This window comes from Folsomia candida, unplaced genomic scaffold, assembly GCF_002217175.1.
Source record: "Folsomia candida strain VU population unplaced genomic scaffold, ASM221717v1 Fcan01_Sc044, whole genome shotgun sequence".
Taxonomy (NCBI): domain Eukaryota; kingdom Metazoa; phylum Arthropoda; class Collembola; order Entomobryomorpha; family Isotomidae; genus Folsomia; species Folsomia candida.
The window spans coordinates 360,177-488,141 of record NW_019091236.1 but is presented as its reverse complement, the minus strand read 5'-3'; the positions used below and the strand labels follow the sequence as shown (position 1 = coordinate 488,141).

The window sequence follows — 127,965 nt, the reverse complement described above, 5'->3', positions numbered from 1 at the left end:
CTACTAAACCATTGCATTGTTTGGCTTATCTGCAGTCACGTCCACACTTATCATAACCTTGAGCTTATCCTTGGTTTGATGTTCTGGAGTTATTGTGGAGGAAGGCTGAATTAGTGCAATATAAGTTTTAAGTGTCAAAATTTCATTGCCATTATTTATGCATAAATATATTTATAATTTAATAATTTAATAATATAAATATATTACATATCCAGTCAAGTATAAATAAAACTGTAGAGTTTTTAGAAATCAAGTCCTCAAAACCGTTTAAAAAATCATTTTAAACGAAAGGATGGAAAGATGTCAAAATAGATATAAATATATTAATAATTTAATAATATAAATTTATGCATATATGCTTGACCTGTAATGTGTTGCAATATTCGTGTGATTCCCTTTCTCTAAGGGAAATTTATTTAGGGAATGTTTAACCTACAGTCTTAGAAATCGGGTTACGATTATTACCAGAATGTAAACGTACATAGGTATATAACTCGATCGGCATGGTTAAGAATTTGTACTGTCCACCTCCACATTCACTCAAGGCAAAGTTAAAAAGTTGAGGGGGATCGATTTCTTCGAAATTTAGGCCGACTTCATATTTTGTGAATTTAAGCAGATTTTACTAATCCTTCAAGCCATTTTTTGCCGGTGCAACTTACAACGTGATGGTGTGAAGTGTAACCTTCCGATTTGGTTGGAATTTTGAAATTATGTGGTCCATGTCAATACAGCCAGCGTTTCTTGAGGCATCAGAATTTGTCAAAATATTTGAGGTCAAAGTTGAAAAATGGGCAATATTTACCAGGCAGAGGAAGCAAACTCAATTTCTATTATATTCTATAAATTGTGCATTTTTTAAATTTGACTTAAAATATTTTGGCAAATTCTGACCATCGCACAAACTGCCTGAAGAAACGTTGTCTGTATTGCTATGGGCCATCTAATTTCAAAATTTCTCAACTAAATCGGGATCTTACACTTAACACCATTGCATTGTTAGTCGGGATTAGATTCTGAAGCCTAATTCGAATTTACAACACCGAAAAATGCTCGATTCGTATTGATGAAAAAAATTACGAATCTTTTGACATTCGTAGCATTTCGAAATCGCATTTCGATATATTTTCGCTTTTTCCATCTTGGAGAAATACAATGTCCCATTTTCAGCTCTTCCCTATCGAACAGAATCCGGAATTAGTCGTAGCGTTTCACAACAAATGTATCGTCGTACTAAATCTGTGGGCATACGTTGGGAGACCTAAATTGTTAGTCCAAGAAATCATGTAACCCAACAACAAAGGAAATATTGCTAAATATTATTTGTATTAATATTCCCGTAATAAATATATTACATGACAAATTTTATGTGATATAAAATAGGCTCCGAGAACCACACCCCCCTAAGGGTGTGGTTTTTAAATTTGGAATATTCCGTTGGAATGGCCTCATTGCGCTGAGAAAAATGATATATTGCATGTAATATTTTATTTAGTATAAAATAGGCCCCGAGAACCACACCCCCAGAGGGTATGGTTTTTGAATTTTGAAATTATATCAGGATTAGCCTCATGTTGTTAAAGTATTAGTATTTCAGTTTAAAATCCAAGTTTGAATAAGTAACTAACTCTGGAATTGCAGTTAGGTCTTTTTAAAATAAATAAATGGCTGCACTTCGGTCTTTATAAAATTAACTATCTACTGCACTTCGGTCTTTATAGAATTAGTACGACGGTATGCTCTCCACTCTACGCAAGTCTTTACAAAATCAATATTTTTGCCCCTCGAACATCTGGTTTTGATTATTGTTACTCTAAAAGAAATAAGTTTGAAATTTATTTGACTGCATTTGGACTTAGGAGGGGAGCTTCCGAGGTTGATAATAACAGATCGGCTCCAAATTTTTACCAATGATAGTTGGCCATGAGTGAACCTTAACCCTTGAACGTTTTGACTCCATGGCCATGAACAGCTGAGAAATTAATTTCGAAAGTTTCGAATTTTTTTCCTTGGATGTGCCGTTCTATCTGAGCTGTTTGGTGTTCTATGCTATTTACTGACGTATACGTCAGTAAATCATCACAATTTACTATTTATAGATTTTCATGAATTTTTCGGTTCGAGTTTAAAAATTATAAAATCGTAACGCGCATTTCACAATCTGTTAAGAAGAAATCCCTCCACTTTTTAAAATCATAAGAAGTTGTGTTATTTTTTTCAACATAATTTTTAAACTCGAACCGAAAAATTCATGAAAATCTATAAATAGTAAATTGTGATGATATTGTAAGTACAGTTAAACGTGTGCGCGATGAGTGAATGGTTGAGATTTAAGCGAGATGAGCGAGGAGCGTGTAGTGAAAGTGTACCACGCTGTTAAAAGCATGGCGAAAGTGACCGTTCCGCGCGTCACTAAAATCGTCACAACTTGACCAAATGTCATTTTAACACGGAAATTTTGTCACATCATCGGACTAGTATTAAAAACTGCATCTAATGTATATAGTGGGTATGCTGGGAGCTCATGGCACCAAAGAGGTTTCCCTCGTCAGATAGATTTTTGAAATCTTGACCTCCCATTTAATGGCTGCAGCCATTGTCGTTGATGGATAATTTCTTAAGATTTTTTTATGCGATTTTTGATTTTTGTCGTCGCTAGCTTTACAGATCGACAAGTTGGGACTTTGAATTTGTCTTTATTGGATTCCTCGTACTTTTTATGTATTAGTAGACGTTGCATTCACTAATACCTTCTTGTTTAGAAAAATGCCACGTAGGTTTCGTTGAAATCTAAAATTTTCTGAGAACCACGCCCACTGGGGGTGTGGTTTCTGGAATTATTGCATCAAGATCTCCTCATCGAGTGGAGAAAAACGACATATTACAACCCGTGTTTTGGGAAAAGCACGGGTTTTGTCGTCGAGAGCCACACCCACTGGGGTGGGGTATGTGACAGATTGTGACAACGTGTAAGCTCGACATGCAGACTTTTAGCACGTTGGTGATTAGTCACCAAAATAACTTAGGGACTTTGCAGAATGCATGTCATCGATTTGATGGGGGTCAAGACATCCCGTACTAATTATGACATGGGGCATATATTTTGGGTCACACCAGCGGGATGAGGGTCAAAATTCCTCAAAAATATTAACCTAAAATATTGACAAAATCGAATAATGCTTTATGTACAGCCCCAAATGGAGATCGGTTTTTCGGTATCATATTTACATAGATATGTAGGACGTATGAGGAGGATATCAACTTTTGGGGTCAATCCTACCCAGGGTTCGGACAACCCCAGGGTTTTTCTGAAACAAACCCAACCCGCGGGTTTTTGTGAGTTTTTATAAATTTTGGGACAGGTTGAACAAAAAATTCATAAAATTATATATTAGAGAAAAAGTAATTTAATGTCCAAATTTAGCGCGCAATTTTAAACGTTATCATTGACTTGGACTGTTAAATCGAAAATTCATGTTTAACATGTAAACCTGGAAATAGAAAATGATACTTGGAAATTCAAGTCGCACATGGAAAATCTCAAAAATCTCATAATGAAGCCGAACATTTATGCAATTAGCAATGCTAATTACATAATCTCGCATTGTTAGATCAATGCTAAATTAGCATTGATCCAAAAAACTGTATCCAAATTTTATATAAATCCAAAATTTTTTTGCTTTGGTTGGCTTCGAATTTACAAGTTGAAGAACAACTAAAATACTAATTACTTGCAGTAATATTAGCAAAGTATAGCTTAAAACCAAACTGAAAAAAGATGAATATAAAATTGCAAAAATTGTAGATAATACAAAAAAGCTGAAAATAAAATTTAAAAAAACTAGAAATAAAATTTGAAAAATTATACAAATTAAATTGTCAAAAAAACTGAAAATTAAATCTCAAAAAAGTATAAAATAAAATTGCAAAAAAGCTGAGAATAGCATCCCAAAAAAGCTGAAAATTAAATTAAAAAAAAAAAGAAAATTAAATTGCAAAAAAGGCACATTGGGTCAAAAAGTTTAAAATAAAATTGCAAAAAGCTGAAAATAAAATTTCACAAAGATGAAAATGAAATTAAAAAAAACTGAAAACTTAATTGTAAACAAGAGTATAAAGTAAAATCGCAAAAAAAAATGAAAACAAAATTCCAAAACAGCTGCAAATAAAATACAGAAAAAAACTGAAAATTAAATTAGAGCGCCCTGAGGGGGTGTGGCACAACTCGGGAACACTTACTTTAAGCCTATTTCATCTATAGATTAAATTGAACTAAAAATCTTATTTTGCCTCAACTCAAAATCTCATTTTGTCTCCCGTTATCCTGCTGACAGACGGACGGACAGAGAGACGGACAAAGTCTTCGCATAAAGTAGCCTGAAGCTACTTAATAAATTCTGAAAAAACTGAAAACCAAATAAGCATAAAATGGTGACTTAATTACTTTGTTGTAGCATCCCATGAGTGAACAACAACATCAAACCAAAGTTTTTTGACGATTATTTCGCAAGCATTATTTGCGTTGTTCCCACACATCCCCACACATAGATCGGAGTACTCCGGGCTTGGAGTACGTACTCCGGCCTCCGGAGGCGGGAGTACGCAACTTTTTCCAGATAATCATCAGCAGGTTGAGCTGATGAAATCCCATTTTAATCCCAACTTGAATTAAAATGAAACAATAACATTAGGATTATTTTTGTTGTTAGCTTCCCGGTATTATGGGTTACATATTAGAAGTGCCACATTACGGATTGCAGATTGTGATTACACGTTAATTCAGATCAAATCTAAACCCGAAATCATTAGGTCCCTGATTCACCAGGTACAGATGCACATGCACATTCAGCACAAGTGGCTAATACGAACTGGCTCGTAGCCTCTTAATGACATGAACAAATAATAGTAGGATTAGCTCATCACTGAACACAGGTTTAAGGCAATTTAAAACTTTGTATTACAGCAGCATAATATTTTACAGAATGTGTTCAACAACTTGACGAATCAACTCGCAACGGTGGGGAAATATCAGCAAGAGATCCTGAGAGAGATAAGAAACACTAGTTCGAAAGTTTTTCAAGGTGTAACCACTATCTTGACAGAGTTTGGAAGTTTGAAGCACCATGTCAACAATGTAAGAGGTCAACGAACTTAACAACAGCTATTTAAAGTTTTTTAACTCTAAAAATAAAACTTTATAATACTGTCAGACTGCCTGCCTCACCGACGGGGGTCCTAGGGGGTCCAATATTCGTAATAAACTGGTAATTTATTCATTATATCTTGGGTTGATAATTTTAAATTGTAAATTCTGACGAGGTTGGAGAATAGTTTCTCACAAATGCCTATGACAATAGATACTCTGTGACAACGAGTGGATCATCATTCAGCGAAGGGGAACCCCAAGCCTTCCAGGGACGGAGAGGACCAATTTTGACAGAATTTGGGCTGTCTACGAGAATGGATTTGGCACTATTGGGGGGGATTTTTGGATAGGTTAAACCAATTTGAAAATACAAATTGTGCAAAATTATGCAAATTCGCCTTGAATCATAAATCAGGGTTGAAAGCCATCCATGAACTCACAACAGAGGGATATACACAGTTGAAGGTGGATCTGGAAGATTGGAATGGGGAGAAGAGATACGCGATGTTTGACGTCTTCGAAGTGGCGGGTAGCAAAGATAAGTACCGACTAACAGTCTCTGGATACACTGGAATTGCAGGTGACTGATTTCCAGCTCCCACATTATTTCATATTTTAGAACTTGCATATCAAAGAGTAGACTGTTCAATTCCAGTGGCACAGCAAATGTATACCGACTAATTGTAAACTGCAATTCCACGCATGAAACATCTCGGCTACATCGTGTACTGAAAAATGACCAAGTCAATCGACTCGGGCGCATTCAGGACACGAATGGTGGGTATACCGTGGATGTGAAACAATCATTGCAACTTCTGCTTGAGAAACATTACCCACCGGACCCGAGAGGGGACCAACGGGGAATGTCTCAAGCAGTGGAAACCACTGAGGGGATTGACAATTATGTCAACCCGGAGCTAGTGGAAAAGGCAATCAAGTCATTTGGTCCTCATAAGGCGGCGGGAGTGGATGAGGTATTTCCCCGAATGCTCCAGGAGGTCAGTGGAAGTGTGAGTGGACCTCTTGCTACGGTGATGAGGGCGTGCTTGCACTTTGGCTACACTCCGGGGGGTGGAGGGAGACTAAGGTCATCTTTTTACCAAAGCCAGGGAAGGATAGTTACGAAAGGGCTAACAGTTGGAGACCCATCTCGTTAACCTCATTCTTCCTCAAAACATTTGAACGTAGATTGATTGACTGGCACATCTCCCGAACTTATAGGGGGACTGATGGACAACAACCAGTACGCGTATATGAAAGGTAGGTCAACGGAATCCGCAATGCACCAGATCGTGGCGAGGGCTGAGGGAACCCTGAGGACACGTGAGCATGCAATTGTTGTGTTCATGGACATTCGGGGGGCTTTCAGCGACGCGACGGTTCGGTCCATTGAGGATGGTATGTATAAGAATGAGGTCGATCCGGTATGTGCGAGATTAATTTCGAATATGCTAAGAAACCGGGTGGTGCGTACGGCATCTCACGGGTTAAGCAGAGTAGCGGAAAGGGGCTGCCCACAAGTTGGCGTACTTTCTCCCCTGCTTTGGAACCTAGTGGTGGATGAGGTACTCAAGAAATTGAGGAACTCTTTACCACAGGTGTACTCAAACGGCTATGCCGATGATATAAGTACTTTGAGTCGTGGACTGGATCTGGGGACGGTGGTACAGCATGCTCAGCGGAGCATCAACATAGTGAATAGGTGGAGTCAGCAAGTAGACCTCGGCGTTGAGGGCGACAAGGTGGCTGCCATTCTACTCACGAGCAAGAGGGTAGGGGGCGAAGCTTTACTTAGTATTGCTGGAAAACCTATTCCGTTTACTAAATCTGCAAAATATCTTGGGGTCACACTTGATAACAAGCTATCTTGGAAACCACATTGTACGGACAGGGCTACGAAGGGTATGATGGCCCTGGCTGTCTGTAAAAGGGCGATTGGACCCACTTGGGGACTAAGACCTTCTACAGTGATGTGGATGTATAAAACCATTGTCCGTCCGACAATGGAGTATGGAGCAGTGGTGTGGTGTAGTGCTTCGAGAGTCAAATGCCATATGAAACTCCTGGATAGGGTACAGAGGGTGGCAATGCTGTCGACCTCTGAAACCATGAGGAGTACTCCCTCTGCGAGTTTAAAATGTCTATTCGGGCTTGAACCGATGGACATACGGATTCAAAGAGTCGCAATTTCAACAATGTATCGTATGCAAGTGAACAACCAATGGTTGGGATGGTATGGGAGGGGATTCAAAGGGCCTATGTCACATATGGACCTTTGTAATAACCTCTCTAGTAAAATAACCGTTTGCGGGCCTGAGAAATCGGACCGTAAAAAGGCTTGTAGGGAGTGGGCTGAACAAGCACACAAATCTAGGTGGCAGGGAACTCATCTGTGTAAGCAGACCAAACTTTTTCTTAAGGAGCCATATCAGGCAAACGTGGGAAATATTGTAAAATTAAACCGTAATTCACTGCGCCATTTGGTCCAGGTAATAACGGGGCACAATACTTTGAACTCACATCTGTATAATTTGAACCTGGTGTCGTCCCCTGGCTGCTTATGTGGACAGGGGCAGGAAACAGGGTATCACTTTATTACAGCGTGTGATTGTTTTGCGATGACCAGACTGGTAGTACTCGAAGGGCTTTACATGACCTCTGAGGAATTACTTGAAATGCCGTTTGCCAGGTTAGCAAGATTCATTGCTAAGTCTGGAAGATTTTTAAACGATCGCGAATGGCAGAATTCGCAATATTAAACGCAAGTGTCCTTTAGGGGAGTCGGCAATTAGCCTTTAATGCGCTACCACCGCTGGCCTGGTTATCTTTCTTAATGAGTAGTCTGGTTACCCCACATAGTACATACATACCGACTAATTGTAAACTGCAATTTTCGTAAGATTGTCGGCAATGACGTAAATAGCTGTGGGGCGTGGAGGTACCCGTTTCCCGCCAAACCGTTGCTATGACATACCCTACGGGATGAAATTTCCTATCTTTGTCAGACACTCACACACCTTGAAGAGGGAATCCCTCCCAATTAAGCTTGTAGGTAGCATCCGCGTCAAGACCATGGGTGTGCATAAGCAATTGTAGAATGCGGGTCCGAACATCTTTGAATCGCAGTCAAATTTGCAATTTGCAACGTAGCTTTCATTATTATCTACCGGCACCCAGGAAAATTTACCGGATTCAGGCTCCAGTATGCCAACTGATAAAATGCCTTCCTTTTTTCTACGGATTGCTAAGAAGTGGTATAATGTCTATTGTGGATCATTGCCACAATTTAGGGGGAAAATCCATAATGCTAAGGGGGTCGATAATTTTATTCCTAATAAAATAGACATTACCATGAGATCGTGCTTTCCAGCGGTTATGCTAGTAACGATTTTGATATATGATGGCTTAAAATTTCCGTAATTTTCTGAGCATAAGAAACCCGTAATAATATTGGCGTCCAGCAGTAGTTTTTGAGCTACAAGCTAACATGTAAGAGGTTTTTTGCTAGCTTTGCGTTTTGTCTCAAAACCATTAAAAATTGGTCGGATATTGCTGGAAATAATGTTTAAAATTATCTTAGACTACCTAGAATCTGGCCTTTGCCTCGATTTCTAACCCTGGTTTTCAATCCTGTTGAATTTTGCCAAACAATTAGATTCTCTGTTCTAATTAGATTGTTCAAAGATCGAAATTCTGAATTTTGATTATTATTTTAAGTTAACTCATTAACCCCAACGATAGAATGGATTCATTAGATAAAATCTGTACCGAACTTTATCAAGAAGAAGAAATGTTGTTAATAGTTTGGAACTTTGTTAATTACGCTTTTTGAGGACCTTAACGTGACCTTGACACTTAACCTCAGGCGATAAACCTCAAATTTAAAACTTAAGGTTAGTCAGGCTTGTATTGGTCTATGCAAATCTGATATTAGCGCCATATGAGCTACAATATTAAATTTTAATACATTGTTCAAAATTTAATCAGCAAGAAAATTTTCGCCAAATAGGCCGTTTTGCCATATTGAAGATGCAGCATTTTGAATTTAAATAACTTTACTTGCAGTTGACAGATTGAGCTGAAATAAATGGCAAATTAAAACCGGAGGCAAGAACTTTCCAAACAAATTAAAGTCGCTAAAGTACTGACAAGGGACACTTACGACCTGTCGTTTGAGTGCAGGGTACCCACTGTTTTTTTAGAATCTATGTATTAGGACCCCAGATGAAGGATTCATTCATATTTCCGTGTAAAACTCATCTTTGGCGCCATGGCGTGCCGCCAAACTTAAATATTTGCATTTTTGACCAATTTCAAACCCCCAAAACTTTTGCAGCTTATGTCGGATTTTCAAAACTTTATGCTTAAAATGATGACAAAAGTCAAAACTTTTGAGAAAAAAATAAAAATAAAAAATTTCTAATTTTTGAGACATTTTTAGCATTTTTCGACGACACTCATTTCTAAGAAAATTACGAAATTTTTCGAAAAGTTAAAAGCGATAATTTTAGAAAAAATTTCATGGGAGACGAAAGTTAAACTCATTGCCATGATTTTTGCAAAAATATTTGAAAATCCGTCCAGGATTTCAAAAGTTATGGCGGTTTCAAAAATAAAAACATTCACATTTGGCGGCTTTGGCGCCACGGCACGACGCCAAACATGAGTTTAACACGGAAATATGAATGAATCCTTCATCTGGGGTCCTAGTAAATTCTAAAAAAAACAGTGTGTATACCCTGGACTCAAATGACAGGCCGTGAGTGTCCCTTGTTAGATATTTGGTGAATAAGGTCCCTTTTCATCAAGATAGTCACAAATAAGTTCTCCTTCATTATTGATAGTTTTTTTCTGAATTTTTGGAATGTTTTGGAATTTTTGTCCTGGCGTTCCTGAATTACCAAAACTATCCAGCATAGGTTTAATTTCACCCTTAAGTACCTACGTACTTAAGGGTGCAATTTATTCAAAAAAATCCTTTTATACCCGTTACCATGACAGACAGAAGTCTCTAACAGGGAAGGGGATTTCTCGATGATGTAAGAAGAACTTGAAGTTTGAAGTCTACTAGTAGCAAAAGACTCTTAAATTGTTCCTCCTCAGCTTTCTACAGATTTTTTAGGCTGGTCAGATAATTCTACGCCCCCACGTGTAATATTATGTACACAAATTCGAACATCCAACCCATATGCACAACTTAGGTCTGACTGTCATTCTGTATTTTGCAGGGGATTCCTTAGGTTATTGTAATGGGTGCCAGTTCAGTACAAGTGACAGTGATAACGATGGAAACTATCATTTTCATTGTGCCCAGCGGCGTCGCGGTGGCTGGTGGTATAACAATTGCTCCCGTGTGCGTAAATTCGTTACTATCCATTAAACTAATGCCAGTTTCTTGACCAGAGTTTACTTATATTTTGTATAGACCGATCTGAACTCGATATATCATAATTCGAGCACCATGGAGAACACTGAGGTAGGAGTTTTCTGGGCCAATTGGAAAGGGTTCAACTATTCCCTTGAAACGGCCGAAATGAAGATTCGCAAGCCACCTCAACTTATCTAAACCTTCTCGGCCAATAACCGATACAACTAGTTACCTGACTGACAAAAATTCTTGCTTCTTTTGAAAAGTATCGTATGTCAAGTTAATTCGACACTGGGCAAGAGTTCCGTTTCCCAATTGTTTCGGGGGCCCCATAACATTTATAAAAATTCTAAAACTTTTCGCACACCTTTTCACATGTAGCATAACGGCGGAATTGCAATTAGTTTGAAAAATTCTACAATCTGCCAACCCTCCCTCCAAATTCACTCCAGTTTTCAAACTCATGTCGAACATAACTTTAGAAATTATTCAGAATCATACATATTTGTTCATTGGCTATAGAGTTTCTGCCATAATTATTACGGCGTGCATATAACGAATGACAAAAGTCCTGGTAATGCTATGTGCCGTAATAAATAAAGCATGTGCCAGAAATAAAGGCACTGGGTATCTGAATTTTTTACAAGAAAAGTATTTGTCCGATTTAGAATCTGACTACATACCTGAAATCTCCATCCAATTCACTTGTTTGAAATGTCACACATAGCTTGTCTGACCCCTTTATATCCGATCCCTGTGATATACTTCCGAGCGTGCCGCATCACCTCGATTCCCAATTCTTCCGCTGCTTTCTTCGAAATATTCGACCAAATTTGCTTGAATCCACGCAAACTTTTGGGCTCATTTCGTCGACTAGAATATAGTTCTTTATAAATTGCCCAAAATTTTTCGATCCCACGCGCTTGAGGGACATTTGGTGGGTTATCCTTTTTTTGGACGAAATTCACATTTTGCGAGGTGAGGTACTGTGTCACAATCTTGGCATAATGACAAGAAGCAAGGTCCGGCCAGAACAAAACATTATCAATTCCATGATGCTTGATGATAAACGGAATTAATCAACGTTTTATGCACTCTTCTAGGTAGACCTGGGAGGTCATAGTGCCCTCCGATATGTAGGCATCCGACACATTGCCAAATTCGTCAATAGCTTGCCAAACCAAGTACTTTTTGGGGAATTTAGTCACTGACTGGAATTTTTGATCATATTCGACTTCTGCATGGTCAGATGCATGCACAAACTTCCTTCCAGGTAGTTCTGACGGGTCAAAGGTCACGTAGGTCTCATCATCAATCACAAGAATTTTGTCTCTCATTTTCTTGTACACTTTCCTGAGCCCGGTCTTGGCTCTTTCCTCCTGGTCCTTAATATATTTTGGGGCATTCTTTTTTGTTCTGGCCGTAATCCCAAGGTTGTGGACCTTAATTCTTGATATGGTAGTTGGGGCCATTTTCAGTTTTCTGGCTGCAATCCTCACCGATATGCTGCGCGTCCTCGTGAAGGCTGATCTGACTCTTGCCACATTTCGAGGGGTGGTTTCGGAGGGGAGGCGTCCCGGAATTGGTTTGTAATTTTCTTCCCCAGTTTGCTCATACCTTCTAATTGTGTGATAAATTGTTGATTATGAAATTCCTTCTGCGACAAAATGGTCAGACGTTTTCTTCTTGTCGGGTGGACTCACATTTTTGTAGTAGTGAATAATGCGACTCGCGACTTGCTCTCTTTCAGACCTTCCCATTTTCACAGTTTTGCTTCTTTTTTTCTGAAAATTTTATCCTAGGACCCAATTCGTGTCAGCTGTCGACTGCTCAAATACGTTTCGCTCGGACAATTATATTTTTCCCGGCAAAAAATTCAGATACCCAGTGCCTCTATTTCTGGCACATGCTTTACCTGAAATATGTAGATGTTCGTAGACAAATCTTTAACAAATTAATGATGAATTGATATTTATGTCTCAAAATTTTTTAATTGAATTAATATTGAGTAATAAATATTTGTTGACCAGCCCTAGTTAGTTCGTAGTCATATTAATCAGGGGTGAAAATTGTGAACTAATGTTTGATCCGTCTCAGATCCATGTGTGTACTTATATGACTCAAGCGGATGGTATCGAAGCTTGACTTTAGTTTCGGGAAATTGCTTGGAAACTGCATTTCGTTTAAGCATAAACAAGTTCCCAAAAAGTGGGAAATCTTAGTGATGCCGTGCACAAAACTAAATAAAATTTGATTACAAAATTTTTAAATCGCCGCTCCCAATAAGAAGAAATATCGAAGCACCGAGAGTACCTACAATAAATATGTAGGTTTCTAAATTTAAAATTATTGACTTGTACAATATCTGACAATTATTTTTTATAACCTTTTGCTTGAAGAAGTTCACTGCTTGTGGATGAAAGTTTCCAAACAAATTATATTTCGAACAAAATGTCCTTTGAAACCGCTATCAATTTATCTCAAGGATGGAAACAACTCTACTCAAAACTAAGAAAAAATATTGCCAAGGTAAAAAACAGTAACACATTTTTTATAAAAAAATAATTCTGAAATATTATCCATCGGAGGATTCAAAATCATCTAAGTATGTATGAAGGAATTTTTAACGGAATCACTTGACCTTTATGTACAAAGTTTCTAAATCAAAAGTTGTCGTTTTCAAAGCATAAGGTCAAAATACAAGTTGGTATGTTATCATAGAATTAAATAAGTTACATACTGTATATAAATGTGCGGATACATACAATAGCAAAAATTTAAATCGTACATTTTTCTGTCATGTCATAAATGAATGGTTTTCAGCTTTATGAAAAGCAATTCTTATTACGTATGCCATACATCCGTTTCATACATATGAAATTTAATGGAAAAAGGTATCACCTAAAAATGTGCGATTTAAATTTTTGCTAACTGTATGTACGTACATAGACACACATTCTTTATATTGGTATGTATCCCGAAATTTAAATCTGTATATTAACGTAATAAAAGTGAATACCAAATATTGCAGAATACGAATACCAAATATTGCAGAATACCGTAACAACATGTAGGTTGCAATTAGATCTAAATATGTCGAAATTGTGTGTCAAATTCCCCCCCATATTCTGCACCATTCATGCAAAATTCTGTCAAAATTAAGTCTACATATTTTGTCCGGTTATTCTGTATCTTTGGTACACAACTATTCATAACCCCAATGTGTATCTGTTTTTCCCCTTTGTTTTGCACCTTTCGTGCAAAGGTACATATGTGTAAATCATTACTGTTTACAGGGTGACCTATTTACTTCTAGAGTTACAACGGTTTATTTAGTTTGGCCCACCACGGCGCTCATAAGGGTGTCCATTATACATATATTTCGGTGGGGTCAACATGTCACTGGGTCAATCTGGCATGCAATCCTATTAATAAGCCATTACTGCATCCACCGAATAGTCCAACATGCTATTCAGCACCCAAATTTTCTTGTCCTTGTCCAAAATAAAGAGACGTGTCTCCCCCACCCCCACGTGCAACCCGATAGGTCGCAAACTTTTAATATTTCTCGCTAGAATCCTCCCTTCCCGCCCTTGTCTCATGTTCCCCATCTTTGCTCTAAACTTGGCCAATAAGTTGGCACTCTTTTCATGAACGTACGCCCCATAATCGCAAACCACCACGGCGACGTAGACGCTGATGAAGAGACCGATGAACTCGAGCGGGACCACGACCGGCGGCAGGGTCGGGAGCAGGCGGACGATCACATAGGCGAAGAAGACCGCACTTAAGGTGACCATGATTAAGGTTACGGAACTGGCGATCTGATTCATCTGCGCGGGAATACCGTGCAGTAGGGTGACGTTCCGAAATACTTGTACGTCTCGGTGGCCAACAGTCTAAAGTAAAAATGTAGATATTAACCAAGGTTAAATTATCTAAATTGATGATGGCACAGCAATTGAGTAAAATTTACTCAGTTAGTTGAGTAGAATTTACTCTGGGTGAGTACATATTTGGATTTTAGTCAGGGTTGAGCAGAATTTACTTGGTTGTGTTAAATTTACTCAATGTTTGGAAAAATACAGGATGACATAACAATTGGGTAACGTTAACTCAAGGTTGAGTAGAGTTTAGTCAAGATTTAGCAAAAGTTACTCAACTTCGAGCAAAACTAAAGCATGATCGGACAATTTATCTGTCATTACTCAGCCTTCCCTACTCTTTTATAAATAGATGTTTTACTCTCCATTCTACTCAGTTCGGAGTTCATATATTTACTCCACCTTAAGTAAATTTGACTAATTTTTATTCCAAATAATATTTTACATTGAGCTCGGCGCTGGTGTCACAAAAGTCAATCAAGTTCCTGAACAGGGGGACGCCCATCAAGGCCAGTACTGCGACAAGAATGAATCCGCGGACCACGTCGATCCCGGTGAGGTAGACCGTGACGAATCGTACCATTATTAGGGTCACGTTCAGCAGCGCGGTATTTTCGAACGCCAGCCAGACTAAGAGATTATATGAGACCGGAAAGGTTTTGAACGCCCAGGAGAGGACGGTATACGTCGGGTCCATGTTTAGCAGCGTGGCCGCAAAAATGATCATTCCGTAGATCGTCAACGCCCAGCGAACTATGGTGTGTAAAATATAGTCGAGAAGTGTTGGACCACGGGTGGCGCTGAATTGAGCGGGAACGGCTAAATTTTACATGGGAATGGTATAACCGCCTTGGATTGTTAATCTTGATGTGCCCCCGTAAATTTTACGAATAATGTTACCATAATATTTCTAACAGAGGAGCGATAGAAGTCATTTCGCCTAACGTTACATAGGAGGATAATTTGATCTGGCATAATTTGTAATCGCACTACACCCCGATTCAATGTCTTGGTATGGAAATTTCCAAATTGACATCAATTTATTAACGAGTTTTTAGACAAATGCTACTTTGTATGCTTTAATGTGAAGCTAATTCTTAGTACTAGAAAACTTCTGATTTGAAAAAGAATCTTGAATTTGTTTTTTGAGGAAATTTATTCTAAACAATGCAGGCATAAATTATTTAGTACTTTTAAAATAGATAATCTGAAAAACTAGTTTGATAATACAGTATGAAGACTTGTAGTTATCTAAAAACTGCTGACATTTATGCCATTTTAGAATCTGTCGTTTAAAGATACTGACTGGGGATAGGGTGAGATAAAGAAGCTAGATAAGCCACATCAAATCCAACCTCAAGTAAAATGATACATATTTACATACTCTACTTCCACGCAGGTTTGAACTACGACAGAAATTAAGACCTGGTCAGTCTCAAATTCCCTCAAATAATGCTGATGGAGAACCTTGAGACTGGCTGGGTCGTAGTTTCTCAGAATTTTTAATTTCTGCAAAAGAGATGACATAACTGATGCGATGCCTGGTATGTTCGAAATATTATGGTAACACTATCAGCAAAATTTATTTACACATCAGTCTTTCTCACAAATACGAATTCTCACCTTGCCCCAACTCCTCGACATACCTATCCGTCATATTTACCGAATGCAGCATACAATTGGCATAGCTAGTCGCGAAGATGGCGTAGACAAAAATGAAAATCGTCACCATAGCCAAGCACCAGATCCATCCTCCAATCGTAAACTTTACAAAGGGCGTCACTGGACAGAGTAACTTTAGCCAGATGGCCAATCCCAAGACAATCGTTGCAAATAATCCAAGCAACAGAGGGACAATAATGGTAGCCATGTTTTTCGACTTTTCTGCGTGGAATGTCCCATTTTTCAGGACTTCAAGTTGGACTGGTAATTTGTACTTAAAGATGACATGTTTGGAGTACAACTTGTTAAAAAATTTAATCGTTTGTTTTTGGAAAGGTTTCATTGCGGTCCACGCGCGAGGGGCGTCTAGCCTGTTCCCGGGAATGAGAAAGGTAAAAACTTGACTTTCTTAAGAAAAATACCAATTAGGGTTAATAAAATATCAGTTACTCTGATAAGACTTAGTCCTCGATTAGTATTTAAAAAATGCATACGCATAAATATAATAAAAATTAATTAAAAATATCAAATATTAAATACACTCTTAAAAATTTGATCAAGTCACATATGTACATAAACTTCGTGCTGGCATAGAAAATGGGTCCTCCCGGATTGGTAATAGTTTGTTTCTGAATGGTAAATATTTGCGTTTGCAATACCTCACAGGCGCACTTCGTTACTACATGGTGATGAACATTATGTATGTATTTCCGGGCCGGTGAAGTATTCTGATCGGCAATAATTCTACATCATTTTTCTAAGGAGGGGAGCTTCACCACCTGCCCTTCACAGATCTCGATGCCCTTTGGATATGTGGTAGGGTCCTATGAGTGTACTACCACCCTGAAGTGGTTTGACTCCATGGCCACATTTGCGCCCGCCACACCCACTCAAAGACGCCAAAAACACGAAAAAAACCCGGTTTTCATGTGCTTTAAATGTCACCAAAAATCCAATTTTGCTCCGATTTTTATAAAATTAACATTTTTGTAATCCCAGATACTTGTGTGATCATATCCAGTAGATATATCAACCTTTTTGAAATTTTGAATTTTTTCGAATAATTCATCAGCTCGAAAATTTCAAAAAAATTGGGATTGTTATTGGATATTATCATACAAGTATCTGGGATCACAAAAATGCAAATTTTATCGAAATACGAGCAAAATTGGATTTTTGGTGGATTTTTGAAGTTGGTAACTTTTGTGGTTTTCATCCCTTTGAGTGGGTGTGGTGGGCGCAAATGTGGCCATGGAGTCAAACCACTTCAGGGTTTTAGTACACTCATAGGACCCTACCACATATCCAAAGGACATCGAGATCTGTGAAGGGCAGGTGGTGACGCTCTCCTCCTAAGAGTGTAGAAACCTACTTGGAAAATACTTCTTATATGAATGATTTTTTGGTTGGACTTGCTTTAGTATAAAATAAATATGTGTGAACATATTGATGACAAAAAACGTATAGGTATGTATGTATGCATGACAAAATTGTGGTATTATTCCGTGATAAACGCGAGTCTGCAACAGGGTAGGTATTCCTCCCCCGGATTTTATTGGGTTGGGTTTTGGGATTTTACTGGGTTTTACGAGGTCGTAAATTAATAAAACCCAGCGCGTTTTACTTAGGTTGTACTGGGTTTTACTTGATTTTTACTAAGTTTTACCTAAAATTCAAATAAATAAATCAATAGAATCAGTTTGCTGTTTATTTCGAATTTTTGTTTATGTTCTAAAAATCATAATTTACAGTTAACTTGAAGTTTGATCAAATTCATATTTTTCGTGTGTTCCTGGCACTTTGTATTAAATTTTTTGATAAATCTTGATAAAATTCCTTGCTTTAACAAATTGACGTAAAATTGTAGGTTTTATTACGTAACCCCGAACATTGGGAAAAAACCAGTAAAACCCTAAAACCCAATAAAACCCAATAAAACCCCAAGGTAGTTGTTTTCAGAATAAACCCCGGGTTTTTCCGAACCCTGGACTACAAATATAAATTTTTGTAAACCCTCGTGCACCGAAGGTCTCCCTTCGTTCATATGTAGGAAAGCTTTCCAATTTGGATTAAATTTGTTTCCATCGACCACAAATTTAATCAGGCAAAATGTATCATGGTCGAGGAATTAGAATTACTTACATCTTAAATTGCGTAGCATATTTTTCAATGCTTTACTTTTACTTATGCAGTACTGTATGTATATTACGAGGGGAGATAGGAAATTATCCGGGTTGGAAATGAAGCACCAATAAATCCCAAAATCGACAACTTTTTTTCCGATAAGCCAAAGATAAGAAGAAAATAATTTCTTGAACTAAATATGTGACATTACATATTTCCTTTTTTCGAAATAAATTTGGGAAAAAACAGCTACGCGATTACTCCGACTTATTATGAACATCTATGGGTATGAAATGTGTAGGTATGAAGTATGTCAGGTATGTACTGTGGCGAGAATAAGGGTGGGTGGACGAAATATGTGTTGGATATTATCTGTGAAACGGATACTCTGTGGGGCGATGAAAGATGAGCGATGAAGTGTCCGTGAATCAATCTGGAGTACTTGCCGTATGACGTTTCAATATAATCCCCTGCGACGCCCCACACTTGATCCGATCAATTTCAAATGCTCTATCCCGGTTTTAGGGACGGTTTTTGAAGAAAAAGTCAAAACTGGAGATTTCACCTAATCTGTCATCGAAATGTCCTCGCCCTGAGGTTGTTTTTTCAAAATGTCGAAATATGCATGTAGTAGTCACTAGAGGCCAGGTGTAGACTATCTGGGGGATGAAATAATTTTGGAACTTTTTGATCTGAAATGGCATCCTATTAACTTTTGGATGTGTGACTCACAAAGTTGCCTCGAGCTTTTTCGAAAGCGACGCGACTTTTGTTTTTGTCGTTTCTCTAGAACAGCTTGTATTATTTTTTTGAAATCGCAGCATAATAAGGGGCCTGGGCCCCATTTCACCAGAGCTCCGCACTCCATACTCCACAAAAAAATTGTGGATTTGTCGATTAGAGCGTGGACGAGGCACTAACTAAAGTCCTCTATTTGCCGGTAAAGATTACGGAGACGTTTTATCACCAACGGGAAATAAGTCAAAACTTCGTTAACCCATCAGACGTGATATCGTTATTTAAAAAATCAAACTTTATGTAAAAAAATTAATTTTAAAAATTAATTAATTAAAAATTAATTAGAAATTAATTCATATATATGCACATAGAAGTGTTTAATTTTTCAGAATAAGGACAACGTCACGTGTTTTTGGGAGACGATTTCTTTACTTATTTCCAGTTGGGGATAAAACATCTCCGTAATCAGTACCCAAAAATAGAGCCCCATAGTATCTCTACAGGAGACGATGTGTCTCCAAGTTATTCAGAGTGTATATGCATACATTTGTACGTATGGAATTTAAGGTCGTTATTAACTGCAAATGAAGCACAAAAAATGGATAAAACTCACAAGGGAACATACCAAGGTGTCCAAGGAGTTACGGGTCGACACCTATACCAAAATGACCACAACACATGACTTAATAAACGAACTGAAGGAATTTCCGTGTAAAATTCACTTCGTCACGTTGTGACGATATTTGTGACGACCGTATAATTTATATAACGAAATAAACGTGACAACTCAATCGTCCTACAAATTTTATGAATATTTCCTGCATAAAGTGTAAAGATATTTATAAACTATGCATCTTGTAGTGCCCAGCTTGATACATTTGCAGGGCCATTTCTGTTTTCAGACGGTATATATATGTAACAGAGGTCAACGCCTACCAATTTTGCGGCGGCGGGGGCGGCGCCAATTTTGAGGATTTTTCGGCGCGGAGCGGCGTCTCAATGTTGAGGGAATAGAGAATAAGATTTACCGGCGGCGGCGGCGCCTAAATTTTTATCGGCGTATGGCGGCGCGGCAGCGTCAGATCGGCGGCGTTGACCTCTGATATGTAAGTATTTGATCCGCTCATTGCTCACAGTATATTTTACTTTTTCTAATTGGGAATAAATTGTATTCAAAGGTTACTATATAATCTCGCTTAGATATCAATTCAGTCACTTCCGTCAAACTTATTTCATTTCACTTCCTTCATTACTCACTCCGCCCCATGTATTAAGAAGCATAGGAGGAAAAATGATAGGAGCGAGAAATCCTTTAATTCACAGTAATTCGTGTGATTTACGGCACCTTCAATTCCTATTGCTTGATGCAAAAATAAACTAATCTCGTCCATTCGTGATAAAACAAATGACGATAATTGTGACCTATTTAAATAAATATTTGTGCAATTGCACTTCTATATTGATTTATTCATAACTTGTTTACCTTACCTGATTTACATAAATCACTCTCTTATGAAAGGATTATTCTAGACATTGTGCCAGTAAAAATGGCGATTGTTTCATCCCTGAACTGGTTCAGTGTTTTTGTGCATAACATTATACCCTACCAAACTTGTTTTTCGACATATGTATGTACCCCTCTTTTGGGTCAGTCGTTGGACCCATACTCAAAATTTCGAAATTAAGAAACTTTTTTCTTGAAATTCAGACAATTTTTACGATTCGTTCGGAGTTTTAGAGCGTCTAACGCTCCGAACAAATCGTGCCTGTGTGGCATACCTATGCTAAAGGTGGTATTAATAGGTGGGTCTCAGTTTCTGAGTTTGCATATTTTGTTAACGACCTCAGAGGTCGTTCATAAATTATGTAACGCAAAAATTGACCTTTCTCAGACCCTTCCCCCCCTCTGTCACACTAGTGTAACGCAAGACCAACACCCCCCCTCCTCCCGTGTAACGTAACGCAAATCTCAGTTTGCTCAAAACATGAAGAAAACAAAAAATGAAAGGGCTAGTTGATGTCGCCTTCATTTCGGCATGTTTAGTTTAGGATTGCATGTACATTGTAGAGCCATCCATAAATTAATGTGTCCAATATTATGTCCAATACACAAATAATGGCACTTTAATAAAAAAAAATGGTAAAACTTTCCATAATAACTGCCTGTAAATATTTTCGAGCGGAAAGCGCTAGACATAACATATGGCACTACTGGGTATAAGATGCTGTAAATTTGTACGCAACTATAGATTGTAAAAGATCAATCATACGTCAACTGAATGTGTTTAGTACTGTTTAGTGCTAAAGTGCAGCTTTATTCTTTAACTTCTTGCCATGGGTTTCGCATATAATCATCCATTTCAATAACTGGGATAGTACTTTCATCGGTGTCATTATTTTCCAGAGACTCAGAAAATTCAATTTCATCGTTATCAAACCAATCCACGTGTTGGTCGTTGAGCCTCGTAGTCCAAATCGCCATCCTCTCCTGTTGCTTTTTTGCAGCTATCCGTTGTGGTCGAATTCGTGTAAGTTCTGGCATAGCATCTTTTAACTTTCGATTCGACGGTGCTACGGCTTTGGACTTGCACATTCGACGATGATCGGCGAGACTTTTCTTTGTTCCGTGGTAAATTCCGCATTCAGTGCAGGTCCTTGGCACAGCTAATTCACTTACTCACTTACAGAAGGGCAGCAATAATCATATGGGACTTCCTTCTTGCTACCACACTGAAGATTTGAATCATCGAGGGTTAGTCGAATGAACAGAGGCAGAAATCGATTTCCTTCGTCTGAGTTATTTGTAATTTCGAGGCTAGGATTCTGTATAACGGAGAGGGGTGCAGTGATAAATTGCTTAAGAAGTTTGAAATAACTGCTTCGAGGTTCGGCACAACAACTGCGGTCTTCACATTTTACAATCTAAACAAAATATTTATTTTATTAAATTAAATGTTATGGTCAGATATCGGAGATTGGATTTACTAATTAGTTAGTAGTCACCAAGTTACCTGAAGAAAGTAGTGACTTTCCCTGACATGAATACTTTTCCATTCGGCAGAGACCCGCTCAGATCCGTCGATTTCTGAGTTTTCAGGTTCTACATATTTTGCAATGGTAGGGAAGTTGTCGATAACCGTTTCCGACCATATTTCAGCTAGAACCCTCCCTGCGTGGTCAAAGTTTTTTCTCTCAAGCTCGACGTCAATTGTCTCTGCCTTCTGGTTAAGATGCTTTCCCAGCTTCTCATGGTCAAGTATTAGTCCTGCCAGGTCACGGCTCAAAGGGGCCATTCTTCTTTCTACACGATTATATGCACTCCTGCCGGGTGCATTTGTGGCCAGAAAAAATGCGTCAAAATCATATTTCTTGAAGTGCCGAATAGCAGATTGAATTGTCTTCTCATATCTGAAAATTGCATAATTCTGATGCGTAAGTAATGTTTAAAATTCTTTATGATCATAATTCTTTATGCTGCAAAATACCGTGGGTTCTCATCAGGGCCGCCATCCACAGTTATTATTACTATAGGCTTATGGATACCATTTTCATCCTTGCAGTTCTCAGCAAAATCTGAACATTCCATTAGATATTCAAAATCCTTCGCATGAGAGAAAGCTGTACTGCTCGAGTGCTTTCCGCTTCTGATTGTGATGAACGTCGGGCCTGAGTACGTCACGGCACTGGGATCTCCAATTTTGTCCGCTTGAATATTTATAAATGCGTAAACGGATGGAATTAATTTGTGCTTTTCTGCAACCACCCAGTCATGATCAGGGAGTCTAACTCGGTAATCCATATGCATAAGAAGTGGCGTCTCTTTATTCGCAGCAGTTTTTCCAATTGGTACTCGTGCCTAGTAAATGTATGTAGATAAACAATAAAAGAAATTATACTTCACCAGAACGTCCATGTATTTAAAATTGGTTTAACGGCTGAATATGCACCATAGGCAAAGTACATAGGCCAAAAATACGCACAAGTATGGGCTCTGTGCCGTGTGAGGGATGCCCACTAAATACACGCATTTTAAAATTTCAACTTATTATAGAAACAAATTTGTGTAAAGGTAACTCAACATAGCACAGAGTTAGTATTTCACTATAAGTTTTGTTAGATTTTTGAATTAGATTGAAACGAATCGTACATATGCATACATACTTAGATTGGCTAGATATGTATATGTGCATTTATACAGTTTATCAAAAAATTGCACCAAATTTTGGCACGTATGTATTTATAAATGAGTTTTGCAGCATCTTTAATTATTTTGATTAATATTCAAGGTCAAGAAAAGCTTAAATTGAAAAATCTGGAAAAAATGTTTAAAAATAAATTGGAGTATCAGTTTGAGTTCCTTTCTTTACCAACTTTTACCCTTTTGTAATTATTATGTAATTGATTTGAATAATGCTACGTAGCTGATTCATGATGCTAAATTCAACAAAGACGTGCTATGTATCTGGAATAATTTTTAGCCAATTTTTGTCACTTGCCTGCAAGCCCCCAAAAAGTAATAGGATAAATGATCGTATATACGACATGCATGTTTATAGGTTTCTGACATAATTTACCTTATCATCTTGGCTTATGAATAGAACTTGTTTCGGCCCTAATATGGATGCTATTTCTTCTAGGTGTCGAATTGTCGCCATGCAGAATTTGGTGTCAGAATGTTGCTTGTGAAGATCGTTGGTGGCCCTAGCCAGTTTTACGGGGACCGTATTAATGTGACGCTTGCCTTCTATCGTCGAGGAATTGCGTGGCAGAAGGCGTAAATATACGGCCCCTCTTTTAACCTAATTTGTTTAATACAAAAATGCATTTAGTGGAAATTCAAAATGTCGATAAAGTTTATTTTACTTTGAACCCTCGAAGCTGAAGTTCTGTCGTCAATTCTTCCAAGGTATGAACCGTTCTCATAGCTTCCGAACGACGACGCTCATCTGCTCCTGCTCCATATGTAGCAATGTCAACTATTGTCTTCAATATCTCAGGTTGCTGCTCCTCAAGCCGAGGTCTTCCAGGTTTCGGTGTTTTCCCGAATAAATTGGCCACTTCAGGGTTGGTGACCTTCAGTTCTTCAAGCTGTCGCTTCTCGTTCTCCCGTTTCCTTTTCTGCCGTGCTTGACCATCAACTTTGATCTTAAGTTTGGCTTCAAGTTCCTTGAGTTTTGCTTTTGCATTTTTCAGCTGCAAAATTTGATCATCCGATGCAATCGCTTGGAATTTTTTCTCTTGGAGATACACAATATCAGATTTTAAACTTGCTATTTCCTTCCGTAGGTTATCCTGAGCAGGAGTGTTTGGCGTTTTGGAAACTTCTGCACTTGTCTTTGCGACGTCGGATTCGCAAACTGGAGGTGTCGATATTTCTGCAGGATTTGATGACTCATCAGTAATCGTCGTGACTGGAGCACGTACAGGGATATTTCCCTAAAAAATATCATTTGTTAAGAAAACGTATTTTTTATAGATATTTTAAATATTTAATTACTTACCCAGAACTTATCCAAAGTGTTTATCTTCGTACTCGCTTTTAAATTCCACTGCCTTATGTACTCATTCGCCACACATCGGAAATCATCTTGTTTCTTAATTTTTTGCCAAATTTCAGAAACCTGACGGTCCAATTTTTGATGAGGTATCAAAGGGTTGGCATTTTTAAACGACTTAAAAAACTTTGCGTATAATTCGGAGTTGTCCATTTTTATATGTTTGAAATGTTTATTTCCACACGTTATTTGCCAGCACGAGGGAGTTTAATTTTTAAACCGCGCGGTTTATTTTTTTTACTCAATCGCTGATTTTAGCCTACTTTAATTTTTGTGACGTAACGCAGGACTCGGACCCCCCCACCCCCAGTGTCACATCTTGTAACGCAACTCTCAGACCCCTCCCCCCCCTCCCGCGTTACATAATTTATGAACGGTCCCTCTTTGAAAAATAATTTACGTACAAGCAATACATATTCCAAATATTTATGTAGTTATAAATTAAATAAATCAGCTTCATATTTAGTCGTGTAAGCCGTCTTTTCAGAATGGGCTTAATCTTAAAGAATTTAATACATATGTAAATGAATGAACAAATATTCATTCTTTCATTCATGTAAGTATTCATTATTACATAAGCTACACGAAACCAAGTTGGCATGAACGATTTCACTTAACCGCCAACACCAACGTGACGCCGTGATACATCACAATTCCGAGCACATCGATAATCACGGACCTCTTAAAAAAATAAAAATCGCCCAACATCACCCTCAACGGTCTAATCGACCGGACCACCCTCCTCCCCTCTTTCGACACCAACTTCCTCCCGCTCGTTCTTATCCACTCTTCCGAGTACAAATTGATGTTCACCAACTCCGGAAATATTGCGGCACAGCCGACAAAAATCGAGATAAGCATCATCGGTCCGACCAGATAAAGTAAAGGATTATTGAACACGTGATACAGGGAGATTGTCCCATAGATGAAAACGGCCCCTAAACAGAGCACAATCCCCATTAGGGCGGGGGCCGGAAATAAACTAATTATGTTCAAGAGTTGCAAAATTATGGAGATTTTGCGATGGATTTTCAGTGATTTTGCAAATGTAACCGGGGTTAATTTAGATTTGGCCCATTTTGATTGGGTAAATTTTGTCTTGCTGTTTCGTTCACAAAAAGAGGCGCCAAGTGCGATGCATTGCAGCCCCTGGTTCAGAAATTCTAAACAGATCATTACGTAGAGGAGGAAGAAGGCCGTGACGAAGGAGGTTTGTAACATGAGTTGGAAATAGATGAGGGCTGAGATACATTCTGAGATGGGAAATGGGAGGGAGAAATGGCGAAATAGGTAGAAATAAGGGGCACATTCGCCATTCACGAAGGGGACGAGCAATCCGAAGGCGGGGAAGGCGAGAAGTGAGTTTAGTACGCCGTCGGCAAGAATTGTGCGGATGTCGAGGGGGGATATTTTTCGGGGACGACCTGGAACAGGAAATAGGTATTATTAAGTAATCAATCGACATGATTAAAATTGAAATGATTGAATTGACAAATAGTCATTAGTTATTCGTTAAAAATTTGAGTAAAATGTACATGTTTAGTTTATCTCAATTTCCTCTGTTAGATTAACTGCTTACATGTTACATATATGCCACATGAGTAAAGCATAGCGTGAAAAATGAGTAATGACTAAAATTCTTCATTCATTCTTCATACATACATATGTATGAACTTAACAAGTATTTATGTATGAAGTACTCATTCATTCAAACTTTTGGAAATATTTGTCACCAATTCAGGAATTTATGTATGTACTGAATGATGAACGAATAGCTTATTCATAATTCATAATTCATAATTTGTATGAATATGACCAGGTACATATGTACATACATATGCCAACAAATTGAGACTCACCATCTGGAATGTCATCCATGATTGAATTCGCGGCTCGAACGGCAAAAACTACGTCACTCCGGTTAACGAACAGGGAATACGTAATTGTAAGGGCGCTGCCACAGTCGGACAAAATTAGCGTGGAAACTACGGCGGTCAGCGGGATAAAGTCAGGATCCGAGAAAAGGATTACTTTATAACAAAGTAGAACCGTCAAAATCCAGATGAACGTCATACTTCCGGCCGCTAAGAAATACCCGGTCATTGCACTGTTCGGAACTATTTTTAATTCGTGTCCACTAATTTTGACGGGTAGTTGCCAAAACTTGTCCAACACTTTTTGCAGCCGGTCAAGTACTTTCCAAACACTGCTGTCGACTTGAAGGACATTTGCATTTTTTGGGATGATTTTCGGCGTTGTTTTAGCCATTTTTTTTGGACTGCTGGTATTGTGAGAGAGGTATTGATTTCTCGGTATTTAAGTTGCTACCGCTTGGTATTCATAATTTCTCGGTCGCTACAAATTTGCCACTGATCTGTTATAAATATAAAACTTTAATACCAAGCTATTACTAACCGCGTTGTATTACTTACAAATAAATGTTGGTGGAGTTCTCTAAATATGAATCACGCTTGTAATTTTTCTAATACTACGGTTCTGAGAATGAATTATTTCATACGATAATTTTTCTGTTTTTAGACTAGTTTTGTTTCGAATTCTATGAAATGTATGAATTTACGTATTTTTAAATGATTGAAGAAATTAAAGGGGTTAATTCTTTAAAACTTCCCGTTTCCTAAGAATTTGAAGTAGCGCATAAATGCGATGAGATTGTATCTTTTAGTCTAGCGAAATTCAAGGTTTAAGGATAAGGGATAAAATAAAGGAATAAATTAATCGTCTATCTGACTTGATTTTTTATGGTTGGCTTAAAAAACTTTTATGGTTAGACTGCAAAGAAATTGTAAATGAGCATTATGTATGTAGCCTCGAGGAATATTGATTAGTTGGCTTTACTTTCTTGGCTACATTTTAATAAACTTATTGATGCTTATTTTAGGCATCCACATAAATCGGGAAAAAATCAATATGCACAAGTCCTTCAAATATGAGAGGAAGCAATTTTGAAGAGAAAAATAATATTTAAATTATTATTTATGTACCTAAATTTATACCGTCTTTGACCTCAATAAGAGGAAGGATATATTGATAAATAAGTTGTTGATGCTAATGAAACGAGTAATTCGCTACTTGCAAGGAGTTTAAAAGTATAAATGATATTTATACATATCATACATAAAAAAGAGCTATGCGGGATGATTCAGAAGTGAATCAGGGTAAGGAAAACCCCGACGTTTTCTAGGGAAAACCCGTTCCTAGTGGTTTACCTGGGGTTTTGGAGTCAATCTGGCATGCCTTACGTTTTGGAAACAATCAATTTTTTCAACATTTTCGCAATAAAGCAGTTTATAATTGTTTTATAAAACTGTGAGTAACGTGTTGTTGTAATATAGTTAGTATGCACTTCTTTAAATTTGGCAACCCCGGCTGCCCGTTGGTATTGCTCCTTTTTGCTACCCGAAAACAAACTAATACCCGCAAAACCCCAAAAGCCCGGGGTAGCATACCCTGGGGTTATTTGAAACGATACAATTACATATATTTCTGTACACGTAGTATACTTGCCACCAATATTAATACATACATAAGGTGCCAAATAAATTCTGCATGCATATATTCACGTTTTTCTTGAAATACAATGCCTTAAGAGCCATCCATAATTTCTGTAACCCAAAAATCCTCATTTTATAGACCCCTTTCGAATATAATGTAACATTGAACTTTGGATCCTTCAGTTTTTCAAGTTCTATTAAAACTATTGGACTACATCTTTGGCACACTGAACGCAAAATATATATGTAAATACTTCTAACGTCCATGAATGAATGCAGGTAATCATACTCCTGAAAGGGTTAAAAACCCGATGGGTAGAATGAACTCAAGTACATGCGTAGTTTTGAGCTTCTCTCTGTCTTCTGTACCATTTCCAGTATTGTGCCTTATAAATAAAGTAATGGGGATTTGTATGTACAGGTAACACACTTTACACTAACCGTCAAGTTTTTTTCCCAAAAGTATTTATTTTTAACTCTGAAGAGAACCTTTCCCCATTTTTCTTAAAAGGGATGCCAAGTTAAGAAAGGTTTTTTCGCCGGTTGTAGCATATTTTTTAAAAACATCGTTCTAATATTGAGTTTTTCGCAATATTTATTTAGTAATAGAGAGTAATTTTCGTAACTTTTCGATAAGCCGTATCGACCCCGAAATGGAGAATTGTCCTCAAGAATCACTCAATTTAGTCGCAAACTTGCCCGAGGTACAGGTTTAAATCCGTTTTGGTGCACTCTTAGAAAACTAGTGTTAAATTATTACCCACCGGAGTACATATTTGACTCTACCGGCACTGGTATTAACGGAATAACCATTCAGGAATGGTGTGGCCATGAATTTGGGAACACTTTACTCATGCTTTATGACAGAACGGGTTGTGTAAAATTTTTCCGAATTGTGGCTAAACCTTGAGTAAATTTTACACAACCGGTTAGTGTCATGGCAAATTTTACTTACAATGCGATGATGTGAAGTGTAACCCTCCGATTTGATTGAAATTTCGAAATTATGTGGTCCACGTTAATACAACCAACGTTTCTTGAGGCAGTTTGTGCGATGGTCAAAATTTGCCAAAATATTTGGCGGCAAAGTTGAAAAACGGGCAATTTTTAATAAACGGACGACGCAACTCAACTTCCATTCTCTTCCCGTACCAAAAATTGTACATTTTTCAACTTTGACCTAAAATAGTTTGGCAAGTTTAGACCATCGCACAAACTGCCTTAAGAAACGTTGGTTGTATTGGCGTGGACCACTTAATTTCAAAATTTCAACAAAATCGGAGGGTTACACTTCACACCATCGCATTGTTAGATAATTGTATTTTGAGTTCGGTATTACATACATATATTGACTGAATAGATTTGAAATAATTTAATGGTATCCAGGTAATTTCTCGAATCATGGGCTTCCTCCCCGCTCCCGAGTTGGAATCATGCTCCCTCGTCAACGCCACGTGGGAAGCAGAAGCTCTGTTCCATCTCCTCGCCCGAAACCCGGTTGACCTTCGCCTCTCCGAGGTCAACGACCCCGCCGACCTCGCCCCCTTTCCGCCTTGTCTCCCAAACACGTGAAGATACTAACCGCTTACGAGTTCTACCGGAAGAGGGAGATTTTTCTCATAAAATGCGAATTACTACGATCCATCGATTACTTTAAATCTGTGACCAAGTTAGAAACTGATTTCCTCGTGGACGGAAATTCCAGACACGTGGAGAGTCAGATGGTTAAGCTTTTTGAACCATTTGTAAATTTAAACTCGTTGAAATTCCATCTGATTCCGCCACATAACACAATGGGCCAGGACCTATGATTTGGTGGCCAAAAATACATATACGCCGCACTTAAAGTCATCAAAATAATTCGTTGCGTACAAATATAAAGTAAATCATGGGGTATCTGATTCAAGGTTAAGTGGCAATCTGGCCCACCCCCAAGGGGGTGTGGCCATCAACGCCTTCTTTAGTCTGAGTAACCCCAGGCATGCGACATGTCATTCTTCTTGACTTTATGATGGGATTACGATGCAGCACACGAAATTCAAAAACCACACCCCCAGTGGGCGTGCCCAGCAACACCTTTAGTTTAAGTACACCAAGGCATGCGACACGTCATTCCTTTTGACTTTATAATGGGATTACGATGCAGAACACGAAATTCAAAAACCCCATTCCCAGGGGGTGTCGCCATCAACGCCATTTTGTCAAAGAAAAACCCAAGCACGCGACATATCATTATTCTCGGATATATCTATTGATTCAGATGGAATGTATGAAATTTCAAAACCACATTCGAATGTGGGCCACGAGCTTCAAATTTCAAAATTTCAAACTACTACCAGAGTAACACGCGTCAACAGTGGCAAAATTAGCGCGGAAAATTCTTCAATACCCACCCATAAGGGGTGTGACTATCAGCGCATTTTCCGTTTGCCGTACGACACAAATTACTTATCGCCACCAAATACACGCTCAATTTGCATTATGCGCCACTAGCGCATAAGAACGTCTCCCCCGGGTGATAGTAATTTTTATTTCCATGCTCCAATTAATACTATTTCTTTCTCTGCATTCACGTCCCTCAAGTAAAATTGCTTCTAATTCCGTTAAAGACAAACATTTCCAGCTCATAATATGGATTACCAGGTTCAGTGAGTAAAAGCTTTAATCAACAAAATCTTGTTATAAAGTTATATCTATTCATTGTGCAAAATTTAAACAATTCATTGGTAACCTTTCTCAGCTAGACGAAGGGATCCCGACAGAATCATTAAAATTTTGAAACCACACCCGAAATAGGGTACAAAGTTTCAAATTTTTAAAAACGTATTTTTATAATTTTATTTTTAATAATTTTTGAGAAATAATGTTTGTAGTCTTCCGTTTTTGATGTAGCGTTAAACTCATTATAAAACATACAACCTTTTAAAAAATATAAATTTGAGCTGAAAATGCACTCAAAACCGCCACAACCGGAAACACGACCCTTCATGGAAACCCCAAATTACGAGTAGTGCTATTTGGGTGTTGGGAAATTTAATATCGGGGAAAACACCTTAAAGTCGCTGAACGCCCCACTCATCGGGGGTGTGGTTTATAAGTTTTAATTATTCTGTCGAGATCCCCTGGCCGAGCTGACAAACATGATATAACAAATGGATTTGTTTTATTAAAGTAGAAAATTTTCTGAGAACCACACCCACTGGGGGCACGGTCTCCCAATTTTAGGTATTCCGTCGAGTCCCCCTTGTCGAGCTGAGAAAAATGAAAAATGAAACATCACGTGACATGGTTCCGTTAAAATCTAAAACTAGCCGAGGGCCACACCCACTGGGGGTGTGGCGTGTGAACTCAACATTGCTGAACTGAACTGAACATTGCCCACGGCGTCGAGGTATTTTTCCGACATTAACTTTGATTTTTAGTTTTTGAAATTTAGCAGTATTCATTAATTATATTTTATAATTCCTTTGACTTTGTGACTAATTTCAAGGGGCTGTGGACGAATTTTATAAGAATCTGGAAATATTTGGTTCGCCCATCGATCTAAGGTTTCCAAAACCTCCACAAATTGAAAATCGACAATTTGAAAATCAACAATTTGAAAAGTTACCCGAGTAATTTCAACTGTCAATGTTGTTAAGCATGCCACGATCGGCCGTTAAACCTCGCAACAAGAAATGTCTTTAATTTAGACTCCTCTACAATAGAGGGTGCTGTTTCAAAATACTTTCCTGCTACCACCTGAGTTTTCTGAGAAAGTCCAGCGACTGAGTATACATAAGGCATACTTGAATAAAAATAATTCAACTTAAATCGTCGACCTTCACGTCCCCCCTCACAGTAAATAAATCGTCGCAAACGCGCATACAGAAGTAGCTTCAAACTCATTTTACCCCAACCACTCCCATCGTAGGAACACTCTATTTCACTGTATTTCATCGATAGATTCAATTTCAGTGAAAATCTCATTTTCCCCCAGACCACACCCCCACGAGCAAGGGGGCGTGGCACAACTCGGGAACACTTAATTTTACCCTATTTCATCTATGGATTAAATTGCACTAAGAATCACATTTTACCCAGACCACACCCCCTGGCGCCCAGGGGGGTGGCCCGATTGACCCCAAAAGTTGACAGGAGCCTCCACCTGGGGTTACATTTATGATGCCGGTGTTGGTTTTATTTAGCAAATTTTACTTTCACCGGTTTAACAAATCCTTCCAACAAAAAAGTCGTACAATCTGATGCCCTATATGACTCCGTAAATTTTCAAACGTCAAAAAGGTGGACGATGTCGGGTCACTTTCGAATACAGCAAGGCCAGAAGTAGGCTATGATCGAAAAAGATCAACCGGAACAGCCGGTGGCGAGTGGTGGCGCCCATTGAAACTTTTGTCAATGCATCCCAATGGTTTCTGAGATTTCTATAGTCTTGTTACTTCAAAGCCAGAGATGAAAAATTGATAGAATTTTTCAACAATGATAATGGACTAGTACTCTACTCATTCAGTGCAAAATTTACCCCATAGTTCACCTTCAGTTTTTGGCCACCAAATCATAGGTCCTGGCCCATTGTGCATAAGTGGGAAAATGTATCCTCGGAAGAAAACTGGAAGGACCTGTTTCTCGATGAGCTAACGGTTCCGGGTAAACTGAGGAGTTTGACGATTAACATGTGCGTAGAGCTGTTCACATTCATTTATTTAAAAGTGAAAATTATTCATTCATTATTCACTACCTTGACGTGAATAAAGAGAGAATAATTAATTATTTATTTATTTGGTATCAATTTATCTGGCAGAAATAAGTAGTCACTCAATTCATACTCATGAAGAATTAATGAATAATCGTGTTCATTAATCATTTTTCATGGGGTGTATTGCGAAATCCATCTAATTAATCGAATTTGAGACACAATGAGTAAGAAATGGATAATGATTAATGATTAAGTCTTCATTGTCATATTTTGAATGAGTAAATAATGAATGAATATTTTTTTTACTGAAATGAGTTTTAAATGAAGAAATATTTTTTGAATAGGTCCTATTCAGACAAATTCACTAGGCCCCACCCCATCACCTCTTTGATCCTGCGAATCCTCACGGTTTTCCGCCACGTGGAAAGCCTCACACTTTCTGACCTACCTGACTGGGTTTTGGAAGAAAATGCCATCCCACTGCGCAGACTCAAATCTCTCGCCGTGATCCGAGCGTTTTATTATGAGCGAACCGGGCCGCCGAGTCCGGTAAAAAACGTTGCGAATTTTTCGCACGTTACCCGGCTCGAGGTCAACCCGCAAATCGGGGATAACCCCGAAGGTCAACCTAACCTCCTCGACATCCTTGCCCCCCAGTTAAAACACCTCTGCATCTCGTACGTTCCCGCCTTTCCCACATGGCCGGACCATCGCAGGGAAGACTTACGCGTCCCGATCCTCCCAAAGTTAAAAGTTTTAAAGATCGTAAGGAAAGACGAGGACGAACTGTATGCAAAAGACGGTATTTTGATTCGCGACATTTCGCTAAAATTTGCGACGGAGGAGTTAATCTATGCTAAACAGTTTCCCGTCCTGGAGAGGTTAATTGTGCGGATGGAGTTTCCCGTTACCCCAGAGATGGGGGACTGGGGAAGGGAAAACTGTTCCCCGGAGGGGGTCAGGGTATTCATGTGTAGCACATTTTTGGCCAAGGGAATCTCGCCTTGTGAGACGCTGAGAAGTTTGGACATTTCGTTTCCGAGTGAGCAGGATTTGCGGTGTGGATGTCGCGATGAGGTTAGCGTTTGTACCTGCGAGCAGGCCGAGTTTTATGAGAAGGTTGCAAGAACCTTTCCGAACGTGGGGTGTGATCTGGTTGAGAAGAGGAGGAGAAAGGAGAGGGTGAGAAAGTTCGAAAAGTTTGTCGAATTTGGAAGCAAATTTGGGTTTTTGAGGGATCCAAAGGTTCGCGAGATTAGGACGGATTTCTATGAGGAGATGAAGTTTAATGTGGAATAGATTTGTAAAATTTTGGAATTAAAGGGTAAAAATTAAAAAAAATATATTATAAATATGTTACGCATTTATCAAAGTTATGCTTTAATAAATAGATACTTACATATCTACAAAAATTATTATGTGTCTAATAATTAGCCTACTCTTAAGAAACTGGTACTAAATCATTACTGACAGGAGTACATTTGCATATGACTCTACCGCCACTGATAATAAGGAGGGTTTACCGTTCAGTAATGTAGCATTGACAAATTTACGACTCAGGAAATAAACTAATATGTAGGTTGCTCCCAATCCGGTAGGAAATTATTACCAAATCAATATCAGTACGGAGTTTTTATGTACATTGTTAATAATCTGATATAGTTACGATTTCTCGGTATTAAAGTTGCTACCAATTGGTATTAATATTATATCGGTCCGTAAGAATTTGCTACTGATGTGGTAAAACTTTAATACCGAGCTACTACTGGACGGTAGTAGTCATCAATACCGCTTTGGTAAAGTCACATATGTGTGAATACCGCTTGGTATTATTTTAATATTGGATTTCTAAGATTGTATGCCACTACCAAGTTTTTAGGAGTACATACATACCTCCCAGACTTCACTTCTATTTTTGTAAATACAAATTTAGGTATGGCAACTTTAAGAGATTAGTACTTATAACCCTTTAATCCCCATGAAAGAACAGGATAGAAAAATGAGCCCAACAAAAGTCTAGTTTAATACCTTCCTTTGTCTAAATAAGGTTGTTCATAAATTACGTACGGTAATAATTGCCATTTTCTGGACCTCCCATTTACCATGTGTAACATCCCGGGTGAAAATCGTGTGTCGAATTTGACATAATTCGACACAACTGCCCGGACCTATGGTTTGTGCAGAAAACGTATGAACGATTCTGCATAAACCTTCTGACAGGTATATTCTGCAACAAGGTTTTGCACAATTATGCATAATTCTGCATATTTTATGCACAAATTGTTTCACCATAAATTTTCTGCGTAAAAACCAGCCAATTCTCTTAATAAAAACCAGCCAAATTTATGCGTAAAATCCCTTAAATTTTTCACCTGGGATACATTTCCATCATCCGATGGAAATTTACACCCCCCTCCCTCGCGTCACGCGTAACTTATGCACTCCCCCAAACAGAAAAGGCAACTTTTTCACAAAGGTTGTCACAGTACAAATCCCTTTTTAAGGGCGAAAAAGGGTTAAAGGTCAAAACGGGGTTTCATTTATTAAATGTATTCTCAGCTAGTTGCACATTTTTCTTAAAATGTGTTGAATACTATTTATAGTATTCAACCAGCGCCCGATCTTGGAAATTTGCTCCCGGGGCAAGATCGCGACGGCGCCCCTATGGAGGAAATTCTTCACGTGGTATCTACTTTGAATACTTTTGCCGACACATTTTTGAAATGATTTTAGTGTTCCACGTTAATGCAGATTTAATTTTTTAAAACGATTTGTATTTTGCTATACTTATAAAAGGCTTTTTAGGGATCTATCAGTAGTTGCTTCTTTCGGTCAACTCAAACTGTGAGGAATTAGCTACATATCAGCAGTAAAACTTCTGTTTCCATACAAAATTACATGCTTAGCTTAAAGCTAAAAATTACATTAAGGACTATATTTAAATATGAAACAATAAATTTGTATTGCCTTAGTCTAGTATTGCTTTTCTAATTTTGGCGAATATCCTGGTATTTATGTGTCCAGAACTGTTTTTGAGATAAAAAATGCATGTTTTGGAGCTAATTGAATTGTTTTTATAATTTACAAAGTTCTAAAAAAGATAACTTGTTCTAGAATTAAGAAAATACTAAAAAATTTACTCGAGCTCAAAGCCACTGTTTAATGTATGTACATACGTCCAATAAGCAAAATAGGTATATAAAAAATAATTCAAAGTAAATGTTTTTACGATGTATTTAGGGCCAACCGCCAACCGCCCTATGTATTTTTTCCTATTGAAAAAAATAGTGGCCCCCTCTTACATAAAAAGTAAATACGCTCTAAATTCAATATTATATACATACATACGTAAACCTATAGCGTATTTATTTATTTTTTTAAAGGGACAATCTTATTTTTAAGGGTACAACATTTATGCATAGTGAACTTCTTATATGAACCGGATCATATATAACTTTGTTAATGTTTTCAGATCATTTTTCGAATTATGACGTTCCTCCCCACCCGCGACTTGGAATCTGCCTCTCTCTTCAACCCCACGTGGGAAGCGGAAGCTCTCAAACATCTCCTCACCCGAAACCCGGTCGACCTGATCCTGCACGCGGTCTATAGTTCCACCGACCTCGTCCCCTTTTCCGCCGTGTGTTCCAAACACATCAAAATCTTGACTCGACCCAACTACTTCCTAGAAATCGAGGGTCTATTTATGCTTTCAGAGTGTTTAATATTGGCCTCCCAGTGGCAGGCTCCCACGATTTAAGGTCGGTGACCAAGTTACAAATTAATCTGAGGATTGACGACAAACTCGAATGGGACGATTGTCGCGTGGTCAAACTTTTTGAATCATGCACAAATTTAAGGAAATTGCAATTCGAACTTACTTTGCGCTATAATCGTGCATATTTCGACATGGTGAAAGACTAGAAAGCATTGTTTCCCGATAAGCTAACCTGCCCGCCGAAATTGAACAGTTTGAAGGTCACAATGCACGGTTCGGACGGTTGGCCGGGCCCTGAATTGAACTTTTTGATGTTGCTAATTCTCACGATTTTTCGCCACGTGAGGAATCTGAGATTGTGTCACGTGCCTGACGGGGTGCTGGAAGACGATAATGTTTCCCTAGCAAGACTCGAATCACTGGCTTTGATACGATCATATTATTCGGACTGGGACCCGCCCCGGCCGGTCAAAAATGTTGCGAATGATGCCAATATTACCCGCCTGGAAGTTAACCCTCAAATCGAAGATAGTTCCGAAGGTGAACCGAACCTTTTGGACGTTCTTGCCCCTCAGTTAGAACATCTCTGCATCTCGTACGTTCCCGCCTTCCTCACGTTGGGGGACCATCACAAGCAATCCCTAGTTATTCCATCCTGCGCAGACTGAAGGTTTTAAAGGTTTCGCGAGACCAAGGAAAACTATACGCCAGCCGTGGCAGCTGGCAGCGCGACATGGCGCTAAAGTTTGCGACAAAAATGGATAACTTTGAGTTAGTGTATACCAAACAGTTTCCCGTACTGGAGAGGTTAATTGTGCGTTTGGAGCTTCCCTTAACCCCGCGTTCGTCAGGATGGGCGAGGGCATTCTGTAGTACGAAGGGAACCAGGGACTTCTTGTGTTGCACGTTTCTAGCGGAGGGTCTCGTATCTTGTGAAACTTTGAGAAGTTAGGACATTTCATTCCCGAGTGAGGAGGACCTTAAAATTTGGTCGTGTAGATGTGACGATGAAGTTAACCTTTGTAATTGTGAGGAATCCGAGTTTTATAGAAGGATCGTAACAACGTTTCCAAACTTGGGGTACGATGTTGTGGAGAAGTGGAGGAGAAAAGAGAAGATGAGAAAGTTCCAAAATTTTGTGAAATTTGGGAAAGAAATTGGTTTCCTTAGTCAGCAGAGGGTGGCTGATATTTGGAAAGATTTTGCGGAGACGATGAAATTTGAAGGTGGGATTGATTCAAAAGATTTAAGGCAATTTATAGATTTGTAAAATATTATGCAAATTGCAAGTACAATTAAATTACCTACATACATGTAAATTTAAGTTATATCATTAATTAATCATTGCTCAATTATAGATGTTTATTGAGTCACGATAAATATTTCAAAACAACTTATCTTGGATAACATATGTGATTCAACAAACCTTGTGCCAATATATTTAAGGTGGATCTAGGTTTTCAAATCCGTTAATAATTTAGTTACAAATTAATAATGATCAATTTAAGTACATAGCCTAAATGATTTACATACATATGTACAGCATAGATAAGCAATATTGTGACACTTTTGAACAAATATTAATTCATACAAACATGCATAGACATATCTATAATTATGTAGTTAAAATTACATACCTTAAATCAAATAAATTAATATGAAAAACCTTGTGAAACTCCAAGTCTATAATTTTTTATTCGCAAATTTAACTCTGCATAAATGTTTGTACTCTAAAGGAAGTTGTTGAAAGTGAAGTAAAAACTTTACAAGAGGCTGTGCAAAACGCACAATGGAGATCTCCCAACGTATACTCACAAATTCGGACCAAAGTGATGTTAATCGATCAGAAATTTAATTAGTATGAAATTTGCAAATGGAACTATCTCCCAAGACACAGGTTTGGTGGAGATATTTGCATCCAAAGCCGGAAAAGTGGGCAGTAAAGTTGGAAAATGATAAATTTGCCAAACCTGGGGGTGTGGTTGTCTGGTCTAGTCAATTTGTCGTAAATAGATATGGATTGTAGAGAATTATTAATTAAAGTGTGTCAAATTAATTTGTATAGTCAAGAATTACATATGCACAAGTTAGTGTTTTGTTGAATGATTTTATATTTTGCTTGTTTTTTAGACCTGTCGAGTCGTTCCTCAGAATACGAAAAGATCGTTTCTGGTAAGAAGAAAATTTGATAGTTTACACGAGTGGAAAGAACGGGTGGAATTTTATAACGTTTCGGGTGCAAGTAAGGATTTGCAAGAAATCACGGGAAGAAAGTGTTTTCAATTGTCAATTCGTGCGTATCGTTATCATTTTTCCGACAGTACCAAGTTGTCTAATCTGACGTTATTTACATACATATGCTTTGTCGGACTTAAATTAGCTGGAGTGATTTATGTATCATATACAAAAGGCGAACCCACACGAAGGAAGATGCATCAGGAGCCCATATTTATTACATATACCGCAGAATTCTGCTCTCTTCTCGTGTCGCTGCCTGCTTCTCCTTTCTTATATATAGTTCTAACAATGCGATGGCGTGAAGTATAAATCTGCGATTTGGTTGAAATTTTAAAATTATGCGGTCCATGTCAGTACAACTAATATTACTTCAGGCAGTTTGTGCGATGGTCGGAATTTGGCAAAATATTTGAGGCCAAAGTTGAGAAACGGGAGATTTTTACCAGGTGGAGGAAGAAAACCCAACTTCCATTCTCTTCCCGTGCTAAAAGTAGCACATTTTTCAACATAGCAAGCTCAAGATTATCTTCAACAACTGGAGAAATTAGTAACGAAATATGCTAACGAGGTAAACAAGTCCTTCCGGATTTAGCTATCCAGATTAATATAACATGCAATGACCTATGATTGCATTAGGCACCCTCCGAAATCAAGGATTGGCTTCCGTACGTTACGGCGGCCGCCAGCGGAATCTTTGAAATCGGTAAAAACATTCATGCTGGATACCAATTCGACCGTGCGGTCGATAGTGGCAAGAAATGTACTGGATCCGTGAGCACAATTATGAAAGTAGGGGCTGCCGCAGAGATGCTTGCTCTCGCTGTGCAGTTTTGGCGTTTGCGAGAGTTTACAAAGCTTACTGGAAGGGCGACAAATTTGCGAGACGAATCCAGAGAAAAGTTAAAGCAAGCTGTGCAACTGATGGGGGAAGCAGAAAAGCTTATTAAAGGTTTCGAATCATTTTACAAGGTCGAAGGTAAAAAGGTTAACATCTGGCAAATGAATAAGGCGACAAGAGCAATATATACTATCTTGGACACCATAAAGGATTGTATCAGTAAGTACATGAATTATCGTTCCGTTTTTTACAAACTTATTATAATCCGTTTCGAAATTTAAATAAATAGTTGGGCTCGAGTTTAGAGTAGGAAACCAAATTCTTCAACTGAAGGGTACGGGGATTTTTCTGGATTCACTCTCAAGCATTGCGTTCGGAGGACTTTCAATGGTTTCTTCAGGATTGGCCATGAGCATGGGCAACCCTGTCTTGGGACTTGTAGGACTTGGTGTTGGGTTGAGTCGAGTTTTCATGGGTGGGATTGGTATAGCAGCATATGATGCCTCCCTGGATTTAATTAAAGAATTGGAAGTCGAGCTGGCGAAAATTTTAAAGTTAGGATTAGAATATAAAGAGTTGAAGGACAAATTTGAGAAACTAGTTGACAGTATTGACACTAGGGACGAAGATGGCGATGAGTGTGTAATTACCGTCAAATGATTCTATGCCCGTATTCAGTATGCAGCTAGCCGTTATACAAGTATTGCTATTATGAAATATCTGAAAGTGTCAATTTGTTAAAAAATAATTGTTAACAGTTTTGTTTTTGTTAATTTTTTGATTGATACCAATGAAACCCAACCTTTGTAAAAAGTTAGTTATTAAGGAAAACCTGAACTCCAACCAAGTTAATGTTTATAATAATAATTGATTTATTGCATCATAGCCAACAGCCTTTGCACATCATGAATGGTTACATAATATTGATAATCATAAAATCGTAAAAATATATAAAATTAATTATTGATCGGAACATAGGTCAAAATATTTTAGCGACTTTATGCCAGAAAAGAAATAAATTATTCAGTAATTTATCACAGTAGGTCACAGAGAAAAGAGCAATATAAAGTTGCATATTGGTAAATTCAACTGGATTAAAATTGGGAATTAATGGATAAATTAATGAGTGTCGTTCAGATTTTAACGAAGTACAGGCAAACAATAGGTGCTCGACAGACAGGTATTACTACATAAGGGGCAGTTTGAATTAAGAGGGATATAAGATTGTCCAATCTTGATACTGAACTTATTAAGGCGCATATAAACAAACATAAAGATAAACAAATAAGCAAATAAACAAACATAAGCGCATAAACAAATCCACAATCTCAATATCATCTTGATTCCATTTGAAAGAAGGGAGGTCATTGATTGCGAAATTATTTCGATTTTCGCCATTTGCAAAATATTGGCAAATATTTGCATCATTGTTTGCATATTCGTGATCGGGCTGAAATTACGCGGACAGGTACATATGTATATAACTTATAAATATTCTACAAAGTACAAAGTTCATTTCATCATTCGAAAGGCTCGTGGCTATGTTAAAAGCATTGGGAAAATGACCGGTTTTGGTGAGGTTCTTGCAAAATATTTCGCGAAAACGCGATTTTGCACCGCATGTTCTATGACAAAGTTTTAGTTTCACTAAATTATCTGTCGATTAAGGCTATTCCGAAGGAAATCGAGATTGGACAGTAGTTGAAGTTCCCTTGTAAGTATTATGACACTTTAATTTACTGCTTTTACCGTCATCATCATGTTCCCAGGTTAATAATACCTATATTGTGCTGCTTAAATTATTCTGTAAGTTAATCTTTTTTATTTAGGTTTTCACCGAGTACTCGGCCCGACCAGTGAGTTTTTTTTTAATTCCAATGGAACTTATATGTTCAATTATGGTAGAGATTTTACTTAAGGTAAACCTAATAAATGGTGTCAAAGTTATTTTTAATTAAAAAATTATGTCTTAATTGAACATTTTAGTTCCATTAGAATTTAAAGAAAAACTCACTGGTCGGGCCAAGTACTCCGTACGGCAAAGTATTTACTCGAACGGCCGAGCACTCGGTACAACTCTAATTTGGACCTAACTTGCGTCAATGGATCACAAATATAATTAGTATGAAATTTGTAAAGGGAACTGTCAATGCGCAGGTTTGGCGGAGATATTTGCATCCAAAGCGGGAATAATGCGCAGCAAATTGGGAAAATGAGAACCTTGCCAGCCTTAGGAGTAGGGGTTCTCCTTTTATGCAAGAATGTATCTCCGCTAAACTTGGACGTTTTCAAGTCAACCAGGGTTAAGATATATCCAAGTTTGCAAAAAATTGAAAGGCTCACTTAGAGATGCCAGTGAGTTGTAAATGAGTTGTAAATGAGTTGATCTTAAATACCGTATAAATATTCACCCACATGCCGAAAATTTAATCTGTAAACATTTTTTGACTCCCAGATAAATTTGGAGTGGAATAGTGCAAGTTTCAAATAACACAAAAATTTCGGTTTTTTTTAAATTTTAGACTAAACTGTTAATGAGTCGTAAATGAGTCGTGAATTAGTTGGAAATGAGTTTAAGACATACGTGGAAGTCCAAAAATGTTTATAGATTAAATTTCTCTCAAATTGGTGATTATTTATAGTTCATTTAAGATCAACTCATTTACAACTTATTTATTTACAACTCACTGGCAACACTAGGCTCACTACGTAATCGTTGTAACGTTACATTCATACGATGTGAATATGTACATATCTGAACAGCGTCATTATTTGTGTAACACGTCCATTTATTACGTTGGGTTAGGTTCCTAACATTACTGCACATGCATACATAATTTGCGCACGTAGTTTTATTGTGCATTGGCATATTTCTCATCATGCCATGTTAAAAGAAAATGCAGTCTAAATAAACAATGGGTCCCCAAAGAAATGTCTTTTTCCATTGTTTCCAAACATGTATAACTCAGCCTTTAACTTTTTCCTCACTCTGCTCCAAGAAGGGAAGGGGAGACGGCGCAAGAAAGAATTATAATGAAGGTCGACCTACTCAACTCCCTGTCCTTGATTCTTGTCCTCCTTGTGGGGTGCCCCCTTCAACAAAAAATGGGTAAGTATCTACGTACGTACATTGCGGGGCTACTTTACACCCTAAAAATATATACAACGCTGCCTGATCAAATTTTACAAAAAACCTTATCTTATTTAGGATTTTATTCATTAACTAGGGTAAATTGCACTGTACATAAATAAATTTGTGTAAAATTTCCTAACGCCTGGGCACAGAGAGGATGACACAATAATTACTGAAACTTTATCCTAAATACAGTTAGAAACATGCTAATATGTAGTTGTCATTGTCTTCTTTTCCCAGAGAGTGAACAGGCCTTTCACAATTTTATTTTGAGGGCTGGATTTTCTAAAAACTTTCATAATCTTATGAAGTTGTAATAATGCAAATATTTTTTTGTCAATAGACCAATAACGAAGGGCATGTAAATATGTATGTACATATGTGTAGATGATCAAAATTACAATCGCAAAGTCAAAAAATGTTGATGCGCAATCTCTCTAATGATCGAATTTACAATTTGTTCATACCTATAAATGTACTTTTATTATGCTAAAACGTACTAATTTCTTCAGTGGGGGCAATCGAGACAACGACGGAGGATGGCCTTTCGGATGCTACCGATGACTCCTCCGCCGCACCGCCACCTTGCACCACGCCGAGCCACCCGGGCTCATCGACGTCCGCCCCGTGCGAGGCCGGAAGTGGGGACGACTTTGACCTTTCTCAGTCCACCCCACCGCCAGATTTCTCCGAGCCGACAAACACCACCATGCCGCCGGACTACATCACCGATGGGGCAGGCTCCAAGGACAATGCGACATCTCCCGATGGCCAAGACAGGAAGGAACGGCGCCGACGGTTTTGGTGGGCCTGGATGAAGAAACATGGCGGGATGAATGGGACTGGTTGGGGCGGGAAACACTGGGGAGGGAAAAATCGGACAGGCTGGGGCGGGAAGAAGAGGGGCGGGAAGTTTGGGAAGTCAAAGCATGGGAAGGGTGGGAAGCGAGGCGGGAATAAAAAAGGAAAGGGGGGAGGAGGTGGTGGTGGGATGAAACATAAGTCAGATAAGGACGGTGGAGATAAGAAGAAAGATTGATAAGATGTGTGCCCCATATTATTAAGGGAAGGATAAGCTAAGAAAAAATTAATAAACACAAAAGTTTAACTCCATCAAATTGCGTTAATTAGTCCAAGAAAAGTTAATGCAAATGGTGTTTGACAAGAAGTGTCAAATTCTTATATCAAATCTGAAGCTATTTGGTAAATAAAAAAGGGAATATTAGTCAGTACGTATCATGGTTTTTTTTATAACCTAGACTTCCGAACACCCACGAAAACTCGCATGAACCCCATTAATTAAGCAGGTGTATGTTTCCGGATATATGATCCTCAAGAATAAAAAAAGTTACGGTACGATGGTTATGCATGGACAACATTGGACGCGATTACCTATTTCAATAGCCAGCTTAGATATTGGAACGGGTATGTGTCCCAGGTATTTCATCGCTAACAATATGCATTATTCAATAATTTGATTAATTAAATGTTTGCATGATTGATTTGCCTTTCCTTTTTCTTTTGAACTGATTAAATATTTAGTAAAGGTTGCCCTGAAATATTTAGTTACCCTTTAAACTGAATTGTTTCTGTGGGTCGATGCAGTGAATCATAATATGAGTCTCATATACTTATGTATATGAACGGGTTTACTTATCGGATTATTTTCATCTGGCTCCGGAGCTGAAGAGTTGCAAACTTAATCTAAACTATAGTTGTTGAGGGGAAGAGTCTGGTTCTAAAAAATGTAATGATCGTTCTAATTCAGCAACTCCTACATATATCTACTGAAAAATAATTGTTTTACAAAACTATACGGTAAGAGTTTAATGTAGCAAACAATTTCGAAATATGTAAAATTACATACATATGTATGGAATGTGTATCCTGTCACGTGACAGCGGAGGGGGGGGTAATGAATTTATCACCACTGGTCACCAAGGGGGGGGGAGGGGGTCAAAATTGTCCAAGACTCGATCACGTGATTTATGGACGCTCCCTAACATTAATTTTTAGAGTTTGGCTTCCTACTTTATTTAGATTTTCGACAGGATAAGGTTGCACCTATATCTTTGTAAGGCAATCATACGTATTTAATGTATTTATATATTTATAACTCTGCTCTATGAGGAACTGCATCAACCCGATATTGTTCTAAAACAACTGGGTTTATCAGTGTTGCTAGAAGTAGCCGTTTGTTGTTGTTCAAATTCTTAATTAAAATTTAAAAAGGTCCGCACATTCCAAGTTGAATAGTTTGAAAAAAATAATATTATTTAGTTATGCTTTACGACAGGATCAAATGCGACCCTTTACCTTTTTTACTGCATTACTCTTAACAACAGTTATGGCTCTGTGTAACTGAGCTTGCAGCCTACATACACAACGAGAATTCTTCGCATTAAGTTTAATAATTTAATTAGCAAGTCTAGACTAGAGCAAAGTCTGGTCTGGCTGTGAAGGCCAAGGTGAGATACCCGCAGCCTATTATGACCACTATGAAAAATTCAAATATCTTTAATTGTATCTCTAAGGCTACATAATTAAGGCATTTGCAAGTATGCAGCAAAGCTACAGACAGGTCCATAACTACACCAAGTTTTCGAACATTTACAAACGATTGTGTCCCACAATACCTCACCTCGTCTTCGCCAATAGTGACGAAATCGTTACATCAGAAATATTCTCAATAATCGCAAGCTTAGTGCTTCTTCCTAATTTGTGAAATCTATAATCAAACACACCTGCATAAAATTCAAACGGCCTCATAGAACTTACTCTTCTGGTCAATAAGTTCCTCAAATTTCCGGACTTGCCAATCTCAACCTGCGGAACGTTCGCGAGTACCATTTTTAACTTCAGAATAGCTGCAGTTGATTCCTCGCTCACATAGATGATCGTAATTAGGAAGATTTGCAGGAGGCACACAGAGGTAAATGCGAAGGAGGGGAACATCCAATAGATTGCAACTGGTACTAAGGTGTACGCAGATACGGACAGGTACAAGGCGATAATAGCGGCTACCATTGTCCCAACTAGTAACATACCAATAGCGACATCAAAAACCTCTCGAGCAGTCTGAAGAAAGAGATGCGTCATGACGTATACACGTAAGACCAACATTAAGTACAGGTTTTTCATTCTCAGCTGATAGATCAGTGTAAGAAAGAAGTCAACTACTCCAATCAGCACGGCGATTATGAAGGCTGCCATCCAAGCGAATTCAAAGATAGCAGTTGTGGTTAAAATAAAACGCACGGCGGCAATTGTAAATGAATGGTATCCATACGCTTGACTGGGCATGAGCCCTTTAAACAGGTAAAAGAAAGGATCCTGCTCGAAAAGGTTTCCCAAAAAAGCTACAATTACGGACAGGGTGGGAGCAAGTCTTATTAACGAGGCAACGCATTTTGTGAAAAGTTCCCACATACGGCGTTTCTTCAAAGGCGTCTTCGACCCTGTCAGGGAAGAATTCTTATAAAAACAGATTATTCTCGATATTTTAAAATTGTCGAGTTTCTAAGACAAACCTACACCAATGTTTTTTTGCTGCACTTATGTCTTAAATATTCTTGTTTGTTTCTCTTAGCGTCTCGTATTACGTTATAGGTCTCTATCTTAATATACATTTTATAATTGCTTCAGTTACCTTTGTCTAATATATTTTCAACACCGCACATATAATCCCACGCTATCGTCCCCACCTGTCCGTGGATTAAGAACAGCAACGCAAACGCGAACCCGGTCACCATGCCCATTAGCATAAGGAATATCTGAATGACTAAGACATAAGTTGAAACATTGTTCACTTTCACGAAGATCTCCCTCAAACATATTAATCCACAGCAGAACGTTCCGAATAATACGGCCGCCACGTTGAAATTCCAGAACAGTAATTCCCTGTGATTCAGTCGGTATATGAATTTTTTCTTTGATCTGTCCCAGCGGACAGGGTGATACCCGAATCTCTGAAATACTTCGGCGTAAACGTTCAGCACGTGAATACTTGGGGATGTCGGCATTGCGAGAAACTTATCGCAATGGAACAAATTGTTGAAATAAAAATGCAAGCCGTATTTGTAACCGTGTTTTCAGCAGCGTATTCCAATTTTATAAATAGCGTGGAATAAAGTTCCAAAATCATAGGTAAATATTTTTTACCGCACGCCCAGAAAGGAATGATTTATCGGTACCGAATTCAAAAATTGAGACAATGAAATTGACAATTTATTTAATCGTATTAGCAATCAAAAAGGGCCAAAGAGAACAGACAAGCCTTGCAAAGCCAGATTCTGATGCCCGTTGGATAGAGTAAAGTGCGAAGCGAGTGCACGAAAAGTAAAGGACGATCCATCTGCATGCGCTAAATAATGCACGTCAGTGGCCCCTGAAGCCATGGGAAAATCATGGAGTAATAAAATTATGGAATATTAAGGGGCCGGTATAGTTTCACCCGTAGAAACGTTTTAAAGTTTTTGGCTAGGTTTGACCCCTACTACCCCCGCAAGTAAGCAATGGAAAAATCCCTTAAATTTAGTTGACATTGTAAAAATACTCAGGTGTAACACAAAAATATTTCCAAATTTTCTGAAACTCCATTCGGTGAGAAATTTTGACTTTCGTAAATAATGGTAGACTCAGTTTGGGAACAACCACTACGCAAAAACGAGAAGTCCCAAAATTTTGGAATTTATGTCAAAATCTAGACAATTTAGTAGCGGAGGGCATATGATCAACGAAAAAGCTGCCGAACGCATTAACAAAGTTTTACAGACCAAACCAGACTCAAAAACAGTGGTTCTTTAGCACTTGTACCATGGTTTGGTCTGTAAGATTTTATTAATGCGTTCGGCAGCTTTTTCGTTGATCATATGCCCTCCGCTACTAAATTGTCTAGATTTTGACATAAATTCCAAAATTTTGGGACTTCTCGTTTTTGCGGAGTTGTTGTTCCCAAACTGAATCTACCATTATTTACGAAAGTCAAAATTTCTCTGCGAATTGAGTTTCAGAAAATTTAGAAATATTTTTTGTGTTAAACTCGAGTATTTTTACATGTCAGAAAAATTCAACTGATTTTTCAACTGCTTAATTGCTGAGGTAGTGGTGGTCAAAGCTAAACAAAAATTTCAAAATGTTTCTAAGGGTGAAACTATACCGGCCCCTTAAAAGTGAGGTGCATATATAAAAGTGATTTATATATATTTATACGTAAAGATGCAACATTTACATCTACGATTACCAACTGAAAATTTTCATTTAAATTCAGTCATTTTCTTTCAAATCCATCCCACTTCACTTCAAAATGGACTTCATTTCTGCACAATATGTATTTATTAAGCATAGGGTGAAAAATTAAGCAGGTGAAAAATCCTTTCATTCCTAGTCATTCATCTGAAATGACAAATCCTCTCAGGTATTTTCGTTTCGTTTATATGGCACAATATTCATTCTCATTCGCAATCCTCACTATCATAATCCATGAACGTGAATGTGAGCGTGAAGACGTATTTATGTATGTCCTTAAATGAACTAATTTTTAACTTGTTTAAGTGTGTACACAGGGTGCCTAAACATTTTTGTTGTCCATGGTATCTCCTAAGGGGGTGATGCAAGGGTGTATTTTTTCAAAAAAAATTAAAAGTTCGGGTATTACACGCAATTTTACTTTGAATTTGGATGGTGAGGCCATCGTGTCAAATCATTTAGGGCCTGGTACCACATTGTACGACATACATATCCAGAGGAAGAAAAATATGGGAGTTCATGGTAAAAGTAAAAAAAGTAAAGTGTCGGTTTTCCCCTAAGGGAAGGAATTCCTTGTTCAGTACAACTTAATGACTGGTCTACCACAAGTTCCCCTAGCATATAGAGTACGGACTCTATTGCGGCTCCCCAAGCAGAGCAAGGTTCCGTAACCCTCTATTAGCCGCTGGCAGCGGACACTTGGGAGCACCCACCCCGTACTATCACCGAGCCGAATGGGATTACTAAGTTTCCCTGGTCTAGGAATCGAACGCTGAACTGCGTGGTGACAGTTCTGCCCTCAAATCCACTAGACCAACAGGGCTTAGTTAAAGGTGCTGAACCTCTCCTTCTTGAGAAATTGCTCGCACTTTTCTTAGATAACTGAAAACTGATACAAGTGGAAAATTGAACTTGAATATTTAACCATCTTACAAATTGAACCAAACGGGTTTAGCATTATATGTGTGTATAAATATAAATTAAATTATAATCAAGTTCTGAACGTTTTAAATCTTTTTTATTTTTGCAATTGGACATAATTGGATTTAATCATTAAAATTTTTAACAAGTATTTCAGTATGCAATATTCATTCTAAATATTATTAAAATTAGAAAATTTATTATTTAAACATATGTACATACACATGCAAACTATTTTAGAATATTTTTTTGCAAAGAAAAATTTGCAAATGAAGAGGGTCCACCTAACCACGAAGATTATGTATGGTAGTAATCGTAACGGTTACAATTTGGCAATGATTAATTAGAGAATTAATTAATCTAACTATTAAACGTAGATAATTATAAGTCAAGTTAAAATTCAAATCTAAATATCGTCAAATTGTATATTTGAAATCTCTGCATGTATATTTATTTTTCTGTCTCCCACGTTCATTGTCTGCCCGAAGTCTTTACGAATATAGGACTTATGCATATTTGTAAATGTTTGAAATATTTATAGAAATTGTATACATTGCAAATTTTAAACCTATTTCATCCCCTTGCGCTCTTTGTCTCCCTGAAATACGTACAAATATATAGAGGTGGAAACTCACATTATATTTCCGAACTTTACCTAATTTTCTAATTTCCTCATCCTCTCAATCTCCCTCCCCCTTTCGATCACGTCATACCTCAAGTTCGGAAACGTTGTCGCAATCCTTTCATAAAACTCGGACTCTGCACAGGTACACACCCCTTTTCCATGGGCGCACCCACACCTCCACATTTTTAAATCCTCCTCACACGGAAACCAAGTGTCCAAACTTCTCAAAGTCTCACAGGGTACGAGATCCTTCGCCAGAAACGTTTTTCCCATAAAAATCCGGGTTTCCTCCCGACCACAGAATTTCTTTGCCCATTCCGACGTTTTGGCGGTGATGGGAATCTCCAACCGCACAATTAACCTTTCCAGTATGGGAAATTGTTTGGCATAAACTAACTCAACGTTATCCCTACCTGTGTCAAATTTTAAGGAAATGTCGCGCTGCCAGTCGCCATGTCTAGCATAAATCCCTCCTTGGTCTCGCGAAATCTTTAAAACCTTCAATTTTGGAAGGATAGGAATTCTCAAGGTTTCTCTGCTATGATAAATCTGCGTCGGAACAGCGGGAACGTATGAGATGCAGAGATATTCTAACTGCTGGGCCAAAACGTGTAGAAGATCACCAGCGCCATCTCCAATTTGCGGGTTAACCTCGAGCCGAGTAATGTTCGCGTAAATTGCCCCGTTTCTCACCGGCTTTGGCGGGAAACGTTCCGTATAAATGGTTCTTGTGAGATATTCAATTTTACCCAGGGGGAGATCACTCTCTTCCATAATCCAGTCCGGCATGTCGACCAGTGTCAGATTTCTGACGTGCCCGAAAACCGTGAGGCTTCGCGTAATCAAAGAAACAATTGTTTGCACCCTTTCACGAAAATATTGAAAGGCCCAACTACACATTTTAAACGTTAAACTGGCAAGTTTTGGCGGGTAGGTTAAATTATCGGGGAACAAATGAGTCCAATCGACTCGTTCCGAGGATAAATATTTGTCCTGGGAGAGCAATCTAAGGTCAAATTGTAGTGACCTTAAGTTTACCAAGGATGCGGCCAGTTTCACCACGTGACTTTCGACCTGGCTGGAATCGTCATGGCTTAAGAAATCAATTTCTAGCTTTGTTACACATTTGAAATTCAGGGAGGTTAATAAATCGAATTTGGGAAGCAAAATCGCTCTGTCATCGGAGTACTTGGATATAGTTGATATTTTGACGTGTTTCAGGGCCAGGGTCGTGTACGGGACGAGGTCGGTGAAATCCTTGGCAGCGAAGAGGTTAAGGTCAACCGGGGTTCGGGCGAGGAGATGGGTCAGAGCTTCCGCTTCCCAGGTGGCGTTGACAAGAGAGCAGGACTCCAAGTCGGGGGTGGGGAGGAACGCCATAATTCTAGAAATTATCTGAAAAAAATGGGAAAAGTTTACATTTTGGTTAGTTTAAAAGTACACCCTAAGGAAACTTTGGAAATTATCTCGATACGGTAAAAAATGCATTTTATTTTATTTATAGTTGGGACAAATAAAGTTAGGGACGAAATGATTTCTTGCATAAAATTTACTGAGAGATGAACGGAAATTCTATAACGTTTGACAAATTTGACTATTCCAGATTTTTTAAAGTGTACAATACATAAAGTCAATAAAACAATACCTCTGGCAAGCTGGCAATTACATTAATTGATTCTTTAGGAAAATTCTCCATTTCGACGGGAACTTCAATCTGGCTTATTGAAAAACTAGGAACGCTGTTTTTTCTAAATTTATCGCTGGAAATTGAGTACTGGAACGATTCACTGCTACTCTTTAAATATGATAGTTATTTAGCGACTGATTTAAAAAATATATGTTACGAGCATGTTTGACACACATAAATCGAATGAAAACCCTTTTGTACTTTTCACTCATCTTAAATAAAAGTATTTTAGAAGGGTTCTGTTCTGAGCTAAATATAAATAAGGTACATATGTACGTACGTACTTTTGCGAGAAACGACTTTGTTCCGTTTTTTCCCCTTTGTGATGGAAGGATTAAAACTGGTACACGATAAATATAGCATTTGACCCTAGATATGTATATTCTACCCAAATTGTATATACGTAGATTTGTATATTATTATAAACATGTATTTATGTTCATGCATATTCTCCACGTTGGTCGGAAGCTTGACGGAATGCAAGAAGGGTGCGGAGGAAAAAAGAGGCTGGAAACCACCCTTGGCTTCATTTCGTATCTAATTTGGTTCTTTTAGGTGGGTTAAACATTTAGATGTAAATTTTAGATAAAAATTATATTGGTGCGTTGTTGCACAGTAATTTTTTAAGGATTTTAAGGATTGGAAAGTTAGAAAATTTTATAAAGCTGGGAAATATTTATAATTTTAGGAGTTTCCTTCGCTGAAATTTTTTAAGACTGCACGGGAGACAATGAACGTGGGACAATTAAAAAATAGATTTTGAATTTAATACTATGGTATATGGAGAGATTTAAAATTTTATGACATGCAAATTTAAAGTTTACCTTATTAGTTTGTACTATTTAATTATCAAAGCATAAATTATGATTCATAATCAATCAATCAATGGCACTATGGTATTAATACATTGTCTTGACCCTTCGTACTGATGGCGGACGGACGCAGAGAAAGACATATGTACATGGACAAAGTCAGACGACAAGGTATTCGATTGCTAGGGTTGACATTATGAGAAAATAAATATTTAAACATAGTACATGACACTGGAGGAAATTGATTTTGATGGAATATAGATATATCAATTATTCATTTGGTTATGCAGTTAAAAAGATGGCTAGCAGTCAATCTTGCTTTTTACATTTACATTATGCATGAAATGTGCCGAATGTGTTGCGCTTAATTGAATATATAACGATGTGAATACCATGTTTGTTGAGTTAAATTGGCTGCAAATCTTTAAGCATTTATGTTTTGAGACTTTCTATCACCTTTCGTCAAACCATACTATCTCAGCAGTAAAATATTGGTGGTCATGCACTTCATAAGTTTTTAGTAAAGGGAACCGCTACAGTTTTGATGAACCCCGGAGCGGTACCGGCTTGAAGTCTTCTTCTTCACTACGCTATTTCTGTAGCTACAATTTTTCGAAAGGGAACATCCACATATTACGTCATCAAGAGAGTGGATTGGTGGTTTTGGGTATTATTCGGGTTAAGCGTAGAATGAGTAGGGTAGCGAAGGGAATGTAATCCAAAATTTAGCGGTTGCTTTCTGACGTAATATATGTATGGACGTTCCTGCATGACCTAGTCCCAGTACCAGGTACCATTTAAATGCAGTCTGTCGACGGTGACTACAGAATACAGACTAATATTTTATATTTCTTGAATTCTATTATATATTCGCTTGATTTTTGCTTGAGTTAAGATATCAATTTCCTATAGCCGACATATTTATGTACCTATTTCGTAGAATATTATATAGCTTGCACTTTTAAAAATTTTATTTCCCAAGCGACTTGATTGAATAATTGATTGAAATTGATTGAATAGATTTTCCGATGATTAATATTTAGACATTGAATAGCTTTCGTGTTTGACAAACTCTACACAAATCTAGTAGCCGAAAATCTGAACGAACGACGATGTAAGATTACACATACAGACAAACAATAGTTACTACGAATCTACGTATGAATATGTGCAAAAGTAGATTTAGGTTTTCAAAAGATAAAACGTTAAGATTTGAAGATATTTGGGGAAATATAATTTACATATTTACCGCGTAACTTATCTCGAACTGGACCATTTGAATCTTTGTTTCCTTGTAACGTCGCCCTGCGAACATGAAGTTTAAACCATCAGCTTTGTTAAAACTTGGATCATTTTTCGCGTACCTTATCTTAAATTCGACCATTTTCAACCTGTATTTTATCGTAATTTGATAGTTGAAAATGAAGTTCAAGCCATCAGCTTTGTTACAACTACTCTCATCGAATATTCCATTGGTTGTGAATAGCTTCAAGCTGTTTAACTGCACAAACATTGTTTCTGTCAAGTTTTCCAAGAAATTCGAGCTGTCATATATGAGTTTGAAGACAATCGTACCTCTACTATTTGCCCTATTCACAAGTGTCATACATATTTCTGGACCACTAAATTGGTTACGAACCCATTGGTTGGCAACATTCCCAAACTGGAAATTTGTCCTCGTTGGATATACCGGCTTTCTCAATGGAGTCATAACAATCGGATTGATGCATATCCAAAGGGTGAGGAAAGAGATAATGGTAATGCTAAAAGCATGCCTCGATACCGAACTGCAACTAATTCGTGAAGGTAATCAACAAATGGACTATGTCGAAAATGGCCCTTGGGTAGTTGTAATTTTTGTATGGCAATACAATACATTTTTTGGATCCGACATTTTGTACAAATGTATTCGATGACCAGTATAAACGTTAATAGTACAAGCAATGGTCAGCTTCCCGTATAGTTAATGTGCTTCAAGAGAATGCTAACTGTGACCCTTTGAAAATAGTTAAAAACAAAAAGTTTTCTTTAAAATAAATACATTTAGGTATAAATATTATAGTTTTAAGAAGTATGCGAACATGGTTATTTAATTTCGGCTAATATCTAATTTAAAAAAATGAAACTCATGATATTAAATTTATATTTATATCTTTATTTTAACCAGGTGTGCCCGTCTATGTGCATCGTTATTTTGTTATATTCGGCGCCACCGTTGTATCGACATTTGTCTTGGTTCCATGCGCAGTTTCAGTCATGAGTTTCTTTCAACCTTGCATGCCTCCGGTCCTAACTAGCACAATGATTCTAAACTGTAAGAATTGGAGGCATGACGGAGAAGCAGGATTGCTGATCAAATTCGTTGTCGGAATCTATGAATTCTACGCCTGGATGGTAATCCTTGGTACTGTTGGGATAGGTGTTTATGTCGCTTTACTATATCCCGTGGAGGTGAAACTTCTCATTCTGGATTACATTGAGAAGTAAGGATTTTGAGTATTAGCACAATTTTAGTATTGAACAATTTATTGCTAAATTATATACATGCGGGGATCTTTTATTATTAACAGGAACGAGATGGGAGTTAAAAGGCCAACTAGTAGTTACCATCTCTACAAGTACCGAGTGCTTCAGTTGATAACTACGTACCACAACAATGCTTGGTGTCAACCGTCAGTTCCAGTCGGTATGGGTGGCATTGCCGTTGCGGAAACTGTATCACTCTATATCTTGGTAACCTCGTATTACCAAGCACCTATCATAATTCTGCTGTTGTTCTTAATCATTGCCTTGGATTGTTTTGTGGTAATTCACGTGGTTTGAAAAATTTTAGCCAAGCCGTACTCTAAATCCTCCAGTTTAATGGCATATATGAAAATTAGAAATTCCTCGAAATGGGTAAGACACTTTATGAGATCGTGTCAGCCATCGAAGTTGTCGATGGGGGATGGCACGTTCTTTGACCGGTTGACGCCTTTTGTAGTGTGGCAAAAATGTAGGCCTTGCCAAACTGATTCTTACTTTGTTTGAAAGGTTTCCTAGTTTTGAAGGATTTCCAGGTGAAGACACGATCCATGTACAGATCAATTTCAGTCGACCTTACTATAAAAATAGAAGAATCACAGTTACTCAAAACTTCCCGAGCGTCGTTTGTCGATAGCCATTCCAGTGATTGTATAACGTACTGGAGCGTGTTCTTCTCAAAAAAATTAAGAATCTGTTTTGCAGCCGCACATAGCATTAGAAATACATCCATAGTTCGGGTCTGAATTCCATAGTTAAGAAGATACGTGTCGTAACATTTTTTAAATCGTTGTAGGTCAGTTGATTCACACATGATAAGGGCAGCATATTGTGGTTCCGAAATACTGGTACTGCTATTCCTTAGGTAATTCCTTTCCTTATTGTCGAGAAAATATGGTACGTAAACTGCTTGCATGTGCAACTTATTAAGAGCCCCTTTAAATTGTGTTCCAGGTGTTATGTTGGCCTTAAAAAGAATATGACTTAGCATGTCATATTCTGTTACAGCTGGATCTGAATAAATAACTCGAAACTTATTTTCGAACACTTCGTCTATGGTTTGTGGCGTTTCTTGCGTAAGGGGGGCTATTAGATCGTTAACAACGATACCTTTGTATCCGTTGCTTAGAATTATGCAAAATATGATCCACATGGGCCATACAACTCTTAGGACACGGACATTCCTCAAATTCCTCAACTTCTTCAACATGAATCATAATTTATGCTTTGATAATTAAATAGGAATAAGGTCTGATATGACATCAATCATTGCGCTGAATAAGTGTGCTGTAGAATCCGTTAATGTAACTAGCCAACTCATATAATTTTTCGGCTCCGTCACTACGGCACGAATACTGGCACAAATTGATACGATGCTAATAAGACTCGCAATCGATATCCAAACTTCAGTTTCGTATGGGCGGTAATATGCGTTAAATCCAAAGTTGCTTCTGGATAGGGCAGGAGAACATGTAAGGGTAGAGAAACTGCTTTCCGTCCAGAATAATAAATCCTCGTAATTTCTTACGAAATCTGGTTGACTAAGAAGCACGCGACTTCCAGAAATTTGGCGGTAGTACTTACGCCTAACAAATTCAAAATATTCCTTGCTAAACAATTTTGTGGATGGTCTGACTGCACTAGGTAGCAGCTCTAGCAAATTTTCAACGTTCAAATTCCTGTAAAAGGTAATTATCCACACCAATATATGTTTCTGTATGTCGTCCCGACGAATGCGAAACCATCCAGGGTTTGTCGCAAATTGCTTCAGTGTAATTTCCCAAGGCTTTGGGACACTAGCTGTTTCATAATACCAGTTTGCATTAAGCAGATCAAAGTTATTACCGTTTTCTAGGATTTTACCAGCTAGCATGTCTTCAGAACCGTTGAAGACAGGAATGAGCTTTCCATAAAGGACTGAAGGATCAGTAGATACAGTTGAACAACATCTGTAATGGTAATTGACCGTTATGGTTGAGACATCGTGATGAAGCGAGACTAGCATAAAGGCGCCATAATAAGGCAGAACCCATTGGAATGGCTGTACTAGACCTTTCTGAAGATCTGCGTTGGAAATGTGCCCTAACACCAGTCCGATGTAAGTTTGGGGAAAGAAATTAAGTGAATCGTGATCCATCTTATGATATATATTTCGATTCGCTGTGTTAGCAGCCTTCTTGAGGACATTGTAATCCAATAAATTGTTGGCAATAAATATTATCGCTTTACAATTCAACTTAACCCTTGTTCTAATTGTGTCCTCGATACTGGTCCGGGGTAATGATCGGTTGTTTCCAATGTGTGGGAGTGGTAACTGTGTGGATATAGGTGTTTCCCCAAGGTGGATAAGATTCAAAGGGGCTATTTCGTGAATTATCCTAATATCGATTGAATCTCTCGTATCAGACGTAACAGTGATCATGGTTATTCGACAGATTTTAAACACTAGGAGACTATCTTGGAAATGCAATGAACAGATGAAACGAAATTTGAGACATGTTAAAATTGAAAAGAAAAACATTTTGTTCGCCATAATTGTGAGGTATTTCAAGCATATATGTCGTATAGCGATAACAGGTAGAACTGCATGAGCTAACTAAAATTCAAAGTGAGATTAGTTTGAAGGACAACGAATAAACATGTAGCAAACCAGAGGCTTTTATCGACCAGTAGAAACTAAAATTATGCATCAATAAATCGCACTCTTAAACCAAGAAAAACAGTAGTAGAAATCGGATAAATGCATATTCACTACTCAGGACATTTCATTAAATCAATTCGGTCGATGTGCATGCAACTAAGGCCTTCGACTTACCCATAAACTAAATAATTAATGACTTAAAAAGCTTTGAATTTAGGATCTTCTTACCGTAATAGCCACGGCTAATGTGTATGTAGCGATTTAGTACAGTAAGCAAAAATTTAAATCGTACCCTTTTCTGTCAGGTCATAAATCCATGGTTTTCAACTTGATGGAAATAGATTAATATTATGTAATACATCAGTCTTATAGGAAATTTAACGTAGATTCCGAAAATGAGATGCATTTTTTGTTTTTTCTTACCGATTATGAACCACTAATTAAAACGTTGGGAAAGAATTAAAATCCATGCAAAAAATTAAATCGTACCCTTGCGGGTTTTTAATGAAAATTGTGTCTAATAATTAGTTAACACTTTGGAACGCTTTGGATTACTTCAATTATAGTTTTGACACCCCGCAGCATGAATTCTAATAATTCTTCGTCACCTCTGGTCTGATGTTTACCCACACTTTGGATAAAATAACATGCAAGTCATATTTGGACTTCGGTTTTCGGTTCGAAATCCTCCTAACTAATTGTGCCCATAAATATTCGATGGGGTTGAGGCCAGTAGACTAGGCAAGCCAGGGAAGAGCATTCAATCCCTTTCACTCTAGGTACCGATGAATAAACTTCGCGTATTTTCGGGATCCGCGTAAAAGTGCAAAATTATTTTCGTCATAAGTCTCAATTTTCTCGCTCAGCGGACTTGGTTTCCCTCCAGAATTGTCTGCTGCACTTCCTTCTTGATGATTGACTCAATAAACATAAATTTCCAACACCATTCCAAAGTTTTTGGGCCCAAACCATCAAAATCCCCTTATTATTTTACACGGTCTTTTTCGTGCATTTGGATCTACGGGCTTCTCCAGGTTTCCTCCATATCTTCATGACTGCATTTGGCCTAAATACGTTGGACATGCTTGTGTCATGCTGATTGACACGTTTTCAGTCATTCAGAATCCTAACGCTGAGGCCCAGGGTCCATTTAGTACGCTGTGAAATATTTGACTAATGAATGAATGGCTTCTTGCTCGCACTTCGACCCTTAAAGCCCCTTCCCCGGGTCCGGCTTCTTATTGTTTGAGTGGAAACCGATGCTTTGAATTGTTCTTGAACTTCAGGTGCAATTTTCGGGTCCAAAAGTCCTCAGATGGTCAAGATCTTGCTGATTATATTTCGAAGCTCGCTCTGTTGACTGCCGCCTTGTGTCCGATTCAATGAAAATTGCATAAGAATCCAGTTTTTTCCATGTTTGAAGAATGAATTGGATAGTAGGCTCCTAAAACTTCGTCCCCAATGCAATTTTGTAGTAGGATAATCCTGACCTATGCAGAAAAATGACACACAGGATATAGCTATTTTCTGCTCATTTTGCGGGATGTCTAGCTGCATCAAAGTAAAAAAATTTGAGAAATTTTACGTAAAAATATTAAAAACGGTATTTCAATCGAATTTCGGTTAAGAATTATTGTTTTTGACCGTGTGGAAGAATCAGATGATCGAAAACCCGCAAGGGTACGATTTAATTTTTTGCATGGATTTTAATTCTTTCCTAACTTTTTAATTAGTGGTTCATAATCGGTAACAAAAAACAAAGAATGCATGTCATTTTCGGAATCTGCGCTAAATTTCCTATAAAACTGATGTATTACATAATATTAATCTATTTCCATCAAGTAGAAAACCATGGATTTATGACGTGAAAGAAAAGGGTACGATTTAAATTTTTGCTTACTGTATGTAGCATAACACGGATTATAAATAGGTATGTAAGTGCACAAAATAAAATCGTCCGAGAATATGTATGTATGTACATATGCAAATACTTCTACGTTTATGTATAAATACGTAGATCCAAATAATGCAATTGCATATCATATCAAGGTGTTAGGAGAAAAACGTATGTCAAACGTGACTAAAAAATGTCAACTCAATGTCAATTTCAAATGTCACTAAAAATGCGATGATGCAAAGTGTATGCATATGATTATGTTTCAATTTTGCAATCATGTAGTACTAATAAATGGAATAAATATTTCCTAAGATATATACTTTTTAAATTTTTATTTGCTTTATTTTTATCATGATTTTATTCACTTTAGTATAAAATATGATTTACGTTTGTTTAAAAAGGCAAAGCAACCAATACCGCACAAAATAATGTCCATCCGAATTTAAAAAAAAAACTAAACTTTATCTGTATATTATCGTCCATACTAAAAACATCTCACCCAGCTCCCGTCCGGCTGAAAATGTTGCAAAACTGCAGCACGCTGAACTGCGATACTTATGTATTCTTTTATGAGGCACCTACTTACATATGTACGCATGCACGAGGGTGGGAACTTGTCACCACTTAAAAACAACCTTATCTTCTTGATTCGATGGCTAAGGACAGTTGTCAGAAGCGGGAACTCAAAGTCCATTTTGTTTCCTCCCTACATATACATATGAATTTTCACCAGATTTCTTCCTCGCAAATACCCATTACACGTGAACACATATTTGTCATCATCAGTCATGCTAAACTACTCAGAAGTTAACGACAGGATAGTACACTTCAATTATTTAAGTGATATTGTTTGTATAAATATATTGATTTCCTTAAGCATGAGGGGTAAAACAGGTATGTATTTACATATTTATTAAGTAGCTTCAGTTACTTTATGCGAAGACTTTGTCCGTCTGTCCGTCTGTCCGTCTATCCATCTGTCCGTCAGCAGGATAACGGGAGAACGGATCGAGATAATCGAAATCAATTTTCGACATTGTACATGAGACCCCAGGGGGAGGATCCTATCAACTTTTGGGGCCACTAAGACCACTCTCCTTGGCGCCAGGGGGTGTGGTAGGGGCAAAATGAGATTTTTAGTGGAATTTGATCCATGAATAAAATAGAGTGAAATTAAGTGCTCCCGAGTTGTGTCACACCCCCTCTCACCCACGGGGCGTGGTCGGGGCGAAATGAGATTTTAAAAAAAATGAATCTATGGATGAAATAGAGTGAAATAGAGTGTTCCCGAGATCTCGTGGGAGTGGTTGGGGTAAAGTAGTCTGAAGCTACTTCCTTATGTGCGTTTACGGCGGTTTATTATAAATTGAATCCTGTAATGGGAATGATTTAAATGTGTGTCTATCAATCCACCTCGAACGAGCGTATTGACGTTAATAAGTATGTGATTTTCGAGATGCCAATTTCACCAAAGTGATCCCAGTTTTTGAAGTACCGATGGGGCGGTGCCACGGAGAAGAGATAACTTCATAGTTACATACATACATACCTATGTCGCATTTTGTGCTTTGACAGGCTTACACGAATTATTGTCTATTTGTTCATTTGCTATTTGCATTCATTTCATTCATTCATTCATTCATTCATTCATTCATTTGCTAAAAGTAGCAAATATGTACGTGTACTTGTAATTATGCACCATAGTGAAATTTGCATAACTACTACGCATGTAACACAGAAGGATTGATGTATGTACATATGTACGTAAATTTAGCGAGTTAATTACACAGTTTGCCTTTGGTTTCCTAACCACCGAGAGTAAATATTTCTCATTACAGGTTTGTTTAAATTCCACAATTGGTGCCTACATAATCATTCTCATTTCCTATTTGGGTAATGAAGCCGTGATGATAAGTATGTACATAAGCTTTACATAAGTTAAGCAATTATGTGCTCATTCGGTATTTGATGTAACCTACTTCCATAGATAACTGTCCGTGTAACTTCGTAGTGTTCTTTACATTACACAATGGTTTCAAACGGGATTTTCATTCTCAAAAATAAAATTTTGAGAACTTCCAACTTTTTTTACATACTTGGGACAAGCGAGGCACAAAGGAGTATTGGAAAAATAGTTTCATGTTGCCACACCCCCAGGGGGAGGAGTTTAACCCCCAGCCCCCCCCCCTGCACGGGTGAAAACTGATGACGGCATTGTGTTCTGCATCATTCTTTATGACAAAATCAATATGAAAAAATCGCCGAGGGATCTAACAACCGGAATTTCGGATTTTTAGGATTTGCCATTTTTCACGGTTTTTACGTCAAAAGCTGTCCCGAATAATTAGCAAAATACTATATTGATGTTACAGAATTTATTCTATCGAAATTGGTGAATATAGAAGTTTTCGAAAATTCGGCTATTTTCGGGGAAACTTTGCACCCCAATATTCCCGAAACTATGCGGGATTTCGAAAAAAGTGTATCTTCATTTTTGTCATAAAAAATGATTCAGAATACAATGCCGTCATCAGTTTTCACCCAACTCGTGCAGGGGGGCTGGGGGTAAAACTCCTCCCCCTGGGGGTGTGGCAACATGAAACTATTTTTCCAATACTCCTTGTGCCTCACTTGTTCGAAGTATATAAAAACAGTTGGATGTTCTCAAAATTTTATTTTTGAGAATGAAAATCCCGTTTGAAACCATTGTGCATTGTTAATTGATTTATGTATGTAAGCCGTGCAGAATATGTAGTGAGTGGAAATCCATAAACAAAAGTAGAAATTTCAATTAAGTTACATAGATGTTTATAAAATCTTAAGATCTGCGACTCTCGCGTAGTCAGATTTTTCGATACTTTTTGTGATACTTATTTTTAATTAACTCTGAAAATCTTAAGTATTTCGTTCCAACCAAATGTACCCCCGGAAACATGCAAGTATGGAAAAATCTGTGTGGTCAAGTACTTAGTTCGGTAAACACTTACGTTTCGTTTGTAACCTGTTCTCTGCAAGATCATCACGAACTTCGTAATTAAACAAGCATTTAATAAGTGCTTACTATCGAAATTAGTAATTTTCCATAAAAATATATCAACTTCTGCTTAAAAAACATAAACCATTGTCAAATAGTTGTGCCATTAATAGAAAAGCTACAAAAATTGTAAGTACTCAAGAAATCCTCCTAAGGTACAAGAAATAACTTTCCAAAAATGTCGGCGTTAAGGAGAATCATCTCATTGCTACTATTATTTAGAATTTGCTCTGCTCAGGACATTGGCAATGTTCATCTTACAAAAAGTTACTTGAACCGTTTACAAATATCCGATTATTTTATACCCTTCGAGCACTGTACACTGATTGTGGCAATGCCACAAAAAAATAACTCTCATTTCTTCAATCATAGTCCCTTCCACGCACCAATAACTTTACACGCGTATAACATCAACTTCGGGGTAATGATTGAAACCAAATTTTCTTTGGTGGGAAGACGTAACAAATTTCCACATTGTTGGGCAACATTTGCCCTCGTCCCTGAAAAAGATAAGAGCTTTGCATTGCATAAAAAATCCCGGCATTTCATTGACGCACCTGACTTCATAAGCCCGTTCTGGCCTGATCAATATTTCATTTGGGTGACAACGATTAAAACAAAAATTCAACAGTACCTGAAGTCCTTTCGGGCAAACGTTTTCCTAAATCTACTCCGCAATCGTGAAATTGTCATTATCGAGGTTATGCAGTATAATAACGAATTGGTTTGTTTAGCGGTAAATAACTCCATGCTTCGGATGCACTATCACAATATATATCACCGCATTGGACTAAAAATTAACATGCAGCCCTCTGAACGATGGTATATTATAAACTGTACTACTGCCGACTGCTTTGCCGAATTAAAAATCGTTTCCAAAAAAGTTTCATATCTTAACAAATATTTTTGGGATGCACGCGGAGTTTATGATTCGAAGATAAGTAGCATTTATCACTTACGTACTGTCATTAATTTTTCGACGATGCACACCTCTTGGTATGGTTACCATCAAGTCGCGAATTTGACAACGTTCAACGGGTTCGTTAGGTTTTGGATTTTACAAGAAACTTTTCAATACGACTTAACTAAATTTACCGGACTTCATTCCGTTCCAGCTGTTCAAAGCATTTCTTTATATCCTTACCTTAAAGGTTTTGTATTTGTTTCTCTTGACGTGCAGGAATTCAGTTACGCGTCGTGTTATCAAGTGAAATCTACACATTCAGATACAATACATTCCTTAAAGAGTCCTTTTGATTGGTCAACGTGGATCAACTTATCGATTTGTGTTCTAATTGTTGTACTAACTTCGATTTGTATTTCCAAGAAGTTCATTTGTACTGCTGCATTCTTAGTGATTGGAATTTGTTTAGAAAGCTCCGTACTTGGACTGCTGTGAATTTATAATTCTAAAAGATATATTGTCGGACTATATACACTTGTCGGTGTTTGGGCTGTGATGACGGGAACATTGTTGTCGAATTTGTACAAAACTTCGTTTACGATGGAAATGATTGTCCCAACGACGTATACAAACTTAATAACTAGCGTTATGGATATCGATGGAATACAGGTTTTAATGCTGGTTAATCTCTTGGATAAGAACAATTTACAAGTGACCAATTTCGAAGAAGAAATGCGATATAGACTTTTCCAGAATGATATTTTACAACATTCCATACAGTTGTTGGGCACAAAAGGAGGATATAAACTACTTGATGCGTATATCGAAACGGCAAAATATCTCGTAAACAGAATACGGTTGCAGTTTAATATAACTAAAGATGAAATATTAAACGGTAAAGGGACATTTACTTGGTTATATAATGGAAAAGCTAATCGTTTTAGTCACAGTACTTTAACGGATAAATGCACGATTCAGCCAATTTCATACAATGACACGAGCTTAATAAAAACTTTGTCATCTTGCGAGTGCGACAAAATTGCGCGGATGGATACAAAGGAGAATCTAGCTAAAATTTTTCCTTTCCTAAATGGCAACCTTGAGAAAATAAAGTTCCTCAGGATTGACGACGATTCATTCTTTACAGCAATTCGTGGTTGGCCAATTGTACCCGTTCGTAATAATTATTGTCTGCGCAGATTTCAGATAATGATGTCTTCAGGAATTTAGTCATTGGGAATCCTTATATAAATTGTGGAAACCTACCAAGTTGTTTCATAACTATGCGAATTGGACGCATCCAAAATTAGATGCAGTTTCCCGGTTAGATTTTAATTCTAAAATTGTTGTATCATTCTATGTATGTGGAGTTTGTATTTTGATATGCATGTTGATACTTGGTATGGAAATTGGGTCGGGTATAAACTTGAAAAAGCTCAAGTGTTCGTAATTTAGTGATGGCATTTACATATATTTTTAAAGTAAAGTAATAAATTATATAATTGAATATTTTTGTGAGCATTTATTCTTTGTGAGCATTATTTATACTTCGTTCTATGTGTATCTTATGTCTTAATTTATTTGTTATGCCTTTTTCATATATTTTGTTAAACATAACGTATAGGTTTATACATACATATACATATATGAGATATGTACGTAAATATGTATATATTACTTTAGAATACATAGTATATAAAATTTATCCAAATTTAAGATGCTCAAAAGCATTATATAGTAAATATGTTACTGATAAAATTATCGGTTAAATACACAAATCGAGAAGGACCAATATTTTATCTAATTACGCATAACGCAATAAAACGTTTAAAATTAGTTAGATATGTAAACTTATACATGAAGAAGGTTGGCTTAAGAAGAAATAATTCTTCTTCGTCTGCACGAACATATACATATGTAGTCACATCCTGCTTAAAAAAGTAATAAGTTTTATAATATCCTATTGGTAAATTGGGAGTATATACCTAAAAAAATTATTTGAAGCGGAGAACGGATAAGGTTTACAACGCCAGATTTTGATGCCCCTGGACGTATACATACATATAGTCATACGTTAAAAAAACGTTTTTCATTCATAATTCAGTCATTTTCTTTCAAACTTATTTCATTTCGCATCATCTGACTTTATTTCTTTCTTTCTTCGCCCCATGTTTTAAGCATAGGGTGGGAAATGAAAGGAGCGAAAAATCCTTTCATTTACAGTTGCTCATCTGAAGTGGCATAATTTTTCACTCATTTTCATTCAAATCACAAGAAATCTATTTTCATTCACCATCATTCTCTATCATAATCAGTCACATGGATGAAAGTGAACATATAATGCATATATTTGAAGTTTTGAATTTGAATATTTGAATATTTGAAAGTTTGAAAAGTTACTCAACCGCACATTGGCACAACAAAAAATTTAACACAATGAGCTTAAAATCCTGGAATTTTTGGCCAGTCCGCATGGATTGTGATTTGTTTTTCGCCGAGCGGGTACATGTTACACGCACTGTGGATCTTATCGAAGGAGCTTCAGTATTTGTCTTTGCGACCCTCGTTGGTTCTCCTTCTTAATGATTTTTGCTAACAAGAAATGGGCAGGTCTGCAGGCTTAATATTCAATTTCAATTTATTAGCATTTGATATGGCCATGAGCCTCATCAATACAAAACCTGCAGGCCTATTAAATGCTTTGCTTCTGTCTTTCTACACTAATTCTGGTACTACTAATGGTCATTCCATACAAAATTAGCAATTTAACATCAATGCAAAAAATAGCTTTGCATAATTACGTAAATTACACACAAATTAATTGCGTCCCAATACCAGTAACAGATTGATTCTGTAGTCCGTGACACACTGAGGAGTTCGGATAGCATTATGTCGTTCCAGCTGGGTAACTGTTTAACATTTCACCAGTTCGATTATTCGCCAAGTTTTCAGAGTTAAGACCTGATTTTCCAATGGGTTACGTATCTACGTATCCTGCAACTGGAATATTTACCAAAGTAGTATACATAAGTATATTGCGGACTAATCAAACGTTTAGATACCAATCAACTTTAAAATTGATTTATCGATTATAATCTAGTCAAAAACAAGAAAGCAGAAGTTTACATCGCTACCGCCTGGCCTCGGCTAGCATTCTACATGCGACGACATTTGGTTTATCATTCCTTTAGCAATAACACGGCGCGGATATTCACCAAGAATGCCGAAAAGTGTAATTTCTTCCGAACTAAAGTGGTCTTTATAAGGCTATGGTGTTATCGTTGCTAAGCGCAAAACTGAGTACATATGGGGAAAAATTAGACATCCGGGATTCTGCAGACCAATAATATGTGTTCTTAGTTGTATCCAGCAGGTTGGAAATTGTGGTTTGTACAGACTTGTTCGATGTTGTCACACTGGTAACAAATCCATCGGATTCGTTAAGTTTATTGTGTGGCCGTATTCTAAAAATATTAACGTCAACCTAATTGGGTAGCAAAAATATTTACAAAGCTAAGCTGAATTTTTCACAAAATCGTGCAATAAGAATTGAATATTTTGGAAACATTCGATCAGTTTCATTTTCTTGTAATTTGACATTTTTGAATATGACGTTGAGGTTGTCTACACTGGCACACCTGCCTTCATCCAATATTCCATTAGTGGTGAATATCTTCAAATTGTTTAATGGCACAAACATAATTTCTGTCAGGTTTTCGAAGAAATTCCTGCCGTTGTCTCTCAGCTTTAAGACAATCTTACCTCTATTATTTGCCCTTTTCACTACTGTCATACGTGTTTGTGCGACATTGAATTGGTTAGCCAGAAATTGGATGATAACCCAACCACCCATACCAAACTGGAAATATGTCCTCGTCGGGTACACCGGTTTCCTCCATGGAGTAATAACAATTGGACTGTTACACATCGAGCGCGTGAGAAAGGAGATAGTGACCTTGCTCAACGCATGCGTCGATACAGAACTACAGCTAATTCTGGAAGGTAATTAAATATAAGTAATCAAAATTGTACGGTACGTGCATTAATAGGTAAATTCAGAAAGAGAACAGTTCAGTAACGAGTGAATAGTTTCAAAACGTGTGTGAATACCATTTTCGTGTGGTTAGCACGACACTGCAAATGTTGAATTTGAAAATATGAATTTGCAAATATCATTTGCAAAATAAAGTATTTTGAACTACGCCAAGCAGAGCTTGTACATACTGTGTATCATCTAATTTCAAAATATCAGTCCTATGATATTAATATTATTATCCAGTGATACATACTTATGTCTATATTTCTAAACAGGGGGGCCTGGTTATGTTCATCGTTATTTCGTTACACTCAGCGCCATTGTTGCGTCTTCGTTTGTCTTGGTTCCATGTGCGGTTTCAGTCATGAGTTTCTTTCAACCTTGCATGCCTCCGGTAATAACCAGCACAATGATTCTAAACTGTAAGAATTGTAGTCATAGCGGTGCTGTAGGTTTAGCTATGAAATTAGTTCTGGGAATCTACGAATTTTACACCGGGATCGTAGTCATCGGAAGTGTAGGCATTGGTGTGTATATCGTTTTATTGTATCCAATAGAGGTTAAACTTTTCATTCTGGATTACATTGAAAGGTAAGGATTTTAAGTGTCAACATAAGTTTATTTAAAATTAGCTTATCTAAGTTAATGTTTAAATTTACTTATATGGATGTTTTAACTTTTTAAATGCTGACAGAAAGGAAATGCAAACTAAACCCCAAGCTAGAGGTTACCATCTCTACAAGTACCGAGTGCTTCAGTTGATATCTACTTACCACGACAATACCTGGTGCCAACCGTCAGTTCCAGTCACCCTGGGGGGTATTTCTGTTGCTGAAACAGTGTCACTCTATGTCTTGGTAACCTCGCACGACAGATTCCCTATCATAATTCTACTAATGTTCTTAATGGTTGCCTTGGATTGCTTTGTTGTTATTCACTCCGTGTGCAAAATTGTAGCTAAGCCGTACTCTAAATCTTGCAACTTTATCGAATTTATGAAAATAAGAAATCTCTCCAAATGGGTTAAGTACTTTATGAGATCCTGTCGACCATCGAAGTTCTCAATGGGAGATGGCACCTTTTTCGACAGGTTGACATCTTTTGTGCTATGGCAAAAATGTATTGACTTGTTAATTACACTACTGCTCATGTAGGGGTTGCCAAACCTCTGCAATGCATCGCGAAGTATGCTATAAATTGTATTTATTATGTAAGCGTAGAGTAGTCATTATTTCTAGTCAGCAATTAGCCTTTAATGCACTACCGCTGCTGGCCTGGCTGTCTCTGTTAATGAGCAGTCTGATCACCCCACAAAGTACAGTCATCACATATATATGTCTTTCTATGTATGTAATATGAATTTTACACTTCAGGGCTATGCCACCTCTCAGGAAAAATGTCAGGCTACGACATATACATACATACAGGCTTCAAACAACACTTTGTGCGACGCTTACACCGACGCGAAAAATTCAGCGAGTTTTTGGAGGCGCAAGTTAGCGAAAACACTCAGTTCAAAATTGTAGAGGGTTCGGTGCCAAGTGTTTCAGCGAGCTGTGGCGCCCAAATTAGTAGACTTTCTCTCTTCTCTGCAAGTGTAAGACTAAATATTGGTTGGCGTCCCTGATTTTTTTTTGCATGGACCGAATCAGTGTTTCGGATGCAAGTAACCACCTGCAAGAAATGATCGCAAGAAATTGGTTTCTTGCAGCTATTTTTACCCGCAAGAAATGCAAAGTGCAAGAAACTCCTTCCCGCCGCCATAGTTCTGAAGGCGCATCGCTAGATGGCGCTGTGTTTCTTGCACTTTCTTGCATTTCGTGCACCTTGTATTTCTTGCATTTCTTGCTTTGCAGTGCAAAAAATGAGAAAAACCGCAAGAAACGAAACACTGGACCGAATGTTTTAAATGATGACGGCACATGCATATGTTGTGAACACGAGTATGACAAAAATTTTGATAATACGTCCTATTTAGGAACTAACATATCTTCTTTGCAAATTATTATTTAATATAATTCTTTTTCCTTGCAATACAAACCCATTATTGCGAACAATACAATACATGTATTTGCAAGGTTTACAGTTATTCAGATGACCCAGGGTGACTTAGGGGTTAGCCCCATTATTTCATGGCAGGCTGGTTAATTGTTGGTATCCGGGTGGGGCACGTCCCTGAATATCTATTTTAACACAATATTTGATCAATTATTATATAGGGTGTCTAAAAAAGGCTTATTTATTGTATGTGCATATTGGCATATGAATACTAAATCGAAACGCTTACAGATAATTTGATTCTGTGGTTCAGCTCCTTTTCGATAACAGAAGCATACCCAAAGGGGAAGAATGCAGAAGAAGAAAGCGGAGACTAAGGCAGATATAATTATCAAACCCCACCTGGAACAAATTATGTAAAGGGTATTTATTGATTTAATTCTTCCCCATTGTTTTTTGGAACTAAAAACAAATCTATCAAAATTAGCCTGAAGTCATGCAATAAGAGGTAAGTGGCTGATTAATATATGTAAATTGCTGAAAAACTCATTGACAAAGTCTCTTTCATAAAGTCTCTTTTTTATAATTTAACTGTGGTTAAGAAACATTTATTGACAAATAATTCTCACTTTTAAGTTGTCAAATGCATGCATTGTTTAAAATTTGTATCCGATATCTTTGTATTCTTGCCTAATGAAGGTGACAATGGTTCACTGAAAGCTAGCAATTTTCACGAATAAAATCAAGTAATAATCCCCGAAAACCGCAGAAATGACTGATCATAATATTCTCGGAGGCTGGTAAAAGTTCTACCAAATCTCTTTAATAAAATCTATGTAGGTTCTCACAGTTTTTTAAGTTAAAGTTCTCAAATATTGAGAAGAGAAATCGTGACGAATTAAATCAAAACCCATCGCGCCGTAGGTCAAATCATACGTATTTATTTATCAAATCTCTTTAACATACAGTAAATGTCACTTTCAAAGTTAGATACCTTGTACACGAATCTAATAAAAAAATGTCCAGACAAAAATTGAGTTTCATTGAGAAAGTATGAAAAATAACGGGTAATGTTTAACTGATCATAATTTAATACTACTTTTGACCATAATTAATACTTTCTCCCCGAATACTATCTCTCACTATAATAAAGTGCTTCCTTATGTATAATAATTACTTGATTTTACCATAAGTAAAAATAACTTTAAAATAGCTTTAAAATACGAAACTTTAAAAAACTTTACAAACTTTTCGATTTTTAGTCAACTACAAATTTCTTGGAAAGTTTTTCTGGTCTACCACGCTTGAATTTCTCTTCAATGGGTATACATGTAGCGTCTGGTGGAGGCTGCAAAACCTTTAATTTGATCGATAACTGAGTGATTGAGACCAGCGTTGGAAGATTTTAAACGCTTTTTCGAAAAACATACGTAGCGGCAATCATTCCTTAAGCGTTGCAGCATTTTAAGTAACGTGCTATGTATCAACTTTTTCTAATTGCTTGCATCCCACAGTGGGTGGGTGTGAATGATTTTAGTAATTGGATTCAAATCCTTGAATAATGCATAATTTGGACAATTTGCAGGGGTAATTATTCTTCGCAGATATTTTGTCCGTAAATTGTCCAAATTTATATCCGAATATTTTCAAATTCCATCTTTAAAACATATATTTTGCGCAATATTTGTATAATCCTCGATCTGGCATGAATTCGAATTTTTTTAATTCGAAAAGCATTTTATTATGCAAATATATTGGCATTAAAATATATGCATGTTTACACTAACCCCTCCACTGGCCCCACTTACCCCATTTGGTGGGGTTAATGTGCACACTTTTTTTGATCGTAAACTAAAGCGAAATAGTTAATTGATAATGCATGATGTTCAAAATAAGTATTTTTGACTCGCAACCATTTTTGTTTCACTGAAGAACGCAGATTCGAAAAAAAGTGGCCACACTAACTACAATGTTTAATAAAAATATATTTTTACTCAATACTTGTATAATCCTAGTTCTGGCATAAAAACCTAAAGAGTATTCGCCAATAACTTGGTTATGGTAGACGGAGGATTTATTATGAATAAGTTAGTATTCTAGTTATGGTCAAATTAGATTCCATTATGATGAAAGAAAGTAGTTCAGAAAAAAGTATTAATTATGGTCAGAAGTAGTATTAAATTATGATCAGTTAAATAGGACCCAAAAATAACTAATACACACATCATGCCCTTAACTCTTTCTTTTGACTTTGCACCAATTTTCCCAAATTTACTTTAAGTTCCAGAAAACAATCGGGACGAATCAACTTGACACCCTTTATGTGGGTTATGGAGTAGTTTGTTGTTGACTTGAGCATTCCTCTAATTCATACTCGTAATCAATCCCGGTCTCAATTATTTATGAGCATTTTGGGTTAAAATTTAGTTACTTTCGTTATGTAGGTAAATTTTTAAAAATTTTAGGTATATTTCATTTACTTACGCAAAATCATGGGTACTCTGGTCTTCACTTTTTGGTCTCGCGTCCCCCATCCTCGTTGTTCCCCCCGTAACGAGGAACGTCGTCATGACGACCACCAGCAAATATTGGGTCATATATAAAGTTTAGTGGGATGTGATATTTGCGGAGTAGAAGTAATAAATACCTCGAATAAAGCTTTCACTACATTGCGGAGTTTGTATTTGTATAAAACATTGAAGCTTATCAATGCCGGTTATCATCTCTCGCAGCCAGTAAAACGATGATAGGATCATGTCACGGTGACAGAGTCCTTGGTGACATTGGACTCGCTTATCGTAACCGGATGCGTATTTACATAATTGATGTCAGTTTAATTGAATTATTTAGCTCATGCTTGACAATTTTTTGAGGTAAAGTGTTAAATTAAGCATACATGTTAGATACTTGCTTAAATAATTTGGATAACACATTGTGAATAAAGTTTATTAAGCGGTCAAAACCCCTTTATGGAAATGTCTTGGCCGTCTGTCTGTCTGTCCGTCCGTCCGTCCGTTTCCACGATAACTTTAGAACGGATTCGAATTTCGACATCCGGTTTTCGTCAGCGTGTTTCTAATTTTTGGGTACAGGATGAGTTCGAAGATGGGCGTTGTAGGTCATAAGGTCACGCGCCACGGTGATGACGCCAACGGTGAAAGGTGTCGAATTTTTTTTTCCAGTGTTTTAGACGTATTTTTGGGTGGGAATTTAAGAAATCGTCATCATTTCGAGGTGCGACGACCCCATGACCGTGTGGGAGGTGTCGAATGTCGGTAAAATGACTTTTGTCATGTGGGGGTCTCTATTGAAAGGTATTGTCGTGTACGTTTGAACTACGCGGGTAGGGGTGTTAAAACGGGGCAAAATGAGACCTGGGGTAATGTGAGACAATGACAGGAAAGTGGTGAAAGACGTTGTGGGCGTGCCACAAAGACAATTCCGTGTGTTTTTACCCCTTTGCTACATTTCGTTTGCAACGGTGTATTACAGTTAAACTTAAATTTTAGCTAAATAATTTGACTACCCTAAATAGTTAAAACGTGCCGGTGTAATTCGCGTAATGTGCATGGTTTTCATTATCCAGTGTGTTATGCACTTGTTACTGGAAAAGGAGGGGGAGGTCCATGGACATCTAATTAAACAGGATTCTTACTTGTTAATGAATTTCGGATAAATGAAAGGTGTTTAAAACGGTGTTTAAAAAATAGGTCAACTTCTCCCAATTATTTGCACACATAAACTGAATCAAGTTGTTCACCTATTCTTGAAGCACCCTTTATATATAATGTTGCACTTTTGAAAATTGAATTCACTCTGTATTCTGCATTAAGTAAACTGTATATGTAAAATCCAGAGCAAACTTTACTCTTCATCAAATTAACGTTACTTTGGATTTAGTTTCGTTTATTAAATTTAGAATTCAGGGCGCATTTACTTCCAAAAGTGTAGCACAATTTCTAAGAGTGAAGGTGCTAAAACTCACAAATAATTTGCACCCTCGGTTTGGCGACTGGTCTACAACAGAAGCAAGTCCAGATAACTTTCTGGAAACGAGACGGAGTTTCTTCCTCTTCGAAGGGTAAGGGTGGCTCTTTGACGTCTAATTAATAATTTAAACAAATTTAAAATACAATTTGAACTTATTGGAGGCTTGGTACTCTTATAAAATTGTTTTCATTTAAGCCTTACATATGTATCATTAAAATTACAAATTTTTCCATTTTCACCATATTTTAATACGATTTTGAAAATTCCTAATTTTTTAAAACCTCGTTCATTCCAATTTTTCTTAAACGTAAAAATAAAAATAAAACTTACGCATTACTTCCGGGTGGTTATATCCGCAATGGTGGTAACAATCCTGACGACGACAGTGGCAAATGGCACAGGGAAACAGGACAAAAATGACGAGGGCGGCGACAACTATGGACGCGATTAACCAACCCCTGAAAAAAATATGCATGAGCGATCCACTTTTTGTAAAAAAAAATTGAAATAAAACTAAAATAAATAAAAAATTAAGCAACAAATACAGATTGAAATTAGCATGGATTTAATCCAGCTCTTAAGTAGTGTGCAAAAAACATTTGTTAAACATTCTTAAAAACATAAATATGTATATTTCCCAAAAACATGTCGTTGTACTAATTCTATAAAGACCGAAGTACAGTGGAAAGCTAATTTTAAAAAGACCGAAGTGCAGTCGATGATTAATTTTAAAAAGACCGAACTACAGAAAAAAAATTCCAAAAAGACCTAAGTGCAAGCATGTATTTACTTATGGCTAAATCGCGCGATCTATGAAGAATCGTTTTGGCAAGATATAGCCATAAGTAAATACATACTGCACTTAGGCCTTTTTAGAATTTTTTTTTCTGTAGTTCGATCTTTTTAAAATTAATCATCGACTGCACTTCGGTCTTTTTAAAATTACCTTTCCACTGCACTTCGGTCTTTATAGAATTAGTACGACGATATTAAAGAAACAAAGTATTAATGTATGGTTTCTTTACATATTGGTATTTATGTATGTATATCTACTCACGGAATCTGAACGAAATTCCGATAGCATTCTCCACCCAGGCAATATTCACACCGTGATGGACAATTGTAATCTTGGCGAGGATGGTAGCGGCACAAATAATCCTCGCCCGTGCAGAAGTCGCAGTGCGGAGGGCAGGTTGAATTATCGCTCTGATCATCAATTGCCAGCGTGTCACCTTGAGCGGCAAAGGTCACCAAGATGGCCACCCCCAAGATTAAGGTGGGCTTCATCATCATCACCACAATTTTGGCTTAAAAGGGGATTTTTATGTTGCCGGAAAAAATTTGGGTGTACACTCTAAATAATTTTGAGATAAATCGTCGAAACTCGAAGGTATTATTTTTTGGGAAAGATTTTGTCACCAACCAAAAATAAGTACTGCACTCTAAAAAATGCAGGTACTGGGTACTGATTATAACCAGAAAGTAAACATATTTTTAATAACCCTTTCGAGTGACGATTTGTATCCAAGTTATTCGCAGTGATTGTAATACGTAGGTTAATATTGGCGAAACGTAATTTACCAACGGCGGAGTTATTGTGTGAACTGGCTTATCTTCTCCTTGGTTAGGATAAGATAACGGGATCATGTTTTGGGTGCAGAGTCCCCGGTCCAGTTGTATTCGATTATCACAACCGGACGTGTAATATAATAAATTAATTTGTAATCTCGTCATTGTAATCGATGTCACTCCGATCAAGCGAGTCGAACCAGGTGACACTTGACGGTGTTTTATAACTTTTTGAAGATTGTGCATCATAAAATCTTGCACAATCAATTATGTAGATACGCATGACTTACTTAAATATTTATGCAAGGAATTTATATTTCGGTCATATTATGTGCATAAGAAATTTATTAATTAGTCTCAATTCTAGTTTAAATCCAGCCAAATACATAAATTAGGCCACACATTCACATTTAGGTTAAAAACGTGGCTGTCTTTCTACTCATATTTAATTTGTGGGTTGTCATTAATTGGCGGCATGTGTATCTTCTTGTCGCTCAAATGATGGGGGTGGTCCTTGAACATCTACGAGATTCAATATGATAAGTGTTACTTAATTAAGCCTACTTCTCAGGATGAATTTTTCGTGTGAAAAAGTTTAGAAAAAACGGGGAAAAAATACTTGAGTAACATTTGAAGCAATCTAGTATATTTAAATAGATGCATTTGTTGGAAATTACGTAATTCCAATGACAGATTAATCTAAAGGGTGTTGATTTAATTCGATCACACTTTTCCTGTAAATTTTTGAGGAGCTATTACTCATAATTGGTAAAATTTATGAAGTCAATTTTTTTATCAGACATACCTTGATAAGTGGTCTTTCCATCAGGAACTTCATTCATCCGTCAACTCTTTGTTACAGACTCTGTGATCATTTTTTTTAAAGATTATTTTATAAAAAAATCCCAAGATTTCTTGAACTTTTGTGATAACGTCTTTCCTTGCTCAATGTTTTGGATCTTGTGCACGTTTTCCTTCAGTATGTACAACATACTATCCTGGGAATACGGAGTCAGGTTTTTATCATTCCACTAAAATTTCGTAGGCACCGTTGAAGCTTGATGTACTATTGCACTCATAATGAATTGTTCGATGTGGTCTGTGGTATTGCTCTGCGCGAATATTTTATTTATCTCAATTGGCAAAAATTCCTTGTTTCCTAGTCTATAAGAGCAAATAGGTCACATTTGTCCATATGTCCCGTTGCGTACATGTTTCCGTATTTGCATGCAATATTTTGTGCTGTCAACGCCACCCGCCCAGAACCACTGACACCATAACTTCCAATTCAGATTTCGGGACCCTAATTACCGATAGATCCGATTTTTTTGCTGTTTTGTATCTTACCATTTATGAGCGTAATTTTGGATAGAACCGAATTTGACGGTAACTGAAGCAGAGGATGTGGCGACCCAATTCTTTACGGTGTCAAATACCCACTTTTTCAAGACTTTTGCGTTAATTGAACCCGGTCATCAATGTTTCTGGTGGAGAGATGATTTTTTTCTCTTACTTTGTAACTTGTCTAACCACATTATGCAGATTGGACGTTAGTTTTCACCAAAATGGGCTATTCGTACTTGATTTTCGTTTAGTCCTTTTCAAGTCATTTCGATCCCGTGCACCATTTGGACAAGAACTTTCGTTTTCATGCCGAATTTCTGCAAGGTCTTTATTTTCCTGGTAGGTGGGAACCATTTGGGTTGTTTATAACGTTTTTCATCCGTGAAAAATTTTTATTCATGCATTGCCATCACCTATTCCCGGAACATCCGATTTTAGGTGGATTTTTGTTTTCACCTGAAGTTCCCTGCTTCTAAGACCTGCGTCTCAATGCTATCATTCTCATAATTAGCACTTATATTCGTGCTACTCATGGTAAAAATTTCAAAGAAAAATATTAACGGGATCAATAATTATAGCTGAATTTGTCTCTGACGCGCGCGCGAAAATCGATGTGATCGAATTAAATCAACACCCTTTAGCATAAAGCAAGGAAATTGCCATTTCGCGTTAAAAATCCGTCGTGAGTACTAGGCTTTAATTAGTAAAGTGATTGTTCCTTGCATACTTTTAGTATGACGATGGTCACTTATTTTTGAGACACCCTTTATGTATATAAGGATATTTACATAAAACTCACAGATACCTTGCATCCTTGAGTTTGCTGCTTCCGGTTTGCTACAACAGAAACAGGTCCAAACCGCTTTTTGAAATTTGGTCGGCTTTACTTCCTCGCATAAGGGGAGTGACGGTCCATCGAATCCGACATCTAATTATCCCCAATTAATAATTGCTAATTGTCAGTCTGGAAAAAGAGGTAGAACTCACAGATCACTTTCGGGTATTTATATCGGCATAGGTAGAAGACGTCGTATCGACGACAGTAGTAAACTCCACACGGTGAGAGGAAACAAACGATGAAGGCGGCAACGATAATGAGGCCGATAACCCAAAACCTGAAATCAAACAGGAACATAGTTATTTATTTAGCACAGGTTACATAGACAAGTTTGACCTTTTACAGAAATTTAGAACTCAGACAAGCTACGCCATTGACAGTCTCGAAGTTCCCCGTGTGCATAATTTAAACGAAGTTAAGTCTGACAGTGACGCAGTTTCTGAGAATTGTCAATTTCTAAAAAAGTTCAAACTTGCGTGGAAGAAGTGTGCAATCAAAATCCTGAAATATGGATGTTTTATGGTTTGATTTTTAAGCGAAAACTTTTTACATGCAGAGCTAAGGTGGACAAATCAAACCATTAAAACACTACGTTCAACCAGATTGATAAATATTTAAATTCGATAAAATAAAACTTATTTGTCTTAGAAAACCAACGTCTGGACGAGAAATCGTGTAAAATGAGGGTTTAAAAAAGATTTCTTTGCTGTCCACTCACGGCATCCCACCCTCTTCGTTTCTAGAATCGGGATAATAGCGGCAGGAAGTATTATCGTCCGTGCAGTAGTCGCAGTGCGGGGGACACGTGTAGTTGAACCCGTCGAATTCCACGCTCTCCATGGCACGGGTGTCACCCTGCGCGAGGCAGGTGAATAGGGTAACCACCCAAAAAGTTATTGTTGGCTTCACCATCTTCTTCCTTTTGGTTGACAGGGTTTATGTAATTATGCAGTAAAAATTATGCAGTAGCTAAATAACTTGTAAACAAATAGGAGGTTCCTATTTTTGATTAAGATGACGTTTTATTTTGAATAAAATTAATTAAAAATCTCATCTACCAAATTCGTCACGTGTGTTTTGTACGCAAGTTTTTGACTAATTATCCATTGGTGGCAAAACCCCTCGCTAATCATTAAAAAAATAGTAACTCGGCGGATATCGAGTTACACTCTAAATAAAATTAAGTAAAATTTGCTCAGGGTTGAGTAAAAAATAGATTGACAACAAAAGATAAAATTTGTTAAATTACTGTATGAATTATGAAGAACGTTGTACAAATTTTACCTTCTGGATTTGTCTTCCTCTATTTTACTTAACCTTGAATAAATTTTAAAAAATTTTCTCTAGGGTGCGCCGGCTATTTAGAGTGTATGCAAAATTTAGCTTAACATTGGCCGAATGTAATTTTATAACTGGAGAATTATCGTATTATTTAACGAAACCGGTGAAATTGAACGGGTTATCTTCTCCTTGGCGATAACATGATCATGTTTTGGGCGACAGAGTCCCTGGTGACATTGTATTCTCTTATCGTAACCGGATGAGTAATATTTATACATATGCCGTAATCTCGTAATTGTAATTGATGTCACTGTCCAATTCAGCGAGGACAGTCCGACTGGCAATTGGCGTGTTTTTAGATAAAAAACTGCTTTGCGTCATAAATTGATGCACACTCAGTTAAATTTGCATACCTTACAATTCAGTTGACAATTGACGAGTCTGCAATTTATGGGGAAAAGTGTGGTGCAAGAATTTAAGATTTTTTACTAATTTAAGTTAAATTAATTTAATTTGAGTTTAATTTGTTATTAATAAAATGCGCGACGAGAAGTCAGTTTTTTGTTATTAAGCTTATCTAATTTTCATTTACTACGAAGAAATATGCCAACATTAAAAATACTATTGAAATTCAAACACGTGTAGTTGCAACCTAAATGTGTAAGATATTATTTAACTGTTGTTAATCAGAAGACATTTATACAGTCTGGATTTTGCACAGATGGGAACCCGCCTAAGAGAAGATTTTAACCTGAAAAAATAAGAAAACAGTAAAGTGTCTAGATTTAATTCGTCCCGCCTTATGTTTCCAAACAACTTTAGAAGAATTAGTAAAGACCCGATAGGAACGAGTTGAAGGCAAGGTTGAACTAAATGATTATGAGTTAAGCTATGTCTCATAAAAAAAATTGGCTTTTAGTCATTCATCTACTCCACGGTATAAAATACTCGTGTTTTTTGCAAAGAAACATCTCTACGAATTGCGTCAACACCCTTTATATATCCTGTGGAAAGGTATTTGCACCGAAAATGTATGTACATCGGTAAAAATAATGTTATATTTTTAATTCTAAATTCAATCGCAGTATCGATTCTGAGTTCAGTAAACTAAGCAAGTACTTACTACTTGCGCTAGGCTTCACTTTTTATCAGGTCAACGTTAGTCTGGATTTATTTAGGGCGCAGTTTACATAATGTGAAACCGTCTCTAAAAATAAACAATTATGTAGTCAAAGATTTTAGTATTGCGAAGCAGATCACGTTGTCATCCAAGTCTTATCTTATCTTATCTTACTTTATCCAGTGCGTAGACAGCGAACCTGTTATTGAGCATAATAAGCAAATCATGGTTTATGCGTTTTACATATGTGGAGTTTTGCGATGCACACAGAAACCAATTGATTGAACGAAACTCTACCGACAAGAGTAAGGATTGAAGTATGAAAAATAGCATAACGTCTTACTAATTCATAAAAGACCTAAGTGCAGTCGATGCTTAATTCAGAAAAGACCTAAATGCACAGAAAAAACAAGAAAAGACCTATGTGCAAGTATGTATTTACTTATGGCTATATCTTGCCAAAACGAGTCTTCATATGTCGCGCGATTTAGCCATAAGTAAATACATACTTGCACATAGGTCTTTTCTTGCTTTTTTTTGTGCACTTCGGTCGTTTCTGAATTAAGCATCGACTGCACTTCGGTCGTTTCTGAATTAAGCATAGACTGCACTTAGGTCTTTTATGAATTAGTACGACGATAAAGAGAACAGTTCCACATTCGCTATACATATGTACATATTATTTTATGGTCTATAATTATGCCGGCGTCGAGCTGCTTAACATTTGCCATTTATTGCCCATCTCATTCATATTTACATAATTGGTGAGGGACCGGCTTTATAGGTATAACCCGAATTTTTCCCTTGTTAATCTCGTTCGGCAGACCATTTTATGAAAATGAAACATTATTATTCTTTTACAAAATTTTAACAGAAAAAAAGATATTGATCCGAGTTTCTCAATTCAGTCCATTCCAGTATGTTGTTGGTGTTTTAGCGTTGTTTTCTAACTGTCTAATTTTATCGTGGTTATTTCTTGGTGTTGCCGCTACTGATGTTGAATCACAAGAAAAAACACCTATAGTAAAAATTGAAACAGAAACTGAATCAATTGAAAATTTTAAAAATTGATTGAAAATTATTATGTATGCGTGTACTACTACATATTTGCCGGCACTGTAAGAAATTCGGTTTAGTGTGACGCTGCCTTATTGATCATCACACTTTTACTGATCCTGGTTTTTGTGTTGTTGGTTGTGGTATTTTTCTACGTGATTATTGAGTAGCACGGATTAAGTGTTGGGTTATTTCCACGCGGGGACCAAGTTGTGACGCAGGATCATAATGCGATAGAGTCGCACATACCTATGTAGTCACCTGCTCTTGATAATCCGGTGATACAATCCGGTAATCAGGTTCTCTTCTGACAATGGAGGTCTCCCAACGTATGCTCACAGATTTGGATCAAACTAGCGTCAATCGATTGCAAATGTAATTAGTATGAAATTTGCAAATGCAACTATCTGCCAATGCGCAGGTTTAGCAGAGAAATTTGCTCAAAAAGAGGAGAAAATGCACCCCCAAGGCTGGCAAATTTTTCGTTTTCCGAATTTGCTGCGCATTTTTCCCGCTTTGGATGCAAATATCTCCGCCAAACCTGCGCATTGGCAGATTGTTCCATTTGCAAATTTCGTACTAATTATATTTGCAATCGATTGACGCTAGTTTGATCCAAATTTGTGCGCATACTCTATGAGACCTCCATTGTGAGTACAGACTGTTGACGAATGAGTGCACCCATTGCAATGGGTGCACTCAACACAATGCCTTGTGTTGGAAATTTACCAGAATTAAGTGCCGATTTATTAGTATATAATCCTTCCATTAGTGAAAGTCTGACATCAAAGTTTTAATCCCATAATCGCATTGGATTGCGTGCAAAGTACACACAAATCTCAGAACCGTCGGCATAATGGCAGATAAGATAAGCCGAACAAGACATTGTTAAATGAAACATGACCATCCACACTACACTTTTGGGTGACCCGTGCAAGGTGGAAAGACTTGGATGTCTTTCATTATTCTATTTTTTTTAATTGATAACAGCTTAAGAATATTGTCTCTAATTAATTATTACACTCTTAAAAATATTTCTATCCTTTAAAAAGTAATTGTACTCCTGCCGGATTACTAAATGTTGAGTAAGATGCACTACATAAATCCGGGAAAACGTCAATAATTTAATAACGATTAAAGTGAGGTCAGGATTTAGACTACGTCGTTTGTTTCGTTCACTTAGAATTCACCGTACATTTCTTTGCAAAAAGATAATATTAAAGATTTCAAATCTTTTTTTTTATAGATTTTTAAACAATAACTCAGAGAAGAATTGAAAACTCAAATTTGAAAAACTCCATCCTTGGCAAAAATATGGCAACATTACGACGAATTTTCGTCGGGACGTCACTTCTCGTGTTTTTTGTCTTCTTCGCCATAATATTTTCGGGACAAAAGGGACAAATTGAGTTTAACTTTATACCGAGGAAAGTACATGAACTTCGACAATCCGTGATGTTTTGGAAACAATCAGTTAATCAAGGTGAAGAAGAAAACGAATCGGGTGAAGAAGACGGAAAATCGGGATCTGCATTGGAAAATTTAAGAGCGGAATTGGAATCCATACAGAATTTTTACGTTGATGACGAAATTCTGGGAGGGGAAGCTTCCGGAGTGTTTGACTTCAACAATGTAGCAAGTATGGCAGCAGGGCCTAAAACGAAGGCATGCAGTCGTGCCCCTCACCTGCATGAAATACTTTTCAGTAACACGTACTGGCAGGTAAATATGTATGGGCAAATATATATACGCCCTTAAAAATAATGCTACCCTTTTGAAAAGAATGTATCTACACGGTAAATAAAAATAACTAAAATTTACTCAAGCTTGAATAACAAAGAGGATAGGACTACCACAAGCGATAAAACTTAATCAGCAATTTTTTCGGCGCTTGGAAAAATGTGATGAAACGTTTGACAAATTTTGCACAACGGTTGGATACATTTTAACTACTGTTTGTGTCACTTTCTTATGTTTATTTAACCTTGACGGGTCTGAAAAAAGTCGATTTTTGCGTTACATAATTTATGAACGGTCCGTTAGAGTGGATGTATTTATGTTCACCTTGAGTTTTATGTTAATTTAACTATTCTAAATCCAGACTAGCGTCAACTTTCAAGTTATTGTCAAGATAATAAAAGAGTGTATTTATACTTCAAAGGGTAATATTATTTTTAAGAGTGTACATTTTGAAAATAGATATGCAAATTAAATAATTAGCAATATATACATACGCAGATGCTGCGCGTGATTGAGAAAAATACGACTGGAATGATGTATCTCTATAGCGCGAACGCTGATGGGCGTGGCACCGGTAAAAAGATTCGTGTCGTGACCATGATAGATGACGCCTTTAGGAAAGCGAATTTCACGGTTTGGTGCAATTTATGGTCGGGGAATAATTCCTTCATAAGTACCACAAATGTGTGTAAACAACATTAATTAGTTAATAGTTATTTATTAAACAAGTCAATATTAAAATTTGATATAATAGAGAGATTGCGAATTAAGGTTGAGATACACAATTTTCGGTTAGCGTAAATGTTCCCGTGAGGTCTGTAAAATTGTTAATGTGAAAATTATTTTCAAAATTCAATTGCGTTGCACTTTATAGTTACGACAAAATGTTTAGCGTTCCCGTACCAATGGTTAAAATATTGGTTAAAATCTTTAAAATGTAAATAATGGAAGACTTAGGTAAAGTTAGCATAGGCTTAACTTTACGGGAGTCAAAATTAATGTTAAAGTGACATTTATAGTGAAATTCCCGAAATTCGCAATCTCCGTAATATTCTTGTCTGAACATCAAATAAAAATGGTATTCCAACTTTCAGGCTACATTTAAAAATATTTGGCCGTGGGGTCAATCCGGTGCTTATCACCCTATCTTGGTTACCTGTCATTTGGACGATATTGACGAGTTTGACGCTGAAGTTGACAACTCGGATGGGTTTGAATGGCCTGCCTCCGTTTCAATAGTTTATCAGAAGTGTCAGCAAGCAACTAATCAACTGAAAGTGGTCAACAAGGATGAGAGAGTTGGCGATTTCGGGGTTTGTTTCAAGTGGCTGGATTTCTCTGAGGTGGACTTGTCCCGCCGAATTATTGAGATGGTTGAGCTGCTCAGAGTTTTGGGGGTTAGTGGAATTCACTTTCCGTACATGGCGGCACATCCGAATGTTGATAAGGTACTGAAGTATTATGAAGATGAGGATCATCCAATTGTCCACCTGAAACCGTTTAGTCTTCCCGGACCGTACAGTAATTTGCCACACTTGCGACATTTATTATTAAGGGTATGAGGCTATTTTAATATATTAGAGCGATTGCGAATTAAGGGTTTATACACTAATTCCTCACGTTGTGAAAGTGCAAAGTTTTAGCGTTTAGTAGAAAGTTTCGTGTAGAGCCCTTAACTCGCAATCTCTTTATTAATGCCATATTATTTTTTATAAAGTTTTGATCTTGTATTTGTTCCGTAGCGAAACAACAATGTCAAATTGAGATCCGAGTTGATACCCTATGTGGCCTGTTTTCTGGAGAACATGTATCGTTATAAGTATATTGCGATAATCGATATTGATGAGGTCTGCTTAAAATATTTTTGTAAATACTATGATTACATTCTATGTTTAACATTTTTAATAATTTTAATTAATAATTTTATGTCAATTTAACAGGTTGTATTACCCACGGCAAACAGCACCTTCACTAATTACCCCGAACTCTTTGAAGAGCTTGAGAAAATGAATACTAACGTCACTCACTACAGTTTCTGCTTCGACATGAAATTATTCCTGGACAGGATGCAACGGACGAACGGCACTCTTGTGGCGGATCTGCACGAAATCCGTCCCGAGTTATTCAATGATCCTGATCCACAGCTTCCTTACGTCATGAACGTGAGTACACATTTGTTTAAATTAATTGTTAACAATTTAGGCTTACCAGCGTATGCTATTCTAATTACTGGAAATCTTCCAACGGTCACTTTTGTCAGAGATATTTGCATTCGAAAAGGATGAAACAAGAAAGAAAGTTGTAAAATTTTGCAATATCTAAATTTACAGCGCGTTTCCCCCCTTTGGGTCCCAATATTCCGGTTAAACCTAGCAATTTGCGGGTACTGCCTTTTTGCAAATTAGTAACTATTAATTAAATTTATGATCGACCGACACTAATTTTGCCAAAATCGGAGGTCGTACGCTGAGATATTTTCATTGTAAATTTTATTAAGATGCATGTTTCACCAATGATTGATGAAAATATTTTTCATTTCTAATTCAAATTGAATTAAATATACATTTACAGAAAGTGTATTTCGACAAAGCTTACTTATGCAATTCCGGTCGTCACACTAATGTGAAATGTTTCCACAATACGGAATCCGTTCTTCTTGTTCATAATCACTCGCCCTCTGCATGTCTGGAGGGTGTTACTTCTTGCTCCAAACGGTAAGCACTGTGTTAAATACACTCTTAAAAATAATGTCACCCTTCTGAAAAGAAAATACACTCTGAACTCGATATCAAGTAAACTGTGAATTAAATTTAGAGTAACGCTAACCTTATATTGAGATAAATTAAAGCTGAATTTAGTATATTTAATTCGCTTAATAAAGGGTGTTAATAAAGTCCGATCCCATGCATTTTTTGGAGCGTGGTTGTTACAAATTCAGCTGGAACTTTTGAACCAGTGAAGTTATTTATTTCAAATTTTTACCATGGGAGGAACAACTAAACGTGTAAGTCATGAGCATCTTAGAGTTGAGATACAAACATTGCATCAGCAGGGGCTTAAACCTACAGAAATTGTGCAAAAATTGGGCTGCAGCCGCAGAACTGTTTGGAAATGGAAGAATAAAAATTTTGTCCACGACAAAAAGCGACCAGGGCGACCCAGAAAGGTGTCACCTACCACAAAAAGAATGATTAAAAACAGACTTTGCAAGAAAACCGGTAGTTCATTACGTAATTGAGCAAGGGAGTTAAATGACTCAAAACGCTATAAAGAGAAGAAGAAGCAAATTAACTGTGTGACCGTGCAAAAATTTGTGAAAACTACGAAGTGGGGTCACACAGCTTACAAACTAACCAAAAAAACCTCTCATGTCACAAAAATATATCGATGACCGTCTGAAATTTGAAGAACTCCTTCAGAAAAGTGCCCATTTGAGTGAAAAAAGACTTGGTGAAGAATTGCGCAGTCACATCCTTTGGACTGACGAATCTATTATTGAACTATATCCAAAATTGAACCAACAAAATGTTCGTTACAGGACAGAAAACAAATCGGATGTACCATCAAGAGCGATCCCAAAATTCGGGCTTAAAGTTATGGTAGCGGGTGGATTTTGTGCACGTTGCGTGACCCCTCTACATATCATACCAAAAGGCCAATCAGTCAATGCAAAGCATTATATGGAAAAAATATTACCTATCTATTTCGATAGCATGGGGAACAAGGAAATATTTCCGAATGAAAGAAAAATAGTTTTCATGCAGGATGGTGCTATAGCCCATACAGCAAAAGCGAGTTTGAGTCTCATCAAGACGCAAGTTTCAACGGTCTGGAGCAAGGGGGTGTGGGCCGCTAACGGCCCAGATTTGAATCCCCTGAAGAACCAGTGGTCCATACTTAAGGAAAATGTATACAAAGAGCCACAACCCCGGACGAGGGAAGAGCTAGTAAAAAAAAGTTCAAGATGTATGGAATTCGATTTCCAGAGGCACATTGGAAAAATTAGCACAGAGCCTTAAACAAAGAGTTGAGGGCATGGTTAAAGTAAATGGTAACAAGACCAAATACTAAGGTAAATATGTCGAACATTTTTTGTAAGTATCACGGGTAGTTTTTTTTTATACTAGCCTTCACTTTTTTACAGGAAAAATGGGATCGGACTTTATTAACACCCTGTATATGTAGAAGTATAAAACTCAGAGTGCATTTACATATTTTCCAAAAGGTTAGGGGATATCCATAAATTACGTAACGCAAGAGGGGGGGAGGGGTGGTCTAAGGCTCCAATGATATCGTGCCTATGTTACACATGTTAAAGGAGGGGAGGGGGGGGGTCTAGAAAATCGCGATTTTTGCGTTACGTAATTTATGAACGGCGCCTTAGCACTATTTTAAGAATGCATTAACTGCACTACTTTCTAAAAACTCATCTATGTTTGACCTTGTGACTTAATTTGCATTATTTAGAATACATCGCGACATAGCGTACACACACCATCACAAAGATACCTACTCATATTGCGCCACAAATGCCACGATTGATCCACCTGAATTGCTCAGAGACCCGTTCGGCTTCGACGATAGCGTTAGGCGCTTCCAAGAAGAAGTTATACAACGCAGAGATCCAATTTTGGAAACTTTAGGACTCTAGAAATTAAGCAGGTTTATGTAAATACATAAATATTTTTTGGCTGGAGCTAACACAGCATACGGAGAGGATATGTAAATATGTATGTATGTAAATGTGTTCGTATTTATTTGTATAATGGATAAAAAGTTGATAACTGTTTAATCATCCGTGTTAAATAAAATGATGATTAAAGTGATATCTACAGTATGTCACTTTATTTTAGATGCAAGGCATGCATGCAATATATAAATCACAAATACTCCACAAGGGGTTAATATTTCAAATTCGTTTTTAGACCAATTGTTACCAATATCTCGTGCTACATTCGTGCAAAATTTCTAATGAATTCGGCTAAAACTGGTGAAATTATAGATATTTAAATGTCAAAAAGTTGTAAATCACACGCCACAAAATTGTAGATTGTTTATGGAAGGGACGCCGATCGAGATGAAGAAATGGCATGGTAAATTGGCGGATTCTGGTAAGAATTATAACGTTTATGTAGGTCACTGATGCTGCCTGGAAATAAACATATACATATTTCCAGTCATTTTCTTGTGATTTCAATTGGGCATCGCATAAAAATGCAATGACAATATTTGTGTAAAGTTAACATTGTACTTTATTGTCTAACAGTTGTGAAATGTGATTATCCCAAATTGAAAGACTCAGCGAAACATTTGTAAATAATAAGAAGTGAATCTTGGTTTGGTCAACTCTGTACTCAATGTGATATCAGTGGCGGCGGAAGCAGGGGGACAGGGGGACATTGTCCCCCCAGAAAATGTGCCAGGGGGACAAGTCATGTTAATGTCCCCCCTAAAAAATTGAGAATAAGATCATCTAATCTACATTATTAAATGCATAATAATATTTTTTTTCTTTTAACTCTTCACAAATTATTTTATATTTCAAAGAAATCGAAACTAGTATGAGGCTCAAGCAAAATTGGCTTATAGTGCACATAAATATCTCCAAAATCTTTTTGGGCATTATTATGTTGATAATGAAATTTTATTTTATTTATTTCCATTTATTTCCTTAAGTTTGTTGACGGATTTAGTTAGGAGCTTTGAACTAACAATATGGAATACTTATGCACGTAATATCAATTCTAAGGAGCTGCTTAGTTTTGTTAAAATTTCTAGTAGAACGTCGGAACAATAACGACTTTCGTTATTGTTATTGAACGTAGGCGTCGCGACGCCTACGTTCATTTTGCCTAATGGCTTCTTTCTCAATTTGAGAAAGGCTCCATACAGGGCTAATTTTGCTATTTGGGTCAATCCAAAACTGAGCAGATTATGCGCGTGAAGGATTTTCGGTACTTATGTAATTTGATTTTCAAAACGTACTTATTTAGCGTGCATAAAACGTTTGCTTTAAAAATTAGTCAAGCCATGCCGAAATGAAGTAGCTTTTCGAATTTTACGATTTCAAAAATTAAGCACAATTTTTCTCAGACTTCCCTTAGGTTATAAAAATTCTGTCTTTAAAAGTTCACAAGTTTGAGATTTGCATGCTATCTATTTATTTATTACGAGTTTACAAAAATGTAAAAGACGATAAATTTTTGCTCCCGGCTGGTGGAAAAATCGGGAAAACATTTGTTATCATTTTTAAGATTTCGAAAATCTTATAGTTTTAAAAAAGTTGGTCCGGATTGCCCAAAACAGAATTTCTCCCATTTTCCGTGTTTTCCATATACACGTGTATTCCATAGCACTCTCGAACTCTCAAAACAACTTGAACAATTCTAGGTTGAACTTGTGTAATAACTTTGACGTCAATATAGTTTTTAAAGTTTTGAGCAAGATTTTTTCGCACCAATTACCGTGAAAATTGGTTAAATACAATGCTGGTATCATGGTCAAATTTTTTGTTTACTATGAATAAAGTTTTGTATCAAAAATATGTATATGTGTGATACCTAAAATCCCTTATTAAATTTTAAAAATTATCCGGCAAGCTCAAAATACCCGAAGTTCGACCCTGATCGAAACCCTGGTTATATTGTGAGGCGAGATGAAAATAAAATGTGAGACCAAATGTGAAATGTAAAATTTTCGGAAATACTGCGTAGTGTTCGACCAATTTCAATTTTTTTATAAATTATGTGTTGAACAACGTATCGGAAACAATACAAATATGATTGTTTTAACCGATTAATTGATTGGTTGATGTTGTGCAAGTTGTGAATTAGATTCGAATCCGGAATCGAATCACTACGAATCTGAATTTGAATCCTGGTTTCACTGGATTCGATCCACTCGAATCCGAATCCGGATCCTTGAGATTCGGATCAGTGCGAATCCAGATTCGAACGAATCCAAATCCGATAAAAATCGGATTCATACGGAGCACTAGCTAGGACCCTTCAATAAAATTAGAATCAATAAATGAATTCTGTATTTTTTTAATATGGCATAAATACAGCATGAAACAGTAATACAGTCTGTAAGAGCATGTTACTAATAAGTAAAAGACTTTAACTTATGCCATCTACCAAAACAGCACTAACAAGGCATTAAAAAGGGATGAAAAATAGCATGAACAATAGAAAAAAGGGTTACGTGCCAAATAGTAATTATACTTTGCAACGGCAAAGGTTCGCGAGCGCCGAAGGCGCGAGCGGCTTAGAAAACTTTTGAGGTTGTCCCCCCGGCGAAAATCATCTTCCGCCGCGCCTGTGTGATATCAATATAATTGGGTGTAATTGTTGTGTGAAGTTTGTTAAGGCGATGGTTAACTTTTTTAACAATGCTGTAATATTGTCATTTTTGAATTTAATGGAAATTGAAATAAGATGGAACATTGTTTTCCGCTGGCAAATTGTAGGTTATATTCAGATGTATATACGTTCTTTACAACCAACCGTATAAAGTCTTGTCATTCATGTTAATTTTTTGATATTTAGGTAACTCCAAAGGATTTTCGAACCCCGTAATCTCAAAATTGGAGGCCCTCTTCACTAGCTTGATCCGATTGTATGGAGCTCTACCCTTTCTTCTTACTTGTTCTGCTATGATAATGTCGGTCGACAATTATTATTACATCGTGCAATCCATTTCCAGTACTTACGGATTCAACTGTCGTTCTGTTTCAACCCTTCACTGCATCCGGTTTGGCATGCTACTCATCAGTGCGTACGAAATCTGTCGCCTCAACTGTCTAATATGTCGTCGTACTAATTCCGAAACCACATAACTGCACTCGATGCTTAATTCCGAAACAACGTAAGTGCACCCGATACTTAATTCCGAAACCACATAAGTGCACAGTAAAAACTATTTAAAGACATAAGTGCAATTCCAAAAATGAATTAATTATTTGTTCAAGATATTCATGCAAACTGAACGCAAATACAACATAAATGTATATTGGTGGTCATGATTCGTACACTAGACTTATTATCACGTTTATATGCTAAAGTAAATTTCACGCTGTTGCCACGAATTAAATTAAGCAAGTATTAACCTAATTTTTAACTTAATTTACTCTCCAAATAAATATCTTTCCTGTGTTCTTTCTTTCGTCTTTCTTTCCTGTGTTAAAATAAAAATATGTCAATAGGATTGTGAATGAGCGGATATCGCTGTTTTTTATGAATCAATCAATGGACATTCCCTTGATAAGATTTATAATACTTCAATTTTTTCACATTATGCACTCAAATATGTATATACTGAAAATACTGTATTTACAGCCAGGACCCAAGACAACACATGGTCGTCTACAATTAAAAACCGAACTGGAGACCCTGGGAAAATTTTTTTCGGTCATACAATACTTGACGCGCTTAAGTGCATGTATTAAATGGAAACCGCAGTAACGTTAGCAGTAGCTCGCCCTGTAATAATAATTTGGATATAACTTAGCACCAAAGGTGCTAAATTAGCGACCACCCTATGCAGAATTATGACACTATTTTGCATCAAAGGCACAGAATTAGCCGACAAAGCAGGGTTAATTTTGCACACTCAGATGTGTCATCGCAAATTTTACTCGGCTTTATTTACAGTGCAAATATGCAGTACACACTGCCACGGCAATCTGTAAGCATAATGTGCTGTGCACAAAGTACACTTTGCTGATATGCTCACCTCGCTCAAGCTTTGTAGAACCTTGCATTATGTCATGTGCATCGTAATGGGTCAGTGCATTGGTCAAGGTTACACATGATTAATATTTATGGCTGGGAAAACTCGATTGTAAATTACATTTATCTATAACCTTTATTGGACCGGATTAATGACTTAAAAACTCATTTTCTAAATTAATTATCCCCGCTTTAACAAAGCCAAAATCAATTGATCACTCCGGTAGCATCACGAGAATTATGTGATGCTTCCACCACAAATAGATACTGGGTCAAAATTTCGTTGAAATGTTTGCCAATTGGCACGCTAAATAAAGCCTGGCAAGATTTGATATGAGAAAATCAGATGTCGCAGCCCAAATTCATTGATTGAGAATGAATGCATATTTATGTAATTCACAAACAATGAAACATTTTCACGGGGATTATGTATGTATCGAGTTATACACAAAAATAAAAATAAAATTTAGAAATCACGTGATATTTACATATCTTTCCGTTGAATACATTTATGGAGGGTCAAAAGTTCACACGTCCAAGTTTTCGCCCCATAGAGGAAAAGGCGAGAGAAAATTAACAGAAAATTGAACATTTCCGCCAATTTTATTTTTCAAGGTGGCCACTCAACGGAAAGATAAGCGTCACGTCATTTCTAATTTTTGGCTTTATTTTTTTCTATAACTCGCTATGCAATCCACTTGTAGCTTGAAAAAAGGTTTCATTGTAATAAATGAATAATGAATGAATTATTTTTCATATTTTTTTTTAAATGTTGAATATTAGATAAATACTCATTGATAAACGTATTCATGAAAAATGAATGGATAATTTTATTTATTATCAATTTCTCAGCTCATATGAATTGTCCCCTTATTGAAAGTGTCAAGGTTCCCACTATTGGTTAAACCTGTTAACTGTTAATTTTGCATATGTAAAAATCCTCAAAATTTGCAAATTGGATAAGCTTTCTAAAACCGAAAACAGAATTTGATTATCTCTTTTCATCAGAAAAAGGACAGCATGACAGCAATTACAAAATGTTGAGGAGGTGGAAAAATTTGTTTGCCACTCGTGCGAAAAAGTGTTTTTCTCGAATCAGAAAATGGCTCGTAAGCACTTCATTGTTCAATGGACATCCCGGACAAAATTCATCATACACTACACGTATCTAGGGATCGTGAAAATGGAAAAAATAAAATTTGGCCTTGTCGACCTGTCCGTCAGAATATCAAAACACCGACGAAAGACATGAAAAAACTTTTACAGAAAAACCGAACAGATCCGTGAAGGCTGCACCCAGAAAACTAAAAATTCCAAAAACCTATCTTCGCAAGGTCATAGCCAATAAGATGGGCTTCAAAACGAACAATACTTAAACCGCGTCAAAATACAACGAAGATGAAAATGCCGAAGCTAAAACAAATTGCCGAAAACTTGTTGAGAAAATGTTGAAATGGAATCCTACAAGTTTGTCGTCGTGAATGATTAAAACTGCTGGTCCGTTGACCTCGATGCATCAATGGTGTAAAGTTCTACTCATGTAGAAGTCGAAATGAAGTTTGTTCGAAATATAAATTCCAACACAAGCAAAATTTCCGATGAAATACATAAAATTGCTTGCAGTCGACAAAAATTGGAGCGTCTCAAATCCATTCGCTTCCACCAAGAATATGAACTTCAGGCTTTATTTAAAAGAGTGAATCATCAAAAGATTTATCTACCCCTTCAGAAAAAAAAACATATTTTGGCCTGAAATGGATGCGTGATAGAATGACAAAATAGTGACATGGTACCTTCGATGGGAAAAAGTTGATTTTTTCGATAAGAAAGATAACGCTCCAAACGTACCTCATTCTTTACCCATTGAATGATTTTTGCCGTAAATTAGGAAACAACTTATTAACAACAAATTAAGAAACTCTTGGACATAAACAAAATCGGAATAATGTCAGTGGGTTATAGAGAAAACCGTCATAGAAGCTCGAAAAACGAGTGGCAAAGCGCTCATGGGTGGATCTCGACAAAATATTTTCTCCATTGGTACGGAAATTGTATTTGGACAACTCAAGGACTAAAAAACTTCGGTATGCTCATCGTTAGTATTCCACAAACGTTTGATTCATGAATGGATTTGATTCATGAATGGATTTTCTACAGGTTAAAATAGCTTGACACTTTCAATAAGGGGACAGTCCATACGTTATACATTAATGGGCTATATGGAGACATCTATCCAATAAGAGGAAGTTGATGCTTATAAATTTAGTCAAGAATATGAGAATATAACTATAACTATATAACTTTATATATGTAACTATATACCTAGGTATAAAGAATATAACTTAATCTTCGATTTATATAAGGAATGAAGTTTGAATGAAGAAACATTTTTGAACAGCTAGTGAGATTACTTGTTGCGTAAAAGAAACACAGAACTGCTAATTTGTAGCACGCATTTGTGTGTGGTACCACGCTTTACCAAATTTGACTCAACCCCTCGTCTCGCATCAATTTGTTAATCTAACTACTCGGAAATCCCACTCAAATTTATTTAGTGTGGGGGATTAATTGGTTGTAAACATAGCTATCCTAATCTCCCTTTTGACAATTTTATCCTTTAATTTATTTGGCCTGCTTAGTATTTAAGGGGAAATCTGAACCCAGATCAAAACTTAAACGTTGCAGCAGAACGGATTGAATCAATATGCAAATCCTAAAACTGTGCGTCTTATTTTTTGCTATAATTTCGGCGAATGGCCAAGAATACAGGGACCGACTGGTGCTGGGGAACAGGGCTGAATTCCTGAACTATTTTGACACCGAGATCGACTGGGATATGATGGAGGCTAGCCCCGCCAGCGGACTTCCGGTCGAGCCAGGCTCCGAATATTTCTACTTGACAAGATTTGGCGGGCAGGATGAAGAGGACGACGAGGTTGTAGACGACGCGCAAAAATTCTCCTTCAATTTTCAGATTCACAAACACATCTGTGACGTCAATGTTTTAAAGATGTCGATCCGATATTGTAACTTGGACACGGAAAGTGTCATTGGGCCCGTCCCGATCTTGGGGAGGAAGGAAGGTGTCGATTTCCACACTTTGAGATCGCACAATATATTCGCGTGGGATCATGACGAGTTTTTACTGGACCATACGGCGGGAACGGTGAGATGAACAAAGAAATATCTCGAAGTCTAGAAATTTTGCAAAAATATGCTTAAATATTCTGGGTGATACGTATGTAAGATGTGATTTTATGGTATGTAGATCTATTTTAATGGATCGCTTCATTTGGATAGTTCTTTGTATATTGACGAGATCGTGCTGTGGCATAATGGTCATTCTGACTGCCTAACGACGACAACTGAACCAACTACACCGACAGAAACAACAACAGATGAGGATACGCCAGTAACTGAGTTAACGATCGCAGCAACTACTATGGAACCTACAACTATACCAACGGAGGAGACCCCAATAATTGAGGATACCATTACCATTGCAACTGAAGTAATTTCGACGACTGAAGTAACAACAACAACTGAACCAACTACATATACTGAACCAATTGCGACGATTGAACCAACTACACCTACTGAAACAACTACAACCCATGAACCAACCATAACCACTCTTCCAGCCATAACTACACCAACTACAACTACCCGTCCAACAACAACTACACCGACTACAACTACCCGTTCAACCACTACTACACCAACCACAACCACCCGTTCAACTACAACCACTCGTCCAACCACAACCACCCGTCCAACTACAACTACCCGTCCAACTACAACTACCCGTCCAACTACAACTACACCAACTACAACTACCCGTCCAACCACAACCACCCGTACAACCACAACCACTCGTCCAACCACAACTATCCGTCCAACTACAACTACACCAACTACAACTACCCGTCCAACCACAACCACCCGTTCAACCACAACCACTCGTCCAACCACAACTATCCGTCCAACTACAACTACACCAACCACAACCACCCGTCCAACTTCAACTACACCAACCACAACTACCCGTCAAACAACAACTACACCAACTACAACTACCCGTCCAACCACAACTACCCGTTCAACCACAACCACTCGTCCAACCACAACCACTCGTCCAACCACAACCACCCGTCCAACCACAACCACCCGTCCGACCAGGACTACCCGTCCAACAAGGACTACTCGACCAACTGTATCCAGTTCAACCACAACCACTAGTCCCGCTCCCACTAGCACCGCCACTACTACAATCCCTTCAACTACAACCACCAGTCCGACTACAACCACCAGTCCGACTACAATCACCAGTCCGACTACAACCACCCGTACAACTACAACTCCCACTCCAACTACTACAACCACTCCAACTACTACAACCACTCCAACTACTACTACCACACCAACCACAACTAGCCCTACTTACCGTAAGTTAGTTAAAATTTTCAGAGGTAGACCGCCATAAGTCAAACCAATTTAACCTTTTCATTCCCCACAGACAACAACTGCAACAGGTACTCATCGATGACCACCTGTCTCGCCAACAACTGCTCGTTCTGCACCCTTCCTACCTATACTCACTTCCGCTGCGACACCTACCAAAACCTGGAGCGTTACAAGTGTTCCGGATTTGCATGTGGGTCCCCAGTTATCAAGGTCTCGATTGATCCTAACCTCCCGCCGCCCCCAACCCAATCCCTCACCCTTTGTCCTAACGAGAACAAGACATTCGACGTTACCTTCAAACTGGAGTCCCACCCCATTGACGTTTACGTTCTCGTCGACCTCTCCGGTTCCATGGATGACGATCTACTCAACCTGAAAAGCTTAACTTCTCACCTCATCACAGCTGTTCAAGCGATGGGGACCAACTTCCAGATTGGGTATGGCGTCCACATTGATAAACCCTTCAAATCGTTTGGTGGCCCATGGGCGTAAGTTTCTAAAAATTAAATTTACTGCATGCATATAATGGCAAGTTGGATTTTTTGGTTTCGCTTATGTTAAATTATTAATTCTAGCCAAAACATAAAATGGTTCCTCTAGACTTCGCACCATAATATGACGTACATACATACCTCATACATACAGAAATATGTATGTATGTATGAATATACCTGTGTTTGAACAGATTCAGCTTTTCATTTTTGTTACGCATTTAGAGATTTTGGCACATTATGCAAATCAAATTTTTTGTGTCTGAATGAAATCCTATTTTCATTATTGTTTTTCAAATGGCAAAAATTTCGAGAATTGTTTATTTTCTAACTTTCAGTACCAGCTTCATTAACTCGGTGCCACTCACCAAAAATGCAAGTCTATTCAGGTCAGCTATTTCTCAGAGTAGGGTGAGTGATGGCGGTGATCTTCCAGAGAGCCAATTGGACGCCATGTATCAAGTGGCAGACTGTACGGCACAGATTGGCTGGAGGAACAATTCCCACCATATTTTGCTTCTCATGACGGACGCCAAATACCACAAGGCGGGTGATGCACGGGTAATTTGTTAACCCCTTCGGTTTTACCGCCGTTTATTCACGTTTTTTGCCGTATGTGTAATATGTTTAGAGTTTTCATAACACGTCCACATGTTAAAATTATAACTTTCTGGAAAATTCGAATGATTGAACAGATAGATTGTTCAATAGCCCGTTCTTTAGTTTTTAATCTTTAGCGTGCAGAGACGCAAATTGACGTTATTTAGTCGGTCTCTCTTTTTAGAATTTTAAAACAATTAAGATTTGGATTCTTAATTTGTCTCTATTTCTGAAAGTTTGAATAATAAATAAAACTAAATTTCTGATTTTTGGAGTTATATATTTAATAATGTACCCTTCCTGTTCTCAGGCGTACCTGCCAACTTTCAACAAACGCTGTGCCCTATCCCCCACCGGTTCATACAGCGGCCAAACACACTACGACTACCCATCCGAGCAGGACGTCATAACGGTCCTCCGCAACAAGACCATTGTCCCAATCTTCGCCGTGACTTCAGACGTGACCAGTTCCTACGAGGGCCTAAAACAAAACATACCCAATGCTGCGATCGGCGTCCTCAGCAGTAATTCTGCCAACGTGGTCGACCTCCTAGTCGCCCAGTACAACAAGATCAAGCAAACGACTAGGCTCGAACGGGTTGGTTTGGACGATAGGACGCTCAATATTCGCTACTTTTCGGCCTGCAATGGTGCAACTTTGCAAGAAACTAATGTGTGCAATGCACTCGGATACCAAGGATCGGTCTCGTTTAGAATTTCCATTAACCTACAAGATTGCCGGAAAGGTGGGGGTACGAAATCAGTCCGAATTGCACCGCAAGGTCTTCCTACCGCGTTCCAAGTAGCGTTCAACGCAATTTGCGAAGAGTCCTGGGGTTAAGAGGTTCATTGCATGCAATGAAATATTCCTTACCTTACTGATTTAAGTTGTGGAAAATAAATTTAAGTGCGGCTCATTTGACCTTTTTTATATTTTTCCTGGAAATACATATTCATATATGTACTTACAAATTCATATCATTTTGCTTCTGCCCACTGTGGCGGACGCAACTAAGCTCGCTTCTTGTGATAGCTAACTCTAGGCGAACTTTGTGTCCCCCATTTCACTTTTTACTAATTTTATAGGGATTTATGTTTCTGACGTCCTTAAAATAATAAGGGTAATTCCTGTCCACGTCCAAATAGCCAAGCACAATAAGAAGTAAATATGAAGGTAAGGTCGGCGTCGAGAAATTGACCGCTCCAATCCGTGTGACAATCAGAATAAGATTAAAATGGAATCATTGCGACGAACAGGAAGAATGGCTTAGGGGGACGCGACATTGTCATACCTTTTCCAACAATTTCCACTCCAGTGGAAACAGGATGAATCAGCGCGTATTAACTGTAAACGTCTAACAACAAAATCGGTTAGTGTATACATATCTTCTCAATTAAGAAGCATTATGGTTTTGTACAATATTTTCCAAGCACCAATTGTAAGCTGCCTAGTGGAATTGCTTTTAAGCAATTGAAGCCTTAGGAGCTGATAATCATTTTACTAATGAATTTCAGAATTAAACACGCACCATATATTTATGGGTCATAGTTTAATTACAGAATTGTTGATAGTTTCCACATATTATGTGGAAACATTAGCCTACTTTGCATAGGCTAGTACTAATCTGCTAACATGGGACACTCACGACCTGTCGTTTTGGTCCAGGGTACCCACTATGTTTTTTAGAATCTACTAGGACCCCAGATGAAGGATTCATTCATATATCCGTGTAAAACTCATATTTGGCGCCATTTGTGGCGCCAAATTCGCCAAATTTGAATGTTTTTATTTTTGAAACCGCCATAACTTTTGAAGTCCTGGACGGATTTTAAAAATATGTGGCACAAATCATGACAAGGAGTTCAACTTTCGTATCCAATGATATTTTTTCCAAAATTATCGCTTTTAACTTTTCGCAAAATTTCGTAATTTTCTTATAAATGGGGTTCGTCGAAAAAATGCTAAAAATATTTCAAAAATTAGCAATTTTGTATGTTTATTTTTTTTCTAAAAAATTTCGACTTTTGTGATCATTTTGAGCACAAAATTTTGAAAATCCGACATAAACTGCAAAAGTTATGGGGGTTTGAAACTGGTCGAAAATGCAAATTTTTAAGTTTGGCGCCACGCCATGGCTCCAAATATGAGTTTTGCACAGAAATATGAATGAATCCTTCATCTGGGGTCCTAGTAGATTCTAAAAAAACATAGTGGGTACCCTGGACTCAAACGACAGGTCGTGAGTGTCCCTTGTAAGTGGACTTACATCAAAGACGGCGGTGTGATATTCACCTGATATTTCTAAATAAATAAATAATCAGACGATTTCATTATTACCTCAAGTAATTAACTAATGCATGTGTATTTTCACTTCATATTTCTATATGGTTAATTTTATCGGTGCGAGAAACATATTTACGGTAGTTTGTAGTTGCAAATAATTCAAACATTGTACGGATTCTGTCCCTGATTATTAATTGGGATCTAGTGTTGACTGAGGTTTACGGTGGTTATTTTTTCATGACATTTTTCCTGGTCCCGCCAAGTTGGGTTAATTTAACATGTCTCCTACTTCCAACCCTGACAGAATATTTAACACCAGAAACATTAAAATTTCCAAAAACTAAGTCAAACTAATTTAATTAAAAACTAACTTATTGATCTTTTCTAGGCATATCCACGTAAATAATGTTATGCAGATGGCACGCCTTCAAAATATTGACCTATTAAAAAGTTTCAACACACAATTTTTGTACGTTGCATAAACATATGTAAATTTGTTTACCTGGAACGGCATGCTTTAATTATACTCCACTTTTATTAGATTACGGATTACAGCTTGGTTTCTTTTAAACCAAGGTCTGGTTAATTTTTATGTTTTCTAAGAAGCAGGGTTACACACTTACATATATGTAGTCCAAGATTTAACCAACCGATCGCTAGAATAGCCTACAATGTCGGCCTTAGTACATGAATTGGTTAATCAGGAAATACGTTGACTTATGCAGACTTTCTATGCTACCTTATGAGCGTTGATATGAGAATTTGTACATAATTCAGCTATGTAAAAGGAATAAACAAACCCGCTTTATTAGAGAGTTGGAGATTCCTTGTACTCTGACTGTAGACTGTACTGTGGACTCTAGATGATGACGTCATCAGCTTTTTGTACTAATTCTACAGTCTACAGTAGACAAATTGAAACAGTTTGTCCTACTTGTTTGTCCTACAGTTTGTCCAGCTCAGTTTGTACTACTGTAGAAAAATCAATGGTTTGCAAGTAGGATATCTCTTGAACGCCTCAATATAATCAGATGCCGTTTTCGCCATTTTGCTTCTAATTTTTGACCCTAGGTCGAGTTCAAAGATGGGCTCCCTGTGGTCAAGGTCAAGGTCACCTTGGCGTGAAGTAAACGCAAAATTGTACCTTAATTTTCATATGCGTTCGGTATTTTAAAGGTAATCTCACCAAGAATTCATCGTCGTCAATGCTTTTGACCTACGACCAACCCATGACCGAAAGGACGAGGTCAAAGGTCAAAAGTGAAGTGTTGACTGTTTTAGACGTATTAAGGCGAGAATTTAAGAAATATGCATAGTTTTAACGTATGAAGACTCCGTTACCATGTAGACGAGGTCAAAGGTCAAAAATGTTAATTTTTTATTTCGACCGTGCAGACGTAGTTTACTTTGAGGATAGGAGTTCAGAAGTTACTATCATTTCGGCTTATATCAGCCTGGTGACCGTTTTAAACGAGGTCGAGGGTCAAAAACTTGGAATTTTTAGTTTTGATCGTTTTAGACGCACATGGTGGAGGGATTCTCATTTTGTATATCATGAGTTCATTTGTCTCAATTTTTGACTCATCATCTATTTCGCGGAGTTTTACAATACAATTTTTCAGAGTACAAAATTTTGAACATTCTCCAGGTTTTTGATTTTTGTACTAATTTTTGTATTGTACTGTAGTCACAGTACAGTACCAGTAAAAGTACAAAAAATCTCCAACTCTCTATTAGCTCAATCAGTAGAAAAACTCTAGAATTAGGAAGTTATCAGGCACCAATTATGCATGGGAAAACCTCCTCAATATCCTCATTATATCCACGTTCGGAAATTTTGTATGAAATCTTGTGAATAGCTTCCTTCAGACCTGTTTTTCCGCCTGCAAGATGCCGACCCGCCTCGGCTTTAAAGCCGTATCTGTACATTTCTCGGCCAACTCATACCTTCCCAAGATGCCGGTTGAATTTGACCTAAAAACGAGGCAATTCAGCTACACGAAAATCACGAAGGCCAACCTTTCCAAGTACGCGGCCTGGCTGAGCGTCGTTTTCTTTTTCTTCTACTTCATCAGCATTGGGCACTCGACATATATGATTGTCCGTCAGGTTATCAAGCCAAATCCGGCCGTCAAGATCAAACATATCTTTCTCGCAGTGATGATGAATACCGCGGGGAATATGGTGGTGGGAACGGTGATTTACGTTCTTTGGAGTGGCAAGGAAGCCGTGGATAGGGTCAACTGGTTGATCCGGCGGTATGATCAATTCCAGACAGAAGGTAAGTTGGCATATTACACTACTCATTCGAGAATTAGACTGTATCGTAAATCGTTGTTTTTCTGTCTGCCTGCTTCTCAGTCGGTGTGTTTGTATTTTTGCCGGCTTGTCCTTCTGGCCTTTTGGGTGTGTTTGTGTGTGTTTGTCCGTCTTTCTACCTGCGAGACCCTGGTGACTTGTTTCACTGCATAGTATCTCGTCCAATTTGCACTTCCACCACTACTGCAAAGCCAATTGCTTCACCCGAAACCGTGGAAAGTTGATTTTTGTCTTTTTTTGTGCCCGTCAGACATGGGCGGATTGTTGCCACAGCCAATATGGAAGACGACTTCAGGCGAACTAGACACATTCGGGATAGCGGCGTACGCAATGCTTTTCCCCCTCTCATCCGTTCCATTGTTCGCGACAATATTTGGACTCGCGGCAAATTTGGATGTCTATCAATACCTCTGGCATGATATCCTTCCCGTTAAAGTGGTGAACCATCTCTGGACTCGAATTGTGATCAAATTCTTCTCCGGAATATTGTCATACATTGGTTTCGCGGAAAGTTGTAGGATGCTGGGACTTATGGGAATCTTGGCCATTGCTCCAACCCAGTTGATGGCCCGGATCGTAAAAACATTGGCGGAATGGAATGTCGGAGAAATAAGGTAATTTTCGATTTACTCATCCAAGTTTTACCATGACTGAATATGTTACTTGCAATTTGCAAAGGATGCCATTAAATTGGATGGTTATCAATATGCGATCGATACTGACACATTCTAAAAAAAATAGAAAAAATCTCCTATATATTTTACCCGTCAAAGTATACATGGCTATTGCTCTAAATCTACACAGGTGATAACTTGTAACAGCATCCTTCCAACAAAAAATATAATGTTTACTTTTTTATTTGAATGAAGAGATGGTTATGTTACAAAGAAAGACAGTATTGCATCATGATCCAATACCTGGTGAAACTCACAATTCTGTACACCCGTTTTCTAAATTTCGTACTCAACGTTAATAAGAATAGACGATATGCGATAGCTTACAATTGTTAATTACCCCAGTACTTCCTCAAAATCGGAGGATCAGATTATAGGTTAAGTTTATAATAATAAAGAATTAATACTAATTAAGGTTTGGAATTTGCAGAAATAATTCTGACCATGCGCTCCTCCGACTCCATCGCACTTACCTGGACTACGTCGAAATGAAGATCATCGAATTCACGTTTCACGGGTATGAGGCGACCCTCGCCTTTGAGCTCATCGAATGTGGGGTCTGGCTCTGTGCGGCATCAATCTTTGCAACCATTCGGTTATACAACATCCTTCCGTTCGGCTTCTATGTCATGTTTCCCTTCTTTACGTTCGCCATCTTCGGGATTTCGCAGCTTCTTCTGCCCGTCGTTGCCGGGATTCATGAACATTCGACGAAAGCTCTGGCCAAGTGGGTGGAGCAGCTGGAAGGAAAAGGGTTCAATAATCACAGGTGCATACGCCGACAATTCAGAGCCCTACGTCCGGTGCGTTTCATTGCTGGGTTTAGTGGGTTCACATTCTTCTTGCTGGACAGGTCGGTCAAAACCTACTTTTTGCGAAGTATACTGGATAATACGATAACATTGTTAATCGGATTGCCCGAGGTTGAGAAAAGTCAGATCGAATTCAAATATTAGGTTGCTGTATGTTTACAGCAACTTACTCTAAATATGCAAGAAATTTATCCCCACGAAGAGGAATGAACCTGAAAGAAAATTACTGATTGTGAATGAAAATTATCAGCAAGAAATCGGAATGAATGACTTTTAATTTAAAATAATTATTAAAAAGGTATCACCGATAGTGAGCCAGAAATTTGGCGTAAATGACGTATCCATAAGCTGGCTAAAAAATAATAACTTATAATTTTTATATTTCGTTGGGTTTCACACTTTTGTGTCACAGATTTATATTGGATTCCATGAATGCTTAAAATCAACTTTTGCACCATTTGGGACTACTTTTAGTGCAGTCGAGCCAAAATTATTAGGTACAACCACCTGGCGACACTAGGATAAAAGCCCATTAACTAAAACATGACGTGCTACAGATCACACCACCGACAACACCAACACCACCACCATCACATGTTAAACACGCTTAATTTCCTTGGATTTATCCTTATTGCTGACCTTTGGATGAGCGGGTGAAGGATCGCAAATGATCTTAAACTACTCTAAATTCATACATATGTATGTGCATACTTACGTAAAAAAATTGCATAAAAGACGCATAAAAATTGGGCAAAATTTGACATAAAGTGGCTGATGAAATAGGTATGTACATAAATGCATAAACTTTTGCTAGAATGCATGAACATTCATTGCAAAGCATTCGCTAAGTACATAAGTACATACATATATCCATACGTGGCCTGGCCTTCAGAAAGGTCAGCATAAGCAGTTCTGTGATGTTAAGTTTTATCACAGAATAATAAAATTCATGTATGTAACAGAAAGCTCTAAATGCACAACTTTGAGTTGATGTTATATATACTTAAAATTGTTAAGCGAGTATAAGTAAATATGCACATACATAGGTGCATACATACACAAGTAAATATGTAAATATAATCGAACTACAAAAACTATGAAAATCTTGTTACAATGGGATGTCTCCCCACGTATGTATGCACTCCGATTTTGGTTAAACTAGTCTCAATCCATCGCAAATTTGATTAGTATGAAATTTGCCGATTGCCCTATATCCTCAAATAATATATACACCCGCTTGGCAAAGATATTTGCATCCTAAGAAGAGAAAATGGGCGTTTACTGTGTCGAGTTTTGGACTCGTTTTCTACCCCTTGAAATTCTCAATTTCTACACGACATGTGGATTTTCTCTATTTTTATTGTTATACCAGAGTCCGACACAGTTCAAAATTTTATGCCACGTTGCCATACCTGTGCAAGTGAATTTCGCTTCACTCAACCTCACTCATTTTCACCTCGAGTAAAATTCCCTTCACTCCCTTCACTCACGTGAAGGAAGGCTGAGTGTGGCTTCACTGACTGATAAATCTCCTTCGCACTCCTTCATTCCCTTCACTCACTCAATCCCTTCACTTCACTCATTCCCCTCACTCAGCTATTTTCCTCACTCTTTCTTTCATCCAATTAAGTCCCTCGTGTCATCATAATTTTGGCGCCATCTAGTGGGGCAATGTGAGACTGGGGTGGGGCAATGTGAGACTGGATTGGGGCAATGTGAGATTGGGCTGGGGCAATGTGAGACTGGACCGGGGCAATGTGAGACTGGGCTGGGGCAATGTGAGACTGGGCTGGAACAACTTGGGACTCGGTTGGGGTAATATTAGACGGTACTATGTTAATATTGCCAGGCAGATTTCAGTATGTAAACCAATTATCTACCCTATATTCCTTCACCCTTCTTCCCCGGAGACGAAGGAGTGAAAGAGATGAAGCCTTCATCTCCTTCACTCCTTCACCCTTCATTCCACTCATTTCTCATTTGGGCCTCCCTCATTCACATTCACTCACTCGATCACAGTTTTCACCTCCCTCACTCAGCTTCACTCTCCTTCACTCCCTCATCGTGAATGAAGCTTCAGTTTGGGTAAATTGAGTGAAGCTGCACAGGCAACGTGACGTTGCCGATACATATGTATATTGGGTTTTCTATCCTTAACAAGTTGGATGCCATGCAGCCGAAAAATTACCAAAAATACACGCCACTGTCGACATTGATGAATTGTTCTGCGCCTCTGTATCATACTTCATACGTGAGTAAGTAATTAAATTCGTGATTGATTGATACTAATTTGTTCAAAATCCGAGAGCATACACTGTGAGACCTCCTCGGTTAGTGTCGAAATGGAACAGATATCCAGTCGAGGAAAGCTACTAAAATTATTACACGCAATTAAAATTATATAATCCCATAAGGCAAAAAGCATGAAGTGTTTGTTCATTCATACATTCATTCATTCATATAAATACTTCACTCCGAGCAGTGTAGCTTTCACTTGTGTCTACAATTCACACAAAATGTCAGCCAGTGAAACAGTCCAAGTTGCGATTTTCTTCGAAAGGAATGGCCACACCGCCGAATTACCCGGTGTCTCGTATGACATCACATCCGGCGTTTTGCTGGACTCCAAGAATGGGGAAGATCTGTCTCAAGCCTACCCCGAACTGGTGGGATCATCAGCAAAGCTCAGGTTCGACATGGGCCCCGTAAAAATCCCGGATACGGGTGAAATTGTCCGATTAGCGGGAGATATTCCACTAATTCAAAGATATTCCCCCCGATTTCCGGGAAATGGAGTGTCTGAACTAGAGCAACTGGTGCGGAAAGCGGGGTGGGATATTGTCTCGCACGTGGGGAAATTTGCTCTTGCAGATACCCGCAAAGTGGGGAAACTGTGCAAATCCTTACTTCACTTCATTACCGGCGTGATTCCGAGCGGGTTTGAGATTCCGTGGGATAACTTGCTACCGGTGGTGGACGTGTTTATCTTTGTATTCTTGGTGGACGATAAGTTCGATGAGGTAGGTGGACGTTAAGCTGGTCAATAAACAAAAATTCTTCATTGTCTATTAATTGGAATTCATAATTCGTTCGAAGTTATAAAATAATTTTTTGTTGGTTATTCATTCTTGCTCAATTGGTTGTACATATTAGACGGATTTCTCAATATTCCCCACGTTTCGGATTAAGCATAGCGTGCAAAATTAGAAAAAAATAATGCAACTATTCGTTTATCCTTCACGAATATGTATGTATGAATTAATAAATATTTATTCAATACATATTAATTCAATCAAAAATTTAAAAAAGGATTATCCCTCGTTATACACGAATTTGCGTGATAATGAATGAATAATTAGTCAATCTGTATTATTGAATGTGAACAGGTACAAGAGGGAGAGGACGAGACCTCAGGGGTGGAAGAGAGTAAATCTTCCTGGTTCGAAATGGCGGCGAGATTTCGGTCGCTGGATGAATTCGAGGTGAACGAGGAGGACAGCCTGTGTCGTTTTGTCGAGGAATGTAAACGAGGACTGCGCCGGATGGAGAATTTTCCAGGTGAATCGGAACCCGTGAGGAGAGCGGTGGAGGAGTGGTTGGTCAGAGAGGGGAAAGCCCTCGAGGGCACAGGTAAGCAATTTAATTAAGGGTATCATTCGATTACGTTGTAATCTTTTACATGCAAACATGCACATAAAACTCCTATGCATAAATCAAAGTTTCGAACTCGCATGACCTTATACATATTAGCTTTGGAAATGTGGAAATTTTTAGGTTTGCAAAGTTAGGATGTTAGAATGATGATTCTTTTTCGTGAATTATAAAATCGTAATAAAATAGATAAAAAACAAGCAGTAGAAATTACAAATCTTGAACAAAAACCCTAGAATTCTAACCTCATAATTTATAAGTAATAAATTATCGATTTTTGGATGCAATAACTTTTAAATAATTTTAATTTAACCTAAATCAACGGATTTTCAAAAGATTTCAAAATCACAATTTCAATTCATGAAACATGGGAACGTTATGACCCAAAGGATCAATTTTAAAACCCGCGTACTATGAAGCTCTATCTCTTAGAAAAGATGTAGTTTATTTCAATTATTTTTTTTACAGCAGGGGAAAAAACAGCTGCCGCCTATCTCGCCGAACGCCGCTACACATCCGGGTTCAAGTTAAGTTGTGAAGTACTCGCGTTCAGCTTGCACATCTTCGTAGCTCTGGAACACCGGGCGGATCCCGTTTTCAAAGAGTTGGAACACCTGTGGGCCACCCTGGCCGGGCTGGCGAACGATGTTTACTCCCTCGCTAAAGAAGTCGAACAGGGCGAAGAGTCCAACTATTTGCTCGTGGCGGGAAATGGTGCCGAATTTTCGAACATTTCGACCTGCTTGGGTCACCTTTTAGAAGTTCGAATGCCCGAGATGATCGAAACCGTTAAGATTTTGGACGAAGATCTGCTCCTCAAATATAAAAGGGATGAAAATTTGCGGAATTATTTCAAACTGGCGAACAATTCGTATGACGCGATGGTCAAGTGGTCCCCGTGGTCGGGTCGGTTTGGTCGGTTTAAGGAAGGAAGCATTAGTATGGCTTTTACGCAGTATTAGAGAGATTGCGAATTACCAAGTTTACAGGAGCAATAAAAGCTTTACTTCAAGTTACATGGGAACCTTGTAGCGAGCTCTATTAGAAAATTAAGCTAAAAAATTAGGAATAAGCAGAAAGTTATTTTTCTCTTGAAATGCTTCTTTGAAAAAAATGCTGGCTACAAATTTAATTTTAAGTATTTTCATCTACTGGGCGAACGCCCGGGCGGAGGTGGGAGTGGATTAATGATTTTAAAAGGACAGTTAAGTTTGTACAGTTTGAATAGTAAAACTTTCTTATGCTCACATACAATCATAGGATTTATGTAAGAGAAAGATCAGTAATAATGAGAATCAGGAATTATATAATTTAATTAAAATGAGTGGTTATGGATGTTACATAAATACTTGTACAACTATTGGGATTAGACGAATCTGAATCGAACAATAAAATCTATGGAAAATATCAAAATGTAGTTAAACGCATATTACTACTGTGTGTTGTAATTTTTCATATTTTTGAAATGTAAAAACTTATTACGAAATGTCCAAAATTACCCTTTCTCCATAAAAAACGTAGGGAAAGAAATTTCGAAAATTTCTCATTAACTTAGTTTCGACTCAAATAGACTAAAATGTTGTAACACAGAAACTGTTGAAGGCAGGGTTCGAAAAAACCCCGGGTTTTACCTTGAAAACAACTACCCCGGGGGTTTAATGGGTTTTACTGGGTTTTACTCAATGTTTGGGGTGAACTAATATAACTTACAATGTTACAACAATTTGTTAAATTGATGTATTTTATCAAGATTTACCACAAAACTAATGCAAAATACCAAAAACACACCCAAAATCATTAATATGGTCAAACTCCAAGTCTAGCTGTAAATTGTGATTTTTAGATCATAAAGAAAAATTCTAAATAAATATAGAAATTGACGGAATATTGCTCAGAGTGCTTAATTAGAGTTAGATAAGCACCTGCAAACTGATTATTTTGATTTATCTATTTGAATTTTAGATAAAACCTAGTAAAACCCGAGTAAAATCCAGTAAAACCCCTTTAACATAGTAAAACCCGCTGGGTTTTATTGATTTACGACCCAGTAAAACCCAGTAAAACCCCAAAACCCCAACCCAGTAAAACCCCAAAACCCCAACCCAGTAAAACCCCAAAACCCCAACCCAGTAAAACCCGGGGTCGGAATACCCTGCACCCTAGTTATGAATTTGTTACTAACTGGTTATAAATTTATTAGCTCTGGTGACAATTGAATACCAAGTTAGTATTAACGTTGCAAAATATTCGCCAAACACATAACAACAAGCTAAAAATAAATAACCTTGTATGGACTCCGCTGAAACTAGATAGTTTACGGTGAATAAATATGTATGAATGTAAATGTAACCGGTTTACAAGTAAACCGGTTTCATTATATGTACACTGTACATAGGTATAATGAACTATGAAAATATTGTTAGGTAGAACGGAATTCTACCACTGTACGCTCCCGGATTTTGGTCCAAAACAGCGTGCATCGATCACAAATTAGTAAGCTTGAAATTTGTTAAAAAAAACGATCCCCTTGAGTAAATTTTGACGAGATATTTGTATCTGAAGAGGAGAAAACGCACATTACCTAAATGTAATAAAATATTTACAAAATTAAAATTTAAAAAATTAATAAAAAAAATTTAAAAATTAAAAAGGTTTAATTTTCCACCATCGAAAAATTGTAAACCTTATGGCGCGTTTTCTCCTCTTTGAAATAAAATACATACATCAAACATGCGCTATGGTGTCAAATGTCATACGAATTAGTCTTTTGATCGAGTGATACTTCTTTGAGCAAAAATCCGAGACAATTCGCTGGGAGAGCTCCGAGGTTAGATTCAGAATGGACTGGATACATTTCTTTGCTAGGAAAATAACTAAAGTTGCTACACATTATTAAAATTTTAAAATTATACAATACAATCGCATAGTAATTATAGAGTACAGATATTCTTTCATTAACCCATTCATTCATATAAACACTTCACTCCACGAGATACAGCATTCGTCCTATAATTCACAATGTCAGCCAGTGAAACAGGCCAAGTTCGAATTCTTATCGAGAAGAATGGCCGCACCTCCGAATTAACCGGTGTCACGTACGACCTGATAACAGGCGATTTTCTTGGGGATATCCCGTCTTAAACCTACCCCGAACTGGACGGAGCAGTAGCAAAGCTAAGGTTCGACATGGGCCCCGTAAAAATTCCGGAAACGGGTGAAACTGTCCAAGTAGCGGGAGATATTCCACTAATTCAATTCTCGGTTATAAATTTGGCCATACTATTTTACCAGGTAGTAAAAATTTGTTACCATGATGGTAAAACTTTACCACACCGTACAACTTATCATTGCCACTTTGGCAGAGTCATATAAATACTCGATACTCTTCTGTAAATGCTCTTCGGTAATAAATGCCCTTCCGTAATGTTTATTACCAGATGATTTAAAGTGTAACGTTATCTTTTAGAGTGTTTTCCTCTCGCTGGACAACACAGTTTCCGAACCGGGTACATATTTACGAGAACTTATCCGTATAGCAATCTTTCCCAAGAAAGGTACATCTATTTAGGTACATACTTTAGTCTAGTCATTTGTGTCACGCGAGGACGGGCTTGTTTCGCCTAAATAAAATAACAAGTTATGCAATTAACTACGTATGACATTTACATACTCACGAAACCAGTACTTGTATCGCCACTTCGAGGTCAGAGCAACTTCTCACGACTACGTGCGAATGTGCATATTTATTTATGTAGTTCGTTGGTTGGTAACAAGTCTGAGGTTGCGAAATACATATGTGGTACATACCTGACCTACCGCAACCCTGGCAAGATTGTGGACAAACCCAACCTTGAGACATATACTTGTCTCAGTTTCTTTACCATTTATCGTTTATTTATTACTGAATGTGTTCTGGACAAAGCCTTGTTCTCATGTCTACTTTGCAGGGTAGGTAGAAATGAGATAAAGTAAGATAGACCTCATCTCATCTTCATGCAGGTGAGATGAGATGAATACGAAACGAAATGACTTACAAGGGAACACTCTTAGCAAAGTGGTGAAGTCATATAAATATACACTCCGTTTGGTGATGATTCAATACCGTTTTGCTAAGAGTGAACATATGTACTGAGGTGTCCAAAGAGTTAAACACATCACTCCACGAGGTACAGCATTCACACATCCTACAATAAATAAATCATGTCTTGTAAAGTTCCCATTCTTATCGAGAAGAATGGCGACATCTCCGGATTACCCGGTGTAACGTACGACCTCATATCCGGCGATTTCCGGGGGGAAACTCTGTACCCCGAGCTGGACGGAGCAGTAGCAAAGCTAAGGATCGAAATGGGCCCCGTAAAAATCCCGGAAACGGGTGAAATTGTCCAAGTAGCCGGAGATATTCCGCTAATTCAAAAATATTCCACCCGATTTTCCGAAAAGACAACGTCTAACGGGAAAAAGCTGAGAAAAGTGGGGCAGAACATTGTCTCGCATCTGGCGAAATTTTCCGTTGGGGATAAGTGCAAAGTGGAAAAGCTGGTAAAATCCCTACTTCTCTACGTTATGGGTGGGATTCCGAGCGATTTTGAGATTCCGTGGGATAACTTACTTCCAGTGGTGGGCGTGTTTGTCTTTGGATTTTTGGTGGACGATAGGCTCGACCAGGTGGGGCTATTTTTCATTCAGCATTAGAAATTATTAGAATTATTAGATTAGAAATTACTCATTTCGTATTCATTGAAGTATTCGAAATTAGCAGTAAATACTTATTTATAATTCACTTATTCGAAATTTGAACACAAATTTTAATTCATTTTATCTCAACCCGCCCTATCTGGTGGCTGTCTCAATATACCCCGTATTTTGAGCAAGCGCGAAAAATGAATTTTACATACAATTATTCATTCATTCTTTGTACATATTAAATTAATAAATATTTCGTCATGATCAATTCATTCAAAAATTTCGAAAAAAATTTCTTTCGTTATTATTGGAGATTTACATATTTTTAATAATGAGTGAATAATTTATTCATTCTGTACTAATGTGAACAGGCTCGAGTTGGGGAGGGGACTAAAGAGTGGAGATCAACATGGTTACGAATGGCGGCGAGAATTTGGTCACTGGATCAATGCGACGTGGACGCGGGGGATAAGCTCTGTCATTTTTTAGAAGATTGTAATCATGGATTGCGACGGATGGAGAATTTTCCAGGAGAATCTGAATTCGCGCGGGGGGCGGTGAAGGACTGGTTGCTTAGAGAGGGCGACGCCCTGGATGTAACAGGTTGGATAAGGCCTCATTCCTTCGTCATAGAGTTTTTAGTCTCACTTCAATGCCTTTAAATCCAATTTCTAAAATTGAATCAACTCCATGGGTTTAAAGAGAAATACAACTTTTGATATTTTAATTTAACTCTAATTTTTGGTACTACGAACAAATATGAGTTTTACACGGAAATATGAACGCATCCTTCATCTGGTGTCCGACTAGATTCCAAAAAACATAGAGGGAACCCTGGACTCAAACGACAGGTCGTGAGTGTCCCTTGTTAGATAATTCAGTATAGTGTGATGATATATTCTTCACCAATTGTCTCAATTTACATGTGACATTTAGTACTACCGCACATTTACTGTCGCACCACCAGATTTTCGATGCATTCTATTTTTTTGAAGACCATCCATATATGCAAATTATTTTGTAACTGCTTATGCAGAAAATTTGTAAAAACAAATTAACGAATCGGGCTTATGTAGCGTAACCTTTTTCAATACATGAACATAATTTTTGACGCTTAATTTATTTACAGCCGAGGCAAAAACGGTTTCTACCTATCTTGCCGAGCGACGCTACACGTCTGGATTTAGGTGCAGCTGTGAAGTAATGGCGCTCAGCTTGCACATCGTTATCACTCCAGAACAGCGACAGGATCCCATATTTAAGGAGTTGGAAGACCTCTGGGCCACCCTGGCCGGGCTGGTGAACGATGTATACTCCCTGGCCAAAGAGATCGAACAGGGTGAAGGTTCAAACTACTTACTCGTGGCGGGAAAGGGTGCCGAATTTTCGAACATTTCGACCTGTTTGGTCCATCTTTTGGAAGTTTTATTGCCCGAAATGATCCAAAACGTTAAGGTTTTGGAGGAAAATCTGCTCCTCAAATATGATGGGGATGAAAATTTGGGGAATTATTTCAAACTGGCGAACAATTCTTATGACGCGATGGTCAAGTGGTCCCCGTGGTCGGGACGGTTTGGCCGGTTTAAGCAAGGAAGCGTTAGTATGGTTTTTACGCAGTAATGCTAGTATTAATGAGATTGCGAATTACGAAGTTTACCCTAGCAATAAAAGCTTTGTCATCAAATGACATCGCAACCTGTTAGCGAGCTATATAAAAAATTATTAATAATCTGTGACTTACATATATTTCCCTTGAAATGCCACTTGAAAGCAATGTTGCGTCCAAATTTGATTTTTAAGTATTTTCTTCTACGAGGCGAACACCAGGGCAGAGGTGGGAAAACCCTGAACCCAAACATCTTTTGTTTAAGGGTCTAATCAATGGTGGGAAAAGTACCGTATGAAGCTTAATCAATTAACGATTTTAAAGCAACAAAGTTTGTACAGTTGGAATAGTCGAATTTTCTTATGTTCACGTGTAAGCCCAGGATTTATGTAAGAAAAAAAAATCAGTGATTAGAATCAGAAATTTTCTGAATTAAATAAAAATGGATGTCATATAATTATTTGTACAATTATTACGATTAGATGAATCTTAATCGCGAACAATAAAATCTATGCGCAATAAACATGCAGTTAAATTGATATTACTATACTATGTATCGTTATTTCTCATATTTATGGAATGTGCAAAATCATTATGAAATATGCAAAAATAACCTTTCCCCGTTAGGAATTAATAACGGGGAAGAAATTTCGAAACAATATTTTTACCAAGAAATTAACTCGGTTTCGATTCAAATTGACTAAACACAGAAACTGTTGAAGGTACAGCGTTTCATTCTACTTAATGACAATGGGTAATTGGAAGCTAAAATACACACTTTCAGAAATCCAGTTACGATTATAACCTGAAAGTGAACGTGTATGACTCTACCGTCGTGGTGATAAATTTGTCCCCGGTTGGTTATAACTTGTTGGCAGTGGCTCACCGACTGGTGATAAATTTATAACCACGGCGGTACAGTCAGAAATATACGTTTACTTTCAGGTTGTACTCGTCACCAGATTTCTAAGAGTGCGCATGGAAAAAAATCCTGGTTGGAAAAAAGTTCATTTATAACAATGTGAGGTGTTACTGATCACACCACCACATAAATCGATTAAGTATGTAAGCTGCATTACTTAATATACATAACTCCAATTATCCTTGTTACCGACCTTTGGATGAAGGCAGAGAAATGAGCTTCAACTATATTCCTAAATACTAGTGTTGCCTGTGAGTTGTAAATGAGTTGGAGATTTTCCTACAATGTGGTATAAATAAATAGTAACCAGCATACATATACACAAATTTTTATCTTAATTCATTAAATTTTTGTCGCGATGGTACAAGTTTTAAATAAATACAGGTATGCTCGTAATAGAGCATAACCTTAGCATATCGTAACCTTTTTGACTACATCTAAATGTTTTTTGACGTTTAATTTTTTTACAGCCGAGGAAAAAACAGTTGCTGCCTATCTTGTCGAGCGCCGCTATACGTCCGGATTTAGGTGCAGTTGTGAAGTGATGGAGCTCAGCTTGCACATCGTCATAACTCTGGAACAGCGTCAGGATCCCATTTTTAAGGAGTTGGAAGACCTCTGGGCCACCCTGGCCGGGCTGGTGAACGATGTATACTCCCTGGCCAAAGAGATCGAACAGGATGAAGGTTCAAACTACTTACTCGTGGCGGGAAGGGGTGTCGAATTTTCGAACATTTCGACCTGCTTGGCCCATGTCTTGGAAGTTCTAATGCCCGAGATGATCGAAACCGTTAAGATTTTGGAAGAAGATCTGCTCCTCAAATATAAAAGGGATGAAAATTTGCGGAATTATTTCAAACTGGCGAACAATTCGTATGACGCGATGGTCAAGTGGTCCCCGTGGTCGGGTCGGTTTGGTCGGTTTAAGGAAGGAAGCATTAGCATGTTTTTTTGCAGGAATCTAAATGTTTTTATGGAGATTGCGAATTAACGCCTTTTACACTAGAAATTAAAATTACTTTAAGTTACCGGGATTTTGTAGTGAGTTGTATAAGAAAATCAAGTCAACCATAAGAAGTTATCAGAAAGTTGTTTTTCCGCTAAAAAGCCCATTTGAAAAAAAAATGTTGTCCGCAAATTTAATTTCACTCAACGTCTTACTTTTTCGTCTACGGGGCGACAATCAGGGAAGAAGTATGCATGTATGTATGTATCTAGGAGCTCTAAATCCCGACATATCCCTTAAAAGGTAAGTTCGCTTGTATAATAAGTGCCTTGCGATTTTTAAATTTTGGCTCTATCTGTTGACACTAAATCCCCTTGTCAACCTTAAAACAAGGTTCCATTGTCAATTTTTACGCAAACATTAAATTTAACATCAAGGTAATGAAAAACTTTCCGAATGCATTTAGTATAAAAACCCTTAGTTCGCAATGTCCATATTTTACAAGAAATAATGTAGCTTGAGTGCACAACTAAAGTAATTTAGTGTGATTTATATATTTAACTAAATCGTGGATATGTTTATTGTAATTATGATTTTGTAAACATTCAGCATATGACTCAATCATTAGTTGACATTAAGGATGTTTCAATTTCAATTTCAAAAATTTCAATGTGATGTTGAATCGATGCATTGTTCTTTTTGCTCAAATCCGGCTTAAATCTAAGGTCTTAAATACCTAGGAAGAAAATGTTTTCGGGACAAAGGTTTCTGCTTTTTGTGGTCCTAAGGGTCATGTTGTAAATAAGTACATGCACTCTAAGAAACCCGGTAACATACTTATTACCAGGCGGAGTACATATGTTACCGCATGGTAATTAATTTGTTATTGAGTGGTACACATTCTATTACCAAACCGGTCCTAAACCTGGTCGCGAAATTTAAAAATATTACCAGTTGGTAACTGATTTTCTACCACTCAATAATAACTAAATTATCATGCGGTAGAGTCACATAGATACTCCGCCTAGTAATATGTAACTTAGATACTGGGTTTCTTATAGTGTGTCACCATCAATGTTACGTATTTATTAACAATATAGGTATTTGGTTTCAGAGTTACATATGGTTAAATTTCAATGAACCTTTATTATACTATGAATTACAGATTTAACTCTAAGTGGAATGTAAATTGTATTAAATTTAACCAAGATGATCATAATAACCATAAAAACTACTCGTTTTTCTGATTTCTAAGTATTAAGTCAACAACAACAAAGAAACGGTTTGATTGAAACAGAAATCTATAATTACAAGGGGAGTCCCGTTATCCACAAAATTGTGTCCAAATTGAATTTTGCCTACAGTGCAAGCTCTCAATTCCTTCCTATGCGAGGATTTTACTGGGAGACGTTTCAACTCGCGATTCAGGTCGGATAACAAGTTCGCCGAATTTGTCTTCACTCTCGCCGCCATAGTTTCAATGACCAAGTTCATTATCACCGCGTCGACTGCGAGAAGTGGAAAGATTATGAAACTAGGCAGCGGAATTTTTGAATACAACTTGATGCAAACGAATTGTGTGAAAGTTTGAACTTGTGGAACGACACCCACCATGGCGGGTTGTTCTTGCGTCGCGCTGTTTAGGGATTTATTGATCAACCGGATGCATCGGTAAGTCTGGAGGGATTTTTTGACACGAATTTCAAATTCCTTGAGATCGTGCAGGGCACTTTTTTTGATACTGGGTGAACAAGGAACTCGAATTTCTCGCAACAATCTATTCGTAAATATATAATTTGGAAATGAGCGAACATATTTTCATATATAGGTTTAAATCATGATTTAAAATTTCGATACACCCGGGTGAAAAATTTAAGGGATTTTATGCATAAATTTGGCTGGATTTTATGGAGAAAAATTTATGCTGAAACAATGTGTGTAAAATACTACCATTACTTCGTCCAAAATTGAAGGTTGGCGGGCTGGCGTACCTAAAAACACGAGGTAATTACGCTCGGAAATACTAACAATGCAAGTCTTTTACGTGTAAAACTCAGATCTGAATGGGACCAATTTAATTTTGTTCACCACTGACAGCCAATCAGAATGCAGGAGTGTCACGGAAAATTTCACGGGACGGACTTTTCGAAATTATAATATAGATAAATTTGGGACCCATAATAATTTTGAAAGCTTACCATATCTTCCGATTAGGAATTTTTCAAATCTAAAGCACGAGTTGAGCATTAGACACGGTTCGTTGAGTCGGCCTTCCTGAGGCCAGTACCACCTGGCCAAAATGCAGATCAGGGTATGCTACCCCGGGTTTTTGGGGTATTGGGGTATTGCGGGTTTTGGTGGGTTTTGGGGTATCAAATTTAAGCAATACCCACGGGTAGTCGGGGTAGTCGGGGTAGTCGGGGTTTTCACATTTTACAAAATATGATAACAGGACATTCCTAGCAATTCTACAAATTAATTACGTATTAAAATATAATTAATAAGCAGTTTTATTGCGAAATTACTAAAAAACTGATTTTTTCAGTCATTTCTGAACTTAATACATGAGACACTGACTCAGTTTGCCCCCAAAACCCCGACTACCCCGACTACCCCGACTACCCGCAAAACCCAGGTAAAACCCCGGGGTATGGGTTTTCAATAGCAAAACCCCGGGGTTTTCCTTACCCTGATGCAGATGACAAGAATCGCTAGGAGCACGACACCTTGACATTTCTCAGCTGTCGAATCCTTCCCGCGAGAAATTTTTAGCGTCATTGCCATGATATATAGGAAACCAGAAATTAGTTGAAATTTTTGATACGAAACTCTATGTTTGGTCATTTTCTGGGGAACAATTTTCCCAGAGAAGGGGTCGCATTGGCAATAAGTGCACCTAAGAAATTTGCACACTTGCAAATGATAAACTAGCAATGGCCGAAATGACGTTTCCCACATTATTATATGTCACGAATGTGGTGACGAACTTCAGTTGGATGGGGCTGATATCCGATTGAGGAGAATGTGATGATAACCGTTGTAATAATATGTATACACCCGTCTAGATATATAACTTTTGCTTGGTTAGCTAATCCAATATTTGCAGCCGCAACCAAACCAAAACGTTCCAGAGATACATACTTCAAATCGAAATATTCCAACTTTTAGCCGCCCATCCCCTTGTTGTATATGTATGCACATATTTATTTAGTTAAAACACTTGTTTAGTTATTTAATTGGTATTTGTTTACTTAATCCTTATGTATGTAAATTGTAATGGGATTTGGGTAACCAGTATTTATTATAGTGGCTTTTGAACGAGGAAAGATAATTAAATATGTATAAATATTTAAATACATATGTACACAGCCTACGTTAATTTACCAATATTGGCATATGTACACATTTACATATGTATAAGACTGTTCATTCCTTAAACGTATAATGAATGTACATAATTAGTAATACGGTTCCGAAAATTCCAGTAAGTCAACAAAGATCAGCGTTAATTATTTTACGAAACTTCTTCAAAATTGCGCAATTATTTTTGTACTACATGAGGCTCGAAATTTTAGCACATGTCGGGCTTCAAGAAGAATAAAATAATTGCTATTTCGTCTAACGGTAAGTTTAAATTTTAAGCGTGAGAGAAAATTACAGGGTAAATTGTGAATCTTTTCGTCAATTTCTCTGAACCAATGATATGGATCTTAGCTAAAATATTTCCTCTCTCGAAATATCACATGCTTATGTATGCATTTCCACGTAACCGTGTTCCGCGTATGTACATACCCTTGGAAAAGTTTTTTTTCGACGTTTCCCGAACTTTGTGGTGTTTCTTTGTGGTGTTAGCTTATGTTGAAGTAAACAATGGAGTGATTGCCTCGACCCCCCAAATTAATCTAAATTGTCCACAAATTAGGATCAAAGTTAAGTTAATTAATGTTCTTTTTACCCTTTAACAAACTACGACTTTAACAATAATGGATTTATTTTCTTCATTTTTCTAAGGGATGGATACATACATAATATGTATGAATTAGTTGTAAATATGTACCTAAATGAATCCTTTATAAAGACATTTCGGGGAAATGTCACGCATAATAAATTTATTTGTTCATAACAATAAGCTTTAATTTTACTCATATTATTATCCAAGGTTGGCTTTATTTAGGTTATATTTGCATTGTTATATCAACTCAGGTTTCCTCCGAACTGGGGTCACAGTTTACATAATATAAATTCACATGTATGTATGTATGTAGTTTGGAATCTAACTTATCCCAAATTGGTCTAAATTGGTTAATGAGCAATGAATTTAACGAACTACTTACGTATAGATAGTTCTTAAGGTCCTTCACGAATGCCAAAGTTTTACGTCAATTCACTAATGCAATTTTACCATATTTATGTATGTGAAAGCCTTTCAGTAGGTAAGAAGGACAAATTTAGCCTTTAAAAATTTGCAGCGCATCAATTATGGATTGGAAAACATCTTTGATGTCTTCATTATATTTGAGTTTGGGAAATTTTACGTCATTACCATCAGCTCTGTTCAGCTGAAGGAAGCAAGATGCCCACCCGGCTCGGCCACAAAGCGGTGTCCTTACATTTCTCAGGAAACTCCTACCTTCCCCAGATGCCGGTTGACTTTGACGCAAAAGCGAGACAATTCAGCTTCACAAAAATTACAAAGGCGAACTTTTCCAAGTATGCGGCTTGGCTGAGCGTCGTTTTCTTTTTCTTTTACTTCATCAGCATTGGGCACTCGACGTACATGATTGTTCGCCAGGTTATCAAGCCCAACCCGGAAGTACAAATTAAAAACATGTTCCTCGCTGTGATGATGAACACGGCAGGAACGATGGTGGTGGGGACGGTGATCGAAATTTTGAGGAGTGGCAAGGAGGCCGTGGAGAGGACAAACTGGTTGATTCGGCGGTATGACATGTTCCAGGAAGAGGGTAAGATTACCAATAAACCTGGCGATTATATTTACAGATACATCTGTGTGTATGTTAGTATATTTGACGGTTGTCTGACGGTAAATGTTTCTCCTCAAACCTTGCGGGCTTTGATATTCATCTTTTATTCCGCCAGATATGGGTAGATTGTCGACACAGCCAATATGGAGGAAAACCTCCGGAGAAATAGACACGTTTGGGATAGCGGCATATGCAATGCTCTCCCCACTCCCTTTCGTTCCCTTCTTCGCGGCGATATTTGGCCTCGTTGCAAATTTGGATGTTTACAAATACCTTTGGTATGACATCCTTCCCGCTGAAGTTGTCAATCATCTCTGGACACTGATTCTGATCAAGTTCTTTTCCGGAATATTGATATAAATTGGATTTGCGGAAAGTTGCAGGATGCTTGGATTTATGGGAATCCTAGCCATAGCTCCCAACCAGCTGATGGCCCGGATCGTAGAGAAATTAGGCAAAGAGACGTCGGAGAAATTGGGTAAACCTTGCTTATCGTACTCGCCTGGGAGTGTTTAATACTTTCCTTAAATTATTATCCCAAATAGTTAACTGCATAAATGAAATTTATGTAGTTTTCAATAACATTTTCAAGAGTGTAGTAATATTTTTAATTTTCAGGCACACGTCCGACCATACCCTTCTCCATATTCATTACGCTTACTTGGACTATACCCAAATGAAAATCACCGAAGCCTGGTTTCTCGGACCTGAAGCCACAATCGCCCTTGAGCTTATCGAATGTGGCATTTGGCTTTGTGCGGCATCAATCTTTGCGACCATACGATTATACACTGTTCTCCCGTTCGGTTTTTACGTCATGTTTCCATTCTTTACGTTTGCCATCTTCGGGATTTCGCAGCTCCTTCTGCCCGTTATTGCCGGTATGCATGAAAATTCGGCCAAAGCTCTGACCAAGTGGGTTAGTCAGGTGGAGGGAAAAGTGTCCCGAAATCGCCGATATTTTGGCCGAAAATTCCGAGCCTTGCGTCCGATTCGGTTCATCGCGGGCTTTAACGGGTTCACCTTCTTCATGCTGGACAAGTCGTTTAAAACCTACTTTTGGCGAAGTATTTTGGATAATACCATTACACTATTGCTAGGCTTGCCAGAAGTATAAAAAAATCGGGTTGGATTCAAGTGTTCGGTTTGTAAAGGGTGTTGATTTATTCCGATAACCTTATTCAATTCATAAAGAAAATGAGTGATTTTCAAAAGGATTTGCGTGACCACAGCCAATCTTTTTTCAGAGATAGATTATTATTTTGTCTTTCACTATGCAATTCAACAATGTCCTCAACTCTTCGGCCTTGACTCTATGCACGTATTCAAAAAGTTAATTTTGGAACGAAAATGCGCTAGTCTTGAACTGTGGGAACTACATACATCTTCCATAGTTCAAGGTTTTGGATCTGAAAAGGTTTTTTTTGTAATGTTTGCCGAACTTCTTTTAGGTGTTAACCTGTGAAGAGTTAAACCATGGAGTGATTGCCTCGACCCCCGAATTAATCTAAGCTGTCCACAAATTAGGGTCAAACTTAAGCTAAGAAATGTTGTTAGCTAATAATGGATTCATTTTCTTCATTTTGCCAAGAGAGTGATATGAAGTAGGTAGTTGTACATTGTATTTTTAATGCAATTTTTGTACATAACTTTCACTCGCGTAGTTGTACATACATAGAGAAAAGTTCTAGGGGATTATGTTTTAATTTATGCAAGAAAAATATGCAGGAATCAACCACGTTTTATTTTTAGTTTTATTAATAAGCAAGTTGCACTTACGTTTGTATAAAGTTTATAATTTTGGACTACATACGAATTAAAAATTTAAAACTTGAAAAATATTTTTAAATCTACTAGTTTCATTTTTATTGAATCATTTATAACTACAAATAAATCCGCTATAAATGTTTTTTCTTTGGAGCTCAGTAATTATGAACTATTTTGGGGCAGACACAGGTCATCCTCCCACCAAAAATCTGGTACGATACGCCACTCACTATGGCTGGCATGGATTTTGAACAATCATGGAAATCACACTTTGCAACAACCGTAAGTAACGCCATGTTCGCATCTTTCCAACTCTGGACAGGATGCTCGCTCCCGGAATAGTACGTGTACAAGGTGTTCCCACGGAGAAGGAAGAAACACATGCTTCGATCGGTATATGGGTACGTCGCGGCAAAGGCGCAGCCAAGGGCGAGGCTACGCGCATGCATACCCCCAAAGTCGTAGTCAAACCTGAATAGGTAATAATAATTATGTAATAGATAATAATTTAATAATGGAAGCTTTCCGAGATTGACAAATGAAAAATCAAGCTAACAATGAAGACGTGTGAGTTTGTTATCGCCGATATCAACGGAACTAATTTTAAATTATTCAGGCCCAGAAATAAAACTAAAACGATCCGTATTTTTGCGTTTTCTTTAATGGGCATGTTTATGCCCTTGGCGGAATTTAAAAAAAAACTGCCAAAATAAGAATTTTTAAAAATGTTGTAACTTTCCGAATTTTAACCCAATTTCATAAATTAAACCTAATTTATGTTCAGAATTATACCCCTGAAAATATGAAAATTTATTTTAAAATTTTTGTATATTCATTCCATTTCTGAATTTTTAGAAACCCAAAAAATTAAAATTAATTTTTTTATAATTAAACGCCCATTCAGGTAAACACAATACTATGTATAGGTTCGCTTATTTCTGGGCGTGAACAATTTAAGTCCGGTCTCGATCGGTGATAAGCACCTTACACCTCCTCATTGTAAGATGGGCATTTTTTGTCCTACATGTGATACTTATCTTCCAATCGGAGCCCTCCATCGACACAATTTACTTCATCTAGTTTCATTGTGTAACGGTCCCACTGGAACTCGCTGTTTGAAACGACCCTCATAATTACTGGATGGATAACGTTGGTCAGAAAATCGTTCGCTTCCGCTGCGACATTGAAATCAGTGTGGGCTGAGGTTGAATAAAGCTTAGATATTTTGTAGGCGAGGATGAACGGCTGTGCGGCATTGTTGAACTGGCCGTTAGCAAGGGCCGCGTGGTAGAGTTCTTGGTAACCCCAGAGTTTCTAAGAAAAATTTGGTTAACAAATATTGGTACATATTAATTTTTAAATAAATATGTACATAAATCGGCACGTCAGAACACGTGTAGCAATACCACGTGCTTTCAGATAACAGATAAAGCTTATTATTCAGGACTGAATTTTGCGCGAAATGACATGCTCTTCGTTTCATATTCTACTCCTTCTCTTGAATAAGCTAAATTTGACCATCCAGTGTACTAATTTACAATACAAACCATAAATGAACATAATTTTTTTAAATAAATTGCACAATGTTTCTTATCCTCTTTTTTGCTTAACTTTTTCGCACGAAAAATCCTTTCTGAGTAGCAGACTTAAGTGGAACAAGTTTATTAATATTACTCACATATTGGTTGTTGCTCAGTTGAGATAAGAAGGTCAAAAAGTTTAAGAAATAATCCGTCCTTTTCAAGATTTCGGGGTAGCCCAACGTCACAATGGTTGATATCACGGTTGAGGCGTTTTCTCCCTTGAAGACGCCGTGCTCATACCGAGACACCGCCTCATCCAAGGATCCGTCAAGTATTGCGGCGACAATGTCCACAATTTGACCCTTTTCAAGTGCATTTTCTATATCAGCGAGGCCCAATTTTAGGGAGAATAGATTTGCAGCAAAGGTATCGAGGGAAACAGTAAGTTGGTCTATGTCCGGTTGTAGTACGTCAGCTGCTATGCAAAAGAAGACCAAAACTAAACGTATTTAATTACCGCTGCGGTAATACCGTAAATAGGAATATGTGCATACACCTATCATAAGTTTATGTTTATGCTGTCCTTTAATTGACCGAAAAACAGAAACCGATTTGTAAAACGTATTTAGTATGTACATTTACTACGTTTTCCTTAAGTTTAAATTTCAAAATAAATTGTTCGATTAAGTAGCTAAATAAAAAGTTGACGGAAGATTGGCAACCTACAAACTTGCGTAACACAATTTCTCAATAATTACATAAAAAAGTGAAAAGGTTTTTCCGAAATTTTTCAAAGCTAAGAGCGATTACAAAATCTAAAAAAATTGGATCAGATATTGAAATTAGAAAAAAATCAAGAGTTATTGTGTACTACATAAATACTTTCATATAGGGCTGGTCATCCGATCCGATCGGATAATCCGAGATTATACGACCATTTACTAAATATAACATGTAACCGATCCGAAAATCGGATCGGATAACATCCTATCCGACCAAGTTGTAGCAAATGGTCGGATAACAATATCCGATCCGATCGGACGGATCGGATACTTAAAAATTAATAGAAATAACTACATAGTAATTTCGCTTTACCCTGTTTGACAACCTTGTCCAGAACAGTGTTAAAGACCGCAATTTCCGTCTGCGTGATGGCCATGGCTGCTCGAAGTCGGCCCAGGGGACTGGCCGGATTTATGTCACGGATTTTATCCCTCAGATGATAAACCCCCATTTCCAACTCGTCAATGTGTTTCCGCACGTCGTCAGTTGGATAAGACGGGCTAAAACCGGATTCATAGCTAGACATTTTCAAACAGCTTTGTAAAAAAACTTTTGAGGAGTAAACTATTTTTAGAAGGAAATTACAATTTACCTTAATTCTTGTAATCGAATCGCGGAAAATTGCATGGCTCCCAGTCCTTGATAAATTCTGGTCATGAGGCGAGTCATCTTTGTATCAAAACCATCACAAAAGGTGGAGTTGTTCGGAAGTTCGTGTCGACAAACGGCCCACTTCCGTCCCAATGTGGGTGTCACATCAGTCCTGCATTTCATCGTACATATTTATGTATTCAGAAATTAGTCAATCATCGCAAGAATTGCCCAGAGTTGTGTGTACATATGTTACAAGTTGAACATGACGCCGGGTCTCACATTACCCCAAATGGGTTCAAACTTAACTCAAACCCGTCTATTCGGGCCACTGAACTTGTTAGTTTCTAATCAGCTAAGGAATATGTAGCCACTTGATGTGTAAATATGTATCTGCGTTTTTGACCACTGGGGACATTTGAGATTGGCTTATAAAAGTGGTTCGCAAATGCGAGCTAAACTACTCGTTGTTAATATTGCCTAGTTTAATAATCCAGGTTGTTATGTATATTTCTACATATTTCTTAAGGTTGCACATGTAGATTAGTACAGGGACAGGGAGGAGGCAACCAGGCAGAACGTCAATGTTGTTCATGCCAATTAATTGTAAAGTAATAGTATCGTTTCAAATCTGGCAAATTACGTGATTTAGTTGTCGTGTTTTGTTATATTTTTCTCATTTGTAAACTTTAAACATTTATTTACGTGTCTGAGCTTACAATTAGTGCATAGTGTGTATTATACTTATATGGAAAAAATGGATGAATTTGTTATTAGAAATAAGCGATAAATTTGACTGCGTATAAATTGTTAAGTGCTACATACATTTATCGTTCGGTGTTTATTTAAGAATTATCGATTTATGTATATCTTAAGCTCTGGTTAACATGATTAATATGATTATTATTAAGCCTCACTTGCTACGTGAAAATCTCATCTTCGGACTCAATTGGCTTTAGCTAAGTAGATTATTCTAAATATTTTGATAATTATTAATTCTGTTGTACTCTATGGGCAGTTGCCCGAAAGGGTCTAATAAAAACTTTATCAATCAATCAAATGTAGATTAGTAGATTTTTAATCCCACTTTACCCCGTTCAATATGATTAAATTCCCATTTCCATAGCGAATTAAATTTAATTATTGTTGAGCAACATGCAACTTCTCCTTTCATTTCATTTTTATTTTCCGTATTATTATGAAATATTTTTGTATTATTATGATACATTATAAATATATGGTTAATAATAATTAGATACGAGGCATACCTATGTACATATACGTTGGAGTCGACGAGACTAATTTTCTCTTCGCTTGTTCTGTGTGTCTGGAGCTATCCAACAACGAGTTGAAGAAGAATAAAGTATTTGCTTGGAAGAAAAAAATATATTTAGCTAAGCATATTTATTTTAACAATACTGGAATATTACATTGTATGAAGGCGTAGGCTGTCGAGGAATGGATTAAAATGGAAACAATAATGCTAGTAATCAAGAAAAATCACACTATATGAAGTTATATGTAAGGATTTCGCTATAAATATACATATATCAATATTGGTACAATAAGTGATTGACAATTGTTACATAGCATTGGACCATTCTGATTCAATGCAGTAAACACATCATATTTACATGGGTATAAAATTCATTAGATTTTAGAATTCAACTACAATAAAAGTAATAGCACCGATATTCTCTGAACGTACGAAATTATCCTTTCCCCACCAGTATTAAGTTCACGGTTGAAGAAAAACAAAAATGTGTCGTCATAAGGACAGTCGAAATTTCCATAAAGTTTGACCCATACCTTATCTTGATTGGAGAACAAGCTTTTATCCGCTTAAAGTAAATATTTCTTCTACCTTTGGAAATTCGGTCGTTTTTTAGCCAATTTCTGATCAAAATCTTCGAGTCCTGGTTCGCCTTTCCGGAAGAATAACAGATGAAAAGTATCATCCCCAAGGCATCCAGGGCAATTAATGGGTACACGAGAAATGCAATTTGTTCCGAAATTTCATTCCCGAACGAGATGGTAATGTACGACCCAAGTATTACGGCGAGGCAGCCCGCCGTGTAGAAAAATTGGAGATGGAAGCTTTGAAAGTGACCGTTGTATATAGATTCTATAAATTTTACTTGGGAGTATAATCTTAGCTGGAGGTCGATTTGATGCCCACTTTGAGAGCGGATCTGTGTGCTTCTTGAAATTGATAAAGATACGATTTTTTCAAAAATACCAGTAACAACAAATGATAAATTTCCGACACAAAATGTATAAAAAATGTACGTGAGCAACGTCGAGCAAGTGTAAACAAAATTTACATACGTATAAAATTAATCAGCAAAAATATCGTTTTGCCCCAACTAACTAGATCATTTGTTCGACAAACCTGCAAATATTTGTAGTTTCGTCTATCTTTCCATTAAGAATTTGCACATATGCCAAAATCGTGGTCAATATTGTTCCATACGTGGTCCCCACCAAAAATGCGGCATTGGCGGCAAACCAGTACCACACAACGAACTCAATGAAATCGAGAAACACTACGATTTCGAAATTTCCAAGGTGACATTCTTTCGATTCTTCACTGCTCATAAAAATCGACCTTAACATTGGTACCATACAAGGATCCAACAATTTTAGGATGGTAACACAAATGGGTATCCCAACCGCGGTAAAGCACATTTGCAGTATCCAAACCTTACCTGTTCAAAAAAAGTTTCTTCATTCAGATCTCGTTCAATTTAAAAGTATGCATGTATGAATTGATTGAGAATGAATGAAGAATTTATTAATTCTCTGGTAATAAATGAATGTGAACAGGAATGTTTCAAACCTTACACAGTTTTAGGATTGATGTACAAGGGAACTTATTTCGTGCGGAGTGATGGCCATTAGTATTTTCAAACCTTAGCAAAATATTCAACATTCCCGCACACACGGCTGGGTCGAGATAAATTGGCGAAAATCCGATAAAGGTCAAAACCCAGTAGGAACTCCGGAGCAGTTGAGACTTTCCCAAGGTTTTGGATAATCGGAGATTATTCACAAACAAAAATAATCCGTACAATATAAAACAGAATTTTCTAGAAGAGTAGATTAATCGATGTTTTATTCCAACAGATGGGGCTATTTTCAACCATTTCGATTGCCCGGCAATCCATCGGATTTTATACAACCCTAAGAAATTTGAAAATATGATTTGAAGATTTACAAGATTTTCTAAGCGGTTGAGAAACATGTTCTAAATATGAAATTAGTTTAATTGTGGATGCTTTAAAAATGTTAATATGCGCAATTTTCTGAAATTTGGCGAACGCAAAATAAATGCGACTAGTGTATTTCACCATTCAAAATGTCCAAACACCTTCGCCCCTCAAGTTGACGAAATAGTTTCATCACCCACAACCAACAGTGGAGGTCTCCCAAGGGTATGCTCTCGGATTTTAAACAAATTAGCGTCAATTAATTACAAACTTAATTATTATATTTAGATAAAACTTGCAAAACGCATGGTTTTCTAATATATAATCTCGTCTGACAAACATATTTGCATCCGAGAAAGAGAAAACGAGGGGTATATTTATTTATGTAGGAAGTATAAAATCTGCCAACTTTATGGCGAGTCTTATCCTCATTTTATGCAAACATCTCCTCCAAACCTGCGCATTGGGGGGTCGTGTCAATTGAAAATTTCATATTAATTAAACTTCTGACCGATTTAAACAACTTTGCGAAAAATCGAAGAACATACGCTGGGAGACCTCCCTTGTTACTTATACAAGAGTGTTATTGCCTAAAACTGGTATCTCTAGTGAGAACTATTTTATCGAACAATCTCTCCAGAAAGTTCTTGAGAAATGGGATGAATATTTAGTTAACGATGGAGAAAATATGTTTACTATTCTAGTGTCCACTATCCAGTTTTATGTAATTCTACTCTGTTCGAAAGTGAAAGAAAGGATTACGCAACGCTCGCATAAATTATTGGTTATTTACTAGACTGGCCCGTTATGAATTAGATACATATGTATGTACCTAGCTGAACTCCTTGTTCGATTAAGGATGGGTCGTCGGGTCAGTGTTTTGTGACAAGGTTTGTTAGTTATAAGTGGGACATATGTATGTACATTTGCCCAAGCCGATTATTAATAATTTATATATGTTACGTGATTAGTTAACTTTCCTTTCGTAACGATTATAACATTTAATGGTTTTAGATAAGTCTTGCTACATAATTGTTGCGAGCTTTAC

General features: G+C 37.4%; 9 protein-coding genes across 15 annotated transcripts; 5 read left to right on the top strand and 4 right to left on the bottom strand.

Annotated features, from left to right (window-relative positions):
* The first annotated feature begins 32,532 nt into the window (after positions 1–32,532).
* LOC118433217 lies at positions 32,533–34,002 on the top strand. The gene is made up of 2 exons (XM_035844912.1): positions 32,533–32,664; positions 33,030–34,002. Coding segments are annotated over exons 1-2 (957 nt in total). The 5' UTR covers positions 32,533–32,662; the 3' UTR covers positions 33,985–34,002.
* Positions 34,003–38,276: 4,274 nt separating this feature from the next.
* Positions 38,277–40,388, top strand: LOC118433197. The gene is made up of 5 exons (XM_035844882.1): positions 38,277–38,408; positions 38,534–38,575; positions 39,153–39,209; positions 39,278–39,698; positions 39,769–40,388. The coding sequence occupies exons 1-5, from the start codon at positions 38,277–38,279 to the stop codon at positions 40,137–40,139; spliced, it is 1,023 nt and encodes a 340-aa protein (XP_035700775.1). The 3' UTR covers positions 40,140–40,388.
* Positions 40,389–42,512: 2,124 nt separating this feature from the next.
* On the top strand, positions 42,513–43,651 carry LOC110861684 (guanyl-specific ribonuclease pgl-1-like). Its single transcript, XM_022110808.1, has 2 exons — positions 42,513–42,588; positions 43,125–43,651. Exons 1-2 carry the CDS (start codon positions 42,513–42,515, stop codon positions 43,649–43,651), a joined length of 603 nt encoding a protein of 200 aa, XP_021966500.1.
* A 5,366-nt stretch (positions 43,652–49,017) lies between these two features.
* Positions 49,018–51,254, bottom strand: LOC118433195. The gene is made up of 2 exons (XM_035844880.1): positions 51,051–51,254; positions 49,018–50,800 (listed from the first exon to the last, which is right to left on the bottom strand). Exons 1-2 carry the CDS (start codon positions 51,099–51,101, stop codon positions 49,436–49,438), a joined length of 1,416 nt encoding a protein of 471 aa, XP_035700773.1. The 5' UTR covers positions 51,102–51,254; the 3' UTR covers positions 49,018–49,435.
* Positions 51,255–68,928: 17,674 nt separating this feature from the next.
* Positions 68,929–72,000, bottom strand: LOC110861711. The gene is made up of 3 exons (XM_035844902.1): positions 71,422–72,000; positions 69,227–69,339; positions 68,929–69,122 (listed from the first exon to the last, which is right to left on the bottom strand). The coding sequence occupies exons 1-3, from the start codon at positions 71,532–71,534 to the stop codon at positions 69,070–69,072; spliced, it is 279 nt and encodes a 92-aa protein (XP_035700795.1). The 5' UTR covers positions 71,535–72,000; the 3' UTR covers positions 68,929–69,069.
* A 383-nt stretch (positions 72,001–72,383) lies between these two features.
* On the bottom strand, positions 72,384–74,499 carry LOC118432915. Its single transcript, XM_022110839.2, has 4 exons — positions 73,985–74,499; positions 73,258–73,385; positions 72,923–73,039; positions 72,384–72,571 (listed from the first exon to the last, which is right to left on the bottom strand). The coding sequence occupies exons 1-4, from the start codon at positions 74,218–74,220 to the stop codon at positions 72,528–72,530; spliced, it is 525 nt and encodes a 174-aa protein (XP_021966531.1). The 5' UTR covers positions 74,221–74,499; the 3' UTR covers positions 72,384–72,527.
* Positions 74,500–74,823: 324 nt separating this feature from the next.
* Positions 74,824–78,062, bottom strand: LOC110861716. The gene is made up of 4 exons (XM_022110841.2): positions 77,397–78,062; positions 76,828–76,955; positions 76,646–76,768; positions 74,824–75,018 (listed from the first exon to the last, which is right to left on the bottom strand). Exons 1-4 carry the CDS (start codon positions 77,588–77,590, stop codon positions 74,960–74,962), a joined length of 504 nt encoding a protein of 167 aa, XP_021966533.1. The 5' UTR covers positions 77,591–78,062; the 3' UTR covers positions 74,824–74,959.
* Positions 78,063–78,881: 819 nt separating this feature from the next.
* LOC110861694 lies at positions 78,882–90,087 on the top strand. 7 transcript variants are annotated; one of them, XR_004833251.1, is made up of 9 exons: positions 81,047–81,279; positions 81,382–81,857; positions 82,374–82,559; positions 82,970–83,431; positions 83,618–83,722; positions 83,816–84,037; positions 84,206–84,258; positions 84,447–84,589; positions 89,423–90,087. XR_004833251.1 is itself a non-coding variant. In XM_035844918.1 (8 exons), exons 2-8 carry the CDS (start codon positions 81,450–81,452, stop codon positions 86,524–86,526), a joined length of 1,710 nt encoding a protein of 569 aa, XP_035700811.1. In that variant the 5' UTR covers positions 78,882–78,990; positions 81,382–81,449; the 3' UTR covers positions 86,527–86,701. The 7 variants fall into 7 exon arrangements, 5 of the variants coding, with proteins under 5 accessions (XP_035700811.1, XP_035700812.1, XP_035700810.1 ...); XR_004833250.1 differs by lacking the exon at positions 89,423–90,087 and adding an exon at positions 86,343–86,365; XM_035844918.1 differs by lacking the exons at positions 81,047–81,279; positions 84,206–84,258; positions 89,423–90,087 and adding exons at positions 78,882–78,990; positions 86,343–86,701.
* A 3,221-nt stretch (positions 90,088–93,308) lies between these two features.
* LOC110861683 (cell wall protein DAN4) lies at positions 93,309–97,089 on the top strand. The gene is made up of 5 exons (XM_022110807.2): positions 93,309–93,770; positions 93,873–95,049; positions 95,121–95,556; positions 95,898–96,120; positions 96,470–97,089. The coding sequence occupies exons 1-5, from the start codon at positions 93,309–93,311 to the stop codon at positions 96,998–97,000; spliced, it is 2,829 nt and encodes a 942-aa protein (XP_021966499.2). The 3' UTR covers positions 97,001–97,089.
* The last annotated feature ends 30,876 nt before the right edge of the window (positions 97,090–127,965 follow it).

Excerpts from the sequence above, each read along its gene's own strand:
- LOC118433197 (XM_035844882.1), top strand. The coding sequence starts at position 38,277 with ATGGAACTATCTCCCAAGACACAGGTTTGGTGGAGATATTTGCATCCA. Across the intron at positions 38,409-38,533 it reads TCTGGTCTAGTCAATTTGTC|ACCTGTCGAGTCGTTCCTCA; the intron begins GTAAATAGATAT and ends CTTGTTTTTTAG. Across the intron at positions 39,699-39,768 it reads CACCATAAAGGATTGTATCA|TTGGGCTCGAGTTTAGAGTA; the intron begins GTAAGTACATGA and ends TTAAATAAATAG.
- LOC110861683 (XM_022110807.2), top strand. The coding sequence starts at position 93,309 with ATGCAAATCCTAAAACTGTGCGTCTTATTTTTTGCTATAATTTCGGCG. Across the intron at positions 95,050-95,120 it reads CACAACTAGCCCTACTTACC|ACAACAACTGCAACAGGTAC; the intron begins GTAAGTTAGTTA and ends CATTCCCCACAG. Across the intron at positions 95,557-95,897 it reads TCGTTTGGTGGCCCATGGGC|TACCAGCTTCATTAACTCGG; the intron begins GTAAGTTTCTAA and ends TCTAACTTTCAG.
- LOC118432915 (XM_022110839.2), bottom strand. The coding sequence starts at position 74,220 with ATGATGATGAAGCCCACCTTAATCTTGGGGGTGGCCATCTTGGTGACC. Across the intron at positions 73,386-73,984 it reads CGGAATTTCGTTCAGATTCC|GGGTTGGTTAATCGCGTCCA; the intron begins GTGAGTAGATAT and ends TATTTTTTTCAG. Across the intron at positions 72,572-72,922 it reads ACCGAGGGTGCAAATTATTT|ATGTCCATGGACCTCCCCCT; the intron begins GTGAGTTTTAGC and ends CTGTTTAATTAG.
- LOC110861694 (XM_035844918.1), top strand. The coding sequence starts at position 81,450 with ATGGCAACATTACGACGAATTTTCGTCGGGACGTCACTTCTCGTGTTT. Across the intron at positions 82,560-82,969 it reads CCTTCATAAGTACCACAAAT|GCTACATTTAAAAATATTTG; the intron begins GTGTGTAAACAA and ends TCCAACTTTCAG. Across the intron at positions 84,590-86,342 it reads GTTACTTCTTGCTCCAAACG|AATACATCGCGACATAGCGT; the intron begins GTAAGCACTGTG and ends TGCATTATTTAG.
- LOC110861716 (XM_022110841.2), bottom strand. The coding sequence starts at position 77,590 with ATGGTGAAGCCAACAATAACTTTTTGGGTGGTTACCCTATTCACCTGC. Across the intron at positions 76,769-76,827 it reads TAAATACCCGAAAGTGATCT|ATGTCGGATTCGATGGACCG; the intron begins GTGAGTTCTACC and ends GGGGATAATTAG. Across the intron at positions 75,019-76,645 it reads AGCAAACTCAAGGATGCAAG|ATGTTCAAGGACCACCCCCA; the intron begins GTATCTGTGAGT and ends TGAATCTCGTAG.
- LOC110861711 (XM_035844902.1), bottom strand. The coding sequence starts at position 71,534 with ATGACCCAATATTTGCTGGTGGTCGTCATGACGACGTTCCTCGTTACG. Across the intron at positions 69,340-71,421 it reads CAGAGTACCCATGATTTTGC|GTGGGGTTTGATAATTATAT; the intron begins GTAAGTAAATGA and ends AATTTGTTCCAG. Across the intron at positions 69,123-69,226 it reads ACCACAGAATCAAATTATCT|ATATTCAGGGACGTGCCCCA; the intron begins GTAAGCGTTTCG and ends GTGTTAAAATAG.
- LOC110861684 (XM_022110808.1), top strand. The coding sequence starts at position 42,513 with ATGAAGGTCGACCTACTCAACTCCCTGTCCTTGATTCTTGTCCTCCTT. Across the intron at positions 42,589-43,124 it reads CCCCCTTCAACAAAAAATGG|TGGGGGCAATCGAGACAACG; the intron begins GTAAGTATCTAC and ends TAATTTCTTCAG.
- LOC118433195 (XM_035844880.1), bottom strand. The coding sequence starts at position 51,101 with ATGGAGAATTTTCCTAAAGAATCAATTAATGTAATTGCCAGCTTGCCA. Across the intron at positions 50,801-51,050 it reads TAATTGCCAGCTTGCCAGAG|ATAATTTCTAGAATTATGGC; the intron begins GTATTGTTTTAT and ends CATTTTTTTCAG.